Here is a 144,179-nt window from a genome sequence, read left to right on the forward strand (position 1 = left end):
CTTGCCCATCCCTGCTCCTCAGCAAGTTTGTTAGGGCTCTTTCACACATCAGTATTTCCAGTATGTGTGGTGACAGTTTCCACACATACCGGAGACACTGCCCACATGTCAGTGTGTTTCCACAGACCGTGTGTCCATGTGATCCACACGTAGACATGTCTGTCTTTGGCCAGTGGCACGGATCACACTGACCCATTCAAGTCAATGCGTCTATGTAAACACGTACCGCACATGGATGCCATCAGTGTGACACGTACCAGCGCCTGGGAATCAGTGGTACAGTTATCGCTGTTCCCAAGCGCCGGGTGCAGAACACTGCCCTCATCATAGTTCCCTGCCGGCGCTGCGATCAGCACCAGCAGGGGATAATGTTGAGAGTAGTAGTTTGCTCCTGGTGTCTCCACCTGTAATAATAAAAAGAATAAAAAAAAATCCTTATACTCACCTGTCCTAAGTGTCCCCCACTAATAATCCATGCGACCGATCACTCCAGGTAGAATGACTCCTGCAGCGAGCGCTGTCCTGTCACTCACTGAGCGCAGTTCCGGAGCCACTCCTCGGCGTGAGTGGCCGCATAGGTTACAGCGGGGGAAACTTAGGACAGTTGAGTATATGGATTTTTTATTTTATTCTTATTTTTACAGGTAGACACTGTGGTAGCAGACACTACTACTCTCATCATGGTCCTCTGCTGGTGCTGATCGCAGCGCCGGCAGGGGATTATGATGAGGGCAGCGTTCAGCACCCGGCACTTGGGAACAGCACTAACTGTACGCTCCTGATGAGGCACACAGGTGCACACGGACACAGATATCTCTGGTACTGTTTTTTCCGGTACCGGAAATATCAGGACCTGTGAAAAAGCCCTTAGTCTTCTTGTGGCAGCTCGGTGGCTCAGTGATTAGCACTGTTGCTTTGCAGCGCTGTGGTCCTGAGCTCAAATCCCACCAAGGACAACATCTGCAAGGAGTTTGTATGTTCTCCCCGTGTTTGTCCTTAACCTCTTCCCGACCGCCCACTGTACATAAGCGTCAGCGGGCCGGGCTTTGTGCAGCGCAGACATTTATAAACGGTCAGCGGTCTCGCAGCGCTCAGGACCCCCAGGGTCCTGCAAGCACTGCGAGTGCAGTGCAGAGCGACAGCTCTGACGGGTAACATCAATGGAACCTGATTGGATCAGGTCCCAATGTTGACCCTTTCCTATCCTCTAGATGCCGTGATCCATAGCGATCGCGGCATTTAGAAGATAGTGTGAGAGAGGGGGTCGTCCACTCACCTCTCCAGCGACCCCATGATGAGATCTGGCATTGTCATGGCAGCCGGAGGTCACATGATGACATCCGTGTTTGCCATGCTCGGTGTCCTGCTAGACTCAGCCAGCAGCTGAGTCTAGCAGGAGATATGACAGTGTAAAACTGTCAGCTGAGCTCTCATGCAGTACATGTCTATTGCATTGCATGAGAAAAGTGATCAGAAAAATAAAAATTGAAGGCCCATACAGGGACTAAGTAAAAAAGTTTAAAAAAAAAAAAGTCTAAAAAATGTTTTCAAACTGTTAAAAAAAAAAAAAAAAATCACAAAATAAATAAAAAATATTAAACCAATAAATCTGTGTACTTATGCAAAAACAAAAAGTACACATTTGGTATCGCCGTGTCCAGAGCAACCCAATCTATAAAACTGTCACACTAATTAACCCCTTCTGTGCACACTGTAAAAAAAAAAAAAAAAAAAAAGGAGCAAAAAACGCTTTATCATCATACCACCAAACAAAATATGGAAACGCGATCAAAAAGACAAATGTAAATAAAAATGGTACCACTGAAAACGTCATCTTGTCCTGCAAAAAATAAGCCGCCATACAGCTCCATCAGCCGAAAAATAAAAAAGTTATAGCTCTCAGAATAAAGTGATAAAAAAATATTTTTTTCTATAAATCGCTGTAATAGTACTGACCCAAAGAATAAAGCTGCCCGATCAATTTTATCACACGCAGAACGGCATAAAAAAAAAAAAATCCTGAATTATTGGTTTTTGTTTATTCTGCCTCCCAAAAATCGGAATAGAAAGCGATCAAAAAATGTCACGTGCCCGAAAATGGTACCAATAAAAACGTCAACTTGTCCCATAAAAACAACCCTCACATGGCCCTGTCGGCCGAAATATGGAAAAATGATTGCAAAAACTAGTCTTTGCAAAAAAAAAGCGTCTTTTAGTGTGTGTGATAGCTGCCAAACATAAAAACCCGATATGATTCTAGCATCGCTGAAATCGCACCGACCCGAAGAATAAAGTAATCTAATCACTTATACCGCATGAGGAACGGCGTAAAAAATAAACTCTAGGGTTGGGTTGGAGTTGGGATTTTTTCTAAAGTTAATAAAAATGATGACGATATGGTGTCTAGTGTTGAGCGCAAGTGGTCACTACTTGAGTTTGCATCGGGTGCTCGGGTATGCACTGAGTATCGCGGGTGCTCAAGTGACATGCTCAAGTCTCCGTCCCAATTGCTTCGCGGCCAAAAAACTTTGCGGAGATTGCCTGCCATGGACGAGCGATCCCCTCATGTTTTTTTTGGGGGGGTGTCTAACGAACGTGGGGCGGGGACTCGAGCATGTCACTTGAGCATCGACGATACTTTGTGCATACCCAAGTACCCGATGCAAACTCAATTAGCGAGCACTTTCTCAAGACTAATGACAACTTATTCAACATGATGACCTAATGTTATCAAATTCTTTGTCGTACCTCTGGGTTCAAAATGTTCACTATACCCCTTGATAAAATCCTTGAGGGGTCTAGTTTCCACTATTTAGATACATCAGGGGGCTCTCCAAACGCGAATGGCGTCCGCTCTCGATTCCAGCCAATTTTGAGTTCAAAAAGTCGCACAAAGCTCCTTCCCTTCTGAACTCTGACGTGCGCCCAAACAGTGTATTTTCCCCACATATGGGGTATCTGCGTGCTCAGGAGGAATTGCACAACAGATATTTTCCTGTTACCCTGGCGAAAATAAAAAAAAAAATTGGGGTCTAAAGTAAGATTTTTGTGAAAAAAGATAACTGTTCATTTTTTTTCTTCGACATTCCAAAAATTCCTGTGAAGCACCTGAAGGGTTAATAAACTTCTTGAATGTGGTTTGGAGCATCTTGATCGGTGCAGTTTTTAGAATGGTGTCACTTTTGGGTATTTTCTGTCATAAAACCCCCTCAAAGTCACTTCAAATGTGATGTCGTCCCTAAAAAAATGGTTTTGTAAATTTTGTTGGAAAAATGAGAAATCGCTGGTCAACTTTTAACCCTTATAGCTTCCTAACAAAAAAAAATTTTGGTTCCAAAATTGTGCCGATGTAAAGTAGACATGTGGGAAATGTTACTTATTAACTGTTTTGTGTGACATATCTCTCTGATTTTAAGGGCGTGAAAATTCAAATTTTGAAAATTGCAAAATTTTCACCAAATTTCCAATTTTTTCACAAATAAACGTAAGTCATATCGAAGAAATGTTACCTCTATCATGAAGTACAACATGTCACGAAAAAAAACCTTCTCAGAATCAGGGGGATCCATTGAAGCGTTTCAGAGTTTTTTACCTCCTAAAGTGACAGTGGTCAGAATTATAAAAATTGGCCTGGGTCAGGAAGGTGAAAACAGGCTCTGTCAATGTAGATTGTGAGCCCCAATAGGGACAGTGATGATAATGTCTGTACAGCGCTGTGGAATTTATTGTCGTTATAAGTGCGTAAAATGAATACAGTACACTGAATAGTGGGGACCATACACAATGGCATGGGGGGCCACATTTGTTGTGTTGTGTACCCTGACTATAGGGTTTGTAGAGGTGCCAGTTGAACCCAGACCCTGGTCCCAGAAGAGGAGCAAAGAGAAACACATGAGAAAACATCAGTATTAGGCCACAGCCCCACTATCAGTATTTGGTCAGAATATGTCTTTTTGACCTGCAGATTTCTCTACAGCTTCTTTTACAGATATAAAGTTGTAGATTATGATCGCATGCTCATTATTGTATGTCCTCACTAGGTTTAGGACGGCCGCCGTCCGGGACTGTATACAATCTGTGTTGAAAGAGGAGCTGAAAAGCAAACAATATATACCTGAAGAGGTTCCACAGCTGACCCGCTCCTTGTCAGAGACCATAAAAGAAAAGCTCAAAGGTCAGTAAATCAGCGCCATAGAACAATAAAGATGCTATAGTTTGGCATATATAGTAGTAAATGAGGTTTGTGCTGCTGATTTGCAGATTGATCTGCCGCAGGTCTGCATGTGCATTAGCTGCATTCAGTGAAGCTAATCTGTGATCCGACATCAATAAATAACACAACACGTATAAGGCTATGTTCACACCCAGCTTTTTGCTGCTTTTCTTTGTTCTGCAGCCAAGACCTGCTGTTTTGGCAATAAAAACGTTGCATTCAAAACACCCGTTTTGCTGGGTTTTTGCAGCATTTTTGAGTAGACTATGTGTACTTTGTCTACAGTACATGTTTAATAAACTTAGTTTTATTCACCAAAAATGCCATAAAAGGTTTGTTACTTTTCTGCAGCCCTTTTGCAATTTCTCATTGCTTTCTATGGACTGAAAAATGCTGAAAGATTTGACATTCTGCAGATTTCAAAAACCGCTGCAGTTTTCTATCGCTTCATTGGGGGACACAGGACCATGGGTGTATGCTGCTGTCGCTAGGAGGTTGACAAAAAAGAAAAATAGTTCCTCCTCCGCAGTATGCACCCGCCTACAGGCACCAAGCTCACCAGTTTAAGCTTAGTGTCTGTAGGAGGTAGACCTGGATCCTAACAGATCCAACCCTGTTGTGTTTTATTAATCTTTCTTCAGGGCTAACAGGGAACATTGCGTCCCCTGTTAACCCATCTCACAGGCAACCGAGAGAGCAGTGTGGCAAACCCCACATCGCCCACTCTCGGACCCGCTGGGCAGGACTTATCCCCTGTCACCTCAGGGTGTCTCAGGGTGATTTCTGGTGGCCAGTCCTTGCCTATTCCCTACCCCAGCCCCCTCCTCGGAGCGGCCTGGGAGGAAGACGGTGGTCCCTGCGGGTGACCTTCCCCCAGATTCTGGGGTTGACACCGTCTCCTGCACTGTCCAGGACCGGACAGTGCGGGAAGGAGGAAAAGCCAGGATCCCCCCTTTTCCACGGAGGACATCCTGAGACCATCCTCAGAGGGGAAGAGGAACAAGACGTATCGGGATCCTAAGAGCACAGAGAGGTATTTCGTACCGTCTCTCAGTCGCAGGTCCAAGTTCCCCAGCGTTGCCGCCCCCTCTCACCAAACATGGCACTTACCCTGCAGCACCTCACGGGTCACGCCCACATCTTCTGCGCTCCCTCCTTGTTCCCCATTTTGCGCGGCAATTCTGCCCGCGCTTTTCTCCGTCGGGGGGTGTCTCCGGTGGGCGGCCCCTCTTACCGACGGGTTTACGCCCCTCCGACATCGACCTACCAGGGCCGAGGAGCACGGAGATGCTTCCGCCACACCCTCGGGCTTCCCGCGGACCTATCAGGTCAGGTCCTTCTAGCCCGCCCCCTTCCCATCCGCCTATCAGAGCCTCGGCACTCCTCGTCATCAGGGCAGCTTACTTTACTCCTCCCCTACGCCGACGCCATCACTGTGCCTCACCGCAGATCTTCTTCCAGCGGCACCTACTGTCTTCCAGCAGCGACCCGCTCCAGGCTCACCTCCGGAGTTACGTTGGGGGACACGGGACCGTGTTTATTTCTTCAGGATCGGGTAGGCTCTGTCTTAACACCGACCCACACCCTTTCCTGCCCACAGCCGCCCCCCCTCTGCAGTATCCCTGGTCAGGCACTTATGCCCAAACCCAGGGAGCTTTCGGTCCGTCCCTCTCACATTGTCACATACTACGCCTGTACTCTTTGCGGTACTAAGTGGCCCGCGGGTGTCACAACAGCTTTCTGCTCGACCTGCAAACCTCCCGCCATGCTGGCACCCCAGGATCCCCGCGCCGCCCAGGACAAGGGAACTCCCCTCCGGAGTGGGCTGTTGCTATGTCCCAATCTGTCTCTGACCTCACCAAGGTATCTCAATCTCTGGTGCAGGTCTTAGAACGCTTACCAGAACGCTTGCCTATGTTATCCACGGCCACCAGTGCTCCGAACGTTACCACAGACGGTTCGCAGGCACCCCTGCCCCCTCCTCCCAGGGGCAGACTGAGGGCACGTTCTCAGAAACGGACTCACACAAGCTCATCCTCCAGCTCTCCTGACTCCAAGATGCTCCCTGCGTCTCACACCTCTTCCCCGGAGGTCGCCCTGGGATCTAACTCTGCATCAGATTCAGACTTTGGTTCCGACTCAGACCAGTATTCCAAGACCCAAGACATGATTGACAGCCTTATAACGGCCGTCAATCAGACTCTGCATGTTAAAAGAGGACGAGAGCCATTCTCAGGACTACTCAGTTTCTTTCAAAAGAATTAAGCGCCCCGCACGCACTTTCTCCAACCATGCAGAATTTGACGGTGTTTTTTCAAAAACAGTGGGAGCATCCAGAGAAGCGCTTTACAGGAAAGAAACAGTTAAACATGCTATACCCGTTTAACCACGACCTTATCAGTAAATGGACGGAGTCCCCAGCTGTGGATCCTCCTGTCTCTCGCCTCTCAGCCAAGACGGTGCTGTCTCTTCCAGACGGTTCCTCCCTTAAAGATACTACGGATAGACAGGTTGAGGCCCTGGTTAAGTCAGCCTTTGAGGCTGCTGGCACCTCCCTTTGCCCTTCTTTCGCCTCAACTTGGGTATCTAAAGTGGTGTCCACATGGGCCAAGCAGCTCAGGCAGGGCATCCTAACGGGGGCCTCCCCGGACGATCTGGCCGACCTAGAGGATCAAATCGGCCACGCAGGGAAATATCTACTCGCAGCGTCCCTCGACGCCACTGCATGCTCAGCCCGGGTCTCTAGCAATCTTATTGCCTTACGTAGAATTCTTTGGCTTAAGGCTTGGAGCGCCGACCCGGCTTCCAAAAGATCTCTAACTAATCTCCCTTTTCAAGGCTCAAGGCTGTTTGGGTCTAAGTTAGACCAGATCATCTCTGATGCCACTGGGGGCAAGAGCACCTCCCTTCCCCAGCCCAGACCAAAACGTCCTTTTCCTAGGAGACTTTCCCTTCAGTTCCGGTCCTTTCGTCAGTTCGCTCAACCGAACCCCTCCTCTCAATAGGACCGTACTCCAGCACTGGCGCCCAAAGGGTCGTTCCTCCAAGTCCTCTGGGTCCCGATCACGATCCAACAGGTTTTCCTCAGCATGACGGGTCACTCCCACCTGGGACTTCTCCCAGGGTGGGCGGCCGTCTGCTTCTGTTCTGAGACTCTTGGCTATCGGCAATAGAGGATGCCTGGGTCAAGGAGATTGTTACCTCCGGCTACAAAATCGAATTCAAATCCAGCCCAGGAACACGATTCCTCAGGTCCCGCCCTCCTCAACCATCTCTGCTTCCCGGTTTCCTTCAGGCCATCGCCTCCCTTCTGCGCTCAGGAGTCATAGTCCCCGTCCCCTTTCAGGAAAGGTTTTCCGGTTTTCACTCCAATCTTTTCGTTGTTCCAAAAAAGGACGGCTCACTACGTCCGATTCTGGATCTCAAACAGCTAAACCGACAAGTACGCATCCGGCAGTTCAGGATGGAGTCCCTTAGGTCGGTAATAGCCTCGATGGAAACCGAGGAATATCTATGTTCAGTGGACATTCAGGATGCGTATCTTCACATCCCAATCTGCGCATCACATCAGAAGTTCCTTTGCTTTTCCTTCCAGAACGCACATTACCAGTTCACTGCTCTCCCCTTCGGCCTCGCCTCAGCCCCAAGGGTCTTCACGAAAGTAATGGCGACAGTCATGGCCATTCTTCGAACAAAGGGAATTGTAATCATCCCCTACCTCGATGACCTGTTAATCAAGGGCCCCACGTTCAGGGACTGTCTCCACAGCCTCCAGATCACCTTGAACACACTCTCTCGGTTAGGCTGGTTGATCAACACAGACAAATCCTCCCTGGTCCCATCCCAACGCTTAACCTTTCTAGGGATGCAATTCGACACGACCCGTGCCCGGGTCCTCCTTCAGAGGGAAAAGATATACTCTCTACAGCACGGGATCCACCTTCTCTCCAACCCAAGTCCACACTCCATTTGTCTATGCATGAGTGTCCTGGGAAAAATGGTGGCAGCCATGGAAGCAGTGCCGTTTGCCCAGTTCCATACCCGGCCTCTTCAACTAGCCCTTCTCCCAGCTTGGGACAAGAACCCGTCATCTCTAGATCGACGCATCAGGTTACCTCGTCAAGTGAGAGGGTCTCTAACCTGGTGGTCCCGCCCTTCTTCCTTCAGACCCGGGAGGTCATTCCTACCGCTGCGCTGGCAAGTGGTCACCACCAATGTCAGTCTTATCGGTTGGGGGGTAGTCTTCCTCCACCACACAGTGCAGGGCCGGTGGAGTCCCCATGAAGTTTCCCTACCGATCAACATTTTGGAGATAAGGGCAATTTACCTGGCGTTGCGTCACTGGCAGGAGATCCTAGCAGGGTTTACAGTCCGTGTACAATCGGACAATGCCACGGCCGTGGCATACATAAAGCATCAAGGAGGAACGCGCAGCAAGCCCCCGCCTTAAGAGAGGTGGCAAGGGTGCTAGTTTGGGCCGAGAAGACAGTTCCAGCAATCTCAGCAGTTCACATTCCAGGGGTCGACAATTGGGCGGCCGACTTCCACAGTCGGCAGCGATCGCTCAGGATGCACTAGTCATATCATGGTCACAGTTCCGGCTGCCCTACCTCTTTCCCCTTCTACCTTTGATCCCTCGAGTCATCAAAAAGATCAAGACAGAGGGAGTACCGGTCATCCTAGTAGCCCCGGATTGGCCCAGACGCGTCTGGTACGCAGATCTAGTAAACCTGCTCGTCGACTCCCCCTGGAGACTGCCAGACCGGCCGGATCTTCTCTCTCAAGGGCCTTTTCTTCATCAGAGTTCTCATTCTCTGAATTTAATGGTATGGCCGTTGAGGCCGCGGTGTTGAAGAAGGCGGGTTTTACTGACAACGTCATTCAGACCCTAATTAACGCCAGAAAACCCGCTACCACGCGCATATACCACAGAATCTGGAGAGCCTTTTTCCATCACTGCGAACAGAATCAGCTGGCTCCCATGTCTTTTTCCTTACCGGTCATTTTGGCTTTTCTTCAGTCTGGCCTGGAGGCGGGACTCTCTCTTAGCACTCTCAAGGGCCAAGTTTTGGCCTTGTCCATTCTTTTCCAACGCAGCTTGGCTGGCCGTCCTCAGGTCAAGATGTTTCTACAAGGGGTGGCCCACTTGGCGCCTCCTTATAGCCCTCCAGTGGACCCATGGGACCTTAATATGGTCCTAAGCGTTCTACAACAGCCCCCGTTTGAACCCATTCAGGACATCTCAGCCTCTCTTCTCTCCTGGAAGGTGGCTTTTCTGGTAGCGGTTACCTCAATTAGGAGGGTTGCAGAGTCGCAGCCCTCTCCTGTCGGTCGCCTTTTCTGGTCTTCCATCAGGACAAGGTAGTGCTCAGGCCAGTGCCTTCCTTTTTGCCGAAAGTGGTCTCCTCTTTTCACATTAATGAGGACATTGTTTTGCCTTCCTTTTGCCCGGCTCCGGTGCATCCACGGGAGAAGTCCCTGCACAAGCTAGACCTGGTCAGAGCTCTACGTGTCTACCTTTCTAGAACGGCCTCCCTTCGGCGTTCGGATGCCCTCTTTGTCATCCCTGAAGGGCATCGCAAGGGTCTTCCTGCTTCCAAGTCAACCATCGCCCGTTGGATACGTTCGACCATTCTGGAAGCATATAGCATCTCTGACAAGCCTCCCCCTCCGGGAGTAAGGGCTCACTCCACCAGAGCGGTGGGGGCCTCTTGGGCGGTCCGCCATCAGGCTTCAGCCTCTCAAATCTGTAAGGCCGCAACTTGGTCTTCACTCCACACCTTTTCAAGGTTCTACAAGGTTCACACTTATTCTTCGGCTGATGCCAGTCTTGGACGGAAGATCCTGCAGGCGGCGGTCGCCGCAGTCTGACTTAAGTCTGTGACTATCTAGTGTTCTCCCACCCAAGGGACTGCTTTGGGACGTCCCATGGTCCTGTGTCCCCCAATGAAGCGATAGAGGGATTTTTGTTACTCACCGTAAAATCTCTTTCTTGGAGCCTTCATTGGGGGACACAGCACCCTCCCTGATTTTGGGCATATGTCCAGTTGGCCCTGTTGGGTATCTCATTCTGTTTTCACGGTTGTGTCCCATTGGGCATTGCATTGTTGGTTTTTTTGTACTTCTCCTACTGCTTTAGCCACTAACTGGTGAGCTTGGTGCCTGTAGGCGGGTGCATACTGCGGAGGAGGAGCTATTTTTTTTTTTTTTTGCCTAGTGTCAACCTCCTAGCGACAGCAGCATACTCCCATGGTCCTGTGTCCCCCAATGAAGGCTCCAAGAAAGAGATTTTACGGTGAGTACCAAAAATCCATCTTTTTCAATTCAGTCAGGAAGAAAAAACAAAAGTGTGCGTTAGATTTCTGAAATCTCATCGCTTTTGCTGGTGCTTTAAAATGATGCTTTTAATTTGCATAAAAAATGCTGCAATAAACGCTGCATGTGAACATAGCCTTAAAGCAGTTTTCAAAGCAGAAGCGAAAAAAATCTGTAGTTCAATGCAGATCTTCCATTGAAAAAAACAAAACAAGAGGTGTTTTTTGGGTGGTGTTCACATGGATTTCTGCGCAGAATTCAAACTCCGAACAAAAGTGTCTCTGTGTGAACTCACTAAGGACACGGGTGATTTATCATGCTGATGTTCTGCTGTCATGGAACCCTAATTCAATAGTGACAACTAGTATGACTTGGAAAATGATCACACCAGAACTAAATAGAAAAATGGCAAGAGCTTTATAAGAAAAAAGGAAATAATCCCCTTTATGTAATTTTTTTCAAAACTTTTATGGTAGTGCTGATAGTATACATTTATCGGATAATGAACAAGCACTGTAAATTTACGGTGCTTGGTCCTGGGCTTTATCTCCACATTGCAATCTAGCAGGAGCAGGTCCTTCCCCTGCTGTCAGACACAAATGGCGATCGTTTCAGACGACTTTCAATGTCACAGGGAGTGATGTAAAAAAGAAAAAAAAACACATTTACGGATTAAGTATAGGGTATTGTATAGTAAAGCCAGTTACAAAAGTGCTTAGGTTGTAAGGATGGATATTTTTAAAGGTCATTTTAGGTGTCGGACCACCCTGTTAAGACCTGTTCAGGCCTGGTCACTAAGAAACCTTACAAAAAATGTATTTAGATGTTACACTTTTAACCCTCATCGTCTTTTGTGTTTTTTCTTTTTACAGACATGGGTTTTGACAGATATAAAATGGTGGTGCAAGTTGTTATTGGTGAGCAGAGAGGAGAAGGAGTTAAGTAAGTAGTGACTTGTAATTATCTGCCATATGGGATAGGAGTGGAAAAAAGGAAACAATCATTTCATTAAAATAAGGCAATAGGTAAACCATGGAGTATTCTCCATCCAGAAAGCATCGTGGCAATAATGTTTTATTCCAGTACGCAAGCTTAGATAGCACATAAGTGTCCAATAGATGCAGGTCCCACGTCTAGGAGACATGTACTGTATAATCAGAACTGGGGTCCCGCAGTCCACCATTCTGACTAATGCCATGGCCGCTTTGACTGGAGTGGTGGTCACAGCTCTCTTCACTCACGGTTATGGGGATTGCACATACAGCCAAGCGCACTTGTTTTTGCCTTCAGAACTCCCATAGAATTAAGAAGAGAGAACCGTGTATGTGGAGCCAAGTAGCCATGGCAGTAATCAGAATGGGGGACCGGGGGATCCTGATTATGGGAAGAGATGTTGGTCCTGGAGGTGGGAGCCACATCTATTAGACATATTTATGGCATGTTGTGTGGATATCCCATAAATGTCTATCTGACAACCCCTTTAAGTGTGTACAGTAAATAGCATTTCCTGTCTCCATGTCATTCTGTATGTAAGTTTTGCAGTTCAGGAGCCGCACTCAGCTATTGGGGATTTTAAGTCGATCTGTGACCAAATTTCACAACACATATTGCATACATTACTAAAGAAATCTCTTAGACTTGAGTACTTACTTTTACTTTAGCTATTTCATACTGAAGCTGGATTCATATTAATATAAGGATTATGCAGCCATTTTGACTTGGATTTTCAAAGTAAATACACAAGTTTCATCAGGTCTGTGAGATCTCTTTGCAGTTTGTATGGTGAAATCTGGTGATCATTTTTATATGTAATATACATAGGGACGGTGCAGTGCTGGTTAGTGGCTATGATAGTAATGATGGACTTCCCTGGCTTGTTTGTAGGCACTGTTAGTGTCTGTGGCCTGTGCATTTCTAGAGCTTCTAAACTATAGCAGCCGACAGCCGGGTGTGATCCTCTCAGTGAGGGGATAGAAATAAACAATTGCTTTTCCTTTTTTTTGTGTTGTTTTTAAATGTAACTATTGTGACATATCAATATTTTATTTTATGAGCTGTTTGCACATGTATGCCTTTAGTGATCCGGACGCACCGGTATGTCGTTACCGATCTGGATGCACATAGCAGCAAAATGGGAAAATCCAGCATCTGCAGGAAATGAGGCAAGTCTATTAAAACATTATTTTATCAGCAACGTAGTTTAAAAAAAAAAAAAGGGAAAAATTAAAAATCAAAACATGCAAAGATAATAAAAGAACGCGGGTCTACGTATTTCGAGCATATCTGCCCTTAGTCCTGACTATGTTGCTAATAAAATAATGTTTTAATATACTTACCTCATTTCCTGTGGATGCTGGATTTTTCCATTTTGCTGCTATATCTACACCCAGAAGTCGGTCTGGAGCCTCCGAGCACCACACCTTCATTCAAGGCATTTTTCAACAATTGGTGAGCTGATCTACAACTTTTCTATAGGGACGCACACGTATTTCGTTAGTGATACAGACGTGTAAACTTTTATCATTATAATAGGAGTAGGGCAACTTGTGCCTTTTAACATCACATTTACTCCTAGGTTAATCCTGTGTATTGTTTTCAGAATGGCCGCTAGATGCTTCTGGGATGCGGATACTGATAACTATGCAGAAGAGGTCTTCATGAATGTAAGATTTATTTCTTAGGAATTTCATTTCTCATGTTACAGAATTGAACACTTGTTGACTTTGATGAGCTCATTAGCCAAGTCCCCTAAGAGGACTGTAAGGCTAAGTCACACGGCTGCAGAATTTATTGGACCAGTCACCATTGCAAATTGCAGATGTGATTCCCTCTGTGTCTTTGTCTGCGGAGCGGACAGGTGCAGGGACTACCTGCGATTCACATACGCTAATCTCGTCTGTGCTACTAGAGCATGCTGCAGTGTTATTCACATGGACCGGAGTAGCTCGTGTGCACCAGCATGTAGGCTAACATTGGTCCTAGTGTTGAACATGCAAGGTAATTTTTTTCACTGAAAATACTTTTTTATGAACTTCCCCTAATAATAGAGTAGATATTTGAATAAAGCCAGTATGACCCCAGGAGGCTGGCCAGGGGTCTGATTAATTTAGTGCTCTGGGTTTTTTGTTTTACATTAGGACTCTGATCTGGATCTGAAGTCATTTGTGTGCCTGGTCTGGTTTTGGATTATGGAGTTTGATTGAGGAGTCTGGTCTGGGATCTGACTACTTAGGGGTTTGGGCTGGTTTGGTTAGTTCATTTTAATTAACTGCTTTGGGGGAAGAGGCTAGATGAAAAAAGACCTATTGACTCTACCCTGTGCCAGCCATACTGATTGCCCATTGTATCTAGATGATAATTTCCACTCTCAGCTACAACCCTCTATACTGTTCCGTATCTTCTCCTTCATCCCAGTCTACCACCCTGCACGTGCTCTCCACTAGTATCATCCAGAATCCAAACCTACCACATCCTTCTCCAAGACTTTTCACGAGCTGCACCACTTCTCTGGAATGTGCTACCCTAAACAATCAGGCTAATTTTCAGTGTCCTGTTTTAAATATGCCCTTTTTAGGCCAAGCTATTACATTGTATAATTCTTCTCTCGTTCATCCCTTGTACATTATTCTGTCAACCTTCTTGCACTTCTATGCATAGATTTGTGTTCTACCCTCTGTGTATAAGATGGCCAGACTGTCCCTCAGAACAGGCGCTCTTTACTTTGTGTGTCACCACTGTTTCCTTATAGATTGTAAGCTCTTGGGAACCGGGCTCTCGCGCCTCTTGTTTGAGTTGTTGAGCTTTGCATTACTCGGTAATGTCTGACATTGTCTGTACAAGTCCCCTCTGAATTGTTGATGCTATGTAGACTTTATTAATTATCATTATTATCTGTTTCCACCAGACAGATATTAACGAACTATTTTGTGTTTTTTAGGAATACTTATTTTGTGTCGCAGCTGCTTTTGGATGTTTCTATTACTAAGAAGACGCATTGTACAATTTACATATAATATTACAAATATTCCAAGAAGTCAACAAATTGAGAGAGGTTTTCCATTGTAAATATTTGTATATACTTGTTGTAATACATAATAAATATTTTCTGAATGCATTCATGTATATGTTCTGGTCCATTATAGGATGCCACCCAGTGTCAGTGAGTAACCTGTGAAATACTTCCATCTAATCAGTCATTAGACCACGGACCATGCTTGCTGCGCTGCTAGCTGCATTTGTTATACGGCATAGTATGCATTTCCCTTTTTGTTAAGATGATTACTTTATTATATTAAAATATGAAACAAGCACCATAAATAGCTAAAGAAACAGAAATATATATCCTAGGACTATAGGATCAAAGGAACATGAGATGAGGGGGGCATAATGACCTTAATTACCCCTATTGCTGACTGCTACCTAACTGGAGGTTGGTACCCTAGTTGTAGACACAACAGTGGTGCCCCCGCCTGGATGTCATCTCTCCCTATGCTGATTTTCTATATATCCCTATGGGTAAGAAAAACCTGTCAAGTCCCAGCTGCCCTCTACACTGCCCCCATGGCGTTGTTAGTAAAGCAATGTGTATCACTAACAAGCTTTTTTAATTAAAATTGGTGCAACTATAATGATTTTATAACCTTTAATATACTTATAATCCTACCTGCTCGTTCAGTCATAGGAGTGTGATCCTCATATTCAGTCAGGGGCAGCACCGCATTCACTCACTGCTGGTGTCCCCCGTGTATGTGAATATTGCTCCTGGCAAGCACTGATACTTGTGGGACGCATGCGCAGTTTTCCATGTCCGGCCATGTAGTTCACATGCGTGGGGACCCACAGCCTCACTGTGTTCAAAGGTAGGGCCCAAAGGTTCAGCTCAAACAGTTTAAACGTGTTCACCAGACAAACACCTCTCTTAAACTTCAACACAACTCCACACTGCTGAACTAACCCAGCTGCTATTAGGCCTGTAAGTCCTGGGCTGGATTATTGGAATGACCTTTTTCACCCAGACACTTTTGGTTGATCCTAAATCCCGGACCTAGAATCCAGTCAAATCAACCCTCTCAGTCACTTCGTGTTACTGGTACAGATTTTATATTACCAAAGCCAACCACCTCGGTGGCACATATCTGCCATCCAGAACCTTACCACTTGCTTTCTTACATAATCAAGTTCTCTGCAAGTCCATATCATGTGCCTTTTAACCCCTTCACGACTTTAGACGTCCTGGATGAGAAGGACTTACCGACCTAGGACGTATGGATACGTCAAGGTGATTTTGTGGCCACAGGCTCTGAGCGCGTGCAATCGCCGCCGGGTGTTCGCACCTCTCCCAGCTGTTTAACCCCTAAATGCTGCAATTGATGTCAATCGCAGCATTTAGAAGGCAGGGAGAGGGAGGGTGCTCCCTCTCTCCTCCGATCGGCGCCCCCCGTGACGTCATCGTGAGGCCCGATCGTTGCCATAGTGACCTGAGGTATTCATGATGACATCTGGGTCACCAGACTACGGCAAGCTTACTGCACATCTCGTATCTTGATGGTATGGTGTGGTATATGAGGTACAAAGATAGTGGGGCCATTCTTCATCAATGGAAACCTCAATGCCAATGGATATCTAAATTTTTTACATGATGATGTGTTGCCCTCTGTCTGCACTGAAGATGGCACATTCCCTGAGTTTTTCCAACAAGATAGTGCACCACCACATTATGGGTGTCAGGTCCGAGCATTCCTACATGAACAGTTTCCTGGAAAGTGGATTGGTCGTCGTGGGCCAGTTAAATGGCCACCAACTTTTATTTTTGGGGGTCATCTGAAGGCAATTGTCTATGCTGTGAAGATACGAGATGTGCAGCATCTGAAACAATGGATACTGGAAGCCTGTGCTAGCATTTCTTCTGCAGTGTTGCTATCAGTGTGTCAAGAGTGGGAGAAGAGGGTTGCACTGACAATCCAACCCAATGGGCAGCATTTTGAACACATTTTATAAGTGGTCATAAACGTGTAAAAAACTCATGAAAGAATAAAGTTATGTTAAAACCAAGCACACCATTGTTTTTCTTATGAAATTCTCAATAAGTTTGATGTGTCACATGACCCTCTTCCCATTGAAAAAAAAAGTTGGATCCAAAATGCCCGCCATGGTCACCACCCATCTGGAAAAGTTTTCCCCCTCCCATATACTAATGTGCCACAAACAGGAAGTTGATATCACCAACCCTCATGGAGTCAGTTTCTAATAGTTTGTGCAGACACATGCACATTTGTGGCCTGCTGGAGGTCATTTTGCAGGGCTCAGGCAGTGCTCCTCCTGTTCCTCCTTGCACAAAGGCAGAGGTAGCGGTCCTGCTGCTGGGTTGTTGCCCTCCTACGGCCCCCTCCACGTCTGCTGGTCTACTGACCTGTCTCCTGGTAGCGCCTCCAGCCTCTGGACACTACGCTGACAGACACCGCAAACCTTCTTGCCACAGCTCGCATTGATGTACCATCCTGGATGAGCTGCACTACCGGAGCAACTTCTGTGGGTCGTAGAGTACATCTCATGCTACCACGAGTGTGAAAGCACAACCAACATTCAAAAGTGACCAAAACATCAGCCAGAAAACATTGGTACTGAGATGTGGTCTGTGGTCCCCCACCTGCAGAACCACTCCTTTATTGAGGGTGTCTTGATAATTGCCAATAATTTCCATTTATTGTCTATTCCATTTGCACAACAGCATGTGAAATTGATTGTCAATCAGTGTTGCTTCCTAAGTGGACAGTTTGATTTCACAGAAGTTTGATTTACTTGTAGTTATATTCTGTTGTTTAAGTGTTCCCTTTATTTTTTTGAGCAGTGTGTGTATATATAATATTTTAGTACCCAGAAATAAGTATTTTTATGAAAAAAAAAAAAAGGAACACATATTTGATATCGCCGCGTCCAGTACGACCAGACCTATAAAATTGTCACACTAGTTAACCTCTTCAGTGAACACCGTAAAAAAAAATAAGGCGAGAAACTATGCTTTTTCATAATGTGCTTTTTCATCATTTCACCGAACAAAAAGAGGAATACAACACAATCAGAAAGACTAATGTAAGTAAACATGTTATAGCCGAAGACATCATCTTGTCCCACAAAAAACAAGCCACCATACAGTTCCATCAGTGGAAAAAAAAAAGCTATAGCTCTCAGTACAGTGATGCAATATAATTATTTTTTCAATAAAAGTTTTTATTTTGTAAAAGCGCCAAAACATAAAATAAAATGATATAAATGTGTTACTGCTGTAATCATACTGACCTGAAGAATAAAGTGGCTTTATCAGTTTTACCACACGCGGAACGGCATAACAAAAAAAAATTCCTAAATTGCTGATTTTTGGTCATTTTGTCTCCCAAAAATCGGAATAGAAAGCAATCAAAAAGTGTCATGTGCCTGAAAATGGCACCAATAAATGTCAAATCGTCCCGCAAAAAACAAGCAGTCACATGACTGTTGGCAGAAATATGGAAAAATCATAGCTCTCAAAACATGGCAATGCAAAAACTAGTTTTGCAAAACAAAAGCGTCTTTTAGTGAGTGACAGCTGCCAAACATGAACACCCGATATAAATCTGGTATCGCTGTAATCGCACCGACCCGAAGAATAAAGTCATCTAATCACTTATACCGCACGAGGAATGGCGTAAAAAATATATAAAGCCAATTCTTCACCTGATGTTGATTTGTTCATTCTGCCACCCAAAGATCGCAGTAAGGAATCGGCTCACATTTATCCTGCGCTCTGCACTGAGCGCTTGCATCTGGGTTTCCGTGTAAATCTCTGAAATATGTGATTCAGCCAGAACCCCCGGCGGAAGATTCTGAAAAGAAGGACAACGCTGAACAGAGGCCAGACGGAGTCCAGAGTAACTCTGCTGCCTCATTATAATGAACGGCTCTATCTGGGGTTTCATCTGAAACACGTCAATCGGAGATTTAGATGGAAACCCCGATATAAGTGCTCAGCGTAGAGTGCAGGATAAATGTAATTCAAAATGTAATGTAAAATGTTCCCAATAAAAGCAAGTCCCCTCTCAGGTCCGTCATCTGTTAACAGAAATATAGGAGCTTCCACATTACTGGTAGCACAAAGGCTCTGGAAAAGCGCTATGGCTCCTCGCCCAAGAGAAATCCAGGGAATTTTGCGCTCCCAAATCCAAATGTCTCTCTCCCTTCTGAGCCCCAGTGTGCCTAAACTACATTTAGCGTCCACATGTTTGGCATTTCTGTACTGATGAGAGCCCGCCTAATATAGGGTTGCATGAGCTGGGCACTACAATGTACTGTTGACTATAACGTACATTACACTACACTAGCAGATTTGTCATTTTCACTCGGCAACATCCACTGCTGCCTGTTTCTGCATCCATGGAGTCAAATCCTCACTACACCTGTAGATAAATTCTCTAAGGGGTATAATTTCCAAAATGGGGTCACTTGAGGGGAATTCTGCTCTTCTAGCACTTAGGGGCTCAGTATATGGAGTCCGCATACTATTCTAGGAAAATCTGTGCTCCAAGAGGTAAAAAGCGCTCCGTCCCGCCCGAGTCTCGCCGTATGGCTAATGACTAAGCAGTACTGTACAGCCACATATGGGGTATGTTCAGCAGAAATTGGGGGGCAAATTTTGGTGCAATTTTTTCCCCATTTCCCAGTGTGAAAATGTAAAATCTGGGGCTAAAACAAAATTTTTGTAGTAAAAATATTATTTTTTCATCACTGCCCAATGGTATAAAATTCTGTGACACGCATATGGTTTCAATATGAGAAATTGCACAACAAATTTTGTGGTCCATTTTCTCCTGTTTCCCTTGTGAAAATAAAATACTTTGTGCTAAAGTAACATTTGTGAAAAAAACTAATGAACATTTTTTCCTTCCACATTGCTTCAGTTCCTTCTTGAATGTGGTTTTGAGCACCTCGAGGGGTGACGTTTTTAGAATGGTCTCACTTTTGGGTATTTTCTGTTATAAAGGCCCCTCAAAGTCACGTCAAATGTGATGTGCCTAAAAAATGTTTTTGTAAATTTTGCTGGAATAGTGAGAAATCGCTGGTCAACTTTTAACCCTTATAGCTCCCTAATTAAAAAAAAATCATTTTTCAAAAATTGTGCTGATGTAAAGTAGACATGAAGAAAATATTATTTATTAACTATTTTGTGTAACATATCTCTCTGATTTAAGGGCATAAGAATTAAAAGTTTGAAAATTGCGACATTTTCAAAAGTTTTGCCAAATTTCCGATATTTTCACAAATAAACGCAAGTGATATCGAAGAATTTTAACCACTATAATGAAGTACAATATGTCACGAAAAAACAGTCTCAGAGTCAGGAGGATCCGCTGAAGCGTTCCAGAGTAATTACCTTATAAAATGACAGTGGTCAGAATTGTAAAAATTGGCCTGGTCAGGAAGGTGAAAACAGGCAATCATCAGAAAATGATTTGACCTATTGTTATAGTTTAAATCAGGTTTTTGTTGCACGTATTTTTAAAACATTTTTGGCAATGACTTTTTTTTTATATATATATTACACCATCTTTATATAAAAAAAAGTGTTCTTGTAATTTTCACATGGGCCACTGGGGGTTTTTTAGACTCATTCTTTCGGTCCTCTCAGGAAGAGTTTTCAGATGACGCATTATCATTAGATGCAGGATTACAATGACAAGTAACACCTCTGCATACAGCTGATAATACAGGATCCACCAATTATAGTAGGCCAGGGATGGGAACCTTTTTGCTGTTGAGGGCCATTTGAATACATAGAACACCATTTGGGGGCCGTACAAAATCATCAACTTAAAAATTACCCCGCTACATTTGGTGAAACATTTAATTAACTCACTCCTAATGTGATAGCTGAAACGCTTTCTCTTCGGTGAGACGTGTGATGTTAGGTGGTATTGATGATGTTATTCTCAACTACTTTTCCAGGCTTGTGTCGTTCTGGAGTGCAGTCGACTCTTTACAATGATAAGTTTTGTAAAGAATTCGTAGCAGTAAGCTGTTCCGAACACAGATATGTATTACACTGCAGGTCTCCTCAAAGTGGGAAATTCAGCACTGCTCATGTAACATTTATAGAACTCGAGCAGTGGGAAGTCATCACATAGGAGACATCGAGACTGCTGTATATACATAATATAGGATATACTAAGAATGCTGTATATACACATCTATTTAGTATACCACAAAAGGTCACAAACTTATATGCTTCCAATAAATATATCACCATCAAAGAAACCTAGGCCATATGCGCCTTGGTTTAAATGGAAGAAAAATAGAAAGACACATAAAATTAATTATTATTTATTTCAACAGTTTAAAATAGAAACAGGATTAAAAAACAAGTGCCCTCAGAATACATAACAAACATATTCCCTTAGCTAAACAAATACAGTGGTGGGGGGCCCTATATCAAAAAGGGTCAAAAAGGTATATTACAACTGTAATAAATATTGTGCACAATTCCTATAAAAAGGGGGCTAATAATGCTATAATAATTTGATAATTTAATATCGGTAAATAGTACAACCTGCAGATAAGTAAAGTGCAAATGTGCCTGAAACAGTATCAAAATATGTAAATTAACATATATATATATATACACATATATATATATATACATACACCCTAAGTTTATAAATAAATATATAAAGTGAAAAAGTGCATAAAGAGATTAGTGCATACAAAAATACACTTGCAGGTGTACCAGAAGAACAAAGGTAGTGCAATGATTGTAATTACATCTTATGCATCCCATTTAGCAAGTGCTAACAACAAGACCTGTCAGGTGGATGCATAGAAATAAAAGCACAGAAGTAATGTGTACACCTCAAAAGAGATTACTTACATAATGACCACCAAGGGAATAGCAAGGGGAGATATGCCGTCCTAAACCCCGACGCCGCCGTTTCGCCTGTAGCTTTTTCAAAGGGGCGTCGGGGTTTAGGACGGCATATCTCCCCTTGCTATTCCCTTGGTGGTCATTATGTAAGTAATCTCTTTTGAGGTGTACACATTACTTCTGTGCTTTTATTTCTATGCATCCACCTGACAGGTCTTGTTGTTAGCACTTGCTAAATGGGATGCATAAGATGTAATTACAATCATTGCACTACCTTTGTTCTTCTGGTACACCTGCAAGTGTATTTTTGTATGCACTAATCTCTTTATGCACTTTTTCACTTTATATATTTATTTATAAACTTAGGGTGTATGTATACATATATATGTGTATATATATATATATGTTAATTTACATATTTTGATACTGTTTCAGGCACATTTGCACTTTACTTATCTGCAGGTTGTACTATTTACCGATATTAAATTATCAAATTATTATAGCATTATTAGCCCCCTTTTTATAGGAATTGTGCACAATATTTATTACAGTTGTAATATACCTTTTTGACCCTTTTTGATATAGGGCCCCCCCACCACTGTATTTGTTTAGCTAAGGGAATATGTTTATGTATTCTGAGGGCACTTGTTTTTTAATCCTGTTTCTATTTTAAACTGTTGAAATAAATAATAATTAATTTTATGTGTCTTTCTATTTTTCTTCCATTTAAACCAAGGCGCATATGGCCTAGGTTTCTTTGATGGTGACATATCTATTTAGCCATACCATTGTCTCCTATGTGATGTATACAGCATTCCCAGTGTATTCCATATGATGTATATATAACAGTCCGAGTGTCTCCTACGTGATATATATTCAGCAGTGTCAGATTATTCTATTACATAGGAGACACTGAGACTGCTGTATATACATCACATAGGAGACACTGGGACTGCTATATATACACATCACATGGGAGACACTGGGACTGCTATATATACACATCACATAGGAGACACTGGGACTGCTATATATACATCACATAGGAGACACTGGGACTGATGCCTCATTGTCAGGGATGGGAGTGAGGAGCTCTAACTCCACCCACAAAGAATGACCTGATGCTTCCAACACGTGCCAGACATGTATGGCGGATGTCGTGCATTTTGGGGGTGATGGACTCCCTTTCACAGACGGTTCACATCACCGTATAAAAAATTGTTCCGTTTCATCCAGAAAAGTGGGATGAATTTTGTCACTTGTCATCTTTATACAATCTGTTTTTCCTCAGCAGCTATTTCTCATTTACAGTTTCCTATGTCACAGAACGGCAATGCAGCTGTAAGAATTGGATGCCATACTGTGGCTCTGTACGGCAGCTGATGTTTTCTTTTTTTCATGCACTCATAGACTTGAATGGATGAGTCTCATCCGAGTTATGGATGACACTAGTGCATGCTGTGATTCTGTTCACACACAGATTTGGTCAGTGGGGAAAAAAAAAAAAAAAAAAAGGTCATCTCCACGGCCCCATTGCATAACATTGGCCGAGTGCTAGCTGTTTTTTACATGGACAACACTCGGACCGAAAATATGGTGGTGTGAACGAGCCCTAAGGAGAATTTCCAGACAGTGTTCTTTTAAGCTGATCTATCTGGAAAGAAAAAAGTCAATCCAGCATTGTCATCCGGCCATGGCCCCAATAGCAGCGGTCAGCGGGCACACAGCGCCGTCCGAGGGCACAGAGCCCCTATATGTGTGTGAGCTCTCAGCACGGCCCCCAGGAGAGCTGTCCCTGCTCTGACACGGGGAGTGGAGCACCGCCCCCCGTGTACCGCACCGTGTGGAGCCGCGTCCGCTCTGCCTGGTGACCACGCTCAGACCTGAGGCGCCGGAACTCTCCAGTCCGTCCTCCAGTTCCCGGCGGGCTGTTTACATGGCTGCACCCTATAATGCTGTCTATGAGCTGTACTTCCGGACGGTGCTGTCAGACTATGACACTAAGTAGCCCCGCCCGGACTGGACACGGACACACCGGGAGGTGAGCTGGAGCTGGGGCTCTGCGCCGTATATAGAGGCACGGAGCGTTGTGTTTCCACTTATGCAGCCCGGAAAGTAATTGGCGGCGTACATAGTAACAGGTATCTATGTACACAACGAGTGGGGCGATCCTGTGAGGAGGGGGCGGATAAACTGTATGTAGGGGGTGCAGGCTGCTCCCACTGTACGTGCAGTATGGTGTGGGCATGTCATGGTCTGTAGGGGTGACTGGCATCACCATGGCCCTGACACTGGCTGGTGGGCACAGGGGACATAGTCTCTGGCTATCAGGTGCCTCTGTGCACAGTGACGGGGAGCAGGTTACACACGAGCCTTCACCCCGACACGTCAGCTCCTTTAGGTCTAGGAGCAGATAAGGAATCGATCATAAGACCCTTGTCCCCAGAGCGTCTCACATGGCGGAGGCTCACCCATTGCAACATACAGGCGCTGACTCCGAGCCACAAGTCACACCTGATACGTAAAGGAGCGCAGAGCAATAAAAGTGTGTGCGTCCCTAATAGGAAACTGTGCAGTGAACCTTACACAAGCAGTATATACCCAGAGAGGAGTCATTGCTCCATAGGGTCATGGAGGAGGATTTCCTGCTCAGGTCCCCTTCTATGAGCCATTCCTTCTTTGTCATCCATAGATCCCATAGTAAACTAGCTGTGATAATGGCCAGCATATAATGCTTCATCTCCCAAAGTGATAATAGCTTATAGAGGAGGCAGCGGCTCATCCACATTTATTTTAGTAATCTACACACACACGACATATCATATAGAGTTAGGCACCGCAATGTCTGAGATCTAGAAGACCTTTCTTTATGTCTTGGTCACTGTTCCTCCCTCACTCTTGTTTAGCTGTTGTTGTTTTTTTAATGCTGCCTGTATCACACTGGGTTTATATATCAGGCCTCGGCTAAGTAGTAGTGGAAAATGTATGTCCATGAGCAGAGGCTGAGCCTGATCGAACCCTGCTGTGAGTGATGGTTATCACTGTAATGGTGTTCATATATGTGCTCGATAACCATATTTTTAGTTGTAAATCCATGGATAAATGCTGTTTTTAAATTGGATCACAAATGTAAAATTGTTTCCCAATTTTTATTTTTATTATTATTATTATTATTTCGGAGCCTGTAAAGCCCTCTAATATATTCAGACTCAGGGCTGTGGAGTCGGTAAGCCAAACCTCCGACTCCTCAATTTCCATGACAGACTCCGACTCCCTCATACATGGCTCATGTTTAAGTGATAAATTTACTGTAGCACAGATTCATCTCATCTAAAATTCTAGACCCTTAGATCAGGAATAGGACAGACATTTATAGGACATTTCATAACTTTCCCAAATTCTTATGAAAAAATATTCCCCACAAACTGCATTGAACAATTGTCCCCTATTTATTATATATTTTAGAAGTTGGAGTCCGTCCATTTTATACCTACTCCGATTTAGACTCCACCAAAATGGGCTCTGACTCCACAGCCCTGTTCAGACTGTGTCTTGTTGAGATCTGCCTTAATCTACATTCACCCAGTACAGGTGGCACAGATTAATAGTCACCAGCACTTCCAGTCAGATTCTGGGGAGGAAGCAAGATGACTGGGATTCTGTTGTGTAAGATGGCAGGTATTTAGTCTCTGCTCACATCTGCTGTGGAGCCGCAGTCACAGATCCAGGCAAAAAGAGTGAATAGAATAGTGCACCATGCTGAGTAATTTTCTAAAGGACGGACTGTGTGAAGGATCCTCGTCTGACCCTATTGTAGTCGACAGGGTCCTCCCGCCACCGCTGCAGTCCATCATAAGATAAATCCGGCACTTAGTTAAGTTCAATGTTCTGCTCCTGAGCTGAACAATTTAATTAACAAATAGTGCTGGATAATATGTATGTATGATAAAGGCATAGAGACCTCTCTGCTGACATCTATTTATTTAATCTGAGTCCATTGGATATTATGGGGTATGTGCGATGAGTGTGCAGCACTCAGGATATCGTTGACTTTCATTCTGACCTTTAAACGTGTCAGCAGTTATCATGTGGAGTGAACTGGACAAAGTACAGCGAGTGTCATTTATACATAAGCAGGTATTAGGGCAGCAGATGCAGACTTCACAGCGACCCTGAGCCTTCCTCTGTGCAAGAACATCTTGATCCCTTCTATACCGGAGCGCAATCTAGTTTCTTGTAGATCTATAATGGGGGGCAATGTGCGATGAGACTGCAGAGGAGCAATAATCCAAAAGGTGAGTTATAATATGTATTCTGCTTCCTTAGGATGTCTGCTTATAAAGCTTCAAGGGTTTTCTGCAGTTTAATCAATTCTATGTCAATATGGTAAAGTGATGTCCAGGTTTGAAGCTGGTAAAAATATTTAGTTTTTGTAATTGTTTTTTTTCTGTCACTATTGAAATTTCTCCCTCTACTGACAGTGATAATATTCCTGGAAGAATCTCTAATTCCACAGACCCCATCAGCACAATATAAGTACCATTTAGACCCCTTTCACATCTCTGTGTTTGCAGTACTCATGGATTCCACACGTAGCCATTATAATCTATGGTGCTGCACACATGTCCGTGTGTTTGCACTGACCATGTGTCTATGTAAACCACACGGAGAAATGTCCATTTTTTTTTGCCAGCAGCATGGAAGACAAGGGCCAATGCAAGTCTAGGAGTCTGTGAAAACACGTACAGCACACGGATGGCATCCATGTACAATCCGTGTGCCATCTGTGCGCTGTATGTGTTTAACATTACAAAGTACAGGAGAAGCTTTGGAATTGATTTTTCTTAAGCCATACTGGAAAAAAAAGGATGGTACACTGACTTTACTGGTATTATACAGACGCGTGATGGGAGCCTTAGAGGGAATATGTCATCCGGTTTATGCTGCCCGGAGTCCAGCATATAACTTGTGCCAGGTAACACTTATTGGATTGCAGGTCGCGGTGTTTTTTTCCAGCAGCTCTCACAGGAGTCCTCATCATTATAGCAGCATAATGAGGAGTCCTTGGTATTCATGAGCTGCAACTCCCTCATTAACTCTTTGCTGATTAATATCTTTCTCCCTATACACAATATGGCAGAAAACTGTCTTTCAGCCACAGAAGGGCAGTGGACCTGCAGTTCATAAATCTGTAGACTCGGCATCACCGTAGATAAGCAGCAATTGTATCAGAACTACTGTGTTCAATCCAGTTAGTAATAGAGCATTTTAATCTACAACACTTGGAGTCGGTAAGCCAAACGTCTGACTCTGATTCCTCTATTTTCCGATTCCACCAATCCATGCATCTAATAAATTAATTGTACAATAATAATCATATTTAATATTTGCATTTTGAAGCCAGAGTTGGAGTCTGTATTTCATCCAAAAGTGTCTCTGATAATCAGGGTGTCAGATCTGGCAACATAAAACTGCTGACCAATTCCCTTTAAGACAGCCTGCATTCTGTTAAGGAGGGCGCAGATTGTGACAATTTGTTGATCACGTTTTTGAGCGCTTTATTCAGTAAATCAGTCTGTATTACCAATATGTAGATGCTTCCGCTGTATGGTTGTGACACCTATGTGGCCCTCCGTACTACTCTCTGTTCACGATGCCAGGCTATGATGTGGCATCTATTGTAACCTAACCTCCGCATCCAATGACAGTGAGAGTAGGAGGACTCTGCTAGGAAGGGTATCATTTTAGAAACTTCAAGTATATTTGTCATATTGTTATGGACACACACACTTCTTTTTTTTTTTTTTTTTTCTTTTTTTTTTAGAATTCTGCTTTTGTGCCGTTTCTCTGTTACTCCTAGAAATGTATACATAAATTGACAACTGGGTGATAAGTGGGTCCTGAGCAGTCTCTTCCATACACTATATGCCTATTGCTCTGTAAATATATTGCAGGCTATACTGGCATGTGCCCTCCATGATCTCCTAGCTGTCATAGAGCGGGACATTTACAATTCTTGTGCACAGGGCACTGCTATTACTGTCTGTTTTTTTAGGCCCCATGACTATGACTGAGCAACCTAGTAACCTGGATTATTAGGCAAAGTTATATATAGCCTGAAATCTGAGTCGTAGAACTGCCAGACAGAAGAAAGCAGATCTGCAACTTAATCTTCACATTCCTCTTCTAAATCCTATCGTTCCTTCAGTTTGCAAGTTGAGAAGCCTTTGCGTGCCCATCCCATCCTGTAGGATCAGACCTAGGTTATATAGGGTGTTTTATGTATATATACACATTAGTGCGTTTGTCAGCGATTTCCATTTAATGTAGAGAATTTTGATGCAAAAAAAAGACAGTTATCTTCTCTTATTTTATTATACCGGAAACCAGCTTTTTAGTTTTAGGCTAAGTGCCCATGATGCAGAAATGCTGCATATTTTTTTACGCTTCTCCCTGGCAGGAAAAACGCATGCAGATTTTACATGCGTTTTTCCCGCCAGGTAGAAGCATTTGTAAAGCGTCTTTGCATGCATTTCTGCATGCGGGTTATCAAGCGCTTTTCCAAGCGATTTTAGCATCACTTGGAAAAGTGCGTGACAACTTGTTCACACTATATAAATCCATGCAAACAGCATGGATTTATGTAGTGTGACCAAGTAATAGTTAAAAAAAAGAATAAGAATGGTAAAAAAAAAAAAAAATTATACTCACCTTCCAATGTCCTCCCGGTGTCATCTCTGCTGCGTCTGGTGTCTTGGGCGGCTCGCGGTGGTGTGAAGGACCTGCGGTGACGTCATTGAGCCATGTGATGGGTCACATGACTCAGTGACGTCATGGCAGGTCCTTCACAACAGCGCGAACATTGCTAGAGACCGGACGGCGTGGACAAAACACCGGGAGGACATCGGAAGGTGAGTATTAACTTTATTTTTTATTTTAAATTCATTTTTTTTACAGATTCTATGGTACCCAGGTCTGGATGAGAGTCTCCTCTCCTCCAGACTTGGGTACCATCCGCACATTAGAACGCGCCAATTACGCAAGTACAGATGCAGTCTTGCGGAATTGGCGCGTTCTAATGCAAGTCAATGACTGCGATTACGCTGCGTGTCAACAAAATTAATGGACATGCTGCGGATTTTTGAGCGCAGCATAAACGCTGCGGAAAAATACGCAGCATGGGCATTGAAAGTGCGGAATTGCATTGGAAACCATGGGGGAAGGTTTCCCAAGTGTTTACGCTGCGGAAATTCCGCAGCGTAAACGCTTGAAAAACGCATCGTGGGCACACAGCCTTAGGTGACGACAATCCTTAAAATAAATCTTTCCTCAAGCAGCTTAGTGTTTTATTAGCGCATTTAGTTTGTTGTCTATCAGGGGATAGTGAGAGCCAGACACCTTAGAATCACAGGACCAATATTCCCTTCTTATATTCCTCACCATTAAAGGAGCTGAGCAGAAATGTCTGCAGTCACTCTACAGGGTGGGCCATTTATATGGATACACCTAAATTAAATGGAAATGGTTGGTGATATCAACTTTCTGTTTGTGGCACATTAGTATATGGGAGGGGAAAAACTTTTCCAGATGGATGGTGGCCATTTTGAAGTCGGCCATTTTGGATCCAACTTTATTTTTTTCAATTGGTAGAGGGACATGTGACACATCAAACTTATTGAGAATTTTATAAGAAAAACAATGGTGTGCTTGGTTTTAACGTAACATTATTCTTTCATGAGTTTTTTACACGTTTATGACCACTTATAAAATGTGTTCAAAATGCTGCCCATTGTGTTGGATTGTCAATGCAACGCTCTTCTCCCACTCTTGACACACTGATAGCAACACCACAGAAGAAATGCCAGCACAGGCTTCCAGTATCCGTTGTTTCAGATGCTGCACTTTTCGTATCTTCACAGCATAGACAATTGGCTTCAAATGACCCCAAAGATAAAAGTCTAAGGGGGTCAGATCGGGAGACTTTGGTGGCCATTCAACTGGCCCACGATGACCAATCCACTTTCCAGGAAACTGTTTATGTAGGAATGCTCTGACCTGACACCCATAATGTGGTGATGCACCATCTTGTTGGAAAAACTCAGGGAACGTGCCATCTTCAGTGCATAAAGAGGGCAACACATCATCATGGAGAAATTTCAGATATCCAGTGGCATTGAGGTTTCCATTGATGAAGAATGGCCCCACTATCTTTGTCCCCGATATACCACACCATACCATCAAGATACGAGATGTGCAGCATCTGAAACATCGGATACTGGAAACCTGTGCTAGCATTTCTTCTGCGGTGTTGCTATCAGTGTGTCAAGAGTGGGAGAAGAGGGTTGCACTGACAATCCAACACAATGGGCAGCATTTTGAACACATTTTATAAGTGGTCATAAACGTGTAAAAAACTCATGAAAGAATAAAGTTATGTTAAAACCAAGCACACCATTGTTTTTCTTATGAAGTTCTCAATAAGTTTGATGTCACATGACCCTCTTCCCATTGAAAAAAATAAAGTTGGATCCATGATCACCATCCATCTGGAAAAGTTTTCCCCCTCCCATATCAACTTCCTGTTTGTGGCACATTAGTATATCTCCAACCATTCCCATTTAATTTAGGTGTATCCATATAAATAGTCCACCCTGTATATGGCTGCCTCCGCCTAATTGTGACAGCGCGAAACAAGCACACTTGTTAATCTAGTGTTGCAACTCACTCGGGATAATACAGTGGGGGAAATAAGTACTTGATCCCTTGCTGTTTTTATATGTTTGCCCACTGACAAAGACATGAACAGTCTATAATTTTAAGGATAGGTTAATTTTAACATTGAGAGATAAATATCCAAAAAAAAAAATCTAGAAAATCACATTGCATAAATTGGATACATTTATTTGCATTTTGCAGTGAGAAATAACTATTTGATCCCCTACAAACCATTATGAGTTCTGGCTCCTACAGACCAGTTAGATGCTCCTAATCAACTCGTTACCTGCATTAAAGACAGCGGTCTTACATAGTCATCTGTATAAAAGACTCCTGTCCACAAACTCAATTAATCAATCAGACTCTAACCTTTACAACATGGGCAAGACAAAAGAGCTTTCTAAGGATGTCAGGGACAAGATCATAGATCTGCACAAAGCTGGAATGGGCTACAAAACCATAAGTAAGACGCTGGGTGAGAAGGAGACACCTGTTGGTGCAATAGTGAGAAAATGGAAGAAATACAAAATGACTGTCAATCGACATCGATCCGGTGCACCGTGCAAAATCTCACCTCATGGGGTATCCTTTATCATGAGGAAGATGAGAAATCCGCCTAAAACTACACGGGGGGAACTTGTTAATTATCTCCAGGCAGCTGTGATCACAGTCACCAAGAAAACCATTGGTAACACATTACGCCTTAAAGGTTTAAAATCCTGCAGTGCCCTCAAGGTCCCCCTGCTCAAGAAGACACATGTGCAGGCCCGTCTGAAGTTTGCCATTGAACACCTGAATGATTCTGTGAGTTATTGGGAGAAGGTGCTGTGGTCAGATGAGACAAAAATTGAGCTCTTTGGTAGAAGCATGAGTACAACCCTAAGAACATCGTCCCAACCGTGAAGCATGGTGGGGGAAACATTATACTTTGGGGGTGCTTTCTGCAAAGCGGACATGACGACTGCACCGTACTGAAGGGAAGATGGATGGGGTTATGTATCGCAAGATTTTGGCCAACAACCTCCTTCCCTCAGTAAGAGCATTGAAGATGGGTCGTGGCTGGGTCTTCCAGCAAGACAATGACCCAAAACATACAGCCAAGGCAACAAGAGTGGCTCAAAAAGAAGCACAGTAAGGTCATGGAGTGGCCTAGCCATTTTCCAGACCTTAATCCCATAGAAAACTTACGGAGGGAGTTGAAGCTCCGAGTTGCCAAGCGACAGCCTCAAAATCTTAATGATTTAGAGATGATCTGCAAAGAGGAGTGGACCAAAATTCCTCCTGACATGTGCGCAACCCTCATCATCAACTACAAAAATCGTCTGACTGCTGTGCTTGCCAAAAAGGGTTTTGCCACCAAGTATTAAGTGTTTTTTACCAGAGGGATCAAATGCTTATTTCTCACTGCAAAATGCAAATAAATTTATCTAATTTATACAATGCGATTTTCTTGATTTTTTTTGGATATTCTATCTCTCAATGTTAAAATTAACCTACCCTTAAAATTATAGACTGTTCATGTCTTTGTTAGTGGTCAAACTTACAAAAACAGCAAGGGATCAAATACTTATTTCCCCCACTGTAGGTAAAAGCTAAAAACTGCAACTGACCATGCCGCTTCCTGTATAGACTAGAGATCCTGACCCCCCCCCCCCCACAGTCCCTAGTGGTAACTGCGTGAGCAAAGATAGCCCCAACCACAGACTAGTAGATGGCTACTCGGACCTAAACAGCCTAAAAAGCCATCGAGTGCTTCACGGTCCTCCTAAAGAACCGGAAAGCAGAGCAGAGTGTAAGTTACCTACAAAAGGGAGAGTGGGATCTTTCCTTTCTCAGAACAGAGTGAGTAGAATAAACCACTAAATGCAAAATAAAGTACGTTCTGTTAGATAATATGCTACCTACTTCCTAAAAGCAGAAAGAAGATAGGTGCAGAGACACAGCTGAGAGAGAAACCCTTACTGGAATTTCTCTGACTGGCTTTAAACTACAATAGAAAGTTTCATTTGGATGTTCAGACAATCACCAGCAGGAAATGCCACCAGGGGGTAAATAATATAAAGCTGCACCTTAAAGGTAATAGGGCAGACAAATGAAAACACCTGTGTTATGCTAAATAGACTGCAGCCAGAATAACAGAACTTAAACACCCAGAGAAAAGGAGTGTCCGCTGTGGCTCGGCGGCCTGAGAAGCCGACCACAAAACACAGGCTCAAGGGTTAGAACTCAGGAGCATGACACCATTGTTAGGATTCCCTTCTGTCTCCCGTGCCAGTGTGCGGTCACATGACCGCAAGTATGCAACGTATTTATGTGCGGTCACGTGTCGACTAGTTTCATCTGCTTCTCTTAATAGCACTACACTGTGCAGTGAACATTTCTGTGGAGCCCAGTATACCCCTTTTAAACTTAAAATCAATCACAATAAAGCACTGGGGAATTGAACGCTGGATACAATACACTTAATATAATCCTTCCATGCAAACGTGAGCAGTTAAGGAGTGAGGAAATCCTTCACGTTGTCTTGGGATCCCTTTGCACTGCCATCTATGCAGTAGTCTGTAAATTGGGCACAACTCTTAGGCATCACATAACCTACAGGTGCATCTCACTAAATTAGAATATCATCAAAAAGTTAATTTATTTCGGTTCTTCAATACAAAATGTGAAACTCATTATATAGAGCAGGGTTCCCCAACTCCAGTCCCCAAGGCCCACCAACAGATCATGTTTTCAGGATTTCCTTAGTATTTCACAGGTGATGGAATTATTGCCTATGCAGGTGATGGAATTATCACCTGTGCAATATTAAGGACATACTGAAAACATGACCTGATATAGAGTCATTACAAACATAGTGATCTATTTCAAGTATTTATTTCTGTTAATGATGATTATGGCTTACAACTAATGAAAACACAGAAGTCATTATCTCAGTAAATTAGAATACTTTATAACAGCAGCTTGAAAAACGTTTTTTAAATCCGAAATGTTGGCCTACTGAAATGTATGTTCAGTAAATGTACTCAATACTTGGTCGGGGCTCCTTTTGCATCAGTTACTGCTTCAATGCGGCGTGGCATGGAGGCTATCAGCCTGTGGCACTGCTGAGGTGTTATGGAAGCCCAGGTTGCTTTGATAGCAGCCTTCAGCTCGTCTGCATTGTTGTGTCTGGTGTCTCTCATCTTCCTCTTGACAATACCCCATAGATTCTTTATGGGGTTAAGGTCAGGCGAGTTTGCTCGCCAATCAAGCACAGTGATACTGTTGTTTTTAAACCAGGTATTGGTACTTTTGGCAGTGTGGACAGGTGCCAAGTCCTGCTGGAGAATGAAGTTTCCATCTCCAAAAAGCTTGTCGGCAGAGGGAAGCATGAAGTGCTCTAAAATGTCCTGGTAGACAGCTGTGCTGACTTTGGTCTTGATAAAACACAGTGGACCTACACCAGCAGATGACATGGCTCCCCAAACCATCACTGATTGTGGAAACTTCACACTAGACCTCAAGCAGCTTGGATTGTGTGCCTCTCCACTCTTCCTCCAGACTCTGGGACGTTGATTTCCCAATGAAAATTGGAACTCTGGGACCCTGTGGAGTGTATCAATGACTGCCTTCTGGACATCAGTCAAGTCAGCAGTCTTCCCCCATGATTGTGGAGCCTACTGAAACAGAGTAAGGGACCTTTTTTAACGCTTAGGAAGCCTTTGCAAGTGTTTTTTGTTAATTATTGTAATTTACCGAGATAATGACTTTTGTGTTTTCATTGGCTGTAAGCCTTAATCATCAACATTAACAGAAATAAACGCTTGAAATAGATCACTGTTTTGTAATGACTCTATATAGTGTATGAGTTTCACTTTTTATATTGAAGAACTGAAATAAAATAAATTTTTGATGATATTCCCATTTTGTGAGATGCACCTGTATATCAGGGGTGTCAAACTCAAATACACCGAGGGCCAAAATGAAAAACTTGGACAAAGTCGCGGGCCAACCAGTATACAATTTAATGGGCTCCAGAAAGTCCTCCATACACTATAATGGGCCCCACGTAGTTCTCCATACACTATAATGGGCCCCACGTAGTTCTCCATACACTATAATGGGCCCCACGTAGTGCTCCATACACTATAATGGGCCCCATATAGTTCTCCATACACTATAATGGGCCCCACATAGTGGTGGCGGTTCTGGTGTCGCGGGCCACATAAAACCACCCTGCTGGCCAGATTTGGCCCACGGGCCAGAGTTTGCACTGTATGATCTATATCATTTGAACAAAGGGTAGCTGTACCTTCACTACACACTTCAGTAAAGCCAATAAAAAAAAATATACGTGTGTGTGTACGGGAAAGACACAGAGGGCCAGATTCATCTGATATGAATGCAATGTAAGATATGCAGTTCGGGCCCTGGTTCCAGTTTTTAAGTTCAAATGAATGTGAATAGAGGGCAGGGCATCAGAATTACGTTAGTGACTCATTGCTGTAACTATTCTTACTTAGAAAAATGTTGGAAAAACAATGGCAGGTCCATACCGCACTCAGTAACAGGGTTGGGTTCTGTTGATATATCTGGTGCATGATTCATGCTCTGGTCTTCTAGTATTTTTTTAGGCTATGTGCCCATGATGCAGAAATGCTCCGGATTTTTTCCTGAGCGTTTCTGCATCTCCCTGGCAGAAACAAAACGCATGCGGATTGTACATGCGTTTTTCCTGCCAGGGACATGCGGAAGTGAAGCGTTCTTCACATGCATTTCCGCATGCGGGTTGACAAGCGCTTTCCAAGAGATTTTAGCATCACTTGGAAAGTGTTTGACAACTCGGTCACACTATATAAATCCATGCAAACAGCATGGATTTATATAGTGTGACCAGAGAGAATGTCAAATAATAAAAAATAAAACTATACTTACTTTCCGATTGCCCCCCAAGTCTTGCTGCGCTCTTGTGCTGGCTGCCGGCAGATCGCGGTACGTTGTACTGAAAGACCTGCCTTCACATGACTGTGACGTCACCGCAGGTCCTTCAGTCCTGCGCGATCTGCAGGGAAGCACAGAGAAGGAGTCCTGGGGCCTTCGGAAGGTGAATATAATCTTTATTTTTTATTTTATTCTTTTTCTTCAGCTTTTTTAATGGTACCTGGGTGTGGATGAGACTCTCCTCTCCTCCACAACCGGGTACCATCCACACATTAGAACGCGCCAATTCCGCAAGTACAGATGCAGTCTTGCGGAATTGGCACGTTCTAATGCAAGTCAATGGCGGCAAAAACGCAGCGCTTCCGCAAAATAATTGGTAGTGCTGCGTTTTTTTCCGAAATGATAATCCGCATGTGCACAGCACATGCGGATTATCATTGGGGGACATGGCAGGCCTTCTACCATGCGTTTTTTAAGCGTTTCTGCAGCGTTTTTGCCGCTGTGGAAATGCTTAAAAAACGAATCGTGGGCACACAGCCTCTTTTTTTTTTATTTTTTTTATAGGGAATCTGTCAGCAGGTTTTTTGCTATGTATCCTGACAGCAGCAGGTATGGACAAAGACCTTGATTCCAGCAGTGTATCACTTAGTTTACAGGTTGCAGCAGTTGTGAAAGAATCAATTTTCTCTGTTGCAGATCTGTCAGAGCTCTGAATGTTGAGCCCTGTGTAACCCCGCCATGTTCACTATATGGTGGATTCTCCAGGTCAGTACAAGTACGCAGATAACAGATGTATCGTTTTTTTTATTTAAGTGGTGAAAAAAAAAATCTGAAATTTTGTAAGAAAATTTTTTTTTGCTTGTATAACTATTTTCCGAGACCTGTAATGTTTTCATTATTTTTTGTGCCCTGAGCAGATGTTTTTACTGATACCATTTTGGGGTAGATATAACGTTTTGATTGCTTCTTATTGCATTTTATTGGAATGTTGTGCCAGCCAAAAAAACGTAACTGGTGTTTTTGAATTTTTTTCTTCTTACACTGTTTACCGATCGGATTAATTTATTTAATATTTTGGTAGATCGGACTTTTACAAACACAACAATATCAAATATGTATATATCTTTTTTTTTTTTTTTTTAATGGGGCAAAAAGGAGGTGATTTGAACTTTTGTGTTTTTTGTTTTTGTTTTTTTTCCATATTTTTAAAAACTTTTTTTTTTTTTTACTATATTTAATAGTTTTAAGGTGTGATCGTCCGATCGCTTGTGCTATACATAGTTAAAATCACAATCTCCTGTGAACACCAGCGATGGGCTGGCTTTTCCAGGAGGATTGTAATAACATACACAGGGATTATCAGCAGACCCCCGGCTGTCATGACAACCCATCAACGCCCCGCGGTGGCGTCACTGGTGTACCGATGGGAGCATGGAATGATCGAACTGCCCGTGCGTGTTAAATGCCGCTGTAGGAAATTGACAGTGGAGCTCCGCTCCACTCGTGTCTGTTAAAGGCACATGATGACCGATAAATCGGCCATCATGTGCGGGCAAAGATGCGGGATCGGCGTGTGAGTCCGCATCAAAGGCTTGGACATGACTTTTGACGTACAAGTACGTCAAATGTGAAGGGGTTAAGCAACCCTCTAACTAGCGGTGTCATCCTATCTTCCCTATTATCCTCATGGCCAGTACATGTGTATCCAGATCTGCTCTTCTGTGTGGGGCTTACTCAACAAAGCCTCTATCTGGAGACCTGCTGTTCACCATCTTTCTGCGTTAGCATCAGGTCTAGCAAACAGCCAAAAACCACACATCTTGGGCCCGCAAGCTGGTTGTGGCTCCTGAGCCACAGCTTGGGGACCCATGGTATATAGAGGGACATATTAAGCGTAAGACGATTCTAGCCTGAAATAAGTGCTTATCAATAAAAAGCACCAAATGTTACCCGAGTCTACGGATACCACCTTAGAAATATACAATTGGATAGTTGGTGAAGTTGATTAGAGGCCTCTGTTCTGTGTTCACAGTGGAACCATTTTGGTTTTAGCCTCTGGGAGTATTCCTGTATCTGTTTCAATGTATCCGCAATTTCACAAGTATACCGGAGACAGACGACTACATACATTTTCTGATGTGTCAAACGCGTTAAATCTGCTATTAGTCAACCTTTGTAAATTATTTTTTTATAGTGTCGGCCATGATAACTGCAGTAATGTATGGTTCCTTCTGTGGGTGTTGTCATGAAGCAGAGTTAGCTGAGTGCACTGCAAATTACAATGTACACTAATTAAGAAACTTCTTTTTAATATGGTTTTTCCACATTAACCACAAAGAAAGGCGTTTTATGTACAGAACATCTTGTTATGATGTCTGTACATGATATCATCTCTAAATAAGCCATGCATAGCTATACAAGATAACCGCTATAGTCACAGGTACTGCAGAGATCCAAATAGTAGGGATCTTTAAAGGGAACAGGGAATCTAAGCTGAAGGCACAATGTTATAGGAGCTGATCAGATTGATGTATGTATTTTTGGGGGAAATGTTTCAGTATCAGTTTCATTTTATTTCTAGAAATCCCCGGTGTTTGCATTCTTATGAGTCCAGTGGGCGGTCCTTTTCAGTGATTGACAGTCTTCCCTGTATAACTGTGCATGCAGAGATCGCTTTCTGTCACAGAGTAGGATGGCACGCTGGACTCCTATCCATACAAGCACCAGGAATTTCGATACATAAAATACAAGTTATACTGAATGTTTTCCAATAAACCCATGTATCATTCTGCCCAGCTTCTTCTCTATACCAGGCTGTGCACAGATCAGATTTTAAAGGTAACCGGACGGCTGACTTATGATGTCTAAACCACGGGCCGCCTAAATAAGACCCTGGCTCTATCATTTCAGCCAGGTATGTTTTTATTCTGAAAAGTTATGGCATGCTCTGCCTCCAATCCGTTTATTATCTATGGGACTACAGTGGAAAGCAGAATACAGCATTCGTTTTTTTAAACAGTCCCATAGACAATGAATGAAGTGTAGGTTTAACATGTTCACCTCAATTGAAGACCGAGCTCTGCATAGCCCCATTCTCAGGATTGCTTTAATTATTTCTTTCCCTACATAGTGTTTTTGAGTTGTTCAGCAAATGTTACACTTCTTCTCACAAGACTGGTGTGATTCTGTATGAAATGTGACACTTCATAGCATGGCACTCTGCCCGACACCCACTGCACATAGCAGTCAATGGCAGATGAACAGTGTGCACTTAGCTGCAGCTATATATATATCCAGGTGTCAGGCCAGTTATACATACTGGGCTCGGGCAACTCTGGGTGTGTTCCCAGCACGTAAGGATGAAACCTAATATAGTACACAACATACCAGACATGCTCACACTAGCTCGCAGCTGCTATAAATATAGACCAGTGTTGTATGCCTGAAGGTAACCTATGGCAATAATCAACTTTAAAGCAGCAATCAAAGGCTATTTACAGTATGTGTCCCAGGATTGGAAATGGCATGGGTGCTCCACACAAAAAATAGTTACCTAGACTCCTTTGACTCTTTAGCTGAAAAATGTAAGCAACAAATAATTTCTTAGTCGCCAAACTGGATTAAATGGGTTGTCCAGGACTTTAACATTGATGACCTGTGATGTATATGCTTCTAGCCCCTCCTGTAGTATATATGCCACAGCGTTTCCTGTGAAGTGTATGCCTCCAGCCCCACATGTATGATGTATATGCTTCAGCATCTCCTATGTAATGTACACTGCTCAAAAAAATAAAGGAAACACTTAAACAGAATATAACTCCAAGTAATTCAAACTTCTGTGAAATGAAACTGCCAACTTAGGAAGCAACACTGATTGACAATCAATTTCACATGCTGTTATGCAAATGGAATAGACAATAGATGGAAATTATTGGCAATTATCAAGACACCCTCAATAAAGGAGTGTTCCTGCAGGTGGGGACCACAGACCACATCTCAGTACCAATGCTTTCTGGGTGATGTTTTGGTCACTTTTGAATGTTGGTTGTGGTTTCACACTCGTGGTAGCATGAGAAGGACTCTACAACCAACAGAAGTTGCTCAGGTAGTGCAGCTCATCCAGGATGGCACATCAATGCGAGCTGCGGAAATAAGTTTTGCTGTGTCTGTCAGCGTACTGTCCAGAGGCTGGAGGCACTACCAGGAGACAGGCCAGTACACCAGGAGATGTGGAGGGGGCCGTAGGAGGGCAACAACCCAGCAGCAGGACCGCTACCTCCGCCTTTGTGCAAGGAGGAACAGGAGGAGCACTACCAGAGCCCTGAAAAATGCCCTCCAGCAGGTCAAAAATGTGCATGTGTCTGCACAAACGGTTAGAAACCGACTCCATGAGGGTGGTATGAGGGCCCTACGTCCATAGATGGGGGTTGTGCTCACAGCCCAACACCGTGCAGGACGCTTGGCATTTGCCACAGAACCCCAGGATTGGCTAAGTCGCCACTGGCGCCCTGTGCTCTTCACAGATGAAAGCAGGTTCTCATGTGACATACGTGACAGGGTCTGGAGACACCGTGGAGAGTGATCTGCTGCCTGCAACATCCTTCAGCATGACCGGTTTGGCAGTGGATCAGTAATGGGGTGGGGTTGCTTTTCTTTGGAGGGCCGCACAGCCTTCCATGTGCTCGTCAGAGGGAGCCTGACTGCCATTAGGTACCGAGATGAGATCCTCAGACCCCTTGTGAGGCCATATGCTGGTGCGGTTGGCCCTGGGTTCCTCCTAATGCAGGACAATGCCAGACTTCCTGTGGCTGGAGTGTGTCAGTTGTTCCTGCAAGATGAAGGCATTGAAGCTGTGGACTGGCCCGCCCGTTCCCCAGACCTGAATCTGATTGAGCACATCTGGGACATCATGTCATCTCCATCCACCAACGTTACGTTGCACCACAGACTGTCCAGGAGTTGGCGGATGCTTTAGTCCAGGTCTGGGAGGAGATCCCGCAGGAGACCATCTGCAACCTCATCAGGAGCATGCCCAGTCATTGTAGGGAGGTCATACAGGCACGTGGAGGCCACACACAATACTGAGACTCATTTTGACTTGTTTTAAGGACATTACATCAAAGTTGGATCAGCCTGTAGTGTGTTTTTCCACTTTAATTTTGGGGGTGACTCCAAATCCAGGCCTCCAGTGGTTAATATATTTGATTTCCATTGATGATTTTTGTGTGATTTTGTTGTCAACACATTCAACTTTGTACAGAACAAAGTATTCAATGAGAATATTTAATTCATTCAGATCTAGGATGTGTTATTTGAGTGTTCCCTTTATTTTTTTGAGCAGTGTATATGCTCTTGCTCCAGTGTCTTCTATGTACAGTGACGAGCAAAAGGGTAACAATGTTTTGATCTTTTGACTTTCAGACTGCGTATCTCCCCATCCACTACTATCCACTTCATTTTATAGACAATCACCTTGGCTCTCTCATACATAATTTTGACTTGCAACTATTTAGCAAATGATTAGTTATGCAGATTCTTGTCATGTCACTGCATTGTTACTGTTTTGCACCTAAAAATGAAAATTTTTATTTTGTTAGTATTTAGTAAATCCACCTTTGGCTTTCAACACTGTCTGAATCCTTCTGGGCATGCTCTTGATCAGATTCAAGCATGTCCCAACCAAAATCTGATCCCAGGTCTCTTCTACATGTTTCCAAAGTTGGGTGCATACATGGTCGACTCACCTGGGTATGTATACAGCTTTTACTTCAACTGTACCCACAAGTTTTCAATTGGGTTGAGGTCTGGGGACTTTTGGGGGCCAATCCAGCACCTCTACTTCATTGTCATTGAACCATTTCTTCGCCAATCTCGTCATATGCTTCTGGTTGTTGTCCTGCTGGAACATTGTCGTCCTTTTCATACCCATAGTACTTGTGTGTACGAAGTAACTCGTCTTGTAGGATACTCGCATATAGCTCAGCACTGAGACCACTATTGGTCCTAGTCAAGTATCCAATGCCTTGTATCAGGCTTTCTCCACCGAACTTGCAAGTTCCTTCAATTTCTCGATCCTTTAACTTTTTTCCCCTTGTTTCTTCCAGACCCATTTGCACCCATCAGTGCCTAGTCTATTGACTTTTGTTTCATTTCTACAAATTACCCGTTTCCAATCTTCTACTGTCCACTTTTCGTACTTTTTTCAAACTCGAGCCGACTCTTCTTATAATGATATTGAAGTAGAGGCTTCTTTACCTTTTTCGGGCCACCATTCCAGACTTGTGTAACAATGCTTGCATGGACGTCCGTGATCTCACTGTTAAGACACATACGAGCCACCTCCACTGCTGTGTTTGTCGCAACTGAACTAATAGACCTTGCGATGAGCCAACTAGTTGACTTCGATATTTTTCCTGGATGGACAGACTTCATTTTGTATTCTTCCAACTGTCATGGCAGTCACAGGATGCAGTTTGGCAATTTTCTTGGCCAAGAGACCACTATCAATAAGCTGGATGATGCTGTTTCTCTTTTCTTGGGAAATCTTCATGGCTGCTCCTCGATTCGAACCAGTGATCTTTCGCTTGGGAATCAATCTAATGACACAATGAGCTATTAGAGAATGTGGGAAAAGGTTGTACTTTGTAGTATACAGGAAGAAAAAGCTTTTTCCACCACCAGGAGCAAAACCTTAAGGCTATGTTCACACATGTTATGTTTTTCAGCGTTTTTAGCAGTACCAGCAAAGTCTGAGAAACCAAAATTCTCTGTTCACACATCTTGTTTTTTTGTTGCTGCATATTTTGTACCTTGGTTGGGTTTTTGGAAAATAGAGCATGTCTCTTCTTTCAGCGTTTTTTCACCCATAGGAAGTAATGGGTGATGAAAAAAACGCTGAAAAAAAAACATCAAAAATGCACTAAAATTTGCATCAGCTTTTTTTCAGCGTTTTTGATGGCAAAATAGAATGGGGTTCTTTTTTTCACAGAACGTTATGTACATGCATTAATAGAGACAGAAGGACAGTGGAAAAAATGCAGCAAAACCTGCATTTTTGATGCAGCAGATTTCCTGCCAGAGATCAGTTTTGCTGCAGATTTGTTGCGTAAAAAAAACCCAACATGTGTGAACATAGCCTAACAATGCACTGACATGACAAGAATATGCATAACTAATTATATGCTAAATAGTTGCAAGTCAAATTTAAGTATGAGATAGCCAAGATGATTGTCTATAAATTGATGGTAGTAGATGATGAGATATGGAACCTGAAAGTCAAAAGTTCAATACATTGTTACCCTTTTGTTCATCACTGTATATGCTGCAGTCCCAGTGTCTCCTATGTGATGTATATTGAGCAGTCTCGGTGTCTCCTATGTGATGACCACCCACTGTCTGAGTTATATAAATGTTACATGAGCAGTGCTGAATTTCCCACTTTGAGGAGACCTGCTGTGTAATATACATCTGTGTTCAGAACTTACTGCTGCGAGCTCTTTTTAAAATTTATCGCAAAGAGTTGACTGCACTCCAGACCGATGCAAATTTGGAAAAGCAGTTGCAATTAGCAACATCATCAATGCCACCTAACATCACAAGATGCTGTTCCAGCCATCACACTAGGGGAGAATTAATTAAATGTTTGAGCAAATATAGCAAGATAAATTTCAAGTTGATAATTTTGTACGGCCCCCGAGTGATGGTATAAATATTCAAATGGCCCCTGGCAGAAAAAAGGTTCCTCTCCCTGGTTTAGAGGTTTTGGGTATTTAAATTCCTCACTGCCGTGCAGCTCGGCTTGTGTAATGCAGTAGAACTCCAGAAGACATATGGTCAGCATCTTACGCAAATACCACAGCCCTGATGGGATCTCCCTAATTTTTGGTAACTCCTTGACCCTTGCAGGGCCAACTCTGATCACCACCATTCTCCGCATTCATCTCCTTACTTTCCACCAGCAAATGTGTCTTCCTCCTACTACATAATTTTTTAATAACTGTGGAAAACAAGCAAATGAACTTTTCAGCATAACAGTAGCATGACTGTATTGGTGATGAATTGCCTATCTTTTCAATAGGTGGATAGAAAACTTATGATATATCTATACAGACCTCCACAAGACACCCTCTCATATCTACGTAATGGAGATTCAGAACACTACAAAGCTTGGTTCTCGCAAGAGAAGAAAAGATGGCTTTGGACCCAATGGGACAACAGATGAAGATTCTCTGCCTACAAAGATTCGCCGTCAAATGACGGTAAGTATTACTATTTTTATTGCAACATTTTCAGGAATGGACATGTACTTAAGAGTGTGCTATGATTCTATAAAAAATTGCTCGTGTGATAATATAAAAAAATATATAACTTGCTTGTCAAGTCCTGTGCCAACCCAACAGTGCTCCTGTCATCCCCCTGTCCTGTAACTTGTCACTCATCATTCACATGAGAGCATAAGTCAATGATTGGCCTCAGTAGTCAATTGCTATACATGGCAGCATCAGTGATCAGGCCTGTGATTGGCTGCAGCAGTCACACGATTGATATATAACATGTGACCAGCTGAAGGATTGCCAGAGCAGCAGTGCTAGATTGGGAATTATCAGAGGGGAATGACCGTTTTTTTTTCTTATGTTCTCATATTGCTTGCTGTAAAAAAAAAAAAAAAAAAACCACAGAAAACCCTTTAAGGCTGTGTGCCCACGTAGCATTTTTCAAGCGTATATGCTGCGGAATTTCCGCAGCGTAAACGCTTGAAAAACGCATGTATATCCGCACCCCATGGTCCCCAATGGGACTCCGCAAGTTCTATGCACATGCTGCGGATTTTTCCGCAGCGTTTATGCCGCGTTCAAAAATCCGCAGCATGTCAATTAATTTTGCGTTTCCACAAGCGGAATTGCCTTTGTCCAATGCATAAAAAACGCAAGGCAATTCCGCATGTGGAAAACGCGTGATAAACGCGCGATAAACGCGTGCGGAATTCCGCATGCGTTTTTCCGGGAGAGGACTTGCATTTATGCAGCAGAAATTTTCTGCTTCATAAATGCAACGTGGGCACATAGCCTTAACCTTCCTATTTGCATAATTGATTTATTTCCTGATTATGAAGCAAACTGCTATGCTTGTCTAAAATTCCTCCAAGGCTATCCCATCCCTTTAAGGTGGTAGGTTCCTATGTTGTCTGAATTGTAACTCTTTTTATATGGTGTCTTTTGGAGTCGCAACGCTTAGATTGTGTTAAGGCACAAATAAAAGAGCCTGGTGCTAATTTTTAGATGATTTTATTGCACTTAAACCAATCTGATCTCCTGCTTTGCATTGATGAAGGGCAAACACCCCAAAACATGTGTCTGCAAATGGAGTGTCTGGTTTGGCTTTTTATCTTAAGTCATTAAAGGGTCATTATTGCCTTTTAGGATTTCTACCCCTAATTGGTGGCATTAGAGTTCTAGTCCTCTTCCATCCTGAAGAGGATATTTGCATATGCAGGATATTAATACAAGTGGAAACCCTGATAGAGGATCACTAGAGGGAACAATTTATTTGATCGCAGAACGGAGTTTCCAACAATCCATCTTATTCTAAGGAGTTCTAGTTACTTGAACACACTTTTTCAGGACAATGATACGTGGTGGTTATCATTAGGTTTGACCTCGCCATATAGTAATATAGTTTACATACTTGGATTACTTGCGATTTTATGATGTGACTATATAAAATGAGATGAATTATACAGAGGTTGATGCAAACAGTTACCCTTACTATGAATAGCCATCAGCGTTTCGGACAGGTACATGGAGTAACTCTACATCTTTTTTAACCATTAACTAATAATAATGGGTTCTCGTTTAGTAAGAATGCTTACCCAAATAGACTGGTGCATGATGCCATAACGAGCGGCAAACAAAACTGTGATACCATCTAAGAAGCAATAAATTGTGTGTAGTAGGCAGGCGACTGCACCCCATCAGCTATGGCTAAGGGCAGTCCGTTCTTTGCAGAAAATGAAAAAATCTAGTTGGCAGGTCACAGATTCTTGTAGAAGCTCTCTACCCCAGTGTGATGGCCATTGAATTCAAGAGTGAAGTGAAGTGTCCTCTTACTAATGATTGAGAAAAAAACAAACCTAGAGGACACTTTGTAATCCAATGTTAGAGTGAAAAGTGTTGTGTCATTAAAGGGAACCTGTCACCAAGTTTGTCCCATATGAGATAAGACAAGTACCTTTCAGCCCTGATATACAGCATTCTAATATGCTTTATATATGCCCCCAATCCGGCCTGCAAGACACAAAAAAGACCTTCATCTTGAGATGCTTCCTCCTCTCTTGTTGCTTCGTGTTTGACATGTTCTACGTCATCCACACAGTGTTCCCCATCGCACTCCTGCGCAGGCGCACTCCTCTACCCTCCCAGGGCAGCGCAAAGAACTGCACTGCGCATGTCAAAGGCAGAGAAGTGCACATGCGTAGGAGCGCGATGCCAGGGACACTATGAGGATGATGTAGAACATGTCATCCACACATAGGCAGAGGAGAGGAGTCACTGGACCTACACCTGTGACGCCCCTCAATCCAGACTGCCCCATAGGCGAGTAATGTAAAAGGTCTTTTTATTGTCTTGCAGGCCGGATTGGGGGTGTATATGTGTATATCTATCTATACAGTACAGACCAAAAGTTTGGGCACACCTTCTTATTTAAAGATTTTTCTGTATTTTCAGGACTATGAAAATTGTACATTCACACTGAAGGCATCAAAACTATGAATTAACACATGTGGAATTATATGCTTAACAAAAAAGTGTGAAACAACGGAAAATATGTCTTATATTCTAGGTTCTTCAAAGTAGCCACCTTTTGCTTTGATGACTGCTTTGCACACTCTTGGCATTCTCTTGATGAGCTTCAATTGTTCATACTACCTGATCAAATTATATTATGGGGGTCTGCTATCCGGGACCTCCCCCATTCTTGAGAAAGAAGAGACTGCAGCAGTGATTTAGCCCTACACGCCCGTTACCATTTACCTGCATATCAGTGGCCAGCGTGCAAGGAGCTGCAGCCCCGCACTGTTAAAGCGAATTTATTCTCAATGTCCCAGCAGTCATGCCACCTTGATCATCAAGTGATTGCACATCCTTGTGACAAACCATTAGTTTATTACATGGAAACAAGCCATTCAGTAAGGTCCACTGCTTTATTAGACAATACTAAATAATATTTATGCCTCTCAGTTTGTATGTTTCCAAATATGCTGCCCCTAAACTGGACACCATCACATTATGGTGACCATTCCACTTGTCAGAATGATTATATTGACTGTTATAGCCAGATAATGGCATACACTGATTCATTGCTCAAAGCAAACTAATACACAGAGGGACAAGATTAAAAGCATGGACAAAGTCACGGGCCAACCTTGATATTTATTTTAAAAAAAAATTCTACAATTTGATTATATTTTTTCTTATCAAAAAGAATGAACTTTTTCATATGAAAACAAACTTAAAGGGGTTGTCCCAAGAACAAAGTCCATTTTAATTAATAGATCTTAAAATAAAATATTGGAATTATAATTATGTAAGATCAGTAAAAAGCATATGGCCCAAGAGCCTCATTTAAATGTGTTATAACGAAGGATACAAAAATCTTGAATAATACAGATAATAAAGTATGATGCCAACAAAAGTGTCGACCAAACACAGTACCCACACAGTGAATTCTTCCACAATTATGGAATGGTGACCTCATCACAGTAGGATTCTCCAACTATAATCCCCACACAGCCCTCCATACAATATAATGGCCCCAAAAAGTGCTCAATACAATATAGTGGCCCCACATAGTGCTCCATACAGTATAATGGCCCCAAAAAGTGCTCAATACAATATAGTGGCCCCACATAATGATCCATACAGTATAATGGCCTCACATAGTGCTCCATACAGTATATTGGCTCCACATAGTCCTCCATACAGTATAATGGGCCTCACATAGTCCTCCATACAGTATAATGGCCTCACATAGTGCTCCATACCGTATAATGGGCCCCACAGTGTCCCCCATACAGTATAATGGGCCCCACAGTGTCCCCCATACAGTATAATGGGCCCCACATTATCCCCCATACAGTATAATGGGCCCCACATAGTGCTCCATACAGTATAATGGGCCCCACAGTGTCCCCCATACAGTATAATGGGCCCCACATTGTCCCCCATACAGTATAATGGGCTCCACATAGTGCTCCATACAGTGTATATAATGGGCCCCACATAGTGCTCCATACAGTATAATGGGCCCCACATTGAAAAAAAAAATACTTCCCTCTGCCCGTTCCCTAGTCTCTTCATGGTGTCTCCAGATCCTCTGCACATCTCGGTACAGCGGGTGTGTTATAATGACGACATTGCGCCTGCTTTGCTGAGACATGAGACGCAGGGGGAATGATGGGAGAGGGATCATCAGGATGCCATTACAGTTGAAAGTATGATGCCAGGCGGGCCAAATAAACTCGGGGGACCCGCCCGGCATCTCGGGCCATATATATTCACCCTGCAGGTCAGAATTTGCTACGTGTGGCTTAAAGGGAACCTGTCAGCACAGAATGAATGTTCTAACAAAGCAGAGGTGATCGGTGCACACTTGTTGTAGCCCAACGAGTTCACTGTCCCACCTACTTGTTTTCCATCTATCTCTAGCCTTCTCTGTCTCTATAAAGCCAGCTGTCAATTAAATTGGGGGGAGGAGCTGCAAGGAAAACAAGTAGGTGGAAAGGTGCACTTCAATGTTTGGCCGCACCAAGGGTGCACCAAGCGCCTATGCTTTGTTTGAACAGTCCTTCTGTGCTGTCAGACTCCCTTTTAAAAGGGATGTGTGTCCCCCCCCCCCCCCTGCACCTGGGCGATATCAGAACTCTACTATGGGCATGTGGGATATGGAGAAGTAAATCTATACTTACTTGTATGGCCCATAGCAGAGGTCTTCTTGCTGAGAAATCGGGTTTTATAAAGTCTGTACTCCAGAGGCTTGGCGTCTGGGGGACGCCAAGCAAACCCCTCCTATCTTCTTACTATTCCCCTAAATCGCCGCCTCTGTGCTAAATTACCATATTCCCCCTCCCCTGCACGTCACAGGGCCCTTTGACAGGCCCTGTGACGTGCCCTGCTCTGCCTCCCCTCCCGCGCATGCGAAAAAGCGCCGCTCCCATGGAGCGCGCTTTTGTTTCCCTCCGGCCCCGTTTGGCTGCGTACTGTCAGCGGAGCGGAAGTCTCAGTGATTCACTGTCGCTTGCACAATACAAGGCTGCGGCGCAGTACACAGCCAAACGGGGCCGGAGGGAAACAAAGCGCTCTCCATGGGATGAAATCAGACCTCTGCCATGGGCCATACAGGTAAGTATAGATTTACTTTTCTATCACCTGTATGGTCATAGTAGAGGTCTGATATCACCCAGGGGGTGACACATTCCCTTTTAAGGGTTATTCCATCTTCACAGACGAATACTGTCAGATAGTTCTTGTAAACACAAGCACTTTTGCAATTTACTGTTTCTTAAAATTTGTTTTCATTCTTGAGATATTAACCCTTTTTATTTTGTATAGAACTCATTGCTTGGTGACCGACCATCACTGCGGTCTAGCCGCGATGGCTAAACATGTAAGCTTATACCTGGTCAGGATCACTAGAGTGCAACGTTGGTTTTTAATCCCAGCCAGCTTTATCGCAGTGTTTACAAGCTACACAGTAGTAGTGGTCGGTCTCCTAGACAATGAGCTGTAGATGAAAGAAAAGTGTGAATATCTCAATAACGGCTACAATTTTTAATAAACAGTAAGTGGCAAAATTACTTTATTTTACAAGCACTGTCCAACAATATCCATGAAGATGGGAATAACTCTAATAGAGGCGCATTGTGCTTTTCTTGTTTGTTATGCGTAGACCACAAGTTGTCAACGGAGTATTACATCTGTTCATTTACTCCTTTAAACACTAAGTGCATTTCTCATGTTGTCCACCTGATGGCAGTAAATACCTGTATTTCCCCATATGATCTCAATTTGTAGACATGGTGACAACCATTTTTTATACAAAGCATCCTTATTTCAGAGGCTGAAAAGTAATTGGACAAATTAACTTTATTAAAAATGAACATTTTATTTATGGTACTTTTGTAGAGAATTCTTTGCAGAAGTCTGAAAGCCATGGACGTCACCAAACGCTGGGTTTCCTCCTTTGTGATACTTTGCCAGGCCTTTACTGCAGCTGACTCCAGTTGCTTGTTGGTCTTTCTGCCTTAAGTTTGTCTTAAGCATGCGAAATGCTGCTCAATGGGGTCGAGATCTGGTGTGACTCGGCCATTGCAGAAATTTCCCCTTTTGAGACTTTAAAAAAAAAAAAAAAAAAACTCCTGGGTTGCTTTCGCAGTATATTTTGGGTTATATTCCATTTGTACTGTGAAGCTCCGTCCAATCAACCTTTCAGTTGAACCTGAGTGGAAGCTATAGCCCTGTATACGTCAAAATTGATGCAGCTGCTTCTGGCTTCTGTCTTCAGTCACATCAATAAACACTAGCGCCCAGTGCCATTGGAAGCCATACATGCTTATGCCATCACACTGCCCCCACCATGTGTTACAGAGGTTGTGGTGTGCTTTGGATCATGAGCCGTTCCAAGACTTCTCAATACTTTCTTCTTCCCATCATTCTGGTACAGGTTAATCTTCGTTTCATCTGTCCAAAGAATGCTTTTACAGAACTGGGCTGGCTTCTTTAGACTTGTTTTGGCAAAGTCAAATCTGGGCTTTGTATTTTTAAGGTTGCTTAATGGTTTGCACCTTGTGGTGAACCCTCTGTACTTGCTCTCACGAAGTCTTCTCTTTTCTGTAGACTTAGACACTGAAACACCGACTTCCTGGAGAGTGTTCTTCACTTGAGTGGATGTTGTGAAGTGGTTTTTCTTCACCCGGGAAGGATTCTGCAATCATACACCACTGTCTTTTGTGGACGTCCAGGCTTTTTTGAGTTTCCAGTCTCACCAGTGCACTTTTTTTTTTTTTTGATTGATTGATTTCTTCTTTTTTTCAATTTATTGATGATCTGTTTCTCTTCCATTGAGAAGCTCCTTTGTCTGCATTTTGTAGGTTCACAGCAACAGCTTCCAAATGCTTAATTGATGATGGATTATCAGTGGAATAGCCCACGCAGCCCATTAAAGAGATTTTGAAAATTGTCCAATTACTTTTGGTCCCTTTTTAAAAAGAAGCAGCTACATATTAAAGAGCTGTAATTCCTAAACCCTTACTCCAATAAGGATGTGAATGTGAATATTGATTATATAACTGGATCCTGAATATGTTCTAGTAAATGGCTAAAATGCCAAAACTTGTGTCGCTGTCCAAATATTTTTGGACCTAACTGGATGTATTCCCCCTGCCTCTCTATTGATATCTGGAGGGGGGGTCCTAATCAGCCATAATAAGGGTATATATATACATAATCAATCAGTACCTCTCTAATGTTTGGCCACACCTGTGTGTGCAATGGTTTTCATAGTTCTTATTTGAATGTGCACGTTGTAGATTCAGACTTAAGGCAGCAAAGAGTAACACATTTGGAAACAAGGAGTAAAGAAATGTATAAAAGAAACCGCAATCTATTAAACCTTAGCTTCCTCAAAGTACTGCTCTCATCCACTTTTCCTCTAATAATACTTTTGCGTACTCTTGGCATACTCTCAAGCAGCTTCACCAGGTAGTCACCTGAAATGTTTTCTGTTGAACAGGTGTGCCCCATCCAGTGTTCATTTGTGAAAACTGGCCTTCAGAAAATGTTTGCGACCGTCAGCTGTATTTTTCAGAGGTGGTGTTGGTACGCAGTTCCATACAATACTTCGCACCATTACACCGCTGTTCTAAGCCAGAATATGGCAAGAAATATTCAACTTAGAAAAGAGAAATGACTGTTCATCATTACTTTAAGACATGAAAGTCAGTCCTGAAAATTGCTAGAACCTTGAAGATATCCTCATGTACAGTTATGAAAAACATAAAATATAAATCGCTTTGATGAAACCTGGTTCTCATGAGCACCAATCTGGTAAAGGAAGACCAAGAATTACCTCTGCCAAGGAGGATAAGTTAATCAGAAGCCGGTAGCTGACAGCACCTCAGATAACAGTACTCATAAGAGAAGCACAGACATATCTCATCATCAACTGTGAAAAGCATGCCATTATGGTTGAATTGCTGCAAATAAGCCACTACTGAGAACCGCAAACAAAAAGAGACTTGTTTGGGGCAAGCAAGACAAGGATTGGACAATAAGTCAGTGGAAATCTATCTCTACTGTCCTCTGATGAGGCAAAATTTGAGATTTTTGGTACCAATAGCCGTTTCTTTGTGAGATGCAGAAAAGGTGAGTGGATGGTTTCTAGATGTGTGGTGCACACTATGAAGTATGGAGGAAGAAGTGTGATGTTCTGGGGATGTCTTCCTAGTGAATTTGTTGGCCATTTGTTCCAAATTCAAGGCACAGTTACCTAGCTGGTAACGACACCATTCTGCAACGACATTCCATCCCATCTGGTTTGCACTTAGTGGGAACATGATTTGTGCTGCAATAGGCCAATGACACTGATAACACCTCCAGGCTATGTAAGGGCTGTGTGACCAAGGAGTGGTGGGATGGAGAGATGTGTCAGATGTCATGGCCTCCACAATCACCCAGTCTCAACCCAATTAAGATGGTTTGTTATTAGTAGAAGGCAAAGCTGCCAACTAGTGCTCAGGACCTCTGGGAACTCCTTCAAGACTGTTTCTAAGCCTTTCCAGGTGACTATCTGATGAAGCTGCTTGAGAGCCAGCCAAAGAGGTCTAAAGCTGTCACCCGATTAAAAGAGGTTACTTTGAGGAATCTAAAGTTTAACTCACATTCTGGTTTGTTTCTCTTGTATTTCTTTACTTGTTTCCATATTTGTTCCTTTTGTGTTTTTTTGCCTTCAGTCTGACTCTACAATGTGCACATTCCAATAACAAGGAAAACCATTGCATTTTTTGTCCAAATTTTCGATAGATACTGTAAATGCAGTTGCTGACCATAACATGTTCAATTTCTGATGCCCGCGTTAGTATGCCATCCCTGTCTGTGGACGCAGGGAGAGATAAGCGGCTACCATGCACCTTTTCTTACATTCAGGCAATAATGTTCCAACGAGAAGAGTCTTGCTAACCTTGAGTTATACATACTGTACTATATGACGTGCGTTGCATTTCTTGCAGTTAGTACTATTCCTACTATATTGATATGTTTTGTTCACATTTGCAGGGGGTGAGTGAGCCTGCTCCTTTCTCCGATCAGTTACAGATTGACTATAGTAAGGCATACAAAAGAGTAACCATGGAAGAAGCCAAGATGGGAACACCACGTAAGTGTTTAGCTAGGCCCTGCTGACTGGTATCTTTCTATTCATGTACAATTCATTCTATTGAAGTTCCTGACTTCTACATACAGAATACCACCATAAACAAAGTTCTTGTGGGCTGAAATGTTGGGTTCTTTGTTTCAAGTGTTCTGGCATACATTTATCCATTACTTTAACCCCTTAATAACCACTCATATGCTTTGTAACCTTCGTTAAGGGGCCTTAATCTTTAGCATCACTTTTTTTTTTTTAAATGAGGCTGTTAGCAGCATATGATAGCTGGACACCCTTTCCATCTGTCCTGATCAGTTTTAGCATCAATCAGGGCTGTTTAGCCCCTTAGAAGCTGCTGTCAGATGCCGTTTTTGCAATCCTATCTGAGCACAGAATGATGTAGGGGCAGAGACTGGGCCCGATTCATTAAGACTGGCGCTTCCTAATGAATTAGGTGGACCTTACTCCTGCACACCCATCATTAAGAGGCACGTGTCCCTTAAAGAATTGGGCCTATCTGATCACGGGCCAGAAATGTTCCGCCACAATTTTGATAAATTTATTGGGCGTGCTTTGCCATGTCCTGTCCCACCACAGTTCCCTCCACTTTTGTGGATGTTCCAGAAATTGGTGCAAAAAAAACGCCAACAGTTGCAGATTTTACAACATTTGAAAGTGTTTTACACCAGTATTCTGGCAAAAAACACCTTCATGAATCAGGCGCCTTGTTGCCAGCAATGTGTCACTTACTGGGATGTCTGCTGCAGTTTTGACAAAATCCGTTTTCTCTGCTGCAGGTCTTCCAGTTCTCTGAATGCTGAGCCCTGTATAACTGCACCCACCTGACTGGCCGCTATGTACACTGCATAGACAGAAAGCTGCCAATTAGTGTTGGGGGCTGGGTTATACCCAGTCCTGAATATGGAGGACTCCATGGCAGCAGGTTTACCAGTCCTCCTAGTGTAAGGCTGCGTTCACACATTGCGTATTTTCGTGCGCTTTTTTGCGCGCGCTTTTTGAAAATACGCAATGTGCTTTGTGTCTGCCAGCAAAGTGAATGGGAAATTCACTTTGCCGTTCAGACACTGTGTAATTTTACGCAGCGGGAAAGCGCAGCTGCGTAAAGAATTGGCATGTCAATTCTTTACGCAGCTGCGTCCTGCGCTTTCTCTCTATTGTGCCGCAGGCGCAGGATGGATACTCACCTACCCGATGTCAGGGGAGAGGCGTCCGGTCCGGTCTGCTCCAATCCCGCGCTTCCAGCATCTGCCGGTGAGCCGATCAGCTGTTAGCTAACCGGCTTGTAACCGGCTTCCGGTCACGTGACAGTCTGCTGATCGCTTCACGGCAGATGCTGCAAGCGCGGGACGGAGCAGACGCGTCTCTCATCCATCGGGTAGGTGAGTATCCATAGTCTGTACATACACTGCTAGGGACACACACACGACACATAGACACAGACAGTACACACACGACACACAGACATTACACTTGTCACCCTTCATTTTCACACTGCGTTTTTTGCTGCGCTTTTTTACGCAGTGTGTGATTGGAGGTGCTTTTTTTACCTGCTTAAAAAAAACGCAGGTAAAAAAAGCAGGAAAATACGCAGCGTAAAAAAACGCAGGGAAATACGCAATGTGTGAACGCAGCCTAACAGTGATTTTATCAAAACTACTGCAGCAGCCCAGTAAGTGACACATTGCTAAAATCAGGGTCTCTGTCTCTACATCATGTTTATCTCCGATTAGAAGACAAAACCTGCTGACAGATTTCCTTTAAGCGTAGAGATGAGAATCCCCTTTTCACAGTTTCATTTCTTGGTGTGGTGCAGTATTCTAAAATGAATCCAGATCTCAGAAAACCTCTGATGGGTATCATGGTACTTCACCATAAAGAGAATAAGAATAGTTGTAGTAAAAAACTTTCCACTGCAGCGACCTGCCGTTTGTGTGGTAAGTTACACTCGAGATCTGGCTTCCAAATCTGCTAGATTTTAATCACGGGTGGAGTTATAGTTCTACATTTTCCATTTCTTTGCTGTGCGTGCATTACTAATAGTTACATTTATAAGTCCTGTGTAAAGAGTTGTCACACTTGGGTGATCAGAATGGTCTCTGTATTTCCACAGTGGACAGACCTGTACGAGTGTATGCGGATGGTATCTTTGACCTGTTTCATTCTGGACATGCCCGCGCTTTAATGCAAGCAAAGAATCTCTTCCCTAACACATATCTGATTGTAGGGGGTAAGTGGAGACTCATTCCGGTGTTTGGTTAGGGAGTTACTTTTCTTAGGGAAACTTTTCCTGTATTTGTAACCACATTTATGGAAACAGTCTGGGTTCTGTGCTGAGTAGGCCGAGCTGATGCGATCTGTACAAAGCCCTACTCATAGATGCAGCTTTTTTTGGAATCTGAGTTTTCAAGGTAATGCTTATTAGTATAATGGTGACTCAGACCACAGTGCAGCTGTGGAAAAATCCTGCCGTCCATGTCCACTGCACCCTGGACAGAGGCAAGGTCACCGTCTACTGACAGTCACTCCATGTCATCCTCCTTCTTTATGGCATACATTTCACAGATTTTTCTGTTTTATCCTGGAGCCAAAATAATATATTGAGGAACTGCAAAACTAGCTATGCCCTAATAATGAACCTGAAGGGGTGGAAAAGTTTTACATGTCCTGTAAATACCTAAGCAGAATGCCTCTGCCCCAAACCTGAAGTCTGTCCCTGGGCTGAAATTGCTTACATCTGTATAGATTATTATTGGGATGATTTTGATGATATTTATGGAATTACTGTATTGGAATTTCCTATTCTAATTTTTTTTAAATATAGAGAAGTATAGATATCTATATCTCTCTATCTCCTCTAAATAAATATTTTATATATTGGGCTATAAATCATTTTTGCAATTGGTAACGGATAAGAGAAAAACCCTCACATTGGACCTTCAGCACATGCTCACTGACAGATTCTCAGTCAAAACTTTACACTCAAATGTTCATGTTGAACTGGACACAAGGATGTAATGGTGGCTGCAGAGTTATTTTTCTAATTTTGCCTCTCTGCTGTGGAGATATTGGCAATCCGAGGAGTTAGCACCTTTCTTTTTCTTTAACTCCTTAAATCCAAGTGGGTGTTTAAAAGGCAGTTTTAGGCCCCTTTCACACATCCTTTTTGTATGTCCATATGCAGTCCGTTTTTTGAGGACTGCAAATACGGATAAACAAACACCTATTGTATTCAGTGGGTGTGCGCACAAGTCAGGTTTTTCACATGGACCGTGTGTCAGTGTGAAAAACCCACAGACATGTCAGTTATTTTTTTGCGCAGCAGGCACAAAATGCGCGCTGCACACTGATGACACACGGATGACATTCGTGTGTCATCAGAGTGACACATACTGGCGCCTAGGAATCAGCGGTACAGTTCGCGCTGTTCCCCGACACCGGCTGCTGAAGACAGCTTTCATAATTGTCCCCTGCTCGCACTGAGATCAGCTCGAGCAGGAGACAATGATGGGAGTTGTATTCAGCCCTCGACGGCCCCAGAAATGGCACATCAGTGAGATGCGCCAAATCTGGCATTTAGCCTCGTCCCTTCCCACTTTCCCTGGTGCAGTGGCAAGTAGAATTTGGGGTTCATGTCAGCCTTGTATTGGCAGCTGACATGAAGCACAGGAGATGGTAGAGCAGAGGCGTCTATAAGATGCCCCTATTACTAACCCCATAGTAAAAGTTTGTAAATAAACGCCATGAGAAATCTGTGAATTGCGGTGTACTCATTAAGCTCAGCGCACCACTGTGAGATTTTTTTCTCACGGTGCAAGCGGTGATCTCACTGAGGTCACTGCAGTTCTTGTGCCCGCTCGCTGGAGCGAGTCATTCTCCTTTGCCCTTCAGCATGAAAGGTCACATCATGCCACCTTTGATGCTGAAGAGCACGTTGCACAGATGGATTACGGCGTGGGGCACTATGGATTCTTTCCACTTCCGACAGGTGAGGGATATCTTTGTTTTTTGTTTTTTTTTTGTTTCTTTTTTGATTTTTTTTGGTACGTGTCACACAGACACACAGACAGCATATGGATGTGTCCCATGGATGCACGGATGTCACATGTATGGCACACCGATGTCACATACGTACATACAGATGAGACACAGATCTCACCAGTACTGTTTTTTCCTATACAGGAATCACCAGGATGTGTGAAGGAGGCCTTACTGTGGATGTGTACTACTTCTCCCTATATGATGCTGACCAATCATAAGCAGGCAGCAACACTCAAAGGAAAGAAGAACACACCCCACCATAGTTTGGAGCAGATTTTTCAGTGTGTGAGATGTAGTGATACAGCTCTGATCTCCTGGTCCAACCTCCTGCATGAGTCAGTGTGGGGGAGGGGCTGGACAGCTGAGTTTATCTGTGTAAAATTACAAAACCTTCTATCGGCTCTCCTGACATGGTCTCCTCTGCTGTACCTCCGTGACACTGCCTGTCTAAAGATGAAAGCTCAAAGTGTCAGTATCACACTTATGTCTGTTGTGGTCAGCTTGTAATTGCTTTGCAGTGACATTAGAGCAGACTGTCATTACATCTCACACAGGAGTAATCTAGAGCCGATCGGTTACATGACTATGAGATATAATGACAGCCTGCTTTCACTGCAGAGCAGTTACAAGTTGCTTCAGTACAGCAGACATAATTGTGATTATTGATACACTTACTAATCAGGAGAGGTGTTCTTTTACACAGCTAAACTCAGCTGCACTGCCCTTCAGCACACATTGATTTATGCAGGAGGTAAGACCAGAACTGTATCACTACATCTCACACACTGAGAAACCTGCTCTAAGCTATGATGGGCTGTGTTCTGCTTTCCTTTGAGTGTTGCTGCCTGCTTTTAATTGGTCAGTGGCATGCAGCAGGATGAAGTACAGCCCAGTGAAAACTATCTGATAACACCCACTTGGACATTTAAAAAGAAGTTAACTCCTTAGGTCCTAAATACTTTGCTTGCTAATATTTCTGCAACAGAGGTGAAAATAAAAAAAAATGTGTAATCCTCAATTACGTCCTGTATCCAGTTGGACAGCCAATGGCACGGGGAACATTTCACTGGTAGAGGGAAGAATGGATTCAATGAAATTTCAACAAATTCTTAATGCAAATGGAACACAGTCTGTTGAAAAGAGGATGACTTCTACAAATGGATAATGATCCTAAACACGTGTCAAAATCCACAATGGACTACCTCAAAAGGCGCAAGCTGAAGGTTTTACAATAGCCCTCACTGTCCCGTGATCTGAACATCATTGAAAATCTGGCTAGATCTCAAAATAGCAGTGCATGCAAGACGACCCAGGAATCTCACAGAACTGGAAGAATTTTCCAATGAAAAATGGATGAAAATCCCTTAAACAAGAATTGAAAGACTTTTGTCTGGCTACAAATAGTGTTTACAAGCTGTGATGCTTTTAAAAGGAGGCGCTACTAGGTACTAACCATGCTGGGTGCCCAAACTTTTGCATCAGCCCATTTCCCTTTTTGTCATTTTTAAAATATATATATGTTTTTGTCTAAAATACTAAGTAAATGTGTTATCTTTAACTTTAGGCCTTTTAGAGATCATTTCATCTTTAACTTGCTTCACTGTTCACAATGACAGTAATTTTGACTAGGGGTGCCCAAACTTTTACATGCCACTGTATATGTGATCAGCTACATTTAGGAAATGCAGATATACTAAACATTTCTGTTTTACAGTGTGTAGTGATGAGCTGACGCATAACCTGAAGGGATTCACAGTGATGAACGAAGCAGAGAGATATGATGCTGTGCAGCATTGCCGTTACGTGGACGAGGTGGTGAGGAATGCACCATGGACGCTTACACCAGAATTCCTTGAAGCGCACCGGGTGAGAGCTGTTTCAAGCCTCAAGTTTTTCCTAATGAAGTGAAGGGTTAGTCCAGCTTAAAACATTTCTCGTCCCTCATTTGGATAGGTGTTAAATGCTAGATCAGTGGAGATCTGACCTCAGGGCCCCCACTGATTCAGTGGAATAGGCTTTGAATGAGACAATAATGCTCTTGATTTTACAATCACTCCATTCAAAGACCTCCTTATCTTGATTGTGTAGCTTGGAGGACAATCCACTGAAATCTTATGTTCTATAGATTGTAGGAGTCAGATCCTTACCAATCTAAAGGCCCCGTCACACATAATGAGATCGCTAGCGAGATCGTTGATACGTCACGGTTTTTGTGACGCAATAGCGATCTTGCTAGCGATCTCGTTATGTCTGACAGGTAGCAACGATCAGGCCCCTGCTGTGAGATCGCTGATCGTTACAAAGCTTCCTGGACCATTCCTGGGTCGTTGCGCTCCCGCTGGGCAGTGTGCATCGCTGCATTTGACACCTTATCAGCGACCTCGTTAGCGATTCAGTACTGAGACACGTAGGCGTGCATAAATTGGACTTTTCCGCGCCCCTTGTCCCCAATTGGTGGTCGCTACAGCGTTCTCATTTTACGCCGTGCATAAAGAAGGCAACAGAATAGCGATTCCATCCTTTGTTTCTGACCTCGTGCTGGATTGCAGATCCTAGCAGAATTCTCCGGGCTGTTGATATCCATTCATTCGACGGAGTCCTGATTTTGCGGATCGTTGTAGCTTTCTCCGGCTGAAACCAGAACGCAGTCAGGAACAAAGGGACGGAATTGCTACAACGTGGCCTTCTTTTAAACCAAGGCCACCCAATCAGAACGCAGTAGCGTCCACTAATCGGAGATGAGGGGGCGCGGAAAAGTAATTTTATGCACGCCTTTGTGACACAGTACAGTCCCTATCAAGGTGTGGATCTTTGAAATAGCTGCTGTGTGAAAGCGTCCCAACGACCGCCGAGATCGTTGGTTAGATCGCTGGGGCGGCCGAAATCGTTGGGAAGTTCTGCATGTTTGACAGCTCCCCAGCAATCACGAAACGACTCTCCAGCGATCCCAAAACCGTGACGTAATAACGATCTCGCTAGCGATCTCGTTATGTGTGACGGGGCCTTAACTTTTTCACCTGTCCAGTTGAAGCAGAAATGGTCAATTAACAAAACCCACTTCAAAAATGGTGTTCTTGTCTCATGATTTACTGCTTGTGAGGCTGAAGAACATTAATAATCTTTCTTTGTTTTTTTTTTTATACATGATCTAATGTGTTTCCCTTTCAGGCCCTGAGATTTATGTATTTGCTATAATAACTGTTTATCACGTTGTAGTAAATCTTCTTCTTCTCTTCTTGTCTGTAGATTGACTTTGTAGCACATGATGATATTCCTTATTCCTCTGCAGGAAGCGATGATGTCTACAAACACATAAAAGAGGCAGGTCTGTGTACTCCTTTATGATTTTATGCATCAATGTATTAAATATTAGGAATTTCTTTTTATGGATCAATGAAAGTTTACTTTTTATAACCTGAATATTATTTTACTTGGATGCCATTTGTTTGCCCAATATATGTTCATGGGACCCCTGTTCTTCTCGTATGCCATAAATGTTTGAGATGTATAATCTGAATTTTTTTATACAGGAATGTTTGCACCAACGCAGCGGACAGAAGGAATATCTACATCTGACATCATCACAAGGATTGTGCGAGATTATGATGTGTACGCTCGTCGTAATTTACAGCGCGGATACACGGCCAAAGAGCTGAATGTCAGCTTTATCAACGTGAGAATTGCTATTTATCTTGTACAGAAATCTAGTGTTATTAGTTGTGATGTCTGGGCTTGGATATTAAAATATGCTCTGTGTTTAGGAGAAGAAATACAACTTACAGGAACGAGTTGATAAAGTTAAAAAGAAGGTAAAAGACGTGGAGGAGAAGTCAAAGGAGTTTGTGCAAAAAGTAGAAGAGAAGAGTATTGATCTAATACAGAAATGGGAAGAAAAGTCAAGAGAATTTATTGGCAATTTCTTGGAGATGTTTGGCCCAGAAGGAGCCTTGGTAAGCCATCCCTCACTTATCAGCCAAAAATATATTTGGTGCAATTGAAAGACTGGAAATTGTTTATGCAGCGCCAATATATTTCACTGTGGATAATATTGTATGAATACCCAGTGGGGCTATTAATTTTCTACCATGGCTTTTAGGGTTGCTGGTCAGCTTACCACATTCTTGGAGCCTCACATGCGACTCTTCCCGACTCCTTCCAATGGTCACACATTCACATCCCTAGCTGGCCATGCAAGACCCCTCTATATTATATTGTGTGGGACAAAAGGAGGCTGTGTGCTCACTTGTATAAGTAATTCCTGTTCTTTTATAGCAGAGGGTAATTACACAATCCAGATGCCGCGGGGAGAGCCCTCCAGAGCCACTAGTTGCCACTACTCTAGATCCCATTTTATGAAAAGTCATGTAATGTAATAACTTTCATAGAAGCAGGGGACCTGAAGTGCCCTCAAGTCACCAGTCATATCACTACACGTTCAGGATGCTGTAAAGGATTCTTCACTGTTGATGATGCGTAGCCCCAAACTCATTCACTTTTCATTTTGATGTATTAACAGAATTGCCAGAAAATTATCTTTGTGCAGCAGAGCATTTGTAGCAAAAACAGAAGATACTGGGGGGAAACTTTCTTAATATATTTGCACCATTGATGACATACATTGTTGCCACTTATCATTTCCTGAGCGAGGCTGTATTCTGTGCTTGACAACCCCCCCGCTACATTCATCATGCCCCTATAAACATATAAATAACCAGCTACCTCTTGGGTCCTTGTCTCCATATATCTCTGCTTGGCAGCCATTGCAAAGTGTTGGAAGAGAACCTTATGTTACTAATGGCTCAAAAATAAGAGAGTTATGCTCTACCCTATTTATTTCAGAAACACATGTTGAAGGAGGGCAAAGGAAGAATGCTTCAAGCAATTAGTCCAAGACAGAGCCCCAGCAGCAGCCCATCCCGGGAACGTTCTCCTTCTCCATCATTCCGGTGGCCCTTCTCTACCAAATCCTCCCCACCAGCATCACCCGGCAGACGTTCTCGATCCACTGCTGCTGCCTATGACATAAGTGAGGATGATGAGGACTAAGGATTTCTTTCTTCTTTTTTTTTTCTTATTTTCAATCCTTCTCAGCAGACTCCTTGTCCTCTGACCTCCAGGAAAGTAGCCACATAGAGAGGAGAGAACGCTCAGCCCTGAATTCTGGGGTCTTGTGCAGAACGGTTCCTGAGAGCCAGTGTTTGTAGTAGTGGATAGGACACAAGCTTATTTCCTACAAATTACCATGTTATTTTGTTGTATTTTTTTAAATGAAACCAATCTCTTTTTAATGAACTAAGTGTCCAAAATCTATTTCTTTTTTTTGTCAATTTAATTTTTTATTTTACCAGGAGGTTTTATCGCATGGACTGTTGCATCTTATTGTAGCCTTTTAGTACTTTAATTCCCTCTAGCTGTGAGCTCCCATTAGACAGCACAGTGAATTATTATCCTGGAGGAAAAAGAGCTGGACACAAGTGACACTGAGAGTATGTATATATATGTGTGTGTCACAATATCAGAGGTATTAAGTACAATTTACTGATCTGTGGGGGTGGTGACCAGTGAAATGTATTGTATTAAACATTAACCCCATGGAATTTAGCCATTTCTCATTAAAAGTGCCTGTTGTCGTAAATCTATTTTTTTGCATCTGTTAGATTTGCAAAATTTTGCCATTCTTCAAATGTCTGTCTGTAAAGTAATAAACTTGAAAAAACAGTATTCTGTAGTCAAATTCTGAATTCATCAAACTCTGACAATGAACCAAAGAAGGCCCTGTTCCTGTTAGTCTCAACCGCCTGGTTCGGTCCTTGACACCTTGCCTGAGCGGGTATTTGTGCCCATAACCAATCACTGGCCACAGCAGGGACCCGTCTCACCCAGTGCCTCACTGAGCGGCCATTCTGGTGTTTCAAGGATGGGAGCAGGAAAAGCAGACTAGCAGGACTGGACACGCGCGGAAAGATCAGTGCGGATGAGTATCATTATTTTTAAATGCTTTGCACCCTGTTAAGAATAATTTTCATTGGTTTTACAGTACAGTACAGTACAGTTCCTTCAAAAACTATGTACAAGTGTGCCTAGAAGAATTGTTCCAATGATGCGGTTTTGAAGTCAGAGTGGTCACACCAAATATTGATTTGGATTTCTCTTTTGTTTATTCATTTATTTTTCTCAATTAACAAAATGTAAACTATTAACACTTCTATTTTTGAAAGCATACTTACTTTGCATATTTTTTTTCAATACCTGCCAAAAACGCTTGCACCTTGCTGTGTGTAAAAATAAAATCTAAAACCTGGATATAAAATTTCCTTTTTTAGGAAACACTTTACAGTAATAGTCCAAAGTCTCTTCACTGTTATATGGCTCGTGGCACACGGATTCTCATGTTTCCTGGAAAGTATTACATGTAATGTAAACTGCATATGATTGTCCTATGTGTAGGGTCACTATTGTATTTTTATATCAGGAACAAATGCTACAATGAATGCGTTTAACCATTAACAACACATAAATTATGATGTGTATTTAACCATTTTATTTGTGTTTTGAGTGCATTTTACTACAACGGCCGGATGTTATACTGGACAAATAATGTGATAAAATGCTTGTTTTATAGCGTATCCTACTTATTTTCTTTTAAACTCTGCCATGCCTTTTCTTTTATTGATATGATTTTTTTTATAAAAACGTAAATGGAAGCTACCATTAGAAAATGTCCTATTGTTTAAAGCCGGTTTTTGTGTTACAAATATTTTTTAAATTTATATGTGAGTTTGTTGGTTTTTTTTCCATATCACGATCTTTATGAAATGGCTAATATGAAGTTGAAAAACAATATCCTTGACCTGACCATCAGCAACCAAGAAAATGTCCTCCTTCCTGTAAATTACCACTAATTTTTTAAGAGCATTTTCCTTTAAGAGAACTTGACAGTTGATACATGCTGCCCAATCCATGTATCAGGCACTGGCTGAATTATCTCAGTCAGGTATGTTTGACCTTGAAACGCTTCGGCGGGACTAAGCCGCACTGGAGACTAGTCAGGTCCCCGGTGGCTTCTCCCCACCCGCTGCCCTGGATTGCCAGGTCTCCACCTATATGCACACCGTGCAGTTGTAGAAACTTGTGCAACCCTTGCTTTAGGCTTTTTACTGTTTGTTTGCAAGCTCATTGTCTTTCTCACTAGAGTGTAACAGAAATATGGCCACATGAGACCCCAATGTTTGTCACAACCAGACACCTGTCAAACTGTTTCAATCCCTTCTTCCATCTTGATTGTTATGTACAGAATACTAATTGATTGCTATGTATACAATACTGAAAATGGTAGAGCTGTTTCCTATATTACGCCCAGTAGTCACATATCCATCATGTAATCAATTGACATTCTTTACTATATCAGAGCTGATAGATCTTGGTTTTACCTAAATCTAATTGTCATACTTGTTACAATGGAAGATTGCTTTGAAGGAAACCTGTCAGGACTGATAAGTCTGTTAACCTGCAGATATAGGGTTAATAGCATTATGAAGGTGTCTGGCCGCAGTACTGAAGGTGCAGCACCTGGGAGAAAATGATCTTTCTTTTTCTTGGAAGTCATCGGCTTTCAGTCATACAGGCACTGAGGGCAGCAGCTGTAAGTACTCCCCGGAACTGACTGACAGCCGGCTCTGTAGTGTATGAGTGGTCAGATGTCAGTCGTACAATTATGACCATAATGATAAAACAATGGTATGGTGAATTCAAATTCTGGATTTGGCTACTTTTAATCAGAAAACCTTAACAGAACTTTTCCCACAATACTCTAGAACATTGATTGTTACTTACAGGTTTTATGGAGATAGTTTAGAGCTCCACTCCAGCTGTTTTTTTGTTTGTTTTTTTAATGCAGCTCTGCAGTGTTATCACTATTGTAAGTTCCTTGCGCTTAGTATAATATTCACCAGCCGTCATATTCGTCTATTCTCAGTGCCGCTACAGTCGGTCTGCAGGTTCTGCCTGCCGGATTGCTCCAGTGTGTGCTAGGTGATCCAGAAGTCACCACTCAATGTAAATCTGTCAGAAGTAGAACGAGACTCTTATAGACTTGCATTGAGAGCTTGTCACCGTTACTTGACTGACTTCCGGTCAGTCAGAAGTTGGGGTGACAAGATGGCCATGCAGGACCGGAGCACTTCCGGGAACAGCTGAAGACTGCAGCTGGTGATTACAAGACTACTTAGATTAGTAGCTAGTGCTGAAATATAAAAAATGCTGGAGTTTGCCTTTAAGAATAAAGATCAATTTATTCACACAAAATTCTTCCAGAAAGGATCTAATTGAGCCGGGATATTTGTGCCTTTTATGAGACCTGTTGTCTCCTTCAATATATGAAGAGGAAAAGTATAAGTTTAGTAACCAGTGAAGCCTCCTACTATGGCTGCCGTAGACTCCTGTAGGATCATAATGTTCCTTATTCTTCCTCTTTTTTCCCATGGTTCCTATGTAAACTTTTTATTTTGGATTCTGCATTTACTCCAAAAAGCTGTGACATATTCCTCCTATACCTTACTACAGAGGGATTGCACCTAGAAAAGACTATAGCTGTAATACAGAGCGCTGTATACTGCTGAAGACTAGTTGGAATAGCCCTATATCTCGTCTGACCATGATTTCCAGTGTGTTCACTCCCTGGAATCACCTACTGTATTTCCTGCGTCAAAGACTCTTGGTGCAGGGATGTGTAAAGCCTTTTTAATTCTCAGCATTCGCTTATGGCAGAGATTAGTCTCTGTTTTGCCTACTCCTAAGCCAAGCACTTGGGTCAGGATGGAATCGGTTTGCCAATACTGGTGTGTTGTGGAAAAGCCCTGATCTGGCCCCAAGTATCTCCATAACTGCAATGCATTGCCTGTGAAATAATTCCTCTGGACAGCACCTGTAAATGAGGAGCGATGCTAGATAGGCATAAATGGGAATTTATTTTATGATAACAATGTGGATAACATGTAAAAAGGTGGTTTGAAATCTGCCATATTTACTGTTCAAGTATTAAAACCTTGGGAAGAACAGGATTGTAAGGTGAAAAAAGAATAGATTGCAATAGGACGGCACATATAGTACAAGACTATGAAGTACGACAAAGACCTGATACATTTCTAAGAACTATAATGAACCAGGACAGAGCACATATTGATATGAAAACATCATAACCTAGGTATATCATACACCTTATATCCTGGGAGATGTTGCACTAGATTAGCAGTTAGGAAATATCACGTATGATACAAAAAAACAAGTCGTAGAGGAGTTGACTATGGAGTGGACCGGAGCATAATCATTGGGATGATGGAGATGGTTTCCTCAATATTATTTATAATGGACAATTTGAGCCTTTTGTTTGCAAATATTCAAATGGAAAAAGTCCTGTTGCTCATAGCAAATCTAATTCTTATTCTTCCAGGTCCCGTTACCATCTGATAACCATTTCTCATACAATTTTTACATGTGAGGCCTGTATTGTTAAGTATGAAAATGATTGTACCCCGTCTATCCAAACACTGACTCCAAAATAATTGCCGTATAATGAAAATACATAGTATAGTAAGTGGTCACAGTGTACATGGTACAGAGCCACCGAGGTGTAGATCTGTGTTGTCAGTGATGAATAGTGGATGTGAATTCATAAAAGGGCTGAATAGTCATAGTGATGAAGCTTTTTTGATGCTTCTATATATAAAATTGAATGGTCTTTGCACACACATGATTTTTAGTCTTCTGGTCATTGAGTCTTCAGTATGGCCGGATGATACATGGGTAAAAATAAACTCGCACAATAGTGTTTTGGAGCACAGATTATATATGTAAGTCACACAGCCTGTGTTTTTATCGTGTACCCTGCTTCTTCGTCCTTCTTCCTATATGCATTTCGAGCCAGTATCGACAATAAAAATGTCTCGATAATTAGCAGATGGTAGTGCATCACTGTAAAGAGACAAACATAACAGCTATGTTAAATATCTGGAAATGCATTAAGAACTTGGCATCTCTAGGGAATGGTCATACCAAACCAGTTGTGAGTTGCCAGACCTCTTGTGGTATAAATCGCCAGGCTAATTAATATATTGGAGCACGTATTGCTGATTGTTTCTTTTTCTTGTTTATGTTCTGTAAAGTTTCCATCCAGTCCACTAATTTTGTTTGGGTCAGATGTTTTTTTCATTGTAGATATTATCATGACATTAAACAGAATCTCGCACCAGGTTTTTGCCACCTAATCTAACGGCAGTATAATGTAGGGGCAGGTACCCTGATTCCAGTGATGTGACACTTTTCTAGGCCTCTTGCTGTTTTAATAACTTCACTGTTTTATCAGCAGGAGATTATCACTTAGAGGACTAGTAAATCTGCTGCCCTGTAGTCCTCCATATTCATGAGCTCTGCATAACCCCGCTCCCACCACTAATTGGCTTTCTGCCTCTGCACAGTGTACACAGAAAGCTATCAGGTGTGGGCAGGTTATACATAGATCAGTATTCAGAAACCTCTTAGATCTGCAGCAGATAAAACAGTGATTTTATCATAACTGCAGCAGGCAGCCCAGTAAGTGATAAATTGCTGGAATCAGGGCCTCTGTATCTACACTATTCTTCTTTCATAAATAAAAACCTGTTGACAGATTCCCTTTTACAGGGAAGCTATCCTGAGCTGTCTGTACCATTGCAGGCAAGTATGTGTTACTCTGAAACACTGCGGTGTTTTAGAGAAAGGACAGTTTAAATAGCCATACGGGTAATATAGGGAGAGAATTAACTAGTCCAGTGCGTTCACCGGCCCGCTCTATTTGATTAACAGGTTTCTCCTATGTGTGTACATAGAGATCTTTAGATTAACTGGAGCAAGGCGGGGAGAAGCCACATGGGGACCACACCAGTGTGACCTACAAGTAATTCTACAAAATGTTCAAATTGTTACAATTTAATCAGTGCACGTGAAGTGGATTTTTCTACATTTAAAGGGCTTGTACACACAAGTGATCTTTTATGTAGACCAGTGGTCCATGTGAAAAAACTCCTTTTTAGGTAGTTCCTGCACCCACTGTGCAGTCGAATACATGGAGCTGTGCACGGAGCACCAGTCGCATCCACTGGCACGGTTTCAGTACAACCATGTGAATCCAGCCCAAATGTATAGAAACTATCAACACAAAGACACTGTTTCTACATATGCCCCACTGTGTATCCTGTTACAGGTTTCCATGTGATATCCTGCTCTGGTAACTTGTTTGACCAAGGAACAGTATAAAACAAATACCCTCCAGTGAGACCATTAATGTAAGCTGTATTTAGTGTCTAATGCCAGAAGGTATGGGTAAATAGTATGACTAATGTTTGCTTTATACAGTGAAGGAAATAAGTATGTGATCCCTTGCTGTTTCTGTAAATTTGCCCACTGACAAAGACATGAACAGTCTATAATTTTAAGGTTAGGTTAATTTTAACATTTAGAGATAGAATATCCAAAAAAAAATCAAGAAAATCGCATTGTATAAATTAGATACATTTATTTGCATTTTGCAGTGAGAAATAACTATTTGATCCCCTACAAACCATTATGAGTTCTGGCTCCTACAGACCAGTTAGATGCTCCTAATCAACTCGTTACCTGCATTAATGACAGCTGTCTTATATAGTCACCTTTATAAAAGACTCCTGTCCACAGACTCCATTAATAAGTCAGACTCTAACCTCTACAACATGGGCAAGACCAAAGAGCTTTCTAAGGATGTCAGGGGCAAAATCATAGACCTACCAGCTGGAATGGGCTACAAAACCATAAGTAAGATGCTGGGTGAGAAGGAGACAACTGTTGGTGCAATAGTAAGAAGATGGAAGAAATACAAAATGACTGTCAATCGACATTGATCTGGGGCACCATGCAAAATTTCACCTCATTGGGTAACCTTGATCATGAGGAAGGTGAGAGATCAGCCTAAAACTACACGGGGGGAACTTGTTAATGATCTCAAGGCAGCTGGGACCACAGTCACCAAGAAAACCATTGGTAACACATTACACCTTAAATGTTTAAAATCCTGCAGTGCCCGCAAGGTCCTCCTACTCAAGAAGGCACATGTGTAGGCCCGTCTGAAGTTTGCCAATGAACACCTGGATGATTCTGTGAGTTATTGGGAGAAGGTGCTGTGGTCAGATGAGACAAAAATTTAGCTCTTTGGCATGACCCCAAACATACAGCCAAGGCAACAAAGGAGTGGCTCAAAAAGAAGCACATTAAGGTCATGGAGTGGCCTAGCCCGTCCTTAATCCCATAGAAAACCTATGGAGGGAGTTGAAGCTCCAAGTTGCCAAGCGACAGCCTCAAAATCTTAATGATTTAGAGATGATCTGCAAAGAGGAGAGGACCAAAATTCCTCCTGACATGTGCGCAACCCTCATCATCAACTACAAAAAACATCTGACTGCTGTGCTTCTCAACAAGGGTTTTACCACCAAGTATTAAGTGTTGTTTTCCAGAGGAATCAAATACTTATCTCTCACTTCAAAATGCAAATAAATGTATCTAATTTATACAATGTGATTTTCTTGATTTTTTTTGGGATATTCTATCTCTCAATGTTAAAATTAACCTACCCTTAAAATTATAGACTGTTCATGTCTTTGTCAGTGGGCAAACTTACAAAAACAGCAAGGGATCAAATACTTATTTCCTTCACTGTATATAAACCACACCACTTTGCAAATATACTGTTATATATTCATATAATAAAAAGAATAGAAGACCGTAAAATATATGTATACTCCTTTCTATTTATAACTAACATTTTAAAGTAAGGTAAATGTGCATTCAAGCAACTTTTTCAAAAAAGCTTTCTTGTGTGTGTAAATGAGGAATAAGACCATTTCTGGCCATTATATAACTTGTATCCTGCATTTCCCCCAGTTTTCTACTCTACAGGCTCTGGCTCTTAACTTGCAATTGACTCTGAGCTGATGGGAAAAGAAACTATCTGCTATAAGGTGTCCCATATACAGCACATCATACTGAGAGGTTCCTGCTCTTATTCGTTAGCACGCAGAAAGGAACATCAGCATGGAGGAAAATGCACAGCTGGGCTGAGCAGTGTAGACCTGAATCCAGCTCTTGGTTTGAGGTAAAAAGACTTTAGTAAGCTCATCACAATATTTCTGGTTCGGCCTCTGCTTGTTTTCTTACTCTGCTCCTCCCCTTAAGAGTATAATAGAAGGTGTAACCTGACTCTTCACAGGACTGGCAGCCTGACTTGTCTTGAGCAATGACAGAGTTGAGCTATTTTTTCGGTGGATGGTGAATGGACAGAAGGAGCAGAACAATGGAGAAAGGAGCAGAATGCTCTAAGACATAGGAGGGAAAATGCGGTCCTTCGGCTGTTCTGATGTGGACTAGGAGGGCCAGAGGTCTTTATGCCATAGCGCCCTCACCATGTGGCCGCCCTCTGCTCAGTGTGATATCGCTACATTACGCCAACTTTGCCTCAGTACACAGCACATACTGAAGCTGCGGGGGAACGGTGTGAACAGGAGAACAACTTGCAAGTGGCCACTTTAAGTAGCTTTTCTCTTGATTGCATACACCTGGCTATGAAGTTCAAAGCTCAATGAGGTTACAAAACCAAAAAAAGTGCTTTAGTAAGTCAGTAAAAAGTAGGTAGGAGTATTTAAAACAAGAAAATGATAAGGGTGCCCATACTTATGCACCTGTCAAATTTTGTTTGAATGCAGATTGCACATTTTCTGTTAGTACAATAAACCTCATTTCAAGGCAGAAACATTACTGTGTCCAACAGTTATTACATATATCAAACTGAAATAGCTGCTGCAAAAACACCAATTTTTATAAAACATTAAGCTTAAGATTAATAGGGGTGCCCAAACTTTTTCATATAACTGTAGGTTGTGTAGGGGACATTATACTGTGCATGGGCTCTGTGTAGGGGACATCATAATGTGCATGGGCTCTGTGTAGGGGACATCATAATGTGCATGAGGGCTGTGTGTGAACATCATACTGCACATGGGGCTGTATGGGGACCTAATACTGTGTAGTGAGACTACAAGGCCCTGTGGAAGCCAATTAATGGCGAAACGCGTCAGGATGTCTCTGTCTTGCCTCCCTCTCCCACTTTTTTGAGCCACTGGTTTTATCCTACATCTCTTTCCCTTATGTTCCAGCGATTTTAGGTCCTACTTATCATGGTACAACAGCTGCATTCCTGCAGCTCACTTCTGCAGGTAGTGGTTTACATGGGGATTGAGATTCAGAAACCTAATGTGTTTGTTCGCTTGTTGCAATTTAATATCGGATTGGAACATGTGCTTGTATGTTTTTATTATCCTCATTGGGTACCCTGGATTGCATTCATTTATCTGAGTGAACTAAAGTAAGAGCTTGCACGTTCTTATATTGATCTTTACCTTTATACCTTACTTGTGGAAAGGTTGCACTTGCACTTTTCCTATAGACCTTATTTCAGGAAGAGTTGCACTATGGTTTTGGATTATTTGACCTTTTATAATCTCCACACTTGGTTCTAATCATATTAATGTGTATACTTGTTGTTTTTTCTGAGGATAGGCTCTACTATGTACCTTTATATCTTGTAGTAGAGGGGACGGCATGACATAGCCTTATTGCAGGCATCTGTGCTTTTGTGTGATTTTTAAATGTTTTTAAACTATTATGTGTAGTTTTGTGTATCCCAATAAAGTATTTGTATTTTTTATGGTGATCCCCGTAGTATTGCATGTCTCTTCCCTCTTATTGTGTTTAGCTGTGTGGATACATAATACTGTGAAGGGGGCCTTGTGGGGAGATCATACTGTTTGATGGGACATCTTGTTTTAGGGGCTATGTGGGGACATCATACCATATGGGGACATCATACTGTGGGGACATCATGCTGTGTTGGGAGCTGCTGATCAAGGTACAAGGACTGTATAACAGGAGCAGTATGATTTACTGCTTTATATAAACGTATTACAGTAGCAGCGAAGCACTCTACTTAATTCTGCTTAATATTAAGTGATAAAAATATAAAACAATAATAATAAGCAGAATTAAGTTTAGCTGGTTGGTTTTGCTCTCCACAACAGTTAGTCTCTCATGTGGCCCCTTGGAAAAATTAATTGCTCACCCCTATTCTAAGATATATTACAAAGATTCTTATATTCGCGTCTACTATTACTTCACGCAAAGTTTGTTGAAAGTACAGTTCCCATTAAGAATGGACAATGAACTCACAGTGAGATCTGGCTTTAAATGCATATGGAGGCACGCAAGGAAGCACTCCTGTATTGCCCAGAATACTAAAGATAGAGGACTGTAGTGTGGTCAGGATAAGCAGCGTCTGAAAAAGAAATCAATTATGTTCAATTTATCATTTTGTGCGTACAACACACTGTTGACATAATATACTAAATATATGTAATTGACCTGGTTTTGCTACGTCCGTCAGTCCTATAGACAATAAATGGAGAGGTGTTGCCCGTGCTTGGCCATCAGTGTATACAAAGTAGGAACTACAGAGCCCCTTACTCAGGATTTGGTTCTCAGTTCTGGAGTCCCGGAGATCAGCAACTTATTATCTATACTGATTAATGATAGGTTGTTATGGTGGGTTGAAAACATTAAAGGGGTTGTCCACTACTTTTTATGATCCTCCAATGTATTCCTCCAGGGCCCATAAGTGTTTCTCTAAATACCTTGTGGTGCCTTTTCTGTCCGTGAGCGGCGCTATCACAGGCATCACGCGACTCCCGGCTGCAGCCGGCTCTGACACCCGCTGATGTCACGTCATGTTACGGCAGCAGCAGGGGGTACTCACTTCTGTGTTACATGGTGGATGCTGAGCTGTGGGCGGCGTTACCCAGAACGTCACACCCGGCATCCACCGCACTCTCTCCCTCTCCTCAGGCACTGGGAAAGCGCGCGGTGGATGCTGGGTGTGACGTTCTGGGTAACACCGCCCACAGCTCAGCATCCACCGCGGGGATCGCATCACTGATGTCACATCTCACTTGACGTGACATCAGTAACGGCCAGCGATAGCGCCACTCAGAGGCAGAAAAGGCACCGCAAGGTATTTACAAAAACATTTCTGGGCCCCGGGGGGATACATTGGGGGGGTTCATATAAAGTAGTGGACAACTTTTTTAACTCTTTTCTGGAGTCTGGTACAATTGTATGGAATGGGCTTAGAAGCTGCTTCCACTCCATATGCAATGGGTGCCAGCTGTGTTAAACAGCCAGCACCTGCCTCTAACAGCAGCAACAGGAGTTAGCACTGATCGCTGATGTTTAACCTCTTAGATGCCACAGTCAATCTGTGACAGCAGCACTTAAGTAGCACAGTTTCAGTGGTGTGCCATTTTGGACACCAATTTGAATATCTTTCATGATGAGAGAGTGGTGTGCTGATGGGTTGCACTGACAAAAGGCTGGGTTTCCAAGGAGACCATAATTTTCACTACATACTGCAATATACTGCTGCACCACAAGGACGGGTACGTTTGCTATGCCACAAATCTTATTCCAGCAGGGACTGGAGTAGGATTCAGGACGAGGTGCACAGAGGCATACACCACTCGTCCGTTGTATTGCAGTTTATACATTAAGTATTGAGACGATCGTAGGTTCAAGTGTGAGGTGACTTAAGAATAAAGTAATAAACTTTAAAGTTTTTTTAAATATTAAAAAAGATAAAAGTTAAAATCGCCCACATTGAAAATATAGAAATTTAAAATAAACATATTTTGTATTGCTGCATTCATAAAAGTCTGATCTATCAAAATCTAAAATTAATTAACACAATTAGTTAACATCAATACAAAAAAAATCAAAATGGCAGAAATGTCGGGGGTTTTTTGTCACTACTTCTCCCTAATAAAATGCAATAAAACAGATCAAAATGTTACACATAGCCAAGAATGGCATCAGTAAAGCCATCAAAGTGTCACACAAAAAACAAGCCCTCCACCAGCTCAATCAATGAAAAAATCGAAAATGTTATGGGTGTCAGGAAAAGATGACACAAACCAAAAAAAGAAAATTTTTCAGATTTTTTTTCTCTCCATTTAAATAGAAAAAAATGTACATAAGTTTGGTCACCAGAATCCTACTGAGCTGGAGAATCATGATTTAGAGTCACCTTCACCTCAGAATGTACTCCGCAAAAGCAAAACAAAAAATGATGGTGGAATTATATTTTTCCACAGTTTCACCACAACTGGAATTTTTTTCGTTTTTCAGTACATTGAATGTTAAAATGAATGACGTCATTCAAAATTACAACTCTTACCACAAATGAAATCAATAGAAAAGCAAAAAGATAATTCATGGCTCTTGGAAGAAGAGTGGGGAAAAAATTGTGAAAAAGGAAAATTGGTAGTGGATGGAAGGGGTTAAAAGCTTTGCTACTTCTAATAGGGATATAGAGGAAACAATGACAAACGATAAAGATCTCCTCGATTCTTACCTGAAAAACTGCAAATTTTGTTCCCATGTTGTATTCAGCTAAGTGAGTTCTGGCCTCACGGAAAAGTATCCCAATTGGCCATAGGGCTAAAACTGTACAGAAGCCAAGGACCACATTCATCCATAGTGCCGCACTGGCGCCTGACAGCTAAAAGTCACAGAAAAATGTTAAAATGTTTGAAAATTACAAGACACTATATGAATTAGTAAGAATACAGACATCCTTAGGGGCAACATCCATCTTTCCATCACTTGCAAGTAACCTTACTTACAAAAATATAGAGCCTCACACCTATAATATTGTGAAGTGCCGCACAATGGCTGCCTTCATACACCGCTTCGTATACTGCTTAGCAAAAACATTAACGTTACAAACTAAGGATATACATATAATATACATATAATATAAGGTTATACATATAATATACATATGATATAAGGATATACATATAATCATGCAGTGCAGTCTAGTCAGCATGTGACCGCATGTATGCAAATCATATACTTGTGGTCATACGGTCGACAGCTCCCGACACTGGAGAACCCACACAGTGAGCAGTGCGTCCGACGTCAGAATCCTTAAAGGGGTTTCCCCACGAACAAAGGGAATTTTAATCAATAGATCTTGGAATAATAACTTCCACAACTGGATGTGATTAAATAAAATGTTCCTGTGCTGAGACAATCTTATAAATGTTCCCCTGCTGTGTACTATGTAATGGCAGTGTCTGACCGTGCAGGAACATGGTCTGATCATACCACATCTCCTGGGCAGGGGAGGAAGAAAAAGAGTATACAGACAGGACAGCAGGGGATCACAGCTGTCTGCAGACTTGTAGGCTAAGACTGGAAAACCCTGTTAATTTACACAAAACAGATTCAGGGAACTTGTCACCAGTTTATAATGCCTTATCTATAGGCAGTAAAAAAAGGCAGCGACAGAGACCCTGATTCCAGGGCTGCATCACCCACACCTTTTCTTGCATCACCCACACCTTTTCTTGCATCACCCACACCTTTTCTTGCCATACTTGATGTGTGGGCGCTCACTAGGTCGCAATATTCATGAGCTGCTTTACCACCACCCACCGCTGATTGGCAGCTTTCTACTATGCACAGTGGGAAGAAAAATGTCAATTAATAGTAAGAGCGGGTACTGACCATGAAGAAGAAGACAATGATTTTATGAGTATTACAGTGAGCAAAAAGGTAAACAAGACTCTGCTGGAAATAGGCTCTCTGCCCCTACTTTATGCTGCCCTCAGCTACAGCTGCATACACCTAGTGACAGATTCCCTTTACATATGATAAAGTCCCCATTGTTATCAATGGGAGCACACCATGTTGGTGTTAGCTAACACATATGGGTTCTTTTAAGTTGACGAACAGGTGGCCCCCTTTTTATATAAACATGTTTCAAAGGACTCCTTTTTATATAAACATGTTTGAAAGGACTCCTTTAGATATCCTGGTATGTTTGTTTTTTAACAGATGAAGACTGTCCTGCACCAAATCATAGCTTATTAACCTCTTTGGCCTTTATGCCAGTTTACTTTTTTCACTTTTATTGCCACGTTCCAGGAATACGTTTTTTACTTTTTTCGGCATATTAACAAACGAACTCTTTTTGGGAAGAAATGTATACAAGACCACAATTCTGCATAGTGATGGGCGAGCGTGTTCGGTACTGCTAGATTTTTTTTTTCGAAAGAGAGAGAGAAAGAGAATTTGCAGAGCCGCACAAATAAAGTGTTAGCTTTATTTATGTTTTATTACTTTTGCCCCATTAATATACTCTTAGAAATCATTTTTGGGGGTCTCCATATTTTTAGAGAAATAAGCAGAGCTGTTTGAAGACTTATTTCTTTGTGTGACAAGCTGTAGTTTTCATTAGTGTCATTTGTGGTACATGTGACTTTGTGATCACTTTTTATTAACTCATTAGGCATAGGTAGAAAGCTGCCAATCAGCGGTGAGTGGTGGTAAAACAGCTCATGAATATTGTGACCTAGTGAGCGCCTCCACATCAAATATGGCAAGAAAAGGTGTGGGTGATGCAGCCCTGGAATCGGGGTTTCCAGAGTCCAGTGGTGGCATAATTTAGACCAATCCACCTAACTCTTGGCATTGTGCTTGGTGATGTAAGACTTTCACGAAGCGGCTTGCCTATGAAAACCCATGTCCTGATGCTCCGGCACAAAGTTTTTGTGCTGATGTTAATGTCAGAGCAGTATTGAAACTTTCAAGTTCTTGAGTCAGCAGAGTGTTGGTAACTTTTGTGTTTGAGTTAATATGCAAATGAGGCTGAAGTGTTATTCTAGATCTGAAGCCTCTGTCACTCCAGTTCTATTCCTCACACAGCCACACTTCCTCCTGCTTGACTAACAGCCTCTATGCTGTGACTTCAGGCAAAAGAGTCGTCAGTCAAATTAGAGGAGGCAGCGCTGGGCGGGGAATAGAGCTGGAGTGACAGAGGCTTCAGATATACAGTCTCATTTGCATATCAATCCAAACGCTAATTTCTCAGCAACAGTAGAATGGACCGGCCATGTAAAGGTATTGCTGGACTTGTCTTTGAAAGAGCTTGATGTACATATAAATAGTTTGGGGTTTGATATCCTGCTGACAGATTCCATTTAAGGTTCTAACGCAGGAATTCATTCAATAATATGTTACTCACAAAGATTAAACAGGTAATGTTAAATGAAAAGAAATATCTTACATCTTCTGGATTGTAAATTCCATCAGCCCAAAGTATCAAACCAATGAAATTGAAAAGAGGTTTCAAGAATGCCATCTGGAAGACTCCCAGGATGAAGAGGTTCACCTTCCTCCTGCAAAAATAAACAGATTTTTATATGTAGGGCTTGTTCAGATAAATACTATATAAAGTTTACGAGAGCTATCATGCTATCAGTGAGCTCAAAACGTTCAGTTTGTCTTGACAAGAAAGAGCTTTGATTGCATGTGTTACGTCCTTGAAATATTCCTGTACAAAGGTGCAATCCAGGACAGGAATTGATGTGGACGCTGCCCGTCTCATCGGTTTGCTGCAGCAATGAGTAAGCAAAATGAAATAATGAAAATTTGACAAAAGCCATGCTGAATACTACTTTATGAACAGGCAATAGTTTAGCTCATATTCATTATGATATTTTCTCTGTAAAGGAACACCATTTACATTTACCTATTACTAAAAGCAGGGACACACCGACATTAGATTATCTGATTGGATGGGATCTGACATTGAGTGTCTATGGCCAGCTTGCACAGATTATATTTATTCTACAAGATTAGCATTTAAACCACGGGATTATATAAAATAAAAAGCACAATTGTAACATTGGTATTTTATAACTTTATCATACACCATTCAACCATGGCATTATAACCACCTGTATAATTTCACGTAGGTCCCTCTGGTGCTGCCAAAACAGCTCTGACCCATTGACATTTGGCGCTGTGCAATGGCGTAGCTACCAGGGGGCACTGTACACCAATACAGTGAAACCCTGTTGTAGAGCAGGGACCCATGGTCTCTCTACCCTACCACTCTCCATTCTGTAGGACACATTTCGATTTAGGCCTGCGGCCTACAGAACGGTAGGGGCACTCACAGGACGTCAATGACCTGAAAGAGACGTTGCGATGATGTCTTTGCGCCCCTTGCCTGAGCTGTGAGGCTGACTGCGTGTGGTCTCTACAATGGAGTTTGTGCCTCTGAGGATTAATGTCTTAGAAGGGGTGGAGGGGCACGTGCATCCAAGTGACATGAGAAGAGTGATGTATTATTGCAGGAAGGGGCTGTATATAGAGAAGAGCAATGATATACTGCAGGATAGGACTTTATATAGAGGAGAGAAGTAATATATTGCAGGGTAGGGCTGTACATAGATAGGAGGAGTGATGTTCTGCAAGAGAGGACTGTATATAGAGGAGAGGACTGATGTACTGCAGGATGTGGCTGTATATTGCACAGAGGAGTCCTATACAGTTACAGTAGGTTCAGAAACCAGATCCACTAATCTTCTTGATTTGGGTTCTGCATGCCACTATTTTGGATTTAAAGTGAAATAACTGAGATGCAATAGAAGTGTAGACTTTCATGTTTAATTAAAGAAGTTGAACAATATTATCCCATGAAACGTTTAGGAATTGCAACCATTCCTCATTACAGAGGCTCAAAAGTAATTGGACATATTAACTTTACCATAAATAAGTTGTTCATTTTTAAAACTTTGTAGAGAATCCTTTGCAGGCTATTGCGGCCTAAAGTCTGGAAGCCATGGACATCCTCAAACGCTGAGTTTCCTCCTTTGCTTTACCAGGCTTTTACTGCAGCTGTCTTCAGTTGTTGCTTGTTTGTGGGTCTTTCGTTCTTAAATTTTGTCTTGAGCATGTATCCAGGGGGGTAACGTTTCTCCTTGCGGAGAGTGACATATTAAGCATGTCAAGGTGAGGAGACTTTTATGCCACAATGCTCCTCTGTGAAATATGCAAATTGTCCCTTCAGAGAGAAAGATAACTAGAACTCTAGCACCACCTATAGGAAGTAGCAATCCTAAAAGTCAATATTGACTCTTCAAGGAGCCTTATCACATGACTTAAGGCCCTGTCACACATAACGAGATCGCTAGCGAGATCGCTAGGGAGATCATTATTGCGTCACGGTTTTGGGATCACCGGGGAGATGTCAAACATGCAGAACTTTCCAACGATCTCGGCCGCCCCAGCGATCTAACCAACGATCTCGGTGGTCGTTGGGATGCTTTCACACAGCAGCTATTTCAACGATCCACATCTTGATAGGGACTGTACCGTGTCAGAAAGGTGTGCATAAAATTACTTTTCCGCGACCCCTCATCTCCAATTGGTGGACGCTACTGTGTTCTGATCAGGTGACCTTGGTTTAACACTGCGCCTCCGGTCAGATGGGATCTCTACTGCGTCTCCATTAAAAATGGAAACCCATTTGAGACCCCAAACAATACCTACCTCGCTAAAGATGCCTGATTTCTTCAAAGTGGAGTCACAGCCGGAGAACGCTGGTGAGATCTGAAAAAACAAGGACGCAGTAGCGACCACCAATCGGGGACAAGGAGCGCAGAAAAGTCCAATTTATGCACTCCTACATGTCTCAGTTCTGAATCGCTAACGAGGTTGTTGATAAGGTGTCAAATACAGCGATGCACACTGCCCAGTGGGAGCGCAACGACCCAGGAATGGTCCAGGAAGCTTTGTAACGATCAGCGATCTCACAGCAGGGGCCTGATCGTTGCTACCTGTCAGGCGTAACGAGATCGCTAGCGAGATCGCTATTGCGTCACCAAAACCGTGACTCATTAGCGATCTCGTTATGTGTGACGGGGCCTTTAGGATGATAGCCAAAACCAAAATCTCAGTTTACATATTTTAGTCTTGGCTATTATCCTAAGTAATGTGATAAGAGTCAATTTTAACTTTTAGGATTGCTACTTCCTATAGGTGGCACTAGAGTTCTAGTTCTCTTCCTCTCTGAAGAATGTGAAATGCATCCTCCATGGGGTTGAGAGCTGGTGATTGACTCAGCCATTGCAGAATATTCCACTCCTTTTCCTTAAAGTGCTGAGTTGCTTTCACAGTATGTTTTGGGTCATTGTCCATCTGTACTGTGAAGCGCCGTCCAATCAACCTTTTAGTTGAATCTCAGCCGACGGTGTCGCCCTGTACACTTCAGAATTGATGCAGCTGCTTCTGACTTCAGTCACATCATCAATAAACACTAGCGCCCAGTGCCATTGGAAACCATGTATGCCCATGCCATCACACCGCCTCCACCATGTGTTACAGAGGTTGTGGTGTGCTTTGGATCATGAGCCGTTCCAAGACTTCTTCATACTTTCTTCTTCCCACTCTGGTATAGGTTGATATTAGTTTCATCTGTCCAAAGAATGCTTTTTCAGAACTGGGCTGACTTCTTTAGACATTAATTTTTCCCTTGTTAAAGTTGCTCAGATCATTACGCTTGTCCATTTTTACTGTTTTCAACTCAACTTTTACTGTTTTTTTACTCAAACTTCAAGGTTAGATTTTAGAAAGGCAGATTTTAAGAGACTCAGAAAGAGAATAGGAGGGATCCAATGGCTGGATGTCCTTAAGGACAAAATTGTCCAGGAAGGATGGGAAATTTTTAAAAATGAAATTCTCAAAGCACAATCGTTAACAATCCCGAAAAGTAGGAAGAATGGGAAGCATTTAAGGAAACCAGGATGGATGAACACAGAACTTAAACACATGCTAAAAAGAAAGAAAGAAATGTTTATTAAATGGAAAGAGGGAGGCATATCTAAAGAAGATTATAATGCAGTCTGCAGATCCTGCAGGGCACGTATCAGGTTAGCTAAAGCTGACAATGAATTAAGGCTTGCAAGAGATGTCAAAAGCAATAAAAAAGGATTTTGGGGGTATGTCAAAAGTAAAAGAAAAGTCAAAGATGCTATAGGATTTTTACAGGATGAAAATGGAGAAATGGTAAGAGAGGATTTTGAGAAGGCCGAACTTTTTAATTCCTATTTTGCATCTGTTTTCTCTCAGAAAGAAAATGTAACATCAACTGATCTTCACTGTCCTTTTAGAGGAATAGAGGAATCCAAGTTATCTGTAAACAGAAAGATTGTGAGGGAATATTTAGCTAACATAAATGAGTTCAAGTCTCCAGGTCCAGATGAATTACACCCCAGAGTACTGAAGGAGATCATAGAAGAAATTTTAGAACCACTCTCCATAATCTTTGAAAATTCTTGGAGAACAGGAGAAGTCCCAGAAGACTGGAGAAGAGCAAATGTTGTTCCTATCTTCAAAAAGGGGAAGAAGGTGGACCCAGGGAACTATAGGCCGGTGAGTCTGACTTCTATACCAGGAAAGATCTTTGAACAAATTATTAAACAACATGTATGTAAGTACATGGATAAGAATGAAGTGATTAACCAGAGTCAGCATGGGTTTGTAACTAACAAGTCATGTCAGACTAACTTAATTTCCTTCTATGACAGAATCACTGACTGGGTGGATCAGGGAAATGCTGTAGATATAGTATATCTTGACTTCAGCAAAGCATTTGACAAAGTATCTCACACCATCCTTATTGAAAAAATGACCAAGTATGCAATGGACCAGGCAACTGTTAGGTGGATTCATAACTGGCTTAGTGATCGGACTCAAAGGGTGGTTGTAAATGGCTTCACATCCAGCTGGATGAATGTCTCAAGTGGGGTACCACAGGGCTCCGTCCTGGGACCTGTATTGTTCAACATCTTTATCAATGATTTAGATGAAGGAATTGAGGGTAAACTGATTAAATTTGCTGATGACACAAAGCTAGGAGGGATAGCTAATACTAGAGAAGAGAGAGAGAGGATTCAAAAAGACCTAAATAAACTGGAGCAGTGGGCAGCAACCAACAGAATGGTTTTTAACAGGGAAAAATGCAAAGTACTACATCTGGGCAATAAAAATGAAAAAAGCATATACAGAATGGGAGGAATAGAGCTAAGCAACAGTACATGTGAAAAAGACTTAGGTATACTAATAGATCATAGACTGAACATGAGTCAACAGTGTGATGCAGCAGCAAAAAAGGCAAATACAATTCTGGGATGTATTAACAGAAGCATACAGTCTAGATCACGTGAAGTCATTATCGGTCTTTACTCCTCTTTGGTCAGACCTCATCTGGAATACTGTGTACAGTTTTGGGCACCACATTTTAAAAAAGACATAGACAAACTGGAGCAAGTTCAGAGAAGAGCGACCAGAATGGTGACTGGTCTGCAAACCATGTCCTATGAGGAACGGTTGCAGGATTTGGGAATGTTTAGCTTGCAAAAAAGAAGACTGAGAGGAGACTTAATAGCTGTCTACAAATATGTCAAGGGCTGTCACATTGTAGAAGGATCATCTTTATTCTCATTTGCACAAGGAAAGACTAGAAGCAATGGGATGAAACTAAATGGGAGGAGACACAGATTAGATATTAGAAAAAACTTTTTGACAGTTAGGGTGATTAATGAGTGGAACAGGCTGCCACGAGAGGTGGTGAGTTCCCCTTCAATGGACGTCTTCAAACAGAGGCTGGACAGACATCTGTCTGAGATGATTTAGTGAATCCTGCTTTGAGCAGGGGGTTGGACCAGATGACCCAGGAGGTCCCTTCCAACTCTACCATTCTATGATTCTATGATTCTATGATTCTAACAGCACTTGCAGCCTAATAAGTCTCCCTCCTTTACAGGTTTCATTGTCCGGAGATAGATAATTTTATTTACTTTACCGGTCAGTGTTTTAATGATGTTAAGTGTTGCTGCAGCATTTATGTACATACATTTTATTCAATTAAAGTTAGCTTGTGTGAGAAACATCTTATCTTCAGGCAATCACAGCTCCCATGCTTCCCAGAGGCAATGCAATCCTGATGACTAACAGCTTGAATTACTGGCATGACTTGGAGTCAATTGTCCAATTACTTTTGGTCCCTTTAAAAACAGGGTGGCACATGTTAAGGAGCTGAAACTCCTAAACCCTTCATCCAATTTTAATGTGGATACCCTCAAATGAAAGCTGAAAGTCTTAACTTCAACTGCATCTGAATTGTTTTGTTTAAAATTCATTGTGGTAATGTCTAGAACCAAAATTAGAAAAATGTTGTCTCTGTCCAAATATATATGGACCTAACTGTGTATATATAGATATACCTATATATCTATATATATATATATATATATATATATATATATATATATTGTGGCTGTAGGTGGTGGGGGGAGCGGCAGAGGAGCAGGGCACAGGAGGCAGCAGCCGCCTGCTGCAGGCTACACTGTGCCTGCTACAAAAGAAAATGAATATTCACTGCTCCCCACTCCCATGGGTTGTAGTGAATATTCATGGTCTTTAATAGTGGGCACACGTGACCACCGGCCACAGCAGGAGCCGTGCTGCGGCTACAGTGTGCGCGCTATTAAGGAGAGTGAATAGTCACTGCTCCCCACGCACACAGTCCCGGCGTGGTGAACGGTGACTATTCCGGCACAGCATCTCACAGTGTGAGGGCGCATGACAGTTACGCCATGCGCGGCTCGCACAGTGAGATCCCTGTCAGCAGCAGAGCCGGACGCAGCACTGGAGGAGAGAGGAGGTGAGAATAATTGTTTATTTTTTGGGCATGACAGAGCGTGGTCATATCCGCACATCAAATTCATCATAAGTTAGTCCACTAATGTGGCGTAGTTTCCTCCGGCTGGCATATATTTTTGGCAGTGGCACACACTGGGTGCCAATCAGTGTATTCCAGTGAGTCGTTCATTAAGACTGGTGTGCACTATACCAGTCTTAATGAATCGCCTCCTAATTTCTTGACTCAACTCACTATTAACTCTACTTCAGTTCATCATAAATGCTGCAATCTGGCTGATCTGCTCTCTGTTGCTCCTTGGATTGGTTACATCATGCTTCTTCACCCTCATTTCTTGTGTTCTTCACTCAGCTAAATATATGTTTTTTTCTTCCAGGGGTCTCAAATTAAAATGCAGGCCACATTGTTAAATTTAGGCTGGAGAGTACATGGCGACGTTGACTGCGATAAAGAAAAGTCCCCTATACTGCGCCACTGAATACACACATGCACCACACCAATAATATATAATTTACCACTGTGCAACCCATCATTCAAAATATAATTTGATAAGCCAGCACTGTGGGTCCCACCCCAATAATTATAATTTGCCAATTATAATTTGCCTCTCTCACCTTGCCCCAATTTATTACAATGTCATGTCCTCTATCTCCCCCCACCCCAATTTATTACATTTACATGTCTTCTCTCCCACCCCTACCCGCATTGTACTCTCCCCAACACTGTTAAGAAAAAAAACACTTCTCCAGACAATCACCCTCAGGGCAGGCATCCTCTTCTGGCCTAATATATCCTAAATATGCAGCTGGCTGAGCCTTGGAAAAAGCGCTGAATGAGAGCGGCATCCTGCAGCTGCTCTGCGAATTGCTACCGCTCGCATCGGTGCTGAAGATATGCTCCCTGCACAGCGATGCACACTGACACTAGTGGTGAAAAAAACTATGAGGGCAATGTGATCCTACTCCCCAACCATCCCCCATGGAGTGTTGGGCACTAGCCCATATTGCCCTCATTATAATCCATCCCTGGATGCGGGCCATAAGAAATTGCTTCATGTTCTAGTGCCGCTTGATTAATGCCCCTAGTTTATAATAACCTATCACCCCTTCTAGAGTTCTCCTATGCTGCACCCATTCTATGGAACTTATTGCGCCAGACCATACCATTTGCTCCTAATATTTACCTATGGTGTTCATACCATAAGCTCTTGTGGACAGGGACCAACTTGTACAATTTATCATTTACTTGTTTGTTACTTCACCAATAGTAAAATGCGGTGGATTATACAAATTATATCCTAGCTCCACGCATCATTATTTCTCTGATAACCTGTTTTTTTTTACATGGCAGCATGAAGGTGGTAATATCTTATCTGGTTTTCTTTCCTGCTATAAACACTATGGTAATTCTTACTTGGTCATTTTTATGCGGGGAAGGCATGGGCAGCAGCAGCAGCATGGTCCAGTGTTGATCTGAACCTCTGTGAATTCGAATTTCTTGACAAGTCCATCTTTTCCTCCATAACCTTCTATAATCACCATCAAGGTAAGGTAGAAGCATACTGCAAAATACCTTTGAAAAATAATGATTCCACAGTGAGTTATGAATGTTATGCTACTATGTTCATCAATAAATATCTGTAGTAGGCAAATTGCTGACAATAGTAGATACAGTAAAGTGATTGCTAAACAACCTTCTTTAATCCAATAGGAACTATTGAGATTCCATCTTAAAAAGAACCTGTCATCAGGTCAAAAGGAGCCAGTTTTTATTTTATTTTATTCCCGCTACTCCCCAAAGTATTCAGTTTTCGATTTCTAAATCTACCATGAGGTTCTAGAGATATGGGCCTTCTTTTACAGCTAATTTTTATGGTCTTTATAAGGGAGTATTGCTCTCAGCCTAAAAAGACCCATCTAGAGAATTCTGTGAGCCACACCCCCTTGCCAAAGGCTATAAAAATTAGCAGCACATAAAAAGGACCATCTCTCTGGTGCCATATTTCGGATTGAAAAATAACAAAAATGGAATAGTCAGATGAGTAGCGGGAAGAAAGTAAGAGCAAAAACTGGCCACGTTTTTTACTGGGTAATAAGTCCTCTCTAAAGGGTAACTGTACTTTCAAATAACTTCAGAAGCTGTCAGGTGTGTGTACATGAGACATAACAGTATCTCTATGTATTATATAACTTGTATCCTGAATTTTCATGAGTTTTCCCCTATATGAGCCTCATCTCTTAATTTGCAACGGAGTCTGAGCTGGTGGGTGGAGACTAGCTGCTTATTATGTCAAAGATCAGCGCACAGGCATGGATTCCTGCTGTTCATTTTCTTTTAAGCACACAGAGAAGCAGCAACATGTAGGAAATTGTACAGCGGTGCTGATCTGTGTGGATGTGAATCCAGCTCTGTGGTGAAGTCAAAGACTTGTTAGAAAGTGTTTTTTATACCTTGAGAAAGGCGCCGGTCCAGTGCAGAAACGCGTTGGTATTAATAAAAACTGTTTTGGAATCCCAAGGCTCTTCATTCCCGCAGCGCAGTCCTCCTAAACATGCCAGCATCCATTTTTTGCTATTATACATCCTCCAGCCATGGGGCAGCAGCAGCGCTTTCCATGCCTTTATAGGTGTTCGGCCTGCACGCAACACCTTTAGGTGAGTGCCACCATTGCTTCTACCTTTGCTGTATTTTGTGTGCACTTCTGTCCCTCTCCAGAGCTTCTCAATGTTTATCTAAAAAGCACAGTTACAATAGCCATCTACCACCCATGTACACCAAAGTCCATTGACCACATCAAAACATTGACCACAATCCAGTGTTAATCAGTTACTGACATATGAAGCACTAGTGGCAGATGATAGCTGTGTTATTCAGCAACTATCTGCCTCTAAAAACTGCGGGTGGAGCAGAGCTCTGCCCATGACTGATCTGTTAAATCCCGTTGTCAGTCTATGACAGCGGCATTTACAGCATGCAATCTGGGAGGCGCACAGTTCGAACCATCCAGCGGATCCCCTCGAAATTATGGGATGCTGATGGGTTGTCACGACAGCCAGGAGTTTGCTGAAGACTCCTTAGCCTGTCAAAAAGGTGCTGATATGAAAGCCAATAAAGAAAATATGTAAAAATTCAAATCACCCTTTTTTTCCCCCATTCAAAATAATGAAATAAAAAATAAATATATATGATACTGCTGTGGTTTTAAAAGTCAGAGCTATCAAAATATAACATTATTTAACTTGAACTGTAAACGCGCTAATGAGAAAAAAAATGAAAACATTACAATTGCAGTTTTTTTCAGAAGCTGGAATTCCAAAAAAATGCAATAAGAAGCAATCAGAGAATGGTATCTATCCCAAAATGGTATAAATAAAAAATATTATTTTGGGGTGCAGTAAACAAACCCTCAAACAGCCCCATCAATTGAAAATCGAAAACGTTATGGGTCTTGGAAAATGGTGATACAAGAAAAAAATTTTTTTTTTTACTAATTTTATTTTTTTTTTCACCACTTAAGTAAAAAAAAGTATGCAAGTTTGGTATCTCTTTAATCATACTGACCCTGAAAATTATATTGCTGGGTCATTTTACTGTGCAATTAACGCTGTAAAAACAAAACCCAAAGAACAATTGCAGAATAGCTCTTTTTTCACAATTTTGCCACACTTGGAATTGTGTACATCACACAATAAAATGTATGGTGTCAGTCAAGAGTATAACTCATCCAGCAAAAAAAAAGCCCTCATATTGCTATGTCTAGTGTAAGATGGCCGCCGGACATGTCCTTGAGGGGAGATATGTATCGCTGAGGTTGGTAGCTTCAGTGATGTAAAACCAGGAAAGCATGCTGCAGCACACATAGTGCTGAGAGGGTTAATAGGGCGTATCAGGGACAGTTTTTACAAGCAGTCATAAGAGACGGGTGGGATTGGCTGCTCACATATCCTCACCCCAGGGTGTGTGTATAAAATTGGAGACCGAGTGTCTCATTCAGTGTCTGTGGCTGGAGGTATGGAGACTTCCAGCGTGTCTGTGTTAAAAGACACTGACTGTGAGACGGCGAACCCGCAGTACTATATGGACTGTTCATTTTCCTGTTTTGTTACTTTGTGCCGGAGAAGGCTATATTTTGTTTTCTGCCTTCGACATTTTAAAGAGACAGTGTCCTGTGCCTACCTCTAAGGCGGTTGAGTGAGTACCAAACCCTACAATTGGTGCTTGAAGCACAGGCACGAATCCCAAGGGGCAGTGTGACTGCTACAGGAAACCATTTATGTCCTGGGTGAAGTCGGCCGTAAGCCAGCAAGTGACACCGGACAAAATGGAGAACCGGCTTAAGCATTTGTTGCAGGCACAGCAATTGCAGCACCAGCAGAGCATGCAGCAGCACCTGCAGAGCAACAGAATATGCTGCAGTAGCATCGGGAGCAGTTGCAGAGCCAGCCAAACATACAGCAGCAGTAAAGACAGAAGGAGCTCTTAGCAGAGCAGATCCGTGGCAGGACAACCGCCCCACCCCCAACTCCAGGTGATGACTCTCACGTGAGGAAGACGGTAAGAAGAGCATTACAAAAGATGATCCCCGGGTGATGATGTTGAGGCATTCATGATGGTCTTTGAGAGGGTGGCAGAGCAGGAGAAATTGCCTCCCGAGCAGTGAGCGAAGGTTTTGGCGCCATATTTAACAGGCGAGCCGCAGAAAGCCTATTATGACTTGGCCTTGCAGGACGCAAAAGAGTATGCCAAATTAAAAACAGAGATCTTGGCGAGCTTGGGAGTGACTCCGACTGTCAGGGCGCAACGGGTGCACCACTGGGCCTACTGCAGTGACAAACCTCCCCAGTCCCAAATGTTCGACCTCCCACACCTGGTCCAAAAGTGGTTGCAACCTGAATCTTCCTCCGAGCACAGATGGTGGAGAGGGTCATCATAGACAGGTTCATACATTCCTTTCTGAGGTCGGTGCAATCCTGGGTTGCCCAGGGAGATCCCTGTAATGCCGATGACTTGGTGGGGTTGGTGGAAAGGTACCAGGCAGTTGAGTGTTCCTTGGGGAAACAAGGGGTCGTAGCCTCTCTATACTGTGGTTCCCAAAAGGGGGCGGACACCCAAAAGGGAGCTAGAGACACATCTGGGGGGTGTCCTAGAGCTCAGGAGGTGTCTGAGTTGCTGCCAATGGTCCCACCCCATAGCATAGTATGTTGGAGATGTCACACCCCAGGTCACATAGCTGCCCGCTGACCCATGACCAACGAACCAATGGACTGCAGCGCAGGACGGCGCTGGTCGTACTTTGCATATCCAGCCCGCAGTGCTGTTCCTCAACCTGGCAAGGGACCGTAGGCGTGCCTCGTATCAGTAAATGGAGTGCAAGTGACTGCTCTGTTAGACTCGGGGAGTTTGGTAACCCTAGTGAAGGCCATATTTCCTCATCGGCTGGTTCCGGGAAAAGGGTCGGCATCCGTTGTATCCATGGGAACGCTAAGAATTACCCTGTGGCCCGAGTGGTCATAGACACAACCTGTAGCACTGAGTCCCATGAGGTGGGCGTAGTCAATGACCTGTTGAACCCTGTTCTAATAGGGCAGGACTTTGCCTTGTTTTGGGACTTGTGGGAGAAAGGGAGGAAGCCAGGTTGTCCGGACAACAACCAGGTTGCTCATGAAGAAACCTCATCACAGACCGCCACCGACGAGTTTCCTTTTTGTGTTCTTGTTGGGGATGAGGATGAGGCAGCATCCCCGGATGCCAACATCCCTGAGCTGGAGGTGTCCGGGAAAAATTTCTGGAACAGCCCAGCTCAGAGACTTGACTCTAAAAGGGGCGTTTGATAATGTCACTGTCTTGAATGGTGTTGCTGAAGAGCTGGGGGCTGACACTCGATATCTGTACTTTGCTGTAAATGGGGAGTTACTATATTGGGTCACCAAGCTCAGAAGGTAGGTAATTGAGCAGTTACTGGTGCCAGGGCCGTACAGACACGGTGTTAGATATGGCCCATACACATGTGTTGGGTGGTCATCTGGGGGTAGAGAAAACCCAGGAAAGGATCCTCCAGAGGTTCTACTGGCCCGGTTGTCACCAAGAAATTGTAAATTTTTGTAGGTCATGTCCCACCTGCCAGCTGACCTCTCTGGAGACCCACTTCCGTAGCCCCTTAGTGCCATTGACTATCATTAATGGCATAGCCATGGATCTAGTGGGACCACTGGTCAAGTCCGCCAGAGGACATCAGTATATCCTGGTGGTACTGGACTATGCTACGTTGTATCTGGAATCCATGCCACTACTTAACTCCTCTGCCAAATGTATAGCCTGGGAGTTGGTCCATATCTTCTCTAGAACGGGGCTACCTAAGGAGATCCTAATGGACCAAGGGACCCCATTTATGTCACGGGTGATGAGGGAGTTGTGCAAAACCCTGCAAATCAGGACCTCAGTCTACCACCCCCAGGCAGATGGCTTAGTGGAGAGGTTTAATAAAAACTTGAAGGCCATGTTAAAGAAGGTCGTGGAGAAAGACGGCCGGAACTGGGACTGTCTACTGCTGTACCTTCTGTTCTCCAATAGAGAAGTCCCACAGTTCTCTACTGGGTTCTCCCCGTTTAAGCTGTTATATGGCTGACACCCCCGCAGACTTCTGGACGTAGCAAAGGAGACTTGGGAGGCGGAGTCTACACCCTACAGGAGTGTATTCGAACTGTATTCGAACATGTGGCCCAGATGCAAGAGAGGATTACAAAGCTGATGCCCATTGTGAAAGAACACCTCCTCAAAGCACAAGAGGCACAGTCGAGGGTGTACAATAGATCAGCAAGGGTGAGACACTTCAACCCTGGGGATCGGGTACTAGTGCTGGTACCTACGGTGGAGAGCCAGTTTCTGGCCAAGTGGCAGGGCCCCTATGAAGTGGTTGAAAAGCTTGGCGACGTCAACTATAGGGTCCACAAACCTGGGAGAAGGAACCCTACCAGGTGTACCACGTCAACCTCATTAAGCCATGGCTAGACAGGGAGCCTGTGGAAGCTCAATGTTTGATGGCGAAGACTGAAACTGACATGGAGGAAGTCAAGGTGGCAGAGTCGCTGTCATGTGCTCAGAAGCAACAATACCGAGAGTTGCTGCAGCGGAACAGGGACCTGGTCTCGCATCTACCGGGCTGTACTCAGGTCATAGAACATGAGGTACTTACAAAGCCTTATGTCCGAGTGAATATGAAACAATATCGGATTCCTAAAGCCTTCCGAGAGGTAATCTTGAAGGAGGTGAAGTGCCAGCTGAATCTGGGGGTCATCGAGGAGTCCAAGATTGTCTGGTCCAGTCCCATAGTGCTGAGAGGGTTAATAGGGCGAATCAGGGCCAGTTTTTATGAGCAATCATAAGAGACGGGTGGGATTGGCTGCTCACATATCCCCACCACAGGGTGTGTGTATAAAATGGAGACCAAGTGTCTCATTCAGTGTCTGTGGCTGGAGGTGTTGAGATCTCCAGCATGTCTGTGCTAAAAGACACTGACTGTGAGCGGGTGAACCCCTCAATACTATATGGACTGTTCATTTTTCTGTTTTGTTACTTTGTGCCGGAGAAGGCTGTATTTTGTTTTCTTTGAAAGTGCGGTTTATGAAGCCTGAATAAACCTGCCTTGGACATTTTAAAGAGACGGTGTCCTGTGCCTACCTCTAACGCGGCTGAGTGAGTACCAAACCCTATACTAGGGAAAAATAAAAAAGTTATAGTTTTTCGGAAGTAGGGGAGGAAAAGAAAAACGCAAATATGGAAAATCGTCTGTTCGCGAGAAGTTAAAGCTGCGCAACCAGATAATAGGGCAGCCTGATCTTGGTGAGTGGTCCCCCTTAAGAACTTTGATGCCTTAGTATCGCCCAGATCATTTTCAAGCCTTTATGTCTCTGTAAGTGGCAGCAATGGTCATTTCTTATTTTTGGATAATTTTACTATGGATGTGGTGAATTATTGGAATAGTGGCTGGAAGGAGCAAAATGCATGTGAAACAAACTTTTAGGTCTACTTGGCAAGTTTCATTGCTAATAGCCATTCTATAATAATAATAATCTTTATTTTTATATAGCGCCAACATATTCCGCAGCGCTGTACATACATTATCAATAAGACACATTACACAGATTGTCTGGCATTAAACGGACTCTGTCAGCTCAGAATGATTGTTCAAACCAAGTCCTGCCGCTCAGCGTTTCACGGCGTGGCCAAACATTTAGGTGCACCTTAACACCTGCTTGTTTTCCATCTATCTCCACCCCCTCTTGTCACAGGTGTGTCAGAGGTGACAGACAGCCGCCCTGCAGTTGGTTGCTGGAGATCTCTACATTTGGCATTACAGACATCTTCTTAGAGGCTGGCTGTCTCTAGGACCCAGCGGCTACCTCCCTTTGGCTAATTAGGTCCCGGGCCTGGGTGTATAAATACCTGATGTGTCTAAGAGAGAGGTGCCAGTGATAGTCATTACTACTTGTGAGGCTTTTGCAAGAGCAGTACTTCTTCCTCTCTGGAGCTTGAGGTCGTGTGCGCATTTGTCTGGAGTCGTCTAAAGCTAAGCAATCCCCCCCTGTTTGTCTACCCTTGTTGTCTATAGAGTTTAGTGGAGATGGACTAGTGCTCATCTCCTCCCGTCCCTAGACTTAGCCATACGGCAGGGAAAGTCAGGGCGAGGCACGCGTGCGGCGAGTGGTGAAGAGCCAATATAGGGACGGTAGTTGAGACTGTGTGACACTAGACCACACTAGAAGGTCTGCCCTTCCCCCTTTCCCTAGAGTTTGGGCTCCCTTTCCCTTTTCCCTTTGTGTTACACTCAGAGAAGGTGGAGATAGATAGAAAACAAGCAGGTGGGAAGGTGTATATAAATGATTCGCCCTGCCATGAAGCACCAAGCGCCTGTACTTGGTTTAAACAGTCATTCTCGGCTGACAAAGTCCCTTTAAAAACAGAGGTCTGTTTTCTCCTCACTAGCGCTTGTCCTAATGGGTAAGTATTGCAGCCTAATCACATTTATAGAAGGTTGTTTGATTAGACAGATTACCTTTCTTTTGAGGAAACAAAGCATTCCTATAATTAATATTATTTTCTGTATACTGTATGTTATCTTTCAACATTGAACTACTACTCACGTGCCAATCCCAATTTCTACAAACATGGCCGAACGCGGAATCCACAAACCCAAGCAGGTAAATATTGAGATGACCTAAAGCAATATACACAATTGTCACAAGAAAAATCAACACAAATAAATCATACATGTACATCATTTGACATTTTTTCAACAAAACGTCCTATGGAGCCAGGATGTAAAAACATGTTACAAACTTACTACACTGCATTCCAGCCCCAATCCTCACTGCCAGTGCCACTGAGCAGACCAAGCAGAGGCAGCTGGGCAGCACCATGCATGAAGCACCCAGCCACCTGGCTATCATGACAGGTGGCACAATTACCAATCTTAATGTCCATATGACAGGCCAATCGTGAGTCAGTCAGTGGGTTTGGCGGTCTGTGACGGATCCTGTGCCCCTTTTCATGCCATGTGTAATGTTCTTTGCCAGTATTCTATGTACTACCTGGTGTTCTCACTTGTTCTAACCCATGTTGTTCTCCTGGATAAACCCCTGAATGCCTACTCTGGTTTGACCTTGGACTGTCTCATCATTAATGTTTGTTCTGCCTGACCGCCTGTATTCAGACCTGGCTACGCAACTGCATTTTTGGTTCGGATTCTGACCATTATTGATGCTCACTGTACGGCTTCTGTAATTGCAGGTCGTGACATACATGAGGTTACTTTGGTTTTGAGATAAACATAATTTCCCATTTTTTAATCACTAGCTATGCAAAGAAATATTGCAGTGTTACTATGCAGTTTGGGCTGTGAACCCTGGTGGATCTAGTACACAACACTCTCCCATAGATATCACTAGCTTGTTTTCTGTCTACTGTCTATGTGTAACCTGACCACACAAGATGGAGGAATGGAAGGAATAGGGTGGTGATGGTGCAGTAAAGTATACTAACTTTATATTTTGTCGTGGTGATATTTGCATAGACATATAGACATTTGACTGTGAATATTATCAGATACATTACTTTTGTCTAATGTTTAGACTGCAGGATTTGTTAAAGTCTTTCAGTCAAGAGAGTTTAGCCTTTACAAATGCAGCAAATTTTGAACAAAGATATCATCTATAAGATGGTTATAGAAAAGTACTGTATATAGTTCTGTACATAAGCATTTATAAACTAGCGTTGTAGCAGCCTGATCAGCCAAGGGACTGTGTGATCACAGATTCGACTCCTGTTAGCACACTAATACGGTGTCAAAACCGTATGATACTTTACAATCAATCAGTCCAGGAGACAGCAAAATTAGCATGTACATACTCTTCGGAGTAGGAATTTGCACTTGCTCTAGCATAATGCTATAAAGATTTTATCGATGCTCTTTATTTAATTGTACCAACCCATCTGCCGTTAGGCACAGGTTATACATCTTTTTTCCAGTGGCTAGCCTGATGATGCCGATCTATGGCGAAACATGTCAGGAAGGATTGATTGTGAATATTAAAGGGAATCTGTCACCTGATTTTTGCTACCCTATTTGAGAGAAGCTTATTGTCGGAGCAGAAACCCTGATTCCAGCAATGTATCACTTGCTGGGTTGCTTGCAACACTTTTGATAAAATCACTGTACGATCCCTCGGGCCAATCAGCAGCCGCTTCATTGTCCCCTCCTTCGAACAAATCACGTACAGCACAGACCAAAAGTTTGGACACACCTTCTCAGATTTTTCTGTATTTTCATGACTATGAAAATTGTACATTCACACTGAAGGCATCAAAACTATGAATTAACACATGTGGAGTTATATACTAAACAAAAAAGTGTGAAACAACTGAAAATATGTCTTATATTCTAGGTTCTTCAAAGTAGCCACCTTTTGCTTTGATGACTGCTTTCCACACTCTTGGCACTCTCTTGATCAGCTTCAAGAGATAGTCACCGGAAATGGTTTTCACTTCACAGGTGTGCCCTGTCAGGTTTAATAAGTGGGATTTCTTGCCTTATAAATGGGGTTGGGACCATCAGTTGTGTTGTGCAGAAGTCTGGTAGATACACATCTGATAGTCCTGCTGAATAGACTGTTAGAATTTGTATTATGGCAAGAAAAAAGCAGCTAAGTAAAGAAAAACGAGTGGCCATAATTACTTTAAGAAATGAAGGTCAGTCAGTCCGAAAAATTGGGAAAACTTTGAAAGTGCCCCCAAATGCAGTTGCAAAAACCATCAAGAGCTACAAAGAAACTGGCTCACATGAGGACTGCCCCAGGAAAGGAAGACCAAGAGTCACCTCTGCTTCTGAGGATAAGTTTATCAGAGTCACCAGCCTCAGAAATCGCAGGTTAACAGCAGCTCAGATTAGAGACCAGGTCAATGCCACACAGAGTTCTAGCAGCAGACACATCTCTTCAACAACTGTTAAGAGGAGACTTTATGCAGCAGGCCTTTATGGTAAAATAGCTGCTAGGAAACCACTGCTAAGGACAGGCAACAAGCAGAAGAGACTTGTTTGGGCTAAAGAACACAAGGAATGGACATTAGACCAGTGGAAATCTGTGCTTTGGTCTGATGAGTCCAAATTTGAGATCTTTGGTTCCAACCACCGTGTCTTTGTGCGACGCAGGAAAGGTGAACGGATGGACTCTACATGCCTGGTTCCCACCGTGATGCATGGAGGAGGAGGTGTGATGGTGTGGGGGTGCTTTGATGGTGACACTGTTGGGGATTTATTCAAAATTGAAGGCATACTGAACCAGCATGGCTACCACAGCATCTTGCAGCGGCATGCTATTCCATCCGGTTTGCGTTTAGTTGGACCATCATATATTTTTCAAAAGGACAATGACCCCAAACACACCTCCAGGCTGGGTAAGGGCTATTTGACCAAGAGGGAGAGTGATGGGGTGCTACGCCAGATGACCTGGCCTCCACAGTCACCAGACCTGAACCCAATCGAGATGGTTTGGGGTGAGCTGGACCGCAGAGTGAAGGCAAAAGGGCCAACAAGTGCTAAGCATCTCTGGGAACTCCTTCAAGATTGTTGGAAGACCATTTCCGGTGACTACCTCTTGAAGCTCATCAAGAGAATGCCAAGAGTGTGCAAAGCAGTCATCAAAGCAAAAGGTGGCTACTTTGAAGAACCTAGACTATGAGACATATTTTCAGTTGTTTCACACTTTTTTGTTAAGTATATAATTCCACGTGTGTTAATTCATAGTTTTGATGCCTTCAGTGTGAATGTACAATTTTCATAGTCGTGAAAATACAGAAAAATCTTTAAATGAGAAGGTGTGTCCAAACTTTTGGTCTGTACTGTACATCCAGAGGAAGTGAAATGGAGAGAAGAGTGAAGCGGCGGATGATTGGCCGCAAGGATCACGTGATGTAACAATGTCATGTGAGCCCAGGAGAGATAGTTCCGACACCACTGAAATGGCGCTGGAGTGGCGCCCTGCTGCGCATTGGTGCCACAGAACCCAGAAGGGTGCATGGATGAACTTCTCCACAAGAGGCCCTCACACATTCACACACCTCCACCCTACCACCTCAGACCAGCAGAGGGAGCCCGTTAGGGATATATATAGGGAGAGGAGAAGGAAGAAGTAGTGAGGGGGCAGAGGAGCATACCAGGCTCACCCCGAGATATATACCGGACACCGGGTCCGCGCCTACAGGGACCCTTTACACCCAGTAGGAACCACCGGAACCACTGGAGGACTACAGGTCCCACGTTCACCAAACGCTGACTACAGTACCAGGGCTAGGAGTCACGGAGGCCCCAGCGTCCAGGGAGAGTGATCTCCAAGAGAAGGCTCTACCACCAGGTCAGCAGGTGCAAAGAGAGACAGTAACCAAGCTAGGCCTAGTTCCAGGCAGGCCAGAAGCTTAGCGAGTAAAGCCACGGATCAGGAGGCCTTATACCCGCTCACTGGGGAGAGTCCAAAAGTGCGCCCTTCGTCCGGAGTACCCTGGACTGTGCCTGCACCATCACCAGTAAAGGTACTGAAGCTTACCCCCGTGTGAGTGTCCGTCTTTCCTCCGGGACCGTCCTGCCATCTCTCCCCTGCACCACCATCCATTACACCCCACGCTGCCCTGGAGCTAGCTCTACCTGTGGAGAGCCACACCATCCCTGCTGCCGTAACACCAGCTCCAGAGGACTGCTCCGCAGCGGCGGCACCCCTTAGCCACATCCCACAGGTGGCGTCACGAACACTTTAAATCCCTTATAAATATTCCCCTTTTTACTGACCGCCCTGGGTCACGGACAGGGCCAGCTACCGTGATATCCCTCAGCAACCAGAGGCCCGGCTGCCGAGTACTCCACGGCCCAGGGGGCGCGTCACTGGCACCGGAGTTTATTTATTTATTTTACTCACTTATATAGCGCCATTAATTCCACAGCACTTTACAGACATTATCAGCACTGGGGCTCACAATCTACATTCCCTATCAGTATGTCTTTGGAGTGTGGGAGGATACCAGAGAACCCGGAGGAAACCTACGTAAACACGAGGAGAACATACAAACTCCTTGCAGATGTTGTCCTTGGTGGGATTTGAACCCAGGACCCCAGCGCTGCAAGGCTGCACTGCTAAGTTGAGTATGAATGTTATTTTACTGGGGGGCAAACATATGGATTGAGAAGGGGTTGTTCAAAATAGTGGACAACCCCTTCAACATTTATACAACTGTCATTCTATTTGCACAAAATAAACATTTCAAATGAGCGGCTATTTAGGCTCTCACCGTTGGGGCAGCGCTGCTCCAGAGAGATGTTCTCTTCTTCATTGGGCATTGCACTTTCTTTAGAATATAAACAGCTTCTTCCAGATAAACAATGACTGAGATGATGGAAAGAACGGTGAGAATTCCCATAATGCTCAGCTGCAAGGTATCCACCACTAAAAACAGGAGAAAAGGTGATCAGGTATAGATGGCGCTGTTAGGTTAGGCTACAGCTAAATATAGGCTACAGTCATATGGTCTGTACGGTAAAGAACAACCCTTAATGAATGTAGCCCAAGTTATAGAAGAGTTTTTTGGGTTTTTTTGTGAGGCGTGTTGTAGTTTCGAATTACATTAATTTTACCATATGATGTACTGAAAATTAGGAGATAAATTCCAAAAGGGGTTAAAAAAAAGATAATTCACCATTTGTGTTTTTTTTTATTGCTGTAAAAATGACCTGGTGACACGATTCTTCAGGTCAGCGATACCAAACTTGTAGGTTTGTTTTATTTTAGTGGTGACAATAATATCCAAACTTTAATTCTGAGACCTGATAGGAGTAAAAAAGATGGCAGCAACAGGGACCTTCAGTGGGTTATTGGCTGCTGAGGCTCACCGCACCACACCAAGCCACCTAGATGCTGCTGTCAGAGATGTGAGCCCCCTCCATACATGTGCACAGATGTCAGGAAGGGGTTAATGTTCTATATAAATGCCTCAGTGTTATTGCATATACATATATTCAAGCTGTGTTTCATTGGGTGACGTACAGTATGGTAATCGCGCCGCTGTTGGTGGTAAGGAGAAGCAGGATGGTGGTATACTGTAGTTGTTCATCAGGAAGTAAACCAGCTGCTTGGGAAGCCTGTAAAGAAGGGAAATCAAAAGATAAGTCGATCAATATCATAGATAACAGCGGTAAAAGCCATTCCTACATAGACGCTCGCCCACGTTTGGTAGTCACCATTATAATGTCAGTAGACACCATTGTGTTATATTTTGCATTTAACCATTTGCAATGGAAATCAATGATGTAACCAGTAAGCAAAGTAAAAGGAAGCACCAAACTTACTGTATGTGCAGTACATGAACTGGTAGCACAAGCGGCGCTGCCCTGGCCTCGGGTGTTCAACTAAAAATCTGTTGCATTCATCTAACTGGAGCTGATTAACAACAGGTTCATGGATTTCATCAATTTCCATTCAGATGATTGGTAACAATGAAATTTCTGCAACCAAATTTGCAGAGTATAATTATTTGATTTTGCAGGGGGAAAGCAAAACCGTATATCTATAGCAGTCGGCCACGCGGTTTTGCAGCTGATTTTAAACTAAGTCAAATATTTTTCTAATAGGTCATTTGAAAAGCACAGCGGCGCCTCGAAGATACGGTTCTCGGCCATGTCTCTGCCGCATATCCGCTGGTCTTAAGGTGTGAGTGCTGCATGGGACTGAAATGCCACCCACTGCGATGGCAAATTGCTGCATAATTTTGTTTTCACAATCTTGTGACAATTGCCTTGCCGCAGTTAGAGTTTTATCTGCCGCAGTTACAGTTTTATCTGCTCTGATACCACACCGTACCATTATGTTGCTTTCACACAATGAGGCCACCGTATGCAATGCTTTTCTGCAATTTTCAAAAATTGATACAAAATTATACATTTTTGCCACGATGGTGACCAACAACTGCTCTATGACATAATGTGAACACAGGCTTAGAACTTCTACAGGTCTGTCCTCCTGAGTAATACTATACAGGTGAAGGTAAATAGCAGGCAGCTCCATAGCGGGCAGGCACACAAACCAGAACTGGTCCGATAAAGGGTACATTCCCAAATCCTTTGCACAGTCCATGCGCTGTCCTTTTTTAAAGCTAACACAACACTGACCCATAGAGTTTAATTGATCCATCCACAATTTTTGTTCTAAAAACTGATCCATGTGTCCGATCCGTGAGACTGAAAGAATGTCCTATTCTCATCCGTTTTGCAGATCAGACTCAGTCACTAAAGTCTATGTTGATCCATTAATCACAGATGAAAAAGAGAAGACAGCCTTTTTACTTTATTTACTGATCCATTGTTAACGGATAAGAAAAAAAACACAGATGCAAACCAGAGGCTATACGGATGACACATGAGAGAATAACTGTACGTTTTACACTGATGTAAAAACAGACACAAATGTGTGACTGTATCTGAAGGACGGATACAGATGAGTGTGTGTAGAAATTTTCCGCTTTTTCTGCAGAATATGAAGACTTTTTTCATCCGCATTGTCATTTGCATGCCACACTTAAGTCTATTTTTTTACATCCATATGACATCCATATTGCATCTCTTATATGTTATACATTAACAATATAAAAGATAAATTTATCTTTTATATTGTTAATATTGTTAAGGCCAAATATAATTTTCTATATCATAATTGCAAAGGATCCACAAAAATTGGATGCCATATAGTCCGTATGGCATCCTTTTTTTAAAGCACCCATTAAGTTTAATGGGCCAAGCTGATCTCAAAAAAGGATCAGACTAGTACAAAAGTAGATTTTTGCACAAAACCATCAGTCTGTAGTTCATGTGAACTACACCATTGACTTGCATTGTTTAGTTAGCTGTCCGTGTTTTCCGTTTTGCTGTCGGACAGCACACAGATGTGTGATATGCTCGTCAGCCCTAGGGGGGTACGAAAATAAAGTGAATGGAGAAGGTGTCAAATGAGATACACAGATTGATACATTGCACCATATAAACTAGGGCAAATGTCCTAAACAACTACTAATTGTAACTGCTGATTTTCTAGTTTGGAGTTTCTAACTTGACAAATCACAGACCTAATGTAATTGGTTCCTATGGGCAATCTGTTTTATTCTACGGTTATATGTGATGCCTTTCACGCTTTCTCAAAGATGACTCCTAGATTGCTGAATTATCATATGCAGCGCCAATATGTGATTCTAGTGAGGCGACTGGAATATCAATAGTTAAGAAATTATTTTTCTCATCTGCAAGGCATTATCTAAAGCATAATTTCAAAAAGGGAGCAGATAATATAGAAAATGTCACGTGTAACGTCATCCCAAGCATCCTGCATGACCCATGATATACATTTACTAAGATAAATGTCGATTTCTATTCTCTAACAGCGTTTCTCCGAACACTCAGCGATGTAATCTGTAGCTCTACCTTACTAGAACTATACCTGGGGTCGGGTTTAAACTCTTCTACAGACGCCATTATTCGGATGCTGCCCTCAGCGCTCGCTCTGCCGCTCACAGCTGCACCACACTCTGCTCTGGACACTGGATGGTGGACTTTGCCAAGTTCAAGAGTGTGTAACACTTCAGTTTCATTGGTTCACCCATGACTTTCAGGTCATTGATCTCAATACTTAAATGTGTTTTAGGTGTCCGAAGGTTCCTCTTTGAAGCTCAGTAGGGGAATGAAGCTGCTTGTATAAACATTACTCCATAGATACTTTTATATTTTCCTTTGCTTGTGCAGAGATCGCCTTCTTTTTCTCCCTTAATATTTATTTATTTTACTCACTTATACAGCGCCATTAATTCCACAGCTCTTTACAGACATTATCATCACTGTCCCCATTGGGGCTCACAATCTAGATTCCCTATCAGTATGTCTTTGGAGTGTGGGAGGAAACAGGAGAACCCGGGAGAAACCCACACAAACACAGGGAGGACATACAAACTCCTTGCAGATGTTCTCTTTGGTGGAATTTGAACTCAGGACCCCAGCCATATTTTTTTAGTTGAGTACTTAGCCCAAAGCTTTTCAAAAACGCTTAAAGGAGATCCATTAAAGGGAACTTGTGGCTTTTGCTAACTGCCCAGTTTTCATATGGTAATGACAGACATGCCAATTTCAGAAGTCTGTAATGTACAGCAGTTTTTCTGAACTTACATCTTTTTTTCTTTTGCAGCACACGGTCCGTGCCACTAACATGGAGTTCTTGTGCATTGTATGGTTTAGGAGTCTAGTGGGCATCCTATTTACTGATTGGCAGCCTCCCCTGTATGACTATACATATAAAGTTAGCTGTCAATCACTCATTAGGGACACCCACTGGACTTCAGAAATTAGAAAGAGCCTGATTTTAATGAATAAAATACAAGTTATTCTGAATTATATTACCACAACAGTATATGTCAGAGTAGTAGGCTGGCTCAGTGGTTAGCACTGTTACTTTGCAGCACTGGGGTCCTGGGTTAAAATCCCGCCAAGGACAACATCTGTAAGGAGTTTGTATGTTCTCCCCGTGTTTATGTGGGTTTCTTCCTGGTTCTCCGGTTTCCTCCCATACACCCAAAAACATACTGATAGGGAATTCCTAATGGGAACAGTGATGATGATGTCTTCAAAGTGCTGTGGAATTAATGGCGCTATATAAGTGAGTAATTAATAATCTGTTCAATCCCTCCTGCTCCAGTCCATGGTGCCCACAGAGAGGACTGAATTTACGATATGCCAGACCAAGGAATTTAGGACTACAGATGGATTTTTGGTAAGAGGGCATATGTGGGTACTGCTATTGGACCATATGATGGCCACTCTCGAAAGGGCAGCTTACTAGCAGAATAACTATGTGGCTGCTACACTCCCTCCACCCCAAATTATATTTTTAGATGCAGCTACAGATAGCCTATCTTATTACGCTGGCAGATATGTTACTATAATACAGAGTTAAAGTGCAAAGTACATTATAATGTTCCCCTCCAAAAATGATCCTGCTGGTCATTGGCCTAACCTTGTAACCTTAACTGCACAGCTTAGAATTAGTTTTAATGTTTGCTACTAAACAGTAATCTGACCCCAAAAATGTCAAGGTTCTCTGCGAGGCAAAAGTTCATCCAAATTGAAGAGACAAGGTGATAACATACAGATTGATTCAGAACAAAGTCATTTTTGTGCTTTAACATTTATACACATAGATTACCACTGTGCTTGGTGATGAATTGTAAGAAGATTAACTAAAAAGTCTCAGTTTTCTGAGTATTATAGGCAGAAAGAAAACCTGGAAGGTAAATGCATGAAATTAGGTGACTCCTAGTTCTTATTAATATTTTCCAAAGAAGGTGGTTTTTAATGGAAAGTGTTGAAATAATGTTTGTAAAATAAATTTAAAAAAATGGTGCTATTAAAAATAAATGTTATTTCATTCAGAATACTTGAAATCTTAATGAATGTAGGAGCTGTTCTTTTTTTCAACTGAATGATCTGAATATCAGAAAAAGCACTGTAAATAGTAAAAAAGTAGAGATTATTCAACTTAACTTTTCAGGAATCATATACTAAAAAACATACTGTATATTTGTAATAATGATGGACTGTTCTGTTGTGTTCCTACCCCTGAAGACAACAATCGCGCTATGTGTACAGTGTTATGTGGTTTTACATGCAATGTGAATAGTATGTGTATTGTGTGATGGTAATGTACAGCATATAAGTAATGTAGAATGTTAATGAATAATATGATTAGCTCCTAGTGCAGGGTAAGCACATGATTAGACTAGGGATAAAATAAGTACTGTTCATATAGTTAAGTGGCTTAGCAAGGGGTATAGCACATAAGATAAGGACAATAGGTTTAGTCTATAGGATAGGATATAGTTAATAGATAGAACCCAGCCCAGTGGGTGGGGACTAGTGTTAGAAAAAGGGAAACATTTCATGGTAGTGGGAGAGATGTGAGTTAGAGAAGTGCAGTGGCAAGTTCAGGTGCAGTGGGCTGCTAGGGTCAGCATGTACCAGTCGTTCAAGGGAGCGGGCATCCCTACCGGAATCCCAAGCAGACGCCCCTGTCACGTCCGGAGCACAATGTCTGAAAAAGGGGCTACCAGATACATAGTGTCCTCTGGTGTACAGTGGAAGATGGACAGGGACCTGTGTAGACGGAAGGTGGAGAATCCCGGGTGCACTGCCGAAGTGGACAGGAAATCCCTGAAGCTGACAGAATCAATGGGCTTAGGGATAGTCCAGGACGAACGAGTGGTAGAACTGAAGAGGTGTTTTACTGAGGTAGGAGGAAGCGTGAAATGCTATGCCCTATCCCACATGTTGCCACCTGATGAACTTGAACTGACCAATAAATGTTTGCCTGTTGTAAAGAACTTGGTGTCCCCTTAATTGTGTGCTGCGGCTCTGGAGGACGGAGGCCTGTGGCTTACAAGTGAGTGTGATGCACTCCACAACTGACAGCACACTGGGACTGGGAGACTGTTTGTCGGTAAAGTGCCAGAGCGTACCCGGACAGCAGCTCTCGGCCACTTTATAGATATGCATATATTGATCTTTGGTATTCTACAGTAAGGCTCTGTTCACACCTGCCATTCAGTTTCTCTGTTCTATTCTAGAAATTGAAAAAACAGATCCAGTATATAATGGAGGACGGATCCTGTACATAATAGATGCAAACTATAATGGGGGCCATCTGATTTTTATTACAGTGTCTATTATTTTACAAAAAATAAATAAATTGGTGCAGCGTGCTGTTGTGAAGCGCTAGTACAGCAGAATAGCTCCAAAGTCCCTTATTTTACCAATGTGCACATGAATATCATGACTTTTTGTCTAAAGGCTTCATGACATAAAAATTTTCAATGAAGATCAGGCAAAGACAAAAAATGAGATTGACCTCTTCTGATCAGGATAAGACAAGCCGACATTTGGTAAGTGCCTGCACCTAGTGAGAGTAAATTAATTTAAATTAAGTTTAATTAAAAAATCCTAAGTTTCATAAAAAATATGTTCTGTTTTTAAAAATAGTTTACCACAAAAAAAAATGTTATTTATATAGCGCCAACATATTCCGCAGCGCTTTACAATTCAGAGGTTCATATACAACAGTCATAAGTAACATAGCTAAAGATAATACAATAATTAAAGCAAAAATAATGACGAACCTGCTTGTACCATAATAATATGGTAGTGCAGCAATTATAATTGTACGCAGAATAGAATGAAAATATTTTTATACTGCAGGACATCTAACATAAAACAAATTGGTAATTTGCGATTTTTTTGCGTTGTTTTGAAAAACAGCTCCTCAGTCATTTTGGAGAAATGACCGTAGCACTGGTTCCATGTTTGGATAAATGTAACACCGAGCTGTCAGTGTACCAGGACTGAAGACTACCATAGATTATACCACCGCACACCATAATCCCTGATGTAACATTCCATCATAAAGGCCTCTTCATGGCATTACCTGAATGTTCTAATCATATTTGAAAAATGTCACGTATTTATACATTCTGTACTGAAAATGAAAATAGAAGTCATTCTCCAAGCCTAATGCATCAGTGTCTACACAAACCATCACAAGGTGTTTACATGAAATTGAGATACGAGCCAGATGTCCAGCTTCAAAATGTTCCATTGACCTCACGCCTTCGCTCTCAAAGACTATTGTGGTGCATAGCCAGATGGCAATGGAGGCTGGAATGGAGGTCTAACCTCTTCAGCGATGAGATCCACTTTGACTTGGATGCAGTGATAACCAGAGATTGGTCTGAGAGAATGTGAGCCATGTCATGAGGTGGAATTCACTAGGGAATGTGATAGTGTCCCAGGATCCTTTTTTCAATTTGACAATGCCAGGCCATATGTTGCTCATGTGCTTCCATGGCCTGCATGGTCTCCCATCGAGCACACCTGGGATGTCATTAGTTGACAATTGCAAAAGAAGCTGGCAGCAGATCTTGATGATTGCCGTGTCCAAATGCATTCATTGTGGCAGAACATTCCTCAGACAACCATTAATAATCTTGTTAATGGCAGCCTAGGCTTGTAAATGTATGTATTCTGCGTGTAGCGCTAATAATCGATACCAAATAAATAGAGATGTTTCCATTTTTTCATTGTTTGCTCAACATTAACATGCCCATCCATCCTGTGATTTTCAGAATTCCACAACTTTCCTTCTTGGTGTGGCAATTTGAATGTGGAGGAGTGTATTCTATATACCTGAATATGTTATGCTAAAATCAAGTCATCACACAGCTATATGAAAATAAAAATATATGGCTATTTGACTTGTGCTTTTCTTGTTTTCAGAGAATGCTTCATAAAGATCACACTTGTTACTATGAGCAAAACTGACATTTTCTTTAAAAGGGAAACTGTCACCAGATTTTTGCTTTGTAATCTGAGATCACCATAATGTAGGAGCAGAGTCCCTTATTACAGTGATGTATCACTTACTAGGCTGTGTTTTCCTGTTTCGATACAATCAGCATTTTATCAGCAGCAGATTATTGTTACAAAACAACTTGGCACGTGTAAGGTAGTCCAACCATGCCACCCCACCACTGATTAGCAGCCCTCTGTCACTATACAGTGTACACATAAAGCTGTGGTGTGAGCCGAGTTATAAACAGCTAAAGGTCACGGCCCTACTGTCAGTATTCGGTCAGTATTTTTTCTCAGGAGTGGGAGCCAAAACCAGGAGTGGGTGATAAATGCAGAATTGGTGACTTGTTTCTATTATACCTTTTCTCTGATTGTTCCTCACCTGGTTTTGGCTCCCACTCCTGAGAAAAAATACTGACCGAATACTGACCAAATACTGATAGTGGGGCTCTGCTAGATCTGCAGCAAAGAAACCTGTGAGTTTCAACAGCTGCACCCAGTATACTGATACATCACTGGTCTCTGTCCCTACCTCATGGTGCTGTCAGATTACATAACTAAAACCTGCTGACAGATTTCAGTTAACAAATTTTATCCATAAGCACTATTGGGGAAATTTATTATCAGATTTTCAACAAGTTTCTAAAGACACTCATTTTATTATTATGTCAGAAATTGATGCAAATTGTAGTACAAATCTTTGCCTGCTCATATTAGCACTCCTCCGTTTTCTGTTGGATCTGAGACCAGATAAACTCTTCTTGAGCATATGGGTTAGGAGGAATTCCGGCATTAGCCCGCTCAGTTCTGCGGGGCTCCTCCTGCGGAGGTGACTCCGGGATATCCCATGAATCAAGCACTGGGGATTGCAAGTCACTTTTCAATTCATTCTGGGTCCCACTCAGGGTTGGCATCGACGGTTCTGATGGGCCCAACTGCATTGTGGCCCATCCTTCTTCATCCCCCAAGGTTCCTGTATGTGGCACTTACAGGCCTCTGCTTCAGAGTAGCAAGGTCGCAGCATATTGCGGTGCAACACCCTGGGTGTCGCGGCGTCATCCCCTTCGGGCCTAACCTCGTAGACTAGGTTGTCTGGGTGAATCTTCTTCCCCACCTGATATGGTATCGCCTGGTCCAGTTTACTCCCAAATCGTTTGACCCTTACCAGCACATGGTCTCCTGGCTGGAGTGATCGACCCGAGGTCGGGGGCCGATCTGCATGCTCTACTTCCTGAAACTTCTGTGCAACCAATCTTCTCACTGTATGAAGCAGGCGCTTGTGTTCTCGAATCCAGGTACTCTGTCTACTGCCTGGGCCGGAGTCTTCTGAGTCTAGCTCTAGTTCAGTAATTTCTCACCCACTCCTTCCAAACAGCAACATTTAAGGGGTGTAGCCAGTAGTCGCATGAACTCGATTATTATACACCCACACCACCTCGGACACGAATTCAGGCCACTTCATCTTTTTGTCCGCTTCCAGCGTTCGCAACATTTGCAACAGGGTTCGGTTGAAGCACTCGCATGCACCGTTCCCTTGAGGGTGGTAGGGCGTTGTTCGGGATCAGTCGTTCCCATAGATACGGTATAGTTCATCCATCACTCGTCCTTGGAAGCAGACCCTCTGGTCAGAATGTATTCGCTTCGGACACCCAAAAATCCAGATTAAATCCTGACAGATGGCCTTAGCTGCGGCTTCTGCTGTCTGGTCTCGGGTAAGCGTCACTACTGTGAACTTGGTGAAGTGATCAGTCATTACCAAACAGTGTCCGTAACCATTGTATGAAGTTCCGATCATCAGGTAGTCTATCATCAGGACTTCCAAGAGTGCAGAAGTTCGGATGGTCTAAATGGGAGCTCTTTGTGCCGGGGGCTTGTTCAACTCACACTGGCGACATGTTCGGCAGACCCCTTCGACTTCTTGCCGCAGTTGAGGCCAATACACCAGCTGCTGTAACCACCGTAAGGTCTTCTCCCCCCCTGAAGTGAGCACCTCTTCTATGAGCTTCTAGGGATAGCTGCGTTACCAGCGCTTCAGGAACTACTACTTGCCAGGTAACATCAAACTCTCGAGGTAGCTGGATTCTTCGGCATAGCAAGCCATCCTTCAGGAAGAGCATCTCCCACTGGCCTAGGATTTGTAGGGTAGTTGGAAGTGAAGCGGCCCTGGCTTCCTAGTCCGGTCTTTGACCCAGGGCGACCCATTCTCTCAGCTTTGCCAGCTTTCGGTCGGATTGTTGCAGATGTATCCATTCGTCTCTTGAGCAGGCCAGAATTTGAGTGGGCCTCGGCCCCTCTGGCTGAAATCCGGAATCTCGTCACCTTCAAGCTCCCCATCTCTGTCCCTCTTCGGCCCCATCTGAGTGACCCGGGACAGGGCATCTGCATGAGTGTTCAGGGCCTTGGACCGATAGGCGATTTTATACTGGTATTTGGACATCCTTGCGACCCACCGCTGCTCTAACGCGCCCTGCTTGGCGTTCTCCAAGTGGGCCAAAGGGTTATTATCTGTCCGCACTTGCACTTCTGACCCCGACAAGTACTCGGGGTCATGGCCCACACCAGTGCCAGTAGCTCCAGCTTGAACGAACTGTAGTTGTCCGGATTCTTCTCCGTATCTCGGAGCGACCTGCTGGCATACGCGATCACCCACTCTTTTCCTCCTTGCAGTTAAGCCAGCACTGCTCCCAGTCCATGCAAGTTTCCATCGGTGTACAACACGAAAGGCTGCGAAAAGTCGGCATAGGCCAGAATTGGGGCATCCGTTAGTGCCATTTTCAATGCTCGGAATGCCTCTTCTTGTCATGGGCCCCACTGAATGGGCTGCCGCTTGGCTCCCTCAGCCGTTCCTCTCAGCAATTCATTGAGCGGGATTGCAATCTTAGCAAAGTCTTTAATGAATCTGTGGTAGTATCCAGCGAGCCCCAGGAATGCCCTCAGTTCTCTTAGATTGGTGGGTGTGGGCTACTTCTGCACGGCAGCTACTTTATCCGCAGTGGGGTGCACTCCTGTACTGGACACAGTGTGCCCCAGATATTCAATTTCTCGCTTGAAGAGACGACACTTACGAGGCTTAATTTTCAGGCTGTGCCTCTGAAGCCGTTCTAACACTTGTTCCAGTCGGCGGAGATGATCTTCAAACGTAGCGGAATAGATAATTATATCGTCCTAATTATATCGTCCAGATATATTAAAGTGGCTTCAAAGTTGAGGTCCCATAAGCATCTCTCCATGAGTCTTTGGAAGGTTCCCGATGCATTTGTTAGCCCAAACGGCATCCGATTGAACTCAAACAAGCCCATAGGGAGGACAAAAGCTGTCTTCGGACGATCCTTCTCAGCTACTGGGACCTGGCAATAGCCACTGGCTAGCTCGAGGGAAGAGAAGAACTTGGCGCTTCCTAGTGCAGATAGAGACTCTTCAATTCGGGGGAGTGGATAGGAGTCCCACACTGTACATGCATTTAGCTTCTGATAGTCTACACAAAATCTCGGGGTACCATCCTTCTTCCAGACCAGCACGATAGGAGCTGCCCAAAGACTCTGACTTTCGCGGATCACGCCGTTCCGCAGCATGTGGGCCAACAGTACTTTCACCTCTTGGTACATTTGAGGTGGGATCTGCCGATGTCTCTCTCGAATGGGAGCAGTATTTCCGGTGGGTATTTCGTGCTGAATGTCCCGAGTGCACCCGAAATCATCTTCATGTTGTGCAAACACTCCCTGATACCGCTGTAGAAGTTGTTCGATCTGTCTGACTTGTCCAGCAGAAAGCTCAGTAAGCTTAGCCTCCAATTTCTCCAAGAGATGGCGCCCAGCCAATGGTTCTCTTCCATTCTCTTGGCTGTTGAGGGACACCTCCAGGGTCCATGGCTCTACTTCCACAGGTACCAGCCCTATAGCGTCAGCTCTGGTAAGCGCCTCTGGCATTATGCAAACTCGTGCCACCTCTTGTCGGGGCAACAACTGTAAACTCGTGCCACTTAGATTGATGCAACGCACGGGCACTCGACTCTGCCGCACGGTGACCAGGGTCCGAGCAACCAGGACTCCAGAGGGCGCTTCCTCTCTCTCCATTGGTTCAATCTGAATGTCCACGCCCTCTAAGGACACGTGCCAGTACCGGTAAAGTGAGTACAGTCTGTCCCACTGGCAGTGTCATTGTGGCTTTGGGTGGTATCGACACCTTACCAAGGTACTGAGAGGCAGCGGGCAATTTTTGAATTTGACTGACTCGCACGAGATGCTAGAATACTCTCTTGTTAGCTGGGTCACGAGTGGCGTGGGTGCAGTTTTTGTTAGAGCCCTCAGCCAGGAACTGCTCGACCTCCTTCAGCACATTCATGCCCAGGGTTACAATGGGCCATCACCTCCGGACCCTGTGGTCAGTACTATCCCTTTCCAACCGAGGTCCTTTCCACATGCCCGGACAGACATCCATACTACTCCCGCTACTGGGATAGGTAGTTGATTAGCCGCCACCAGTTTGACAGTGGGTTCCCACCAGGAACGAGCAACTTCAGGAAAGTGACTTTGGAAATACGTCTCAGGCATAGTGGGCACCTGAGACCCAGTGTCCATTAGACAGCGGATCCGCTGCCCATTAAATTCAGCCCAGATAATGGGCCTCTCGGAGACAATGTCTTCAGAGCTCCCTCTTCCACTCTCTGAAGCTCGAGACCACACGGTATGCTCCACAATCGTGGGGCATCTTAGTTTAACGGCTGCTCCCGCCTCCTCTCGCCTCCTCTTTTCTCAGCTTGGACAGTCTTTGAAGATATGCCCCCTACCACCGCAGGTCCAACACTCTGGTCCTTGTTCTATTGATAGGTCGGGTACATGACGTGCTGGGGCCTGGTAGGAACGAATTTCTCGCTCTGGTCTCCATCCATGTGGGGCAGTACGGTCCATCGGCAAGGGGGCAGCAGGGGTCTTTCTAATAGTATTCAGCTCACCCCGAATATCTCGAATTTCCTGACGTATCTCCCGTACCAAATCAGGCTCTTTGTGGGTGAATCCAGGGGTAATTGCCTCATGACTTCTAACTGTGGCCTTGAGAACAGGAACTTCTTTCTCCAGGACTCTAGCTTCAGCCCCAAACTCCAGGAAGCCCAGATCGGGGCTCAAACGCAGCCGCTCCTTCAAGATCTGTCTCAGGGAAGGGTCTTTCATGCCAGCACTCAGTTGGTCAGGCAACACTTCATCCAATGGTCCTAGTCCTCGATTCCCATCTCGAGCCTTCTTAACTTCCTGTAATGCATTAACATACTGATTTATGGTCTCATTTTCCCCTTGGACCCGCTGAAATAACCACAGGTGCAAGTGTCCCAGATCCATGGTGTCACCGTGCATGTCCTCTAGAATTTTTATCACTTTGTCCACGGTGTCACAGTCCCCAGGTGGGCGGTACATCACAGTTTGCCGGGCTTCTCCATCAAGGGTTAGGAGGGCCAGATCCGCCTGGGCTAGGGGATCAAGGGTATACATACGTAGCATACTTCTCAGTCTTTCTACCCAGTCCCACAGTGACATGCCATCCCCCGTGAACTTGGGAAGATGGCTGAGCATAGCCCCCAGGGGTATATGGCTCCGGCCGGACCCATCCACAGACTGATCCACCATCTCTGCGTCTGAATGTTGCATCCTGCCGACTATGCCAAATGTAATGCAGGTGCCGGAATGCAACACACAGAGACACAAGGCGAGGACAGTCAGAACTGAATATAAATAGTTTATATATACAGTACAGACCAAAAGTTTGGACACACCTTCTCATTTAAAGATTTTTCTGTATTTTCATGACTATGACAATTGTACATTCACACTAAAGGCATCCAAACCTATGAATTAACACAGGTGGAATTATATACTTAACAAAAAAGTGTGAAACAACTGAAAATATGTCTTATATTCTAGGTTCTTCAAAGTAGCCACCTTTTGCTTTGATGACTGCTTTGCACACTCTTGGCATTCTCTTGATGAGCTTCAAGAGGCAGTCACCAGAAATGGTCTTCCAACAATCTTGAAGGAGTTCCCAGAGATGCTTAGCACTTGTTGGCCCTTTTGCCTTCACTCTGCGGTCCAGCTCACCCCAAACCATCTCGATTGGGTTCAGGTCTGGTGACTGTGGAGGCCAGGTCATCTGGCGTAGCACCCCATCACTCTCCTAGTTGGTCAAATAGCCCTTACACAGCCTGGAGGTGTGTTTGGGGTCATTGTCCTGTTGAAAAATAAATGATGGTCCAACTAAACGCAAACCGGATGGAATAGCATGCCGCTGCAAGATGCTGTGGTAGCCATGCTGGTTCAGTATGCCTTCAATTTTGAATAAATCCCCAACAGTGTCACCAGCAAAGCATCCCCACATCATCACACCTCCTCCTCCATGCTTCACGGTGGGAACCAGGCATGTAGAGTCCATCCATTCACCTTTTCTGCGTCTCACAAAGACACGGTGGTTGGAACCAAAGATCTCAAATTTGGACTCATAAGACCAAAGCACAGATTTCCACTGGTCTAATGTCCATTCCTTGTGTACTTTAGCCCAAACAAGTCTCTTCTGCTTGTTGCCTGTCCTTAGCAGTGGTTTCCTAGCAGCTATTTTACCATGAAGGCATGCTGCACAAAGTCTCCTCTTAACAGTTGTTGAAGAGATGTGTCTGCTGCTAGAACTCTGTGTGGCATTGACCTGGTCTCTAGTCTGAGCTGCTGTAAACCTGCGACTTCTGAGGCTGGTGACTCGGATAAACTTATTCTCAGAAGCAGAGGTGACTCTTGGTCTTCCTTTCCTGGGGCGGTACTCATGTGAGCCAGTTTCTTTGTAGCGCTTGATGGTTTTTGCAACTGCACTTGGGGACACTTTCAAAGTTTGCCCAATATTTTGCACTGACTGACCTTCATTTCTTAAAGTAATGATGGCCACTCATTTTTCTTTACTTAGAATTTGTATTATGGCAAGAAAAAGCAGCTAACAGTCTATTCAGTAGGGCTATCAGCTGTGTATCCACTAGACTTCTGCATAACACAACTGATGGTCCCAACCACATTTATAAGGCAAGAAATCCCACTTATTAAACCTGACAGGGCACACCTGTGAAGTGAAAACCATTTCCGGTGACTACCACTTGAAACTCATCAAGAGAATGCCAAGAGTGCGCAAAGCAGTCATGAAAGCAAAAGGTGGCTACTTTGAAGAACCTAGAATATAAGACATATTTTCAGTTGTTTCACACTTTTTTGTTAAGTATATAATTCCACATGTGTTAATTCATAGTTTTGATGCCTTCAGTGTGAATGTATAATTTTCATAGTCATGAAAATACAGAAAAATCTTTAAATGAGAAGGTGTGTGCAAACTTTTGGTCTGTACTGTAGATATAACAGGTATTCCGAGCAAGGGAATGGCAACAAGGGTAATGAACGGTAATTTGAAATATTAACAAAATATGAAGTCTCTCAAGGTAGTGTGGTGCACCCAATCATGGGAGTCACCACATCAGTTCTTTAACTCTGTATATGGCTGTAGCGGAGGTCACCGGTTATTCAAGCTAGGCCGAAAGTCTTTTCCGGACAAAGTCAATTAAATCAAGTTTAGCTTCTTCCGCCTCAACCGTTCCCATTCCAACCTAAGTATGTAAACCCAACTGGCCCCGGTACCGTGAGTGAACAGTAGAAGTGATGGCCCTGTTCACGTATGCAGCTCTTCTGCTTTCACTGGCGTGACTTTCCTGGTGCGGCCGTCTCCCAACTCCTCTCTTCCTGGCCGTTGGAGGCAGTCTATCAAGTCGCGGATAGGGGGTTCAGATCTCGTCTGCCGGCGGGCGACGTTGGGTTCCGCGAACTCACTCAGCACCGCAAGCAGGTTCCGACTCTCGTTAGTAGGCACAGCACTCGGGGCACATCTGTGAGGGATCCGGAGCTCATCCACTGGTGTCCGGCTGTGGCACCTCGCAGGCATCTGGCTTAGGCCTGCCACGCGGGGCTTCTCAGCATGTAGAGAGCACGTCTGCTCCTCTCTGTTGCTTGGCGCCAAAACCACCTCAGGCTTGGCGGGCTGGCCTTTTATACCCAGAGACTCCTTCCTGGAAGTCACCTGACTGGGTCCAGCGTCTAAATCTGCTCCCCCTTCAATTTCACTTGCACATCTTGGTTCCGCTTGACTGTGCCTGACCAGCAGATGGCAATCTCTCTCCATCTTTGAAGCATCCTGTAAGAATTCTCTTAAAGGCTCTCTTGCCTCTATTACACACGCATGACCTGTGAATGTCCGATTTGTAGAACCGGCAATTGACTGATCATGTTCTTCCTCCTCTACAGATGAAAGCCTCATTGGTTTAGAAAGTCAAGACTACACACATGGTTACTTAATTAGGCAGCAAAGTTCAGGCATTCCCTCAGATCCAGAGCCAGATATGTGCTGTCTCGGACAGTCAGACTAGGTAACTGCGTTTTCACAAGGCTCTGAAGTGTGAAGTGAAGTGCATTTTTCACTCATGTAGGTGGTTCAAAGGATCTAATATACCCTCTCCTTTCTAAGGAGTAACAGGAGAAGCATGTGTAAGCAGGTGACCGGATGCAATGCACAGATAAGCATGAGTCGGGAACAGACAGCAAACTATTTATTGCTTCCAGTATGGCAGGAGTTTGTGGAACTAGGGAAGCAATTTTAACAATAGAAAAACAGCACCAACACAAGGGGAAAAAAGCAAAACATACAATAAGCCTTAAAATTCAATCACAATAATCAGAGAAGTCTTTTAATGGATTATACTGGTGTCCCTTTGACAGGGGTGATCACCTGTTCCTGGGAGAGCTGCTACGTTTGATCCTCTTGACACAATAGCCCTAGCAGGGGATACCGGATGTTTCCACTAGGCTGCAAGTCCTCCTAACGAAGTCTATCAAGGAACACTAAGCCTCCTTCGTCCTGACCAACCCCCACCCCACCTGTTGATGTAGCCCAGGCCGACCCCTGTACCGTATGTTGGTGCCGGAAGTGACGGCCCGGCTGACTAGTGCCTCTCTCGTCACTGTAGGCATCCTCTCTTGGTAGAAGCCTCCTCTTGGATCTTCGGTGCTTGACCGACGGCGGGTGTCTTCTGGGCCTGGGGGAAAGAGGGCGGAGCTCTGGCTCTTGCCTCGCATTGTCTGGCCTTGACCAGTGCTGTCTGGGCTCTGGCTCTTGACTGGCGTAGATCTGGTTTTCAAATTTTGGCCGGCGTAATTGTGTCTTCGGATCCATCTGGGCATCGTCTGGGCTCCGTCTGACAGTGGCCAGCACCCTGCTGGTGTACGCTTTACACTGAGGCCTGTCTCTCTGGCTTCGGTGTCATCCCTGGACCATGTCCACACCGCTCCTTCGCTTGATGCCAAATCACTCTGCTGTTTGGCGAGCCGGAACTTTATATCCAGGCACTTCATTATCAAAGGCACCTGACAGAGTGTTGTACCTGAACTCATTCCCCCTGAAATTCTTCTGGTGCCGGTAGGTTCCGCATGGTCCCATCTAGCCAGTAGGTGGCAACCTTCCTGCACTAATGACACATCACGCAGATGCTCTTCAGGGGTACCATCGCCTCCTCTTATACATGAGCGATGAGTAACGATTAGGGATGAGCGAACCTGAACTGTAAAGTTTGGGGTTCGTACCAGACAACTAGTGTCTGGTACTGAACTTCTGGACACGGACTTTTTACTGGAAGTCCATTTTACTGTTCGGGTTCAGTGAGGAATAAAGTTTGTTGAAAGGCTGCAGTGCAGCCAATCAACAAACTTTTAGGCTGTGGGCACTACTGGAGCCATCACAGCCATGCCAAGTATTCAAGTACTGGTATGGCTGTGATTGGCCAGAGAACCACGGAACCTGGCCTCTAAAAATGCCAGATCATGAGTGTTGCCGCCATTCTGCTCTGATTAGTGTAGGGACAGGACGCAGCTCGAGTGAGGGACAATGTTAGGTTCTGTGTGCATGCGTCTTTGTGGGAGTACTGTGCCAAAAAGCTTCTGTGCGTACTCTGCACTCATGTCTGTGGGAGTACTGTGCCAAAAAGCATCAGTGTGTACTCTGCACCCATGTCTGTGGGAGTACTGTGACGTTAAGCCAATTTTTTTACTCTGCACCCGTGTCTGTGGGAGTACTGCATCTAAAAAACACTTTATTTACTCTGCACTTGTGTCTGTGGGAGTACTGTGCCTAAAAAACACTTTTTTTTTTACTCTGCAGTCGTGTCTGTCGGAGTAATAAGCCTAAAAACCACTTTAATTACCCTGTGCCTGTGTCTGTGGGAGTACTGTGCCTAAAAAAACACTTTTTTTTACTCTGCAGCTGTGTCTGTATGGAGTACTGTTCCTAAAAAAAAACTTTATTTACTCTGCGCCTGTGTCTGTCGGAGTACTGTGCCTAAAACCCCTTTATTTACTCTGCAGCCGTGTCTATAGGAGTAATGTTCCTAAAAACACTTATTTCCTCTGCGCCTGTGTCTGTGGGAGTGTTGTGCCTAAAAAACACTTTTTTTTACTCTGCGGCTGTGTCTGTGAGAGTACTGTGCCTAAAAAACACTTTTTAACTCTGCAGCCGTGCCTGTGGGAGTATTGTGACTAAAAAACACTTTTTTTTTACTCTGCATCTGTGTCTGTGGGAGTGCTGTGCCTAAAAAAAACACTTTTTTACTCTGCAGCCATGTCTATAGGAGTAATGTTCCTAAAAAGCACTTATTTACTCTGTGCCTGTGTCTGTGGGAGTACTGTGCCTAAAAAAAACTTTTTTTTTACTCAGCAACTGTGTCTGTGAGAGTACTGTGCCTAAAAAACACATTTCTACTCTGCAGCCGTGTCTATAGGAGTAATGTTCCTAAAAAGCACTTATTTACTCTGTGCCTGTGTCTGTGGGAGTACTGTGACTAAAAAACACCTTTTTTTACACTGCATCTGTGTCCGTGGGAGTGCTGCGCCTAAAAAAACACTTTTTTACTCTGCAGCCGTGTCTATAGGAGTACTGTGACTAAAAACACCTTTTTTTACACTGCATCTGTGTCTGTGGGAGTGCTGTGCCTAAAAAAACACTTTTTTACTCTGCAGCCGTGTCTATAGGAGTAATGTTCCTAAAAAGCACTTATTTACTCTGTGCCTGTGTCTGTGGGAGTACTGTGCTTAAAAAAAAAACGTTTTTTTACTCTGCAGTGGTGTCTATGGGAGTGCTGTGCCTAAAAAGCACTTTTTTACTCTGCAGCCGTGTATGTGGGAGTACTGTGACTAAAAAACACTTATTTTTTACACTGCTTCTGTGTCTGTAGGAGTACTGTGCTTAAAAAACACTTTTTTTTACTCTGTACTCGTGCCTGTGAGAGTACTGTTCCTAGAAAAACACTTTATTTACTCTGCACCTGTGTCTGTGGGAGTACTGTGCCTAAAACCACTTTATTTACTCTGCAGCTGTGTCTGTGAGAATACTGTGCCTAAATTTTATTTTTTTTTATTCTGCAGCTGTGTCTATAGGAGTAATGTTCCTAAAAACACTTATTTACTCTGTGCCTCTGTCTGTGGGAGTCCTATGCCTAAAAACACTTTTTTTACTCTGCGGCTGTGTCTGTGAGAGTTCTGTGCCTAAAAAACAATTTTTTTTACTCTACAGCCGTGTCTGTGGGAATACTGTGCCTAAAAAAACACTTTTTCTTACTCTGCAGCCATGTCTGTGGGAGAACTGTCCCTAAAAAAACACTTTATTTACTCTGTACCCATGTCTATGGGAGTACTATGCCTAAAAACACTTTTATAATCTGAACCCGTGTCTATGGGAGTACTGTGCCCAAAAAACAATTTATTTACTCTGCACCTGTATGTGTGTGAGTAATGTGCCTAAAAAAAACACTTTATTTACTCTGCAGCCATGTCTGTAGGAGTACTGTGCCTAAAACAAAAACTTTTTTTTACTCTGCAGCCATGTCTGTGGGAGTATTGTGCTCAAAAAATACTTTATTTACTCTGCACCTGTGTCTGTCGGAGTACTGTGCCTAAAAAATACTTTTTCTTACTCTGCAGCCATGTCTGTGGGAGTACTGTTCCTAAAAACAACTTTTTTTACACTGCATCCCTCTCTGTGGGAGTACTGTGCCTAAAAACACTTTATTTACTCTGCACCTATGACTGTGGGAGTACTGTGCCTAAAAACCATTTTATTTATTGTGCACCTGTGTCTGTAAGAGTACTGTGCCTAAAAAACACTTTTTTTTTAATCTGCAGCCATGTCTGTAGAAATACTGTGCCCAGAAACTACAGGTTCAGTACACTGGCCACACAAGGACCAGGGGACCTAACAACTCACTAGGAGAACACCTCACTCACTAATAACTTAATGTTACTTTGGCATTTCCCTATTGGGGAGGGTGCCTTCTATACAGGGGCAGTGAGCATGTCAGCGTCCCTGCATGGAGGGGGAAGGGGACAGTAACATCATGTATTTGTCAGGATATAGCCGTAATTTAAGCACATGATGGTTGATTGGAATCGCTATGTGAACACTAGTTGTCAGAAGATGATTGTTCTCTTCAAAGAAGTAGTGGAGAAATGTGTCTGAAGTTGCTTTTATTGAGATTATTATAATAGAAATTTATGTTACATCCAAGAACATCACGTCATGACATCAATTTTTTTTCTTCTTACGCATTAAATTTAACACATTCTTAGAAATGTATGCATGGTCTCCAAAGAGAGATAGTTATGGACAAATTTATTAATTAACATTAGAGGAAATTACGTACATTTATGTCTCAAACCTACATCTGCTCATAGCCAGTGTAGAAACATATTTTGCATGTCTGTGAGATTGAAACGTGCCAAATTTCTTTAGTGGCAAGTGTTCTAATATATTTGGTGCAAATTTCACCAGCTACCCTCCCACTGACTAATAGAGTAAATGAGGGCATCTGGTTATGCCATGAACTTATCATAGAAAAAGTTTTGATTAATATTGTGATATGTGCTGTTCCTGTACTTATCTGACTTCAGTAATGATGTAATATAGAGTTTACAATTAGTAAAGCTTAGCTAATTTTATGTGCATTCTTCTTACATATTCTGATTCTAATCTTTGTTTCTTACCTCCCAAGTATTCCTGCACCCCTGTGGTCAGTGCTAAATCTGACTTTGCTTGGATGTGAGCAGTCAGCATTCCTTCCAGACTCCAATGAACAAAGGCACTATTTAGTGAATGTGTTCTTACCAGAATCACAAGACTTCAGCAGCGATATTCTTTGGCCACCCACCATAGTGTGAGAGCTAGAAATGAACCAAAGCAGAGGTAGAAATCTCCTGTTACTCTCATGTTATAATTATTGTACAATTACGGTAGTCAAGCAGCTTTGAAAATCAGCACAAAGTAGTGAACTGTCGAAAGAGAAATCTTCATGACAGTATAATGGTATACAGTATATGCAGTATATAGATGTGAGTAGATACTATGTCACTCATTTAAATCTAGGGGACAGATGTGAATATGACTCCTACTGAAGTCAATAGCTGCTGTGTACACATGTGTGTAAAGGAACAGAAAACACTGCTCTACAGTGCACCAAAGCCTTATCACATACAGTACCTTGAAAAAGTATTCATACCGGTCACACACATGGATCGTGGACCCACTGCACCACGGACCGGGCTCACCCTTGGAGGGGCATGGCTAAGTGGTCATCTGGTTTTCGCTAGAGCTCCTGATGGTGGAGTTAAGCTTGAGCTGCAGGTGACCGCCAGGTACCACGCCAAGGAAAGCCCCCAGTACTGCAGCAGCTGTTCCCAAGGGTTAGGATCGCAGACACAGATGTGGGCTCGGAGTCAGTGGCAGGACAGAATTCAGACACTGTTCAGACAGCACAGGTTCAGGGTCACTGGGCAGAACGGACACTGAAGGGACAGGCAGGACTGGATTCGGATTCTGGGACAGGCTCTGACAGTACGGACCTTGGAACACTAACCAGGACAGACACTCGTGCTGGTTCAAATACTGCCAGAACGGTTTCAGGCTCAGGTACTGCAGGAAAGACTTCAGGGTTCAAGTACCACAGGAGCAGCTTTAGGGCACACGTACCGCCGGTGCGACTTCAGGGTACACGTACTGCCGGTGTGGCTCCAGGGTACACGTACCACAGGTGCAGTGTCAGGGTTCAGGTACCATAGGTGCGGTGTCAGGGTTCAGGCACTGGCACCGTAGGTGTGATGTCAGAATTCAGGTACTGCAAGTGCGGCTTTAGGGTTCAGGTACCGTAGGTGCGGTGTTGGGGTACACATACCGCCAAAGCGGCTTCAGGGCTCTGTACTACAACAACACGGGATATAGGAAAAGGTTCAGACACATACAACACGGGATAAAGGGACCTGGCAATTCACTAGTTGCACAACACTACCGAATGAAGAACATTGCTCAGGCACCTCCCTACTGGGGAGCGAGAGGGGACACGCAGGTACGCCAGCAACAAGCGTTACAATACACCGTGAACTTTTTCACATTTTTTCACATTATACCCACAAAATTAAATGTATTTTATTGAGATTTTATGTGATATACCACCACAAAGTAGCAAGTATTTGTGAAGTATAAAGGAAATGATACATGGTTTTCCTTATATTTTAAAAACATAAATCTGAAAATTGTGACTTGCCACCCGTGTCAATATTTTGTAGGACCACTTTTCGCTGCAATTACTGCTGTAAGTCTTTTGGGGTATGTCTCTATCAGCTTTGCACATCTAGAGGCTAAAATTTTTGACCATTCTTCTTTACAAACTAGCTCTAGCTCAGTGAGATTGGATGGAGAGTGTCTTATCAAGTCTTGTTACAGATTCTCTGTAGGATTTAGGTCTGGACATTGACTAGGCCATTCACACACATGAATATGCTTTGATCTAAACCAGGCCTGCACATTATACGACCCGCCGAAGTATGATGTGCGGCCCACGGAGCTGCCCGGGATGCGCCTGCTCATTATTTCCATGTTCAAATGTATTTGCGTCTTTCAGACGCGAATACATTTGAACACTATGGCTCCAGGACTAGAGTTGGAGGAGAGCACATCAGCCCCTGCCATGACGTGCAGCGAGATGAGGTCAGCACACTGCTGACGTCATCACACAGCTCCCGGCACCGGGGCCACACAGGGAGAAGAGATGTCGGGCAATGGTACGCGCTCCATGGAGGAGCCAAAGTTTAAATGTCATGTTGATTGTGAGCTCCAATGGGCACAGTGCCGATAATGTCTGTAAATTGTCTTAATTGTAAAGCGCTGCAGAATATGTTGGCACTATATATACAAAAAGATTATTATTATCTTATTTTAGATGAGGGGTCAGGGATGGAAGGCCTGTGTTACTGCAAGGGTACATAATGTGGCAATTTGGGACATTATGGGGCAATTTTGGGACATTATAGGGGATGTTATGGGACAATTTGGGACATCAAAGGGCAATTTGTAACTTTATGGGGCAGTGAAAGGATTGTGAAAGAGGCATAGTATAGAGAGGGGCAGTGGGGTGGGGGACTTGGAAAGGGGCAGTATGTGGGGGACTTTATGGAGAGGGGTTGTGTGAGGGATATTATGTGGGGGACATGAATAGAACATGTATGGGAAAACAGACGTCTGAATGAGGCCTTAGATTAGTCACAGCCTCTGCTGACTTTAATCTACTAGATAAAGCAAAATGTAATCCTCATGGGGTATGTTTTATTTTATAATACACTGCTCACATAAACCTGTCACATAGTCCTGTTTTACTGATGTGAAGTATGGATTATTTAATTTAGCATTACAGAATATGTAAATGCTGCTATTCTAATATAATTTAATGAAATTACAGTAATAATGTGAACTGATCTTAAGCCACAGGGCACATTAGCTGCTGTTAGACATATTTACGTCAGTGATGACCTGAGCTTGACAGCTCTTTCCATTGCCATAAATCATTATAGATAAGTTAGTAATTGCTATTTTGGAGTTTTAGTAACCACAGTGGTTATGTGACTAATTCCGAACTGTAAATATAGATTACTGTTTTAATTTTATCCTTGTAAATATAATTTAGTTAAAAAGGTTCTTTGTTACTTTCTTTCTTTATCTACATTGTATATCTTTACACTCATGGATGCCAACTTAAAGTATATAAACGAGAGAGGAGGATTAAATGAAACATCTATTACATAAAATGGAAAAAGGTCAAGAAGAGTGATGATTATTGTAAATTTCCCTTTATGAATAAATGATATAGTAGATTGGATTACAGAGGTTGTCGACTTGTTTATATTTCTGTTGAAGAGTTTGTCCTTTTTAGCGGAAATAATAGTCCACCAAGATGCGTTATTTCTTCTGTAAAACCCATGTCTCAAACCCAACAAACCTATTATTTTCATTAATGGGACCCATTTCTGTCGGTAATATGATGTATCCATACCCTGCATGAAGTCTGTTTCACAACAGAACAGAAAAACTGAATTTCTAATGGAGATGCCAGTGGCATAACTTAAAGTTTGTGGCCCAATGCAATATCTCCAACAGGCCCTCAACTGTCTTTAAAGCGCTTGTCTCAAGTTCATATCTTCGGGAGTGCATCACGCCACTGCTTCCCAGCATACGGATTGCTGGGGTCCGGTGCACTCCTGATGATTAACAATTAGGGCAGGCGGCATAGCTGAGCCGCGGCTCAAACTGCCCACTCTCTGATGCTGCAAGTAAAGGCAGCTTTGCCTCTGCAGCATCGGAGAAGCACAGGGGCTCTGAGGTGGATGGAAACCTTGGCAATGAGCAGTACACTATGGAATTAAAAATTCCTTCATTCTTGTGAATGGAGAGGACTTTTAATAAGAAGTAATTTGCAAAGTTTCTTATTTTTACAAAGACTTTGCAGTTTTATTTTGTTTTTATTTTACCTACTTAAGATGAGACAACCAGTTTAAATGGCTTTCGTGCCTGAGTGCAGCTGCAATTCTCGCATCAACTGATATTATGTCCCTGGTAGATGTGAACATATCTTTAGGTTTAAAACCTACAAGAAGCAAAACAAACATAAACCGTGCTGTAAATAAATAAAAAGAAAAAGTTCATTGAAATAAAATAGGGTTCTTAGTAACACTGTTTTTGATCAAAAATAGTATGAAAGCTATCCCACCACGACAAGGTGAACCCGTTTAGGATTGTCCTACTCTGTCTAATATTAAAAACCTTACCATGTGTCAAAGTTGACCTCTGTGTGAATAAGGGCAGACAAAGGACCAGGTTCCGAACTGTGGACACCAGCCAAGGGAAGCTGTGCAAACCAGGGTGTGGCCTTCTTTCCTACAGCTGGATAATACATTTAAAAAGCTTGCCTTGGCTTGTGTCCTTTTCAGACCCAGTCCTTTGTCTGCCACAATGTGTGGTGAGCACCTTAAACCCCCAGGTACTTCACAAACGTTTATAGTGTTGTGCTGTGAAAATAGAAAAATCTAATTTTTCCCACGAAAATGTTTTTTATCCCCAAATTTTGCATTTTCATAAAGGCAACAGTAGAAATTGCACCATGCAATTTATTGTGCAATTTCTCCTAAGTACGCTGATACCTAATATGTGGAAGAAAACGACTGTTTGGGCGCACAACAGGGCTTGGATAGGAAGGAGCGCCATTTGACTTTTTGAATGCAAAATTTGCTGGAATAATTAGGGAACGCCATGTTGCGTTTGGAGAGCCCCTGATATGCCTAAACAGTGGAAACCTCCATAAGTGACACCATTTTAGAAACTAGACCCTTCAGGGAACTTTTCTAGATGTGTGGTGAGCACCTTGAAACCCCAGGTGCTTCACAGAAGTTTATAATGTTGAATCATGAAAGTAAAAAAAAAAATCACATTTTTCCTGCCAGAATGTTCTTTAGCCGCAAATTTTGCATTTTCATAAGGATAAGAGGAGAAAATGGACCGCAAAATTTGTTGTGCAATTTCTCCTGAGTACGCAGATACCCCATGTGTGTTTGAAAACTACTTTTGAGGCATAGTGCAAAGCTCAGAAGGGAAGAAGAGCCATATTGGAGTTCAGATTTTGCTGGACAGGTTTTAGGGTGCCATGTAACATTGGTAGAGCCCCTGAGTTGCCAGATTAGCTGAACCCCCCATAAGTGATCCCATTTTGCAAACTATACCTCTCAATGAATTCATCTATGGGATCATATTGACACCACAGGTGTGTCACAGCATTTTATACCATTGGGCAATGAAGAAAATATAATTACATTTTTACCACCAAAATTTTTTTTTAGTCCCAGATTTTACATTTTCACACTGGGAAATGGGTAAAATGGCACCAAAATTTCTCCCACAATTTCTGCTGAATTTCTGAACCCCATATGTGGCTGTACAGTACTGCTTAGCCATACGGCGAGACTCAGGAGAGACAGAGCGCTATTTGCCTCCTTGAGCGCAGATTTTCCTAGAATAGATTGCAGACTCCATATACAGAGCCCCTATGTGCTAGACTAGCAGAATCCCCCTCAAGTGACCCCATTTTGGAAATTATACCCCGTTGTGAATTTATCTACAGGTGTAGTGACGATTTTGATTCCATGAGTGTTTTCCAGAAACAAGCAGCAGTGGATGTTGCTAAGTGAAGATTGCAAACTGCCATTGTAGTGACCAGTACGTTGTAGTGACCAGTACGTTATAGTGACCAGTACGTTATAGTGACCAGTACGTTATAGTGACCACTACGTTATGCCCAGCTCGTACTTCTGGAGACATGCACCCGTAAATTAGGCGGGCTCTCATCACTACAGGAATGCCAAACATGTGGACACTAACTGCGGTTTAGGCACACTGTGGAGCTCAGAAGGAATGGGGACATTTGGATTTGGGGTGCAGGATAAATTTAAGCTAAGCCTTACTGCGATCTTTGGGAGACTGAATGAACAAATCAACAGAAGGTGAAGAATTAGTTTTATTTATTTGTAACGCCGTTCCTCATGCGGTATAAGTGATTAAGCGACTTTATTCTTGGGGTCGGTGCGATTACAATACGAGATTTATATCGGGTTTTTATGATTGGCAGCTGTAACACACTAAAAGATGCTTTTTATTCTAAAAAACAAGTTTTTGCATCACCACATTTTGTCAAGTGATGGCTTCTTTTTTTACGGGACGCGTTGACGTTTTTATTGGTACCATTTTCTGGCAAATGACATCTTTTGATTGCTTTCTATTCTGTTTTTTTTGGGAGGCAGAATGAACAAAAACCAGCAATTCAGGAATTGTTTTTTGGGGATTTTTTTTATACCGTTCCGCGAGTGGTAAAATTGATGAAGCAGCTTTATTCTTCGGGGTCATTATGATTACAGCGATACCACATTTATATATTTTTTATGCTTTGGTGCTTTTACACAATAAAAACTGTTTTATAGAAAAAATAATTATTTTGCATTGTTTTTTCTGAGAGCTATAACTTTTTTATTTGTGTGCTGACAGAGCTGTATGGCGCTTGTTTTTTGAGGGACAAGGTGTAATTTTCAGCGATACAATTTTTATTTACGTTTGTCTTTTTTATTTCCTTGTATTCCACTTTTTGTTCGGCAGTATGATGATAAAGCATTTTTTTGCCTTGTTTTTCTTTTTTTTTTTTTACAGTGTTCACTGAAATGGTTAACTAGTGAGACAGTTTTATAGGTTGCGTCGTTCCAGACGCGGCGATACCAAATATGTATACTTTTTTTGTTTAATTATTTTTTTACACAGATAAATGTATTTATTGGATTAATATTTTTTCTTTTTTTTTCTTTATTTTGTGATTTTTTAAATATTTTTATTAACTTTTTTTTACTGTTTCCAATTGTCCCAGGATGGGACACAACTTTCCCTGCCCTGATCGCTGATCTCTGAGCAGGCGTTGACAGACCACCTTCCTGCAGGATCGCGTGGCCATCTTGGAACCGGGGGTCACCATGGAGATCATCAGCACAACGCAATCGCATCGCGTTGTGTTGATGGAAGCAGACAGGGAGCTCACTCCCTCTGCGATACCCTGCGATGTCGCTGTCACTATTGACAGCGGAATCATAGGGATTAAATACCTGCGATGGGTACTAGCACCGATCGTGGACATTGCTGCAGGGTGTCAGCTCTCACATAGAGCTGACACCCACACTCTATCGCGGCGGTGCTCAGCGTGAGTCCACACGATCCCGGTGCCGTATATATACTGCTCTTTGCAGGAATTCAGCGCATGTCAGGAAGGGATTAAGGTTTGGCCTTTGACTAGGCTACTCCAAAACATTTACACGTTTCCCCTTAAACCACTTGAGTGTTGCTTTAGCAGTATGCTTTGGGTCATTGCCTTGTTGGAAGGTGAACCCCTCCGTCCCAGTCTCAAATCACTGGCAGACTGAAACAGGTTTTGCTCAAGAATATCCCTGTATTTCGCACCATCCATCTTCCCCTCAACTCAGACTATGTTCCCTATCCCTGCTGCTGAAAAACAAACCTAAAACATGCTGCTGCCACCACCATGTTTCACTGTGGGGATGATGTTCTTGGGGTGATGAGCTGTGTTGGTTTGGTGCCAGACATAGCATTTACCTTGGTGGCCAAAAAGTTAAATTTTGGTCTCATCTGACCACAGCACCTTCGTCCATACATTTGGGGAGTCTCCCACAAGTCTTTTGGCAAACTCAAAACGAGCCTTACAATTTTTATTTGTAAGTAAAGGCTTTTTTCTGCCCACTGTTCCATAAAGGCCACCTCTCTGGAGTGCACGGCTAATTGTGCTCGTATGGACAGATACTCCAGTCTCTGCTTGGGAACTCTGCAGCTCCTTCAGGGTTACCTTTGGTCGCTGTGCTGCCTCTCAGATTAATGCCCTCCTTGCCCGGGCTGAGAGGTTTTTGGGGGCAGCCCTCTCTTAACAAGTTTGCTGTGGTACCACGTTGTTTCCTCAGAGATTGGGATATTTTTTTATAATCCAACCCTGACTTGTACTTCTCAACAACTTTGTCCCTGACTTGCTTGAAGATCTCCTTGGTCTTCTTGGTGTTGTTTGCTTAGTGGTGCCTCTTGTTTAATGGTGTTGCAGCCTCTGTGGCCTTTCAGAAAAGGTATATACATACTGACAGACCATATGACACTTAGATTGCACACAGGTGGACTTCCTTTCACTAGCATAGCAAAAGGGGTGAATAAATATGCACATGCCAATTTTTAGTCATTTAATCCCATAAATTTAATTTATGTCTATATTTTTCTCACGTCACCAATTTAGACTATTTAGTGCTGATGCATCACACACAAATCGGATTACAAAAATATTTAAACACGGGTTGTAATGTAACAAAATAGGTAAAAAGCCAAGGGGTGAATACTTTTGCAAGCCATTGTATGTGCAACAATGTGGCTTAAGAGACCCTCCAGAATGTTGGCAGTTTTAGGCTCTAGATATTTTTGCGACATGTAGCAGGTAGCAGCACTATTGTAAAGATTCTTCAATATTTATCACTGTGCTTGCACTAAGCAGCAAGCTTTCATGTGCAGCAAGAATATAATAACACCTTTGGAATCGTTCTGTCATCTACGTACATTTGCACAAAATGTCTGAACCCGGCCAATGTCCTTATCATCCAAGTTACTTATGAAGTGTATGTGCATTTCATGCTTAAATCCCAAATTATGCAATATGTGCTGAATGTAGACTGATAATTCACAGCAAGGTTGGTTTATAGTTCATTGTTGTATAGAAAAAATGCAGAAAAACTGGTTGTACAAATAGGAATAGCAATTATTCTTTGTTGATCTTGATAGAAAAAAACAGTGGTTCTACATACCAGAATCTTTTTATGTTAATTGTTTTTAATAAAATATAATTTAATCGTTTTTTTAAGGTTAAAGGTAGACATAAATCCATCGAGTTCAATCTATTTCCTAACGTTCATCTGAAGGAAGGCAATAACCCCATGAAGTAGACAATAATAGCTCCAAAATTCCTTCCTAACTCCACATACGGCAATCAGACTAGTTCCCTAGATCAACACCCATCACAGAATCTAGTGCCTATAACCTGCAATATTACATTTTTCAAGAAAGTCTTAGTGACTCACCCATTACATATATTAGGTTCTCATCATAGTATTCTCATTGTTCAGAAATATGTATTCATCTTCATATACTGCAATGTTTCAAATGTCAAATTGCAAAGATTGTATGAATTAACCCCTTAACAACATTTGACGTACTAATACGCGTCTGTGCCCTGGGACTTAAGAGCCAGACCCGTATTAGTACGTCATGGCGATCGCGCGCGCACACAGGCTGTGCGGGCGCGATCGCCGCCAGGTGTCAGCTGATTGTCACAGCTGACACCCGATACTATGTGCAGGGAGTGGTCCTGCACCGCTCCCAGCACATTAACCCCCGCGATGCTGCGATCGAAGTCGATCGAAGTCGATCGCAGCATTGCGGGGGCAAGGGGAGGTGATCGCAGATACTCACCTCCTCTTCCGGCTTCCAGCGCTGTCTGCAAAGGCTTCCCGGGTGTTGCCATGACAACCCGATGTCGTCATGACAACATCCGCGTCACCAGACAGCAGGAAGATTGTTTGGACATGCGCAGTGCATCTCCAAACAATCTTCTCCCTGTCCAGCGCTGACAGCCTGCATAGCACAGGGATGGTGCTGCATTCCTGTGCCATGCAGCCGATCAGAGAAAAAAAAGTGAAAGTCCCAGAGTGGGACAAAGTAATAAAGTATGTAAACTTTCAGAAAGTGAAAAAAAAACAGAAAAAAAAATTGCAAAAATATTAAAAAAAAAATAATAAAAATAATCCACCAAAAATAAAAATCTAATGTACCCATCAATAAATATTATTATTAAAAAAAAAAACAATAAAAGTACACATATTTGGTATCGCCGCGTCCGGAACAACCTGACCTATAAAACTGTCCCACTAGTTAACCCCTTCAGTGAACACGGTAAAAAAAAAAAAAAAAACGAAGCAAAAAACAATGCTTTATCACCATACCGCCAAACAAAAAATGGAATAACACGCGATCAAAAAGACAAATATAAATAAAAATGGTACCGCTGAAAAATTCATCTCATCCCGCAAAAAACAAGCCGCCATACAGCTCCATCAGTCGAAAAATAAAAAAGTTATAGCTCTCAGAATAAAGCGATACAAAAAAATAATTTTTTTCTATAAAATTGCTTTTATTATGTAAAAGTGCAAAACATAGAAAAACGATATAAATGTGGTACCACTGTAAACGTACTGACCCGAAGAATAAAGCTGCCTTATCAATTTTACCACACGCGGAACAGAATAAAAAATAAAAATAAAAAAATTCCTGAATTGTTGGTTTTTGTTTATTCTGCCTCCCAAAAATCGGAATAGAAAGCGATCAAAAAATGTCATGTGCCTGAAAATGGCACCAATAAAAACGTCAACTCATCCCGCAAGAAACAAGCCGTCACATGACTGTCTGCCAAAATCTGGAAAAATTATAGTTCTCAAAATATGGCGATGCAAAAACTAGATTTTACAAAAATGCGTCTTTTAGTGTGTGACAGCTGTCAGTCATAAAAACCCCATATGATTCTGGTATTGCTGTAATCACACCGACCCGAAGAATAAAGTCGTCTAATCACTTATACCGCACGAGGAACGGCGTCAAAAATAAACTCTTGGGTTAGGATAGGGTTAGGGCTGGGTTTGGGGTTAGGGTTGTGCTAGGGTTAGGGTTAGGGTTGTGCTAGGGTTAGGGTTGTGCTACGGTTAGGGTTGTGCTACGGTTAGGGTTGTGCTACTGTTAGGGCTGGGGTTGGGGTTAGGGTTGGGGTTAGGGTTGTGATGGGGTTGGGATTTTTTTCAAAAGTAAGAAAAAAAGATGATGATATGGCGACTAGTGTTGAGCGCAAGTGCTCGCTACTTGAGTTTGCATCGGGTGCTCTGGTATGCATTGAGTATCGTGGGTATTTGAGTGACATGCTCGAGTCTCTGCCCCATATGCTTCGCGGCCAAAAAAACTTTACGGGGATTGCCTGCCATGCACGAGCGATCCCCGCATGGTTTTTTTTGGGTGTCTAATTACCGTGAAACATGCGGAGCAGGGACTCGAGCACGTCACTCGAGCACACGCTGTACATGGTGCATACCTGAGTACCCAATGCAAACTCAAGTAGCGAGCACTTGCGCTCAAGACTAATGACAACTTATTCAATATGATGACCTAATGTAAACAAATTCTGTGTCGTACCTCTCGGTTCAAAATGTTCACTATACACCTTAATAAAATCCTTGAGGGGTATAGTTTCTAAAATGGGGTCACTTGTGGGGGAGCTCCACTGTTTAGGCAAATCACGGGCTCTCCAAACGCGACATGGTGTCCGCTAACAAATTGAATGGAAAATCAGCTCAAATTGTTAGCAGACGCCATGTTGCGTTTGGAGAGCCCCTGCGTGCCCAAACATTGGAGCTCCCCCACAAGTGACCCCATTTTGGAAACTAGACCCCCCAAGGCACCTATCTAGATGCATAGTGAGCACTTGGAACCCCCAGGTGCTTCACAAATTGATTCATAAAAATGAAAAAGTGTTTTTTTTTTTCACTTTTTCATTTTTACGAATCAATTTGTCAAGCACCTGGGGGTTCCAAGTGCTCACTATGCATCTAGATAGGTGCCTTGGGGGGGTCTAGTTTCCAAAATGGGGTCACTTGTGGGGGAGCTCCAATGTTTGGGCACACAGGGGCTCTCCAAACGCAACATGGTGTCCGCTAACAATTTGAGCCGACAATTTGTTAGCGGATACCATGTTGCATTTGGAGAGTCCCTGCGTGCCCAAACATTGGAGCTCCCCCACAAGTGACCCCATTTTGGAAACTAGACCCCCCCAAGGCACCTATCTAGATACATAGTGAGCACTTGGAACCCCCAGGTGCTTCACAAATTGATTCATAAAAATGAAAGTGTTTTTTTTTTCACTTTTTCATTTTTACGAATCAATTTGTGAAGCACCTGGGGGTTCCAAGTGCTCACTATGCATCTAGATAGGTGCCTTGGGGGGTCTAGTTTCCAAAATGGGGTCACTTGTGGGGGAGCTCCAAAGTTTGGTCACACAGGGGCTCTCCAAATGCAACATGGTGTCCGCTAACAATTTGAGCCGATTTTCCATTCAATTTGTTAGCGGATACTATGTTGCATTTGGAGAGTCCCTGTGTGCCCAAACATTGGAGCTCCCCCACAAGTGACCCCATTTTGGAAACTAGACCCCCCAAGGCACCTATCTAGATGCATAGTGAGCACTTGAAACCCCTAGGTGCTTCACAAATTGATTCGTAAAAATGAAAAAGTGAAAAAAAAACACTTTTTCACGAATCAATTTGTGAAGCACCTGGGGGTTCCACGTGCTCACTATGCATCTAGATAGGTGCCTTGGGGGGTCTAGTTTCCAAAATGGGGTCACTTGTGGGGGAGCTCCAATGTTTGGGCACACAGGGGCTCTCCAAACACAACATGGCGTCCGCTAATTATTCAAGCAAATTTTACAATCAAAAAGTCAAATGGCGCTCCTTCCCTTCCGAGTCCTGCCGTGCGCCCAAACAGTGTTTTTTCCCCACATATTGGGTATCTGCGTGCCCAGGGGAAATTGCACAACAAATTTTGGGGTCCATTTTTTCTTGTTACCCCTGTGAAAATAAAAAAAATTGGGTCTAAAGTAACATTTTTGTGAAAAAAGTTAAATGTTCATTTTTTTCTTCCACATTCCAAAAATTCCTGTGAAGCACCTGAAGGGTTAATAAAGTTCTTGAATGTGGTTTTGAGCACCTTGAGGGGTGCAGTTTTTAGAATGGTGTCACTTTTGGGTATTTTCTGTCATAAAGACCTCTCAAAGTGACTTCAAATGTGATGTGGTCCCTAAAAAAATGGTTTTGTAAATTTTGTTGGAAAAATGAGAAATCGCTGGTCAACTTTTAACCCTTATAGCTCCCTAACAAAAAAAAATTTTGGTTCCAAAATTGTGCTGATGTAAAGTAGACATGTGGGAAATGTTATTTATTAATTATTTTGTGTGACATACCTCTCTGATTTAAGGGCATAAAAATTCAAATTTTGAAAATTGCAAAATTTTCAAAATTTTCGCCAAATTTCCGTTTTTTTCACAAATAAACGCAAGTGATATCGAAGAAATTTTACCACAATCATGAAGTACAATATGTCACGAAAAAACATTCTCAGAATCAGGGGGATCCGTTGAAGCGTTCCAGAGTAATTACCTCATAAAGTGACAGTGGTCAGAATTGTAAAAATTGGCCTGGTCATTAACGTGCAAACCACCCTCGGGGCTTAAGGGGTTAATGACTGACAATACTGCAATACAGGCTCCGGACAAGGTATTTTGGTTCCCTAGGCAGATGAAGTCGATGGTGCATCCCCTCATTACCTTTTACACCAAAAAAATACTAGCAAAAGTAAAAAACTGGTGTACTTTAGGGATGAAGCTCTACAGTGAGTGAAATTTGTAAGTTAGATACAAAATCATTCATTTTTTGTGGACCATTTACACAAAACAAGGGATAAATAGCAATAGTCATCCCTGACATCCTATATTTTAAATTACAGATGCAAGAAAAGTTAAGTTAAGGAAAATAACATTTCTTGAAATGGGGGACCATTCGGTTTCAATTAAAGTGTGCAGCATTTTGTGGATAGCCTAATGGGAGCTAAACAGACCCCCATTGTATATAAAAAAATATGTTTGATGGCTTTTGCGTCCGTCAGCGACAACTGCAGTTTGCAACAAAACTGATTGTGGCTCTGGTGATGTAATCATGTTTTGGTGGTGGTTCTGGTGTGTTACAGTACTGATGGTGGTTCTGGTGACTTTCATGTAGTGATGGTTGTTCTGGTGCTGTAATCCTGTACTACTGATGGCTCTGGTGATGTATTCATGTAGTGATGATAGTTCTGGTGCTGTATTCATCAACAGAGCCAACATTAGCACATGAATATGAAACCAAAATCATCATCATTACATAAATGGAACACCAAAGCTATCATTAGTGCATACATATGACACCAGAACCATCATCACTAAATAAATAGATCACTAGAACCAACATCAGTACATGAATACAGCACCAGAACCACCATCAGTACATAAATGCATCGCCATAACCACTTTCAGTACATGAATACATCACCAGAACCACCATCAGTACATAAATGCATCACCACAACACCATCAGTACATTAATGCATCACCAGTACCATAATCAGTCATGAATACATCATGAGCACAACCATCAGTAAATACATACACCACAACCACCATCTGTATGTGACTACATCACCAAGCTTAATACAGCAATCAAATATAATGTCAGTCCCATATACATTTGTATTGCATGAACCGACAACTCCCAGTGTGTCCTTAACAATGGCAAGGAGATGCTGGGAATTGTTATTATCAGTCATTACCAGACTGTGGACCATACAGGAACCACAGTACTGGTGATACACTGGCAAGATCACAAATAAACATTCACATCCAGGTACCTTAAAGATAACATCTTCTCTGATTGGAGCTGTTCTTTCTTTTCGTCTCCATCTTGTCCAGGTGCCATGATGACTTTTCACATCCACATCTCGTCTCTGCAGATTTCCCTCTTCTTCTGCAACACATCCCAACACGGTGTCCTTAAAATAAGATTGTCTGAGGGAATCCCCTGTCTGAGGGAAGAAGTGACAGAGCAGGGCCTCTGTATGGGGCTCTGCTCCGGAGGCGGGCCTAGCCTGTGAGGCCCAGTCAGCACTGAAGGAGAAAGTGAGTGAGAGAGGAGAAGACAGGGAGCAGAGGCTCAGGCCGAGCTCTGCTCCGCAGGCAGGCCTGGGAGAGGCCGGGGCTTGGAGGAAGGAGAAGGAAGGAAGAGGAGCGGAGGAGGCTCCAGGAACAAGGAATGAAGGGACCCCAGGGGTGTGGACCGGCGAGTCGCCACCGCACGCCCGAATCTACCTGCGTAGAAGGGTCAGGCCAAAGGAGGAGACCGGTCCCCGAAACTAGTGGAGGCGGGGAACTACCCTCAGCTAGAAACCGGAGGCTGTGACATTTCACGTGGCGCAGCCCCTCGCTACACCGGCTGGGAAGGCACCATATAGGGTCAGGGAAACTGGCGCCAAAGTTTACCAAGAGAAGGCCCGAGGCAGCCGGACAGAAGCGAGGTCACTGGCGGGGTATGACAGGCCAGAGAAAGGACAACAAAGGGGGTCCTGTGAAACGCTCCAAAGTTATCAGGGAGTAGGCCAAGCCCCTCACCTGGTGAGCACCGTGCGACGCGGGAAGTTACAGCCGGCCGGAGTAACGTGGAGTAACGAACTGTGAGTAAAGATCCTGGACTGCATTACAGAGACTCTGAGTCATTATTACCGCACACCATCACCCCCCCAGCTTCCACACTTGCTGCCCTGAGGCTATACTCCTCCCGTGGGGAGTTATACTATCCTCTGCTGCACTTACAACACCAGCCTCAGCGGTCTGCCCTGCAGCGGCGTTTCTTTCTGACCGCAATCCACGGGTGGCGTAGTCGGACATTCAGTATATAAACTGCCATTTAGTTTGACCACCCTGAGCTACTGGACCGGGTCACCGCCACGGTGACTACAACCCCCAGCATCCACAAAAAGGCCCGGTTCTGGGTTCCCCACGCGGCCCAGGGGGCGCGTCATTACCAATAAAACAAAAAACAGCCCTAATATGGTTCTACAATAGAAAAATGAAAAAGGGCTCTTACAATATGACAAGCAAAGAAAAGTGATCATTTAAAAAAAAAAAAATTTTTCATGTGAAAAAGTAAAAAAACATAAAAAAAAAGAAATTGGGTATCAACATAATCGTATCAACTTGCAAAATGACATTACCATGTCAATTATTCTGCACAATGAACTGTGCAAAAAAAAAATCAATTTTAAAGCAATTCCAGATTTAATGTTTTTTTTGTTCATGTCTACTATAAAAAATAAGGTGATCAAAAAGTTATATGCACCGAAACATGGTACCAGTAAAATCTACAGCTTGTCCCGCAAAACACAATCCCTCATACAGCTCTGTCTCCAGAAAATAAAAAAGTTATGGTAGTTAAAATATGGTGATCAAAAAACATTATTTTTTAACGGAATATTCCCATCTACAAGATGTTATCTCAATATGTAGTAGGTGAAATAATAATAATATTACCAAATACCTCCATTTAGAAATTTAGTATAGTTCTTCTAATTAGCTATGTTGTTTAACCCATGTGAAGGGCATTTTAAGTAGCTTAGATATCCATGGTGACGGCCACGTATATAGTAACACATAGTTGTTAGTGGTCGTAACCATGGATATCTAAGCTACTTCAATGCCCTGTACATGGGATAAGCAACATAGCTAATCAAAACTCTACATTTCTAATTGAAGGTATTTGCTAATATTATTATTATACCTACTACATATTGGGATAGGATCTTGGAGATGTGAACATCCCTTTAAGTTATTTCCTGTGCAAGAGTAGCAATACCGAACGGTGAATGTTGTTTTTTTTTTTTAAATAAATAGTAGAATAGTTTTTTTTGTGCTTTTTACCTTCCAAAGAATGATCAAAAAGTCACATGTACCACAAAATGGGACAAATGAAAACTACAAAACTACAAAGTTAGTCCCACAAAAAAATAAGTCCTCAAACAGCTCCAGTGATGGAAAATTTTGAGAATTATGGCTCTTAGAATATGGTGACCCTAAAACATTTTTTCTTTTTCCAAAGAGTGTATTCATTGTAGAAAAGTTATAATATATATATAAAGTTAAGTAATTGTAAATGATCTCTATAAAGGTCACAAAGCTAATTAGTAAATCATATTAAAGACCTATTTTTAAAATATAACCTCTAATTCCGCATTTACAATCTTTCAAAACATACACAGACACCAAAAAGTGATGAACCTCACACCAGAAAAACAACCAAATCCTATCTTCTTATTCCATAGATATCCCTTAGGTAGGCACTAAATCTGACCCTGCCTTACAGCGGAGGTTGGCACCCTATGGGGAAACATTTTGGCGCCCCTGCTCCATGGTGGCTCATCCTAAGAATGCCCTAAATGTCCCTATTGTGATATTACTATCTTACTAATAGGGGAGCCCTAAACACTAGACAGAGACCACTCCTATGATACTATGGGTCAATTAACAGACAGTTTATGGAAGATGGGGACCCTCTCACATATTTTCTCAGGTTGTCCTAAGCTCAATAATCTTTGGACAGAGGTTAGAAACCTTATTAAAAACCTCACTAGCTTACGAATTTGCCTTAATCCACAATTTGTTCTTCTGCTGCTATATATATATAGATACTTTCCCCAACAATCTAAGGCACATAATTTGTCACATTTTAATAACTACTAAATTGTTGATAGCTTCACGTTGGAAACAAGTTGAAGTTCCAACCATAGGAGATGTAATAGACAGAGTTTCTATCCACAATATCTATGAATACAATATAGCCCTTAGACAGAAGGACTTGAATAAATATAAATTTAAATGGGATATTTGGTCGCAAAACTTTATGCCAAGCTTAATTGCTTGACACTCCATTAACATTGTGAAACTACGATTTTTGAATTCTGATTCAATAACAGTGTATTTATATCCTTTTGTTTAATTCACTAACTGAATGTAGTTCCGAAACTTAGGCTATGATACTCTTTGTAAGAATTCGGGATGTTAAAAGTAATGTATTACTGTGATGAATGCCGGTCGGTGGGTGCAGCTCTCTGGCGCCCCCTTTACCTCTCAGGTGAGTCAAGGTACTGCACCTAGAGTAAGTAGTGCCAGGAAGCTGCTACCAGCAGGGAAAAACACAGTGGTGTGTTGTCCCTTAAACGTCACCAATCCGTGACGCCACGATACAGGCACAACTCTCTGGCGCCCCCTTGCCTCTCAGGTCAGTCAAGGTACTGCACCTAGAGTGAGTGGTCACTGGAGAGGCCGTCCTGTAGCCCTCTGGGTATTTGAGGCCCTCTGCAGTGAGGGCGGTATATATATTTCCCTGGCTGTGCCAGTAATATATATCCACACCTCCGACAGTCACTGCCAGCCTTCCTCAAATCCCCCAGATGGTATGCTGCCACCAGTTCTCGTTTGATACAAGCCCTTTCCGTTAATAGACTTGTATCAGGTCAGGAACCAACCCGGTAGCGTTTCAGCCAAGCGTTTCCGGACCAATGGATTCGTATATGCAGAGTAAAGGATACAGCCCACGATTAATTTATGATTTAATCGATTATAAGAATACACTAGATTACAAGGCTATACAATTAACTATACAACGGTATTTGGACAGAATAAGAGATATAACAATTAGACATACAAAACACAGGGATAACTGCGTTAAATCAGTTACCGTTCTTGTGGTGCAAGGGGGGATTTGCTATCCCACAGGTCCAAGCTTAGTTGCAGTCGTCCAGGCCTCAGTAGCACATGGCAAAGGTGCTCCTCCCACTCAGAGACCGGGACTCGACGACAGGAGGTGTTCACAGCATCTCCTGGGTCAAACTGAGGGGGTTTCTGGCTGTCGGCTATACTAAAGTCCTGTCACGCCCACTCTTGGTGATGTCAGTTTACTAAGCCCCGCCCACCTACCAATGCTCGTTTTAGCTCCATTTTAGAAAAGTACCCATAGCTTTCCCTGGGGTGATCTCATCCTATCACCAGAGGTCTCGTCGTGATCCTACTCTTCTGGGGAAGCCATTGACTCTAAACATGCCTCCCCTGGGACCTTGTATATGGCTCTTCTAAATATCCAGCTTTCCAGGCCACTCATGGATTTATAAGTCCCATAATGGTGTTCATCGGGCACCTTTCCCACATGATACATTTTATTTGGGTTCCCTAACTTGTATCGTGTGGTTATGAATTGATAATGTATCTTGTAGCTTTTGGTGGCCATTTTCCACAAAGAAAGTACATGGTTCCTTGGAGACAATGGAGAGGTTTTCAGGCTTGCACAAATGGTTTGCTTCTGGTTTCCAGTGACAGCCAGGTGTTAATTACCCCCTGGGGCCTAGCTGACTCTGTCCTGCTTGGACACAGAAAAACTGGCCCATCTATTTACCATATCAAAGAAGTTTCTGGAGACTGATCTCCAGAGGTGGGGGCGAATTGCTCTGTTTACCAGGGGCTGCAGAAATGTGACATGGTAGGAGCTGTGTGAGGGATGTTTAGAAATGGCAATAGGGAATATCCTCAGGTATGACGTATCATACCTAAGATGGCTGCTGACTTTCATGACAATTACCCTTTTGGTTAATCAACTTGTATGATTATGTTGTAAGTTCCTTTTATGTTGTCTGTTTTTCCCCTTTCCAAAAATTTATGTTCTTTCCTTGTAAATCTGTGATTAAAACATATTGCATAGATAATATCTGTATTATATGATAATAACTCACATATGTTATATCTATAATAACCACTCTGTATAATATAATACATAAAGTATTTACAGTTTTGTTAACTGAAAACTTAATAAAAATATTTTAAAACAGACAGTTTATGATAAGCCATAGTATAACATCAAAAAAGATTAATAAATGGATCAACTGATAGTACACCCTTATACATCTGAAACCACTTTCTGTTTCCCATTGCTTTTATCAGAAAGTGACCCTAAAGTGCTCAGTACTCTTGGTTAGACCAAGTAATAATACATGTGCATGTGTTACCACTGAATCAGATATTGTCGATATTTTGACCCCTATTAGATACAAGGCCATATATAATGATTCAGATAGTCAAATCAGTAATTATAAATATTTGTGACATGCGGAAGTAGTGCTGATGCTTCAAAAGCATCCAGCAACTATTACAAATAACAAAAGCACAGGAGACAGGAAGTGTTGTGCTTCAGAAGCATCCAGCAACTAGAGGGGTTAACACAGTCACAGGAGACAAGGAGTGTTTTAGCAGAGCCCCATGGGGATTGTGGGGCACATGTTATTGTAGTCTGGCTGAAGAGAAAGGTGGTGTGTTATCTGTATCTGACAGAAGGCAACTGAACAGGATTCAGATCAGGAGAGAAACTAAACACAGGTCAGATAGACTCCCTGAACTAACAGTGCAGAGTTTTATCGGGCAGGAAGATAAGGACTGGAAGGAATTGTGTCACAGGGATCATCTCCCTCATCAAACCCTTCCCCCCTCCATCTCCATAAGAATAAAGGATAAAGAATGCTGTGTGCAATTGTGTCCTTGTGAAGGAAAAGCCTGTGGTTGTGTATGCATTGAAGTGTGCTACTAAGAGATCTAATCTATGCTGAATTATGCTACTGAAGAGACTGTAATACTGTGGCTTCTGAAGAAACTACTGTATTGTTACTGTAGCCGGTTGCTCAAGAAACTCAGACTGTACGATAATGAAGATTGTTGCTGTAATATCCCTGAATTGCACTGGCCGTGCTTCAGATTAAATTCCACTGTTAAACTGTTGAAAAAGACTCTTGTCAGATGTGTCTGGTCAGCAATTGAATCTATGGTTTGCCTGAGAGAAGCTGCAGCCTATGGTCGCCCTGAGTAACGGTTCCCCCAGGATTCCAAAGAGTTAATGAAACCTGTCTCGTCCTATCTGAACCTAGCGGCGTGCGTGTAACATATTGTATCCCCCCAATAGGTATAAGGTCATATAAACATGATTATATAGATCAATTAAATGCACAGTAAGAAATGATACTCATCAGGGTGTCAGAGTGATCCAGTATATCGCCTTTATGCATTTTGCCCTGTCAGCTCTTCAGGAGGCCAAATGGCAGGTAGATATGATTGATGGATGCATGTCTGGCATGTTCCACACATGCCTTTATATATAGTCCATCAGGACTACAAAGAGACCACATTCTTATAACCCCTCATGGGTGTTATGATATGCCACAACCGTTAATTTAACATACAGCAATTCTTATTATCAGATCTTTTGCGCTAATTCCACAGATAAGGCAGCACCAGACCGGAAGTGGTGTATCCGTGATGCGTTCCAAACCGGGGATCACCCCTATCTGATGTGGAACTCGCGCTTCCGCGAATGACAGGAAACCAAGGGGGTCCTTTCCCGATGGACTACCCTCACTTACAATCACGTCACGGAAGTGTCGTGTCCTCGATGTCATACTGGGTTCCACACCGGGAGATGCCCCTAGCACGTATGACACGCATGATTCAGCGCATGCTTCAAAATCTTACAGCTGGACTCTCCACATCAGCGCTCCATCCTGGAGCGTACCGGAGACAAACGGCCCAGAACCTTCTCACCCTGAGTGGCACCGCTAGTCCCACATTATTATTCACACTTTGGGGAGGTGCCAATATAGAAACCGGTCACAGTATAAGGAAGGGGGATAGATTAATTCCATACTTCCTCTTCTGATGGAATATATAGGAAAGGAAGGAGAATAAAATGACAGAAATATCTTGTTATTGTTAGATTAAAGCAATCAAAGGCAAATATGGAACCCCGCATATAAGATGTATGTTATCAAAATATTGATATAAAAATATATATGTACACAAAAATTTGTGCAAACCTCCTTGGAGGTCAATGAGTAGCATATGTAGGCATGTTTAAATTCCAAATAATTCATAGGTCCAAATTCATTAGTCATAGTCATGGAAAGCATGAATCAGGAGTCCAGTTACAGCTTATTACAAGAAGCATGCATATATCATTTGTTCATTGATGCCCCTAGGGGTAAGGGAATCCACCCTGAAGGTCCACTCACATTTCAAGAGACATTTATCTAAGTCCCCCCCCTCTGAGGTAAATACTGCTGCCCTTTTTTTGCGGTGTTAATTCTTGAAATTTTGGGGGGAATTTTAATTCTTCTTTTTGTGGCCTTGCTTTTAATTTTAGTGTAGGGACTCGCAAGTATGAGCAGCCTTGACGTGTGTTGCGAGCTTGAGTATTTTGGTCAAATTATCGACCAATACATCATGTATATTATATATATTTTTTGTACATTATTTGTATTATTAGTGTTGGCCTTGAAAACCAGGGTGTCGGGGGGGTGTGGCCTGCAAAACAAGGTGGCAGCAGCTTAACTGCATAGCTCCAGCCAGCCAGGATTAAAACCAGCACAAAGCAGCACACAGCATCGTCCTACAGCCTATTACCTAACACCCGGTGGCGGCAGAACACCCAGGGCCCATGATGATCAGGGGAAGGTCCCAAAAAAGAGGATCCCCGGCGAGATTGGAGGCATTCTTCCAGAGGGGACAAACAACAAGAACAGTGAGTAAGATGGCCCCTGCTTCCCCTGCAACTTCTTCACACTCCTCCAGAAGCTCAGGGGGAGGGGAAGCAGAGAATGTGAAACACAGCAGCAGGGATAATGAGCCCACAGCACCAATGACAAGGGCAGATATGCAAGAATTTCTGGCTGCAACTCGCTCCTCCATGAGGGAAGATATGCAGGCAATGTTGCAGGAGATGAAAGGGGAGATTACTTCCATTGGGGATCGCACTTCCCACATTGAAAACAAGATGGAAGAATATGCCTTGGTAGATGAAAATGAGGCACTCAGGGAAGAGATGTCTCGGGTCACTGATAAAGTTTATGACTTAGAAGATAGATCCAGACGTAACAATGTGAGGCTTGGGGGAATCCCTGAAGTGCCAGATAAGGATCTCTCTGAGTTCATGCGACGCTTCTTGGTGGCTGTATTACCTGAGGTTGCCCCTAATGAATTATTGGTGGACAGGATTCATAGAACACCGAAGCCCAGACACGTAGACCCTACCCTGCCTTGAGATTCCTTGGCACGTATTCCTTTTTTCACTACGAAGGACATGTTCCTATACCAACTAAGGAAAACCCCCAGGCTGCCTGAGGAATTTCAAAATCTGCAGGTCTTCCCAGACCTTTCTGCGGCTACCCTGGCAAAGAGAAGAGAATTTGCCCATGTGTGCAGGGCATTGAGAGAGGCCAGCATACGGTATAGATGGGGATTCAACCCAGCAAAACTACTAATACTCCGTGACAGTGGCGTGGTAGCGTGTTTTACCCCTAAACAAGCGGAAGAGAAATTGGCATCCTGGAAGATTGCCTATGCTCCTAGACAACCTGCTAAAGGCAAGAAAATTGCGCAGGAATGGGTATCGGCCTGAAAGAGAGGCGAGGGAGCTATCCTGGCTGAGATGGAACTGTTAGAGGATTGCTGACCTTTTTTTTCCTTTTGTTCTTTTCTGAACTCTGAGTGCCTTTTGGCTTATTGACTGATGGTTCTCTGTTGTTCGGCGGAAGCCGTCTGGTTGGTGATCCTCTGAACTGTGAGAAATCTTGCTGAGTGACAGCGAGATTTGAAAATCTCACGGGACCCCGTGGTCAGATTTATGTCTGAAGAATTTACTTTTTTGACTGAAGTTTTCTCTATGGTATTTTCTGCGGACTTTTTTCCGCTGTGTTTTTTCTTTCTTTTTACTGTTTTTTATGTGTTTTTTTTTCCAATTTAACTTGAGGTATATTTCCTCTATTGACGTAACTGCTGATCGTTCTAAGGACATATGTGCTTTTTTCAGTGAATGGCTCATGAGGGGTGATGCGGGGAGAGAAAAATTGGATTTTTAAATGTGGCTCATAACAATTTCCTCATTTATGTGTAATTATGAGTATACAATTTCTCTCATTGAATGTGAAAGGGTTAAATTCACCTGCCAAACGCTCTATGTTGTGGAGGGAGGTGAGGAAATCGAAGGCAGACATTGTGTGTCTGCAAGAGACGCATTTATTGGCAGCTGGCACAATTCCCCCATATATTCTTTGCAAATGCCCAGACTAAGACAGCAGGAATCTGTATTATGATAAAAAATTCGGTGGCCTTCCAGAACATTCAGATGTGTGCAGACCCCATAGGTAGATACTTGGTGTTGGTGTGTACATTGAATGGGACCCCTCATACGATTTCAGTACTATACGCCCCAAATTCTGCCCAGCTCCCATTTGTGCGAAAAGTCCTCTCTACCATTTCAACACTTAAACAATGGGAGGTTATTGTATGCGGGGATTTTAACATGCCAATGGATGGTACTTTAGACTGCTCATCTAGATCGGGTCGCCCTCAGAGAGAATTGGGCAAGTTGGTCCATGAATTTGGTCTGCACGATTTTTGGAGATACTCTCATGCCAGTGAAAGGGACTATACTTTTCATTCTCTCCGACATGGGTCATATAGTAGGATTGACTTATTCCTAGTAGACAATAGAGCTCTCAATAGATGTACAGTATATCTGCGGAGGTTGGAACAATTACGCGGTCTGACCACGCACCGATCTACCTACGTGTACATCTCAGAGATTTCGGGCATCTCGGTGGGGGGGTCTTCCCACAAAATAGGTCTATATGCAGACGATGTGGTTATCCCGTGCACTGATCTGGACAGGTCCTTCTCTGCCATTATGTCCGATCTCAAAACGTTTACAAACATCTCGTATTATAAACTGAATGCAGCTAAGACGGTTGTCCTGCCGATTCTTGTTCCGTTGTCACTTAGGCAAAGACTGGAAGGGGCATACCCTTTTCAGTGGGCGCAGGAAGGAATGACGTATTTGGGTATCACCTTAACCCTTTCAAAACAATTGGTGGAAGTAAATTTTACTAGACTGATAAATACGGTGCGGGAGGAGCAGGCGGTATTACAAAACGTTGTTGCATCGTGGATAGCCAGGATAAATATTTTTAAAATAAAGGTCCTTCCAAAAATGTTATACTGTTTTAGGTGTATCCCAATTAAAATCCCTTCTAAAATCATAAATACCCTTCAAAGACTGGCTAATAATTATGTTTGGGACAATAGGAGACCGAGGGTGTCTAGTAGACTTCTGTATTATCCATATGACATGGGAGGGATGGGCATGCCCAATCTCATAGCCTACTATAGAGCGGCGGTCTTGACGGGAATCAGGGACTGGTGGAACATGGACAGCGGCCACAAATGGTTGCAAATAGAGTCCTTACTTGCCCAAAACCATTCTACCAGATTGATATTGGAGACAGAAGTAGTTAAGCGAAGCACTATGGTCGCCGAGTTACCAACATCGGAGGCTACTATGCATTGTTGGAGGAATTTGGCATCCAAACTGCTGTTATTCCCTAGGACTGAGATCTCTTTACGAGCTCTAGAATATCATATTCCATATATTAACCTTCAACGTTGGGTGACAGCTGGAGTTCAATCGCTAGCAGACCTGTTGGAGGACAATGTAATAATTCCTTTTGATAAACTAGTTATGAGATTCCCGGACCTACGGCCCTTGTTTTACCAGTATTTGCAAATAAGGCATTTACTCCACTCTACACAGACATCTCCCTTTTTTATTCTACCTAAGAATAAAAGAGCTGTGGGTTACTTTCTCCACTCTAAGACCGGTTCTAAGGGGGTTTCTATACTTTATAGGGCTCTAAACTACCCAGATCTGGACGATAAATTGACGTATATGACTCGTTGGGAACGGGATCTAAGAATTTCGATGGACCCTCAAGACTGGCAGGATGGTTTGGATGAGGTCCAGCGAGTTTTGTCGTGTTTAAACCACCTAGAGCAACTTAAAAAGACGCACATGAGATGGTACTACTACCCGGCACAGAAGGTACACTTCGAGTCTGAATCATCATCTTTATGTTGGAGAGGATGCAATGGGGAAGGCTCGTTGGGCCACATGTGGTGGTTTTGTCCAAAACTTCAATCACTATGGGGGGCATTGGATAGTTTGATATGGGATGTACTGGGGACTCACCTAGAGATAACACCTAGTATGGGAATACTTCATATAGGATTAATGGATGTCCCCTGGGAAATTAGAGGAATTTTGTCACATATTCTGATCGCAGTTAGATCAGCTATCGCGGCTAAATGGAAAGGAGTGGGCATCCCTACGGTGGGGGAGATAGTGACCAGACTGAACACGAACTGTCAATATGAAAGGGCTCTGGCACACACACTCAAGGCAAA

The 144,179-nt window shown here is 43.0% G+C and overlaps 3 protein-coding genes across 5 annotated transcripts in view; 2 read left to right on the top strand and 1 right to left on the bottom strand.

Moving 5' to 3' along the window:
- Positions 1-14,642, top strand: part of DYNLT2B (dynein light chain Tctex-type 2B) — a 25,385-nt gene extending 10,743 nt beyond the window's left edge. The window contains exons 2-5 of the mRNA XM_073673112.1: positions 4,041-4,174; positions 11,401-11,470; positions 13,128-13,191; positions 14,466-14,642. Coding sequence (XP_073529213.1) covers positions 4,041-4,174; positions 11,401-11,470; positions 13,128-13,191; positions 14,466-14,513 — 316 coding nt within the window. The 3' untranslated portion in view covers positions 14,514-14,642. The remainder of the gene's footprint in view (positions 1-4,040; positions 4,175-11,400; positions 11,471-13,127; positions 13,192-14,465) is intronic.
- Positions 14,643-23,313: 8,671 nt separating this feature from the next.
- On the top strand, positions 23,314-62,252 carry PCYT1A (phosphate cytidylyltransferase 1A, choline). Of its 3 annotated transcripts, none has more exons than XM_073675205.1 (9): positions 23,314-23,457; positions 43,132-43,312; positions 52,382-52,481; positions 54,604-54,720; positions 58,246-58,397; positions 59,778-59,856; positions 60,062-60,204; positions 60,293-60,481; positions 61,371-62,252. In XM_073675205.1, exons 2-9 carry the CDS (start codon positions 43,196-43,198, stop codon positions 61,575-61,577), a joined length of 1,104 nt encoding a protein of 367 aa, XP_073531306.1. In that variant the 5' UTR covers positions 23,314-23,457; positions 43,132-43,195; the 3' UTR covers positions 61,578-62,252. The 3 variants fall into 3 exon arrangements, with proteins under 3 accessions (XP_073531306.1, XP_073531307.1, XP_073531308.1); XM_073675206.1 differs by having other exon boundaries at positions 23,401-23,557; XM_073675207.1 differs by lacking the exon at positions 23,314-23,457 and adding an exon at positions 25,542-25,711.
- Positions 62,253-65,478: 3,226 nt separating this feature from the next.
- Positions 65,479-100,475, bottom strand: SLC51A (solute carrier family 51 member A). Its single transcript, XM_073675208.1, has 9 exons — positions 100,233-100,475; positions 97,794-97,888; positions 97,042-97,196; positions 92,352-92,425; positions 84,625-84,783; positions 76,768-76,879; positions 74,047-74,193; positions 71,814-71,919; positions 65,479-66,500 (listed from the first exon to the last, which is right to left on the bottom strand). Exons 1-9 carry the CDS (start codon positions 100,265-100,267, stop codon positions 66,385-66,387), a joined length of 999 nt encoding a protein of 332 aa, XP_073531309.1. The 5' UTR covers positions 100,268-100,475; the 3' UTR covers positions 65,479-66,384.
- Between the last annotated feature and the right edge of the window lie 43,704 nt (positions 100,476-144,179).

This window comes from Phyllobates terribilis, unplaced genomic scaffold (assembly GCF_046119375.1).
Source record: "Phyllobates terribilis strain yellow unplaced genomic scaffold, ASM4611937v1 Scaffold_3__8_contigs__length_932513732, whole genome shotgun sequence".
Classification (NCBI taxonomy): Eukaryota; Metazoa; Chordata; class Amphibia; order Anura; family Dendrobatidae; genus Phyllobates; species Phyllobates terribilis.

Excerpts from the sequence above, each read along its gene's own strand:
- PCYT1A (XM_073675205.1), top strand. The coding sequence starts at position 43,196 with ATGGAGATTCAGAACACTACAAAGCTTGGTTCTCGCAAGAGAAGAAAA. Across the intron at positions 58,398-59,777 it reads AATTCCTTGAAGCGCACCGG|ATTGACTTTGTAGCACATGA; the intron begins GTGAGAGCTGTT and ends TCTTGTCTGTAG. Across the intron at positions 60,205-60,292 it reads TGAATGTCAGCTTTATCAAC|GAGAAGAAATACAACTTACA; the intron begins GTGAGAATTGCT and ends CTCTGTGTTTAG.
- SLC51A (XM_073675208.1), bottom strand. The coding sequence starts at position 100,267 with ATGGCGTCTGTAGAAGAGTTTAAACCCGACCCCAG. Across the intron at positions 74,194-76,767 it reads GAATTTACAATCCAGAAGAT|CTGTCAGGCGCCAGTGCGGC; the intron begins GTAAGATATTTC and ends TGTGACTTTTAG. Across the intron at positions 66,501-71,813 it reads ATTTAAAGCCAGATCTCACT|TGATGCACTACCATCTGCTA; the intron begins GTGAGTTCATTG and ends GTCTCTTTACAG.